At 37.9% G+C, this 111,931-nt stretch overlaps 2 protein-coding genes across 2 annotated transcripts; both read left to right on the top strand.

Annotated features, from left to right (window-relative positions):
* The first annotated feature begins 618 nt into the window (after positions 1-618).
* Positions 619-27,692, top strand: tbc1d19 (TBC1 domain family, member 19). The gene is made up of 21 exons (XM_055211236.2): positions 619-998; positions 1,118-1,190; positions 1,695-1,740; positions 9,526-9,601; positions 9,928-10,002; positions 10,085-10,148; positions 11,411-11,457; positions 13,169-13,279; positions 14,235-14,307; positions 14,574-14,612; positions 14,999-15,111; positions 17,366-17,440; positions 17,846-17,908; positions 19,509-19,593; positions 19,679-19,723; positions 21,374-21,406; positions 21,491-21,600; positions 21,698-21,789; positions 24,601-24,716; positions 24,999-25,069; positions 26,379-27,692. The coding sequence occupies exons 1-21, from the start codon at positions 903-905 to the stop codon at positions 26,451-26,453; spliced, it is 1,578 nt and encodes a 525-aa protein (XP_055067211.2). The 5' UTR covers positions 619-902; the 3' UTR covers positions 26,454-27,692.
* A 2,951-nt stretch (positions 27,693-30,643) lies between these two features.
* stim2b (stromal interaction molecule 2b) lies at positions 30,644-77,226 on the top strand. The gene is made up of 12 exons (XM_055211225.2): positions 30,644-31,943; positions 59,108-59,238; positions 62,915-63,026; positions 65,995-66,106; positions 66,848-66,963; positions 68,995-69,172; positions 70,261-70,438; positions 71,202-71,363; positions 74,879-74,979; positions 75,107-75,345; positions 75,455-75,635; positions 75,860-77,226. Exons 1-12 carry the CDS (start codon positions 31,805-31,807, stop codon positions 76,389-76,391), a joined length of 2,181 nt encoding a protein of 726 aa, XP_055067200.2. The 5' UTR covers positions 30,644-31,804; the 3' UTR covers positions 76,392-77,226.
* The last annotated feature ends 34,705 nt before the right edge of the window (positions 77,227-111,931 follow it).

The following is a 111,931-nucleotide window of genomic DNA, read 5'->3' as shown; positions in this document are numbered from 1 at the left end:
AAAATCAAGTCAGACATGTCTGTTTCTTTGCATGTTCATGTTAATAGTCCATTAGGATTGTGAATTTGGCAAGAGAGATATGCAGGTATTCTTGATTTGAGTCAAAATTAATTTCTTTTCATGGAAGGAAAGTTGAATCTGTTTTGTTGCATTACTCGCAATGATGTCTAGTGAATTTAACTTGATTATTGTCTGGACAACTAATCTATTACTTTAAATTGTAATTGTGCAACCCCTATAATGTACAGTATAATGGCTTTTCACAAAGCTGGTGTATAATTTACACCAAACTCTTTATTTTCAGCTATTGCCTATAAATTGTTGATACAACAACAAAGTCAATATTCGAATGCTTGAATTATTAATACTGTCAAATAAATTAAGTAAATAATTAAAGATTTGACTTTCTTACACAGACATTGGAAGACTATAAACTCTTTCATTCAAAGAAACTTACAAAAGCAATATATCCTAGCTAAAACAATCTTCAGAAATGATCTTTGTTATTAGGAACCTGCATAATATATTATCATATTTTTACTATAACCTAACCATGTTAATTTTCTTAAGGGGTGCTGGCTACCTGTTTGATTTAAATGTTTTCATTGTAATATTTTAATAGTATAAAAGGTAACTATAAAAAAGGCAGAATTTTTTATGTGTTTTTACACTAATGGGTGACAATAAATGCAAGTGTCTTGTAGAATGCCAATTAAGTTGAATCTTTTTTGTCAGGAAACTCAAAAACATACAAACCAAATCGTCGCACTGTAGGAACCTTGTGTTCAGCCTCGTGTTTCCTGAAGGGTTTGTTGTCGTTTGCATGGAGACAGCAGTGATGCTGCGCTAACAGATGACCACTGTACATCCCGTCGATTAATCAACATTAAGGTCTGACAGTGATGGACGAGGCTGCGGAGCTGTCTGCCAGTATCGCGCAAATAGTGCAACGACTGAAAGGGACACATTTACACTCTCAGCTGGAGAAACAGGCAAAAGTAAGTGGCTACAGCTAACCGACACCGCAGCGTGTGCAACACCAAATACGGTCACTGTCGTTTGTGATGCACCCATATTAAATACGTGTGTAGCAGCTATTAATCATGTGTTTTACCAGGAATGTTTGCACAGACCGGAGGTAAAACTTGAATCACTTAAAGATGACGTGCGGAGATTGTTAAAAGAGTCAGGTATGACGTCACTTTCTGACATGTTTTAAGGCTGTTCGACCTCATGCGGCGCTGCGCAGACCGATCGACATATGACATCACATTACCGCGAGAGAGCGATTCGACAGCACTGGGGTATTTATAGGTTTAATGGCAGGAACCATCGATTAATTTGTATAATATTATGAATTTTAGATTTTATAAAATTATTCAAAAGTTAAGAAAGGTAACAAATTGTGGCAAATAAGAAATATTCCTATTTCAACCATTTTTTTCAGCAAACACAATTTCTGCATTAATGAGGGACAATGAAAGGATGTGTCTTGTAGATTGTCTCTTAAAAATATAAATTATATTTGAAATATCATATAACACAGCATTCAAAACCCTCTCGCAGTGCTGTGATGTCATTTGCCGAATAGTCTGCGCAGTGCCACATGAAGTCGCATGGACCAGCGATGAATTCATTGCAGTGTTTGCTGCTGATGTCACTGATGCTACTAACGTGATTCTTTGCTTTTTTAGGTTGGGAGAGAAAATTGCAAAATGCAGTTTACAGAGAATTGCACATGTAAGAAGAACATTTATTATATTATCTAGATTCGCAATTACACAGGTTTATTCTAGATTACTTGCATTTTGTCATCATAAGATAGGGATGTAAAACAATAGGTTACTTTCGTAACCCCGGTTCTCTGAAACATCGAGTGGAGAGATCCACCTATGGGAAGGACATCCGTACCTGACCTCTACAGAAGCATCCAATTGCACCAAGTCTGGCTAGACAGACAGAAGCGCGCAGCCAATGCCAGGTAAGACCACACCCTCTTACCTGATGGCATAAAACGCCACTGCGCGCTGCTGCTCCTCAGTAAGTGTATTCGCTTCTCGTGCGGCAAGCGGGGCAAAGCTGGTGGATCTCTCCACTCGATGTTTCAGAGAACCGGGGTTACGAAAGTAACCTATTGTTCTCTTTCATCATCTCGTGTTCGAGATCCACCTATGGGAGAGACATGGACAGCTCCCCGATTGCCCAACACACTCGCAGTGAGGTATGACAGCCAGTATAAAAAATGGAACGGTCACCCCCGGGGGGGGGGGGGGGGCGGTGCCCGACACGTCCCATAATAATGAGCCCCACGCACACACACAAGTCTGTGGTGCGCATGCAAGGCAGAAAATATGTAAAAAGCACACCCTAGGGAAACCCATAAATGCAAAAAACAAATTAGGGCAAAGATGTGAATGCATGCTTGGTAACATGAACGAGCTCAAAACCCGTATGCGCTTTATTCCTACTATAAAGACAACAGTAGGAAAAAGGTGTGCAGCAGTGAAGGGCTATGATGACCCTACACCCAAAACGGAATGTGCTACTGAGGTTTTAGTAACATCCAACCGATAATAACGCACGAAAGTATGGGGAGAAGCCCAGCTCGCAGCCGAACAGATGTCCTGCAGTGACACTCCCCTAAACAAAGCCCAAGAGGTGGCCACGCCCCTCGTAGAATGAGCTCTGATATTCCCAGGTGGTTGCACTCCCTTCGATTCGTATGCCAAGGCAATCGCGTCCACAAGCCAATGTGAAAGACGTTGCTTAGATACGGGATTCCCTCTGTGAGGCGGCGTCCATGAGATAAAGAGCTGGTCACTCTTCCGGAAAACCCTAGTCCTGTCGATATACGTCTGTAATGCACGAACAGGACATAGAGCATTAAGCCTCTGATCCTCCGCAGAGGAAAAAGGTGGAGGGTGAAAAGCGGACAGCTCCAGCACCTCCGATGTGAACGCAGGGAAGCACTTAGGCATAAATGCCGGGTTAGGTTTAAGAAAAACCTTTTCTCCATTCAAAGAGAATTTAGTGCATGAAGGGTGTACAGAAAATGCATGCAGTTCGCTAACACGTTTTGCTGATGTTAGAGCCAAGAGCAGAGCTACCTTAAAAGACAGCAGCTTCAAGGAAATAACACCCAGGGGCTCAAAGGGGTATTGAGACAGAGCGTCCAGCACCATGGAGAGGTCCCATTCAGGGACAGACTTCCTGATGACTGGCAAAGAGCGACGGGCACCCTTCATAAATCTGCAGATTAAAGGGTGCTGCCCGACAGTAGAGCCGTCAAACCCTACGTGACAAGCAGAAATAGCCGCCAGGTAAACCTTAATTGTGGAAAAAGACCTGCCTTTATCCATAAGGTTTTGTAAGAAACGCAAAATCTCAGGGACTGAGCACTGATAAGATATGAGATCGTGCTCATTACACCACCCTTCAAACACTTGCCACTTACAACCATATAAGGACCGTGTAGAAACGGCTCTGGCATTTTGAATAGTAGCAATTACGCGCGGGTGTAATCCCAGCGCGTTTAAGTTTGTCCTCTCACGGGCCAAACCCAGAGAGCCACCCTGTCCGGGTGTGGGTGATAAATTTCCCCGTTCGCTTGAGACAACAGGTCTGTGCGGAGGGGGAGGAGCCACGGCTGGGCATATAGCAGAGGAATTATTTCTGCCAACCACGGGGCTTTGGGCCATCTGGGCGCTATCAGAAGGAGAGACAAGCTCTCCTCCCTCACTCTGGCCAGCGTGGGAATTATGAGGCACAGAGGGGGGAAAGCATACAGCAACACCTTGGGCCATGGGTGGGCCATTGCGTCCACCCCGAGGGGCGCGTCCAAGTCCTTTAGCGAGAAGAACATAGGACAATGGGCATTTTCGTGCGAGGCGAACAGATCTACGGTTGCCCGTCCGAATCGCCTCCATATCGCGTCCACCACTTGCGGGTGGAGACGCCAGTCCCCGTAAAGAGGGTTTCCCCTTGACAGAAGATCCGCGCCTCTGTTCAGAATGCCCGGAACATGCGTTGCGCGTAGTGACAGAAAAAACCCCTTGCTCCACACTAATAGCTTGTGAGCTAGATAGTGAAGTTTCGAGGAGCGCATACCGCCCTGGCGATTGATGTATGCCACCGCTGTGGTATTGTCGCAACGTACGAGAACATGATGTCCCCGCAGGCGCGGCAGAAAATGATTCAGAGCTTTCCATATGGTGAGGAGCTCTAAATAATTTATATGTGCTGAATGGAGACTGCTCGGCCACAGCCCGTTCACCGTTCTGCCCTCCTGGGTTGCACCCCAGCCCGTTAAGGACGCATCTGTCGTCACGACTTTCCGCAACATAACTGTCCCCAAGGGGGTGCCTTGTGCGTAAAAGTCTGCGTTCCTCCAGTGGCGCAGAGCTGCCGAACAGATGCGCGTCACCGTTACCACGCGACAGAGATCGCGTAACGGGCTGAAATGTAGTGATAAAACCCATTTCATGAACGGTCTCATTCTCAGGAGACCCAGGGGCAAAACCTGAATAGCTGAAGCCATAAGACCCTGTAGTCTGAGGCATGAACGATACTGCACTCTCTCCCCCTCTCTGAACTGTGACACACAATTCATTAAAGCGCGGACGCGCTCCTGAGAAAGATGCGCTCGCATGGAGACCGAGTTCAGTTTCAACCCCAGAAAAATCACACTCTGACTGGGTGTGAAATTGCTTTTGTTCACATTCACTCTGAAACCCAGGGACGTGATATGAGAGAGCACACGGTGGGTTTCCCGCAGCACTTTCTCTTTCGACTCGGCTATGATGAGCCAATCGTCTATGTATGTCAAAATCCGTAGACCTGACATTCTTAGAGGGGCGAGGGCCGCCTCCGTGCACAGACAGAACGTCCGAGGACTGAGAGAGAGGCCGAAAGGAAGAACTGTGAATTCGTAACATATGCTCTGATATGCGAAACGCAGAAACTTCCTGTGAGGTGGATAAATGCTTATGTGGAAAAAAGCATCCTTCAGATCGACTGAAGTGAACCAGTCGTTCTGTCTTATGGCTCGGGCCAGAGAACCGTGGGTTAACATTCTGAAATTGTATTTCCTTAAATGTTTGTTCAACACTCGGAGGTCTAAGATAGGGCGGAGGGAGCCGTCCTTCTTTGGAACCAGGAAATAACGAGAATAAAACCCCTGATTTATCAGATCGGGGGGCACCACCTGAATCGCACCCTTTCTTAGAAGAGAGGAGATTTCCTCTTTCAGAATGTGAGCGGAATTCTCTTCCGTGTGAGAGAAGAGAATGCCGTTGAAAAGCGGGGGTTTCCTGACAAACTGTAGTCTGTAGCCCTGCGTAACTGTTCGCATAACCCATTCGGGCGCTGCTACCGCCCGCCAGGCTGGCTCGTAACTCGCTAGAGTGCCCGCCAGCGTGGAGGGCGCGCAGCTGAACTCGTGAGCGCTCGGTAGACTCATTTGTGATACAATGGCGCCCTCTAGTGGACAAACAAGGGGCGACATGCGTGGGTTCAGAGAGGGGTTTATTCTCTGCAGAGAGATGTGCTCTCTCTGAAACGAATTCATTTGATTCGTTTGTTTTATTGTGTTTTGTGTGTTTTTTATATGTTTTGTGTTGGGAAACACTTGGGCCGAAGCCTTTATTTGTTGAGTGAGGGGAACAGTGTAAATGCTTGGTGTACATTTCCTCACAACCAACCCCCTGAACGTGGGGGGACAAAACACATCCACCGAACACACGGGCTGGGCAGCCTCTTGAGGGGGGTGGTCGACCCCTCCGTGAGAAAACCTCCGTCTCTTGGACGGGAGCTCCGGGGGAAAAAGAGAGTCCAATGGGCTTGTGGCCTGCGAACAAAGACCCTGTACCCCCAACGGTCGAACATCAGGCCGGCCGCTTGCGTTTCGGGATGTTGGGGGGCGGGTTGGGGGGTTTCCCCGCCGCAGCCGCGGCGGGCGGCGGTTTTCCCCAGGGTTTAGCAGACGGTGGGTTACTCTGCCGTGGAGGGGGTTTGTTGCGGGGCCTCTCCTTACTGTAGTGAGAGTGCCGCGCGGTAGCAGGGGGGTGAGGCGAACGTACAGGGGGCACCTGACGTGGGTTTGCCTTCCTTGGAAGGCAAAGCTTGAAAGCCTCGTCCTCTTTTTTTCTTATCGTCGCACCGTTGCTGCATCAAAGCCATGGCGGGGCCGAAAAGAGCCTGGCCGGGCTCAACCGGAGCACCAGCGATACGCCTCTTCTCACTGTCGGGAAGGCCCGACAGGTTAAGCCACAGCGCGCGCTCCCCTGCCACAGAAAGCGCCATAGAACGCCCGCACGCCTGGACGGCCTGTCGAGCGTTACGGAGGACGAGATCATTCACCGTCAGGATCTCCTTCCACAAGGTCGGTGAGGGAGACCCCTTATCGAGCTGAGCCCCCAAATCGTCCAGATTCTCCGCCTGGTAGGCGGAAAGGAGCGATGAAACGTTGAGGGCCCTCACAGCCAAGGCCGAGGCCTTATAAGAGGCCTGTAGAACCGATGCCGAAAAACGGTCCATTTTATTGGGCAAGACCGGCTTCGGGGGAGCGAGCAGCCCACCCTGGACGGGGTTAAGGTGCCTGGCGATAGACGGCTCGACCGTGGGCGGGTCGCCCAGGCCGAGAGCTGCCATGTCCTTCACCTCGAGGCCTGCGAGACCGTGTTTCAGATCGAGCGGGTCGTTCCAATAATGCCTCATGTGCTTAGCGCACGCCGGAAGAACAGGGAAGAGTTGTTTCCTCGGGCCGGGAGGGGGTCCCAGCACTTTCCCATCATAAATATCCCTCTCTTGGTCGGTAGCGCTCTGAGGGGCCGGCCACTCGATTTTGAGCCGCGCGGCCGCGCGCTCACACACCTCGAGAAGGATGGACTGAGGTAAAGCCGCGGGGGGGTTAACCTGGGAAGCACAAGAGGGCGGGATGGCCTCCTCGTCCTCTGAAGTCCCAAGAAGGTCCGCGTCGTCGCATGAACCGGCCGGTTCGCCTGCTAACGTAGCAATTTCCCTGAAGATGTCTTCTTCAGGGTATGCAGGGTTGGGCATGTCGGCCCAACTGAGGGAGGTCGCGCCCCCGGATGTCTCCGGTTGCGCGTCCGCTCCACCAAGCCCTTCATCCGAATCCGAAACGCCGTCCTCGCCACACTGGGTCGCAGCAACTTTAAGTCGACGCCGCAGCAGTTTCTTAGGCAGCGAAAGGCAATGGCTGCAATTATCCGGGTTTTGTAGGGCTTCCTCCGCGTGTTTGAGGCCCAAACAAACCACACAGAACTCGTGCGAGTCCTTAGCGGCGATTAAAGCTCCGCACGCGGCCGGGCAGGCCCGTGACGAAGATTTCCCGGGAGCAGCGGCAGCTTTAGAAAGCGACATATCGGCGAAAAATTCGGAGAAATCCGTGGCGGGCAGCCGTGGATGAAGGTAGAAAGAAAAACGAGCGTGGGCGGCTCGAGGATGCTAAAGAAAAAGCAGACACAGCTAACCTGGCTGGGTTGACAACTGTCACGTCAGGCGGAGGCTGATCTGGCGTTAATTCCTACTGAAGACAAATTAGTGAACAGCGAAAAACCAACCGAACTGTATCCACGTAGAGATAGCGAGAAGCGAATATCAACTGAGGAGCAGCAGCGCGCAGTGGCGTTTTATGCCATCAGGTAAGAGGGTGTGGTCTTACCTGGCGTTGGCTGCGCGCTTCTGTCTGTCTGGCCGGGCTTGGTGCGGTTGGGTGCTTCTGTGGAGGTCGGGTGCGGATGTCCTTCCCATAGGTGGATCTCGAACACGAGATGATGAAAGAGAACCCTTAAACTATCTATAATAGTCAAATTGGGAAATCCTAATTAGAACTGTAACAAAATTTACTCCATGGACTCAGTGTATTTACCTATTCCCAGCCCTAACAATACTGTATTTTACAGTGGTGCCCTGTGACTTCTTTTTTCGAGGGCGCTCGATGCGAAGTTCGTCAGAACATGTATGTAGCCCATCATGTGTGTGGTTCCTTATTTCAAAATATGTGTTCTGCGCCTCAAGCGATCCTATGTGCATCACGCGTCCTGTCAAAACAGTGCCCGCTACAGACGCGTCTAAAGGGTTTATAATAAAAGAGACACTCGCGTTTGCCAGATACTCGCATAATATCATGCGTAATCAGAGTTTAAGTGAGTGTCTTGCGTGTATTTTGTGAACATAAGCGTCTCTTTTATCATAAACTGTTTTGGCGCCTGTGCAGCAGGCACTTATTTTGACAAAACACGTGATGCACATGGTTCACATAACGCAACAAACACATATTTTGAAAACGCAAGCAACACACATGACACTCCAAACACATATTTTGAATTTGCGCCTCTCGGATGAGAAGTCACGAGCCGCCACTGGTATTTTATATCATTCTTATATTGCTCAGATCAACAGCAATGAAAAAGATTTAAGAGATTTAAACAAGATCAATGTAGCCTCTGACACATGCACTGAAAGAGTCCAGATTGTCCTTCCTCTGCCTTAAATGTTTATATAGTTTTACGGCAGGAACTGGAGCTCTTTTTAAGCAAAATGTGCAAAATGACAAGAGACAGGGTGAATCTATTAACCCTAAAACAATCCAGGTCCAAATACTGACATGAGTGTCTAATCTACAAGACGAATCACTTTAATGGTAAACTCCATAAAACCGTTTTACCTAGACATTGTTATGGTACAGATGAAAAAAAGCAATAAAAACATGCACATTTACAGTTAAAGCATATGACCCTAGACATTGTCCATTGTTTAATGCACAATAAATCACTGAATAAGAGAAATAGACATTAATAATGTGGTTAGTATTTAAACGTTTTACAGTACAAGTGTCCTGATAAATGTCTTTTATGGAGACATGAATAGTAAGGTCTGTCTTATGTTAATGTTTTCAAAATTGTAGGGGCAAATATTCATTAAGTGACCAAACATTTGCCGTTGTCAAAACGCTACACACATATGTGCTTTTTATGCTTTTAATTGCAAAACGAATGTTTGTTCATAGGGAGTTAGTCCTTCCTAACAGCATTCCACATTATATATTATAACATTCCCTGCAGGGATTTTCAGGCACATCATCTTTGAGATCATGCATTAATATTTGGCTTACAATATGAATTAGGTTTCAAGTTTTTGCAAGCCATGTCCTTCAATGTCCAACTCGCATGAACCTCACATTGTGCACAGTGGCATCATTGTCATGTAACAGAGATGGGCCCTCCCCAAACGGTTGCCATAAAGTTGAAAGCCCACAATTCTCAGAATTGCTCTTATATTTCTCTGGAATTAAGACGTTAGAAAACCACAGGGTGTGTCCACAATGTGTATGTATGGCTACAATTAAATTTATTAGACGACTTCATGTCTTTTTTTTTTAAAGAAATATGAATATATGTCTTATTTTAATAGATGTTTAAAGAGCTAAATTAATAAAATTCAGTGTGTATCCATGCGTGTTTGTGCATGTATGCTTTTTTTTACGGATGTGTTCGGATGGTGTAGACTTCCTCCTCCTGGGCATCCGAGAGCACCTCCCGAACACAACAAAGAGCCCTTGGCATATATGCGCAAAGCTCAGGTAAAATTTCTTTATTATTCTGTATCTCTGTTTGTTTTCTTTGTCTTTGCACCTTTTTCTCTGTAGAGTTTTCTCGCATACCATACACTTTTAAAAATACAGGTGCTCCTTCACAGTGATGCCATAAAAGAATCACCATCCAGTTAAAGTTACTTAAAAGTCCCATGTAGTTTTTTTTTTATAGTTTAAGAACCTTTTTCCACTACAATAAACCTGCAGATGTTAAAGGCTCTTAATACAGCCAAATATGGTTATTTTACTGCATTGTTTAGCCCCTTAATTTTAAAGAGTCTATATAAATATCTGATTGTTTGTGTATTTTGTAGGCCGCCTGGGAAAAGAGGATCACAAAAAGTTTAAACAGTATGTGTACTGAATTAGGAATCCCACTGGCACGAAAGGTAGATGTGTAAATCAGTGTTTTGCGTATGCGGTTGAAAAGCACAGTATTTTGATTTTTTTTTCTTGTACACTGTTTCATAGAGGTCGGTTTCAGAGCAGAAAGAGCTCACAAATAAATGGAACGAGATGGGAACTGATGAACCAGGTGATGGAGCCACTCGCAGTCTGTTGTCAGATTTTACACCCTGTCATGTATTAGAGGTCACATCTCAGTGGGTGTTTGTTCATGCATTGCAAAATGTTTACACACAGTCGTTTGGCTCGTACACAGAAGCCCTGAACAGTATAACAGCTCCATAACAATGCTATCAGTTTGCAGTGTGCATGATAACATTACTGCGGACACTGGAATAAACAGCCTTTCCTGTGAAACCAGAGCATGTCCAGACGCCTGGGCCAATTCCCAATAACAGGGCTCACTCTTTCTGCTTTTCTCTCAACTTCTTCGCTCCTCTCCTTATGAGATATATATATATATATATATATATATATATATATATATATATATATATATATATATATATCAAGTTTTTGCACACGCACGCACGCACGCACACACACACACACACACACACACACACATACATATATACATATGATATATAGATAGATAGATAGATAGACAGATAGATAGATTTTATATAATTCTATATAAGTCATACATTATATGTGAATATCTGACACTAGTGTAGAGATACTGCATTGCGGCAATTAGACGTTGTGAGTGTTATGAACTTTGTATTTCCTTTAAACTTATTTCAGATTTTTGAAACCCGCACTGTAGAAAAATATGTCAAATCAACACGCATACCGGTATATATATTTATGTTACTTTTACTAAACAAATTAAGTTAAACTATTTCCACTTTGTTTTTTTAAGTCAATTCAACCTACTATTTTAAGTTTTGACTTGGGATTTCAGTTGACAAAACAAGTTGTTTTAATCTCATGCTCCGTTTTTTACAGTGTGGTGATTGTCAATATTTTGTAACTGCTGGTTATCAAAATGAATCAGTGTAGCACACTCAGAAACCGTGGGCGGTTAGGCAGTTACTAAAATCACAAGGTAAAACATGCCATTGCTTGTTGATCTGGAATGTCCACTGTATGATCAATATAAAACATGACAGCACCTCACCCACACAAGGTTGAGAGCATACGGTCGTCATGATTAAATTATCTTCTATTTTAATACCTTCTATATCAGGGTAAACATATACAGATAACAAAATGTATACCTTAAAGTTGCTTTGGATTTGCAAACACATGACTTTGGTTAGCATTCTGCTACGTTACGTATGTTCTGTTTTATCCAAGTTGTCATCCTTACTGCTTTTCAATTACAGTAATTGAAAATATATTGCAGTACACGTTTGGATGTACCCTGATCTCTGTTTTATATTGCAGACCTAAGCAAATTCAGACCTGTTTATGCACCTAAAGACTTCCTTGAGGTGGGTTAAGTCTCGCTTGCTTAATGAGTTTATTGAAAACATCCGGTGCAAATGAGAAAGATAGGGGCCGGATATGAAGCAGCTGATTTGATTTTCTCAGGAAATGTTCAGCTAAATGACTTTTGAGTGAAAATTGACTGAAACATTGTAGAAGTGATTTGCACGAGCTGATCTTGATGCCGATCTTGATTTTTTGGGGGGTGGTTTTCCGGACAGGGATTAGTCTAAGCCAGGAGTGAGTAGGCCTCAGTTTAATTACAAAATACAGTTTAACTAGCTTTAAAGGGACATTCCACTTTAAAAAAAAAGCTCATTTTCCAGCTCTCTTAGAGTTAAACATTTGATTTTTAAAGTTTTGGAATCCATTCAGCTGATCTCTAGGTCTGGCGCTAGCACTTTTAGCATAGCTTAGCACAATCCATTGAATCTGATTAGACCAGTGTTCTTCAACCCTGGTCCTGGAGGACCCCCTTCCAGAATGTTTTAGATGTCTCCTTAATACAAACACCTGTTTTAACTTATCAGCTTGTTAGGGAGACATTCTGGAAGGAGGCTGATGAGTTGGCTCAGGTGTTTTAAATAAGGCTACATCTAAAACTTTCTGGAAGGGGGTCCTCCAGGACCAGGGTTGAAGAACACTGGATTAGACCATTAGCATCGCTCTAAAAAATATCCAAAGAGTTTCTATATTTTTCCTGTTTAAAACTTGACTCTTCTGTAGTTAACATGGCTGCTGGAGGTGCAATGATATTACGCAGCGCCTGAAAATAGTCCCCTTGGTTACTTTCAATGGCAGGGGACTGTTTTCGGGCAGTGCGTAATATCACTCCTGCTGCCGCCATGTTACATCAGCAAAGTTGTTGATTATTAAGCCAGAATGAGAGTATAGTCCTAACCATATCTCTCTAGAAACTCACAACTTTTATTTTTAAAAAATTATTTTAGTCTTAGTACATGATGTAACTACAGAAGAGTCAAGTTTTGAGTGGGAAAAATATCGAAACTCGTTGGTTGTTTTTTGGCCCGATGCTAATGGTCTAATCAGATTCAATGGATTAGGCTAAGCTATGCTAAAAGTGCTAGCGCCAGACCCAGAGATCACCTGAATGGATTCCAAAACGGTAAGAATCAAATGTTTAACTCTGGTGGAGCTGGAAAATTAGCATATTTTTTTTAAAAAAAAGTGGAAAGTCCCTTTAACAAACATGCCTTACTAAAAACATTACTTGTGTGCATTTTGAGGCAAAACAAAAAGCACTGATATATTTTAAGATATGTGAGTGTTTTTTTTTCAGTTTGGACTGCTCTTACATTTATTTTAGTCTAGGACTAGTCTAATCCCTGTCCGGGAAACCACCCATTTCAGCTCAAAACCTAGCGTTGATATGTTGCATTTTGTGTAGTGCCACAGAACTGCAATACTTGAACATAATCCAAACCGATCTCTGACGTCAGTCAACAGAAAACATTACACAGCTTAATAACTACCTTTAATAGACACAACATTCCTGGATAGGTTTTATGGTTATGAGGTGTTTGTAGAAAGTTCTTTGATGTGATTTTTTGTTGTTTTGTTATTGCTGTTTTTGTGCCAAAGACATCAATTATTGTGTTTTATTTGGATCGTAAGATTGTGTAAGAACACTCCTTAAGCAAACATGCTTTTGCTATTTGATTTGTTTTGTTATGTAAGACACTTGTTTTCTTCTAGGTATTGATTGCTTTAAAAAACCCTAATAATGATTGCAGTGAAGAACTCTCAGTCAGAAGCCACTGGGGATTAATCCAGGTTTCCCTCAATGTCCGTGACATTCCTCAAATGGTGAGCCAATCTGGGTTTCCCACTGATTTCCCCCTTCTGTTTCATTTAATCTAAAGCAGTGGTTCTCAATTTTTTTGGCATGCACCCCCCCTTGTGTAGGGTGCATCCCTTCGCACCCCCCCAAAAATTGTTTTTGTCAAATTTAAAATATGAATAAAACAAAACATATTAAATGACACAATGTAGTGCTTATTTTTCTGAGGTTTAATTACACTGAATTTATTTTATAACATTGCCCCCCCCCCAGTTTTAGAACCACTGATCTAAGCTGTGGCAGCCGGTGACTTCTTTTTTCAAGGGCACGCAATGCAAAGTTCGTCCCAACATGTATGTAGGCCGTCATGTGTGTGGTTCGTCATTTCAAAATATTTTTTTGACGCGTCGAGTGAACCTATGTGCATTACGTGTCTTGTCAAAATAAGTGCCTACTGCAGACGCGTCTAAAGGTTTATGATAAACGCTTGCGTTTGCCAGATACTCGCATAATCTCATGCGTAATCAGAGTTTACTGTTAAGGGAGTATCTTGCTTGTATTTTGTGAATGTGAGCGTCTCTTTTATCATACTTTTTTTGACGCATGTGCAGCAGGCACTTATTTTGACAAAATATGTGATGCACATGGTTTACATGACACTCCAAACACATATTTTGAATTTGTGCCCCTCGGAAGAGCAGTCACGAGCCGCCAAGGGATCTAAGCAAGCAATTTGCAACTATTGTAACTACTGAAGAAACCATTTCTGTATAATTTAACAAATTAAGAGATGCTGTGATGAAAAGAGACATTAAAACAATAATACCACATTGATGCTCAACTGCATTGTTCATGTTGGACACTGTTTGGAGTCAGTTTTCTTTCTTGTCAAACGTTTTCCTCTAATCTTTTTTAAACATTGAATAGGGGTAAGGATAAAACATTTGAATAATTATAACCTGTAAACCGTCTGTGTTGCAGAGGGAGATGTATCCAGAACTAGGCTTTTCTTATGGACAGCTTGGTATAGATGATCACACACATGTTTCTCCAGGTATTCATTCACTCCATTTATCCAACCCTTTATCTGTAGGGTAACAGCGTATGTTATGGACATGTTATGGAAGAGATTTTATAATGTTCAGTGACCTTGATGGTCTCCATGAAATGATCATGTTTCCACTCCCTAAATTCTGAAGTTGCTGTAGAGACCAATTTAGTGGCAGTCATGCTAAAAAAAGGCTCAACTATACGTGATGCATTTGCACTCACATTTTTATCTTTTGCTTACTCTTTGTCTTCTCTGCTGTTTCAACACAGATTTGTTTGAGAGTGAGCACATTCACATTGGAAAGAAAGGTGAGAATAAACACTTCTAGGTAATTTGATCTTGTTATCATGACACATATGCTTGTTTAGTTTCCTTGTTTGGTCTGCTATTTCACCTCAAACAATGAAGCCTTCTATCGGTTATCTAAAACATTTTTTGTCAGAAAAAGAGGCTACATATGATGAATGAGTTTTTCTTCACCAACTAGGATGAAATAAAACTATCAGTGCTGTAGGATAAATCACAATGCTTGATATAGTTGCTCTTTGGCTGAAAGCCCCACAAAAATGTTTATTGTCAGGAGTATATAGTAAAATGTGATAAAATCAAGCTATATGAATTGGCTTTTGAGAGCCTGTCAGGAGTGTAAAGTGAAATGTGATAATAATATGTAGGCTATAATGTGTATTTGTAGTGGTGAGTGAGCAGGACAGTGCTGCTGCCCAGCAGTACAGCAGACAAGGCTGCCCTACAGGTTTAAGGGCTCAGTTATGGACTCTCATTGTGAACTCTACCAACGATCCTGAGGTAACATACAGTCCTTTTCTGCCTTGCGTACAGATTGACCCTCAGAAATACGTAAACTTGTCATAAATATTTGTGCATGTTTAAACAATTGAAAGTATTTGTATATTGTATTTGATATTTATGGCAATTGTTGTGTACATGAACCAGAACCGACATTTTATGATATTTATTTGTACTTATCAGACGCATTAATTGCAAAATGTTCCACATGCTTTACATGTAGGAAAGGTGATTGTGAGGGTACCACGCGAGAAAGACAAGATTGCAGAAAAGGCTTAGCTGATCTTATTTGTTTGGACGCCAGAATTTGTTTGGTTTTCCAAAATAAGGAATTGCACCTGAATTGACTTGCAAAGATTATGTGATGCTTTGCACTGAGAATGATGGTAATTCAGGCTGATGTGAAATAGTGCTCATGATTTGGGTCCTATTTTTCCGATCTAAGCACATGGTCTAAAGCCCACTGCGCAAGTGCACTAAATGTGTGTCCGAATCCACTTTTGCTAATTTATCGAAAAGAAAAATGGATGGCGCATGGTCTGAAAGGATTGTCCATATTCTCTCAATGGGACACTCAACTTTTTTGAAAATATGCTGATTTTCCAGTTCCCCTAGAGTTAAACATTTGAGTTTTACCGTTTTGGAATCCATTTAGCCACCCGGGTCTGGCGCTACCACTTTTAGCATAGCGTAGCACAATCCACCCGACCCCCACCCCCGGCTGACCTGGCTGCATGGAGCACATGCACGCGCACACACACACAAAAGTAAAACGTCTTCGCATTGGTTAACTCATTCACCGCCATTGACGAGTTATCTCGTCATTTATGAGTTCATATTTAACTAATAAATATGCCTTTATGGACGAATTTCAAAGTGAAAGTGTAATACAGCTTTTATCCACCAGATAGCGCCAAACCGAATTTATCAAAAACGGAAGTTAAAAAGATTTAATGATTTATTTTAACTGCCTTTATGTTTGATAGTCATTCTGAGTCTGATCTCTAACATAAATTCCTTTACAAAAACGCAATTTTTTAAGCTTTTTGCTCAAAATGTTGTATTTTTGAAGAGAAATATCCATATTTCAGTGGTTAAATTAAGTAGAAAAAGTAAATATATAATGAAACGTTTTTTTCCTCATTTTGTTTGTTTGTTTGTTTGTTTATTGTTTGTTTGAAAGCAGAGGGTGTGTTCTTTAATTTGATATAATTTGTATGTTTATATATTTATAGAAAATAATTTTTCCTGCAAGAAATTTTGTGAAAAATTTGTTAAAATCACAAAAATGCAGGTGGGCAACTTTTCTCAAAAAGGCTGGTGGTGAATGAGTTAAGAACACACTAGCTCATAAATAATAATGAGACACCGATGCGCTGTGATGTACTATAGTACTTTGCCACGTCACAGCCTGTGACGTTGACACGATATGGAGTTTAAACCTGGAAGACAAAAATATCACAAAAAAAGCTAGTTTTTAACTAGTTTTCTCCAAATGTTACAATTAAAGCAACACTATGTAGTTTCCATGTAAAAATGACTTACAGCTCCCCCATGTGGTTGAAAAGCGCAACAGTGCCTGGTATCAGACACTCTTCTGCAGGCAGGGGGAGGGGCGGGGCTGTGTGCTCTACCCTCCACTGCCACTTTCAGAGTGTGCTTGTAGCAGCTAGGAGGTTGCTCAGGTTGCAGCAACAGTACAATTTGTCCAGTTAAGAGTTGTTCTATCACTGAAATCATTTTAGAGACATTATTTAAAGGTAAAAAAAACTACATAGTGTTGCTTTAACAGATGCTAACGTTGTCTTTTATGATGTGCAACCCAACTAACTGGTTAGTGGTTGGTTAGTGTTCCATGACACTTTAAACAGATAAATGTTTATAATAAACACTGCAATATTACATAATTTTTTAATATATTTAATATCAGATAATATCAGATGTCTCAGATATGACAGAGTAGGTACTCACTGTGATTCTTCACCCACTGGGTTTTCATACCTAAAACAATATCTGCCAGGATGTCTGGACCCTCTAATTAATATAACAGTAATATACACATCTGAATTTGTACCCTCGCTATCTGTTAAAAAGAAGGCAAACACCTGTGTGGGGCGACACATTTTATACAAGCACAGTGATTCTTGACCCCTCGAACTGATGTGGGACATGATAGCATGATAGGCGATAGCATGGCAGAAGTTTTAAATGCTATAGGAGGAACAATTATGTAAATGTTTTTTTTATTAAACAGGACATTACACATTATGAACAGCTGAAAGCTAGAGTCATACACCATGACCTGCTGGTGGACAACCTCATTTATAAGGTACACATCATTCAACAAGGAGTAGTTTCAGTCCTGAATGCTGATTGGTCTATAGCCATGGTTTATTCATGATTTAGTGACTGAGCTACTATTAGTGTCACTGTACACTACCAGTAACTAATAGTTGTTATGTTAATGTTCACGTCTCGAAGACTAACTTTTAACAGAAAGATGACATGACATATAACATTTGTGTCCTTAATATTTGTCTTATGCAGTAACTGTTTATAAAAGCAATCAGGCCTTTTCATAGGTATAAACCAAATGAGTTATAAGTCTCAAGTGTTCTGTATACATTTAGCCGATGGACAGATTAAATGAAAGATCAAAGTCTTCTGTATAGCTAGTGCAGAATGTCAAGCGCACCTGTCTTTGATTAAAATAACGTATTGTTTTGGCTCACAGGACGTGAAGCTCACGGCAAGTAATGATGATTATTACTTCGTGTTCGAGGACTATTTATATCAGGTGAGTGAATGCATACCGCAGTCTCTCGAGTCTAAAACCTATTCCTTTTAGGAATTTTTCTTACTGACCCATAAACAAAGCTCTGTTAATCTAAGAGGGGACAACACATTCCCAAAATATTTTTTAAATGACTTCGATATAGTCCTGTGTATACATATCGCTGTAGGCTATCGTGAGAATGCAAATCCACGTTCTTTGGATTCATGTTCCTAGAACTGGATGGATGGATAGATACGGCTGGCTTGTATAGTCTCACAGATAGCTTCTTTAAACAAGACTCGATTTACAAGGAATTCATGACTGTTTCCTTAAAGGTGCAGTGTGTACATTTCAGGAGGATCTATTGACAGAAATGCAATATAATATGCATAAATATATTTTCAAACTGCTCTACAGAGCGTGTTTCTGCACTGTTGTCTCAGACGATGACATGTTTGTCCTGTGGCATCTATTCTATGCGTTTTAAAATGGAGGGGTGATGCAATACTCCATCTCACCACTAGATGTTGCTAAAATCTACACACTGCACCTTTAAGATTGGAGCTTTTCCAGCGGTTTATATTCACTTTTAGTTTTTTCACTGCAAAAATCTAACAAATTAAAACTGTTAATACATGCTGAGATTGTTATGTAACATATTTTTTCTCCTAATAGTATTAATGGCTGCAAACAACATCTGTTAGTCTTAAAAGTTAGCAATTTGAGAAGGATTATACACAACACTCAGATTTTTTAAATTGGTGTTGTAGGCATTTTGGCTTGTGTCTCCTGGACACAAGCATTAGTTTCCCTGAATTTGGCTGAAATATAAACAAAAAGCCAAGTGGTTTGGGTTTCACGGGAGAACAGTACGTTGTCATTTTTGAAACGTTATGTGGGTTGCAGGTGTGAGGTGATAAAAGAAGCCAGGTTGCTTGTCAATATTGGTTTAGTGTGGACTCTTTGAGCAGTTTAGCAATTTCAAAGACTGTGTGGTTTGTTGAAAAATGATCCTCTGTTGATTTTTTTCCCCTATTATACAGAAGTTACACTTACACACTATTGTGACATTGGCAATATAAGTCAGTGGTTCTCAAACTGGGGTCCGGGGCCCCCAAGGGGCCGTGAGATGGTGCCAGGGGGGCCCCAGTTTTATGACATTTTATAAAATACATTAATTTATCATGCATTCTGTGAAATTAAACCTAAAAAAAATAAGGCAGCACTACTTTGTATAATTTAATGTTTTGTTTAATTAAAATGTGAAGTTTTAGAACTGTTTTTTGTCATAAATGTTCTTTGGAGGGGCCGCGAAGGAATGCACTGTACACAAAGGGGGCCGCACGCTGAAAAAGTTTGAGAACCACTGATATAAGTGATAAAGGCTGCTGTAATATAAGGATGGTTGCCAATGTGTTCTTACACTGTGCTATTACACTGTTAGGAAAAAAATCTAGGGTGGTACCTGGATTTCACAGATATTAATGTTGTTTAACTGAAATGCTATTCAATACAATGGTACAATGTGTTGCAAGGATTGTATTTGGCAATTAACATGCTGTGTGATAGAAATGTATGTGAAATGTTTTGGCACTTATTTAAGCATTGTTTCTCACTACAGGTTTTGCTCTGTTTCTCTCGAGACACTGCAGTTCTGGAGCACTTTAACTATAACAGCGCTACACCACCTACATCTTCCATCCAAAGTAATGCTTTTGCATGTTTATCTTTTTTGCTATGCAAAAATATCTCCCTTGGCTTTTTTATAGTCTATATAAATTTTCTTTTTAGGCAAGTCTGGCTCAGAGCAGTTTCATGTGGTTTATCCTCCAAATGGTAAGAAACTAGATTTTATACGTGTTCATACGGCATCATGTCCCAGCATGCACCTTCTAGTCAGCAAGTGACTTTACCTGTGGAGCTATTTGAAATTTGTCTGAACCCTAATAGACCTTTTGCGAGTAGACGTCACGTCACGAGTAAAACGGGTAAGATAACTCACTAGAAAATGTCTTGTTGTGCTGTTGAGTGTCTGAATAGGAATGCCAAAAAAAGATGGCCTTCATTTTAATAGAATACTGTCGTCGAAGACACCATTTGAAGATAATGTAGGGGTTTATGGCTGCAATAAGCCCTTAAACGGACAGACTGGAGCGATGAAATCATCTAAAAATCTTTTAATAATTAGAATAGAAAATAATTAGAGAAGATGTCCAGTGTTCTGTCGAATTCTGTTCCCACTATGTGTTTCTTATAGCGTTTTTATCACTTTCCATTATAATTTATTTAGAAAGATTTAAAATTTGAAGGGATTATACTGAAATAATAATAAAGCAATAATATCAGCATTCATCATTTTTCCATTTTCTATGATTTCTTTTTACCTTATATCTTAGCCTATATGTCTTCTTCCTGTTTGTTTTAAAATTACTTAATAAATATATAAATAAAGCGTACACACGCACACACACACACACACACACACACACACACACACACACACACACACACACACACACACACACACACACACACACACACACACACACACACACACACACACGATGTAAAGTGTTATTAATATATAAACAGGCCTATGCATATTCATTTGTATGTAAACATAATAGTTTTAGAACAAACACGTAGGCTATAATATAAGGAAGAAATAATAGCAAACAGGAAATTGATGAAATATTTAATAAATGGTATTATATAGAATTCACTTTTATATGTACTTTAGCGATTCATACAGTAAAAATAATTGATTTACCAATAAAGAACAATACATATACATTACATACACGCACATATATCAGTAACCAAGCCATTTAAACTTTTAATTTATCTAAAAAATAAACTTAATGTGATGAAAATGCTATAAGAAACATTGCACTAAAGGGAAACATAAGGAAAACAGACTTCGAAGTTCGACAGAACACTGCGACCATAACAATCACAGTTTAACGCTATAACACTTCACACCGCTACTGCAGAGCTGTCACTTTCTGCCACCAGTTGGGCTCCGCCCACAAAAAATGTCATCTCTGTTTGCAAACACGCAAATGGTTGATTCTTAAATGATTAGCAGCATCAGCAAATAACTGTGTGCAAAGAAATGTATTGCTTGTAAGTCTGTTTAATGCAGATATGTGACCCGCAAAAGGGTCAAATTTTTTTAATCGAAATGTTTACATTATCTGAATGTGGAGTTAATAGCTTTCCATTGATGTATGGTTTGTAAGAATAGGACAATATTTCAAAATATTGAGAAAATCGCCTTTTAAAGTCAAAATAATTCATTAGCCACTGCATCCACCCACAAAAATAAAGTTTTGATATATTTATGGTAGGAAATTTACAAAATATCTTTACGGTACATAAGAAAAATCGATAATTTTGACCTGTTTATTTGTCTTTTGCTACAAATATACATGTGCTACTTCAAATGTAATTCATGTTATAAAATACTACATCTCTGTCTCACAGGTGTCATCCCATTCCATGGCTTTTCAATGTATGGTAAGTTTATAAGAATGCATCCCATAATCTCACATACCTGTATAATCTACATTTTTTCCTTTTTGTACTGTATGTCTACCGCAGTGGCCCCGCTGTGTTTCCTATACAACGAACCGTCCAAGTTGTACAGTGTGTTCAGGGAGATGTACATTCGCTACTTTTTCAGACTGCACTCGATATCCTCACACCCGTCTGTAAGTGTGTCATCCAACATGTGTGGTTATTGCTTTTCTGTTGAAATGAAGCTTTTGACCTCACCTAATCTGTATGTCAATGTGTGTTGTTCGTCAGGGTTTAGTGTCTCTGTGCCTCCAGTTTGAGAGATTACTGCAGACTCAACTTCCTCAGCTTTTCTACCATCTACGAGAGATAGGAGCTCAGCCGTGAGTGCCTACATCAGTTAACTAATATTATTGTACACTTTATCTGAAAATGTGTCTTTATTCAGGGTTTGGCAGATCCCTAATTCAAAGATTAAACTTGATAAATGTATATTATTCTGCACTGTTGTGTGGCTTATGGTGGAGAGATGCACTATTGGGGCAGTTTCCCGGACAGTGCTTATCCTAGACTAGGATAGTGCTTGTCCCAGACTAAAATGCATGTTTGAGCTGCCTTAATTTAAAGCGACACCATGTAATATTTCAACCTTCATAATAGGGATGGGCGATATGCCCTAAAATCCATATTGCGTTATACATTGCAGCCTCTTGCGATAGCGATATGTATTGCGATATAATAATTTCAATAGACTCATTTCAGAACAGGTTATATAGACCCTTAGAAATGCCAAACTGCTAAAAAAGTAAGTAAAAGTAAACCGTTATGCCCAGATTAGTCTTGTTACCTCTCTAAGCTGGAAATTTTGCCTGACACACTCTACAGCAGGGGTGTCCAGACCTTTTTGTGTGGTGATCTACTTTTAAAATGATAAAGCTGACAAGATCTATCTGCTAAAAAACAGAGTTAATTATTTTTATAACACTAAACACTTTAAATGCTTGTGGGGACTATAATGCATATATATACTGCATGTTTCACAATTACTGGACCATAATGCCAATTTCGCGCGTGGAGCAGCAGTTAACTTATGTAACTTATGGCTTAAATCCAAAAAATAGATGTTGCATCGGTCTTTTTCATGAGTTCCTCTGTTTCGCTGACGCTTTCATCCATGTTTATTCGGCTGCAGCTCGTGGCTCTAAAGTTCGCGGGTAGATTGTGTCATCAACATGCATTATCGCGATAGTGCAATAGATTTAAAATCTCTATCGTATGCCAATTTTCTATCGTTTATATTGCATATCGTTTATATTGCCCATCCCTACTTCATAATACATTTTCAAGACCCTTGTGATAGTACATCGACTTTAAATAGGTTGAATGACATGTCTACCATAGCTTGACGGGGTCTGTATTGCTTTTACTCGTACTTTAAAACTTAAGGTTTCTGGTAGTAACCAGACTACAAAATTAAAAAACTACAAAATTCGACTGCTTTACGGCATACGTCACTTCCTCCACACAATTTTTCATTTATGTGAATTTTGCTGGAGGCTACTGAAGGAGTGTAGAGAGCAACTTCTATTATATGTATCTGTGGCACCGTGTTAGTGTCACGGACCTATGACACGGGTGACCCGGGTTCGATTCCCCTTTAAGGCAATTTTTTATATAAACTCACGATCTTGATTCATACATAAATGCGATATTCTTTATAAATGACAGCGATTATCTTGCATATAGTTCCCTGTATTTAGATGCTGCGTTCACGTATTTATCTTTCTTTTACTGTCTATGGTATTTACATTACAATACAGGATGCTATAGCAGTCAAACTTGCTCAAACTCACACAGTGTAAAACCAAACCCTTATTCATTCACCAATAAGATCCGAGCGTTTCTCTCTTCTCTCTTCCTCATTTGCTGCGTTCCGCTGTCACTCACGTGACATATTACAAAGCGGCAGACCTAAACACATCAGTTTACTTGGATTAGGAGCGACAATTATCACATAAAAGAGAGGAAATACGATCGCCATTGCGGAAAATCCTGGTGGCGAGGGAGAGAGAGACGATGCAACAATATTTGTTTCGACAAAAGCAAGGAAATACTTCTGGTCGTTTCTCAATGGGAAGGCTGCAGCCTCCGGAGGTCAAATATACAGGCTGCATACGTCATCAAGCAAGTCATAAGCATACTGCAACAATTTACGATTAACTAATTATAATAGTCAACTTTATAATTGTTAATATTCTGAAATAAGACAGTCTTGATGACGTATGCAGCTTAGAAATACGACATCCGGAGGCTGTGTGGGTGATACATTTACATTAAAGAAGGGACCCTAGCCATTATCTACAGACCACTTGGGCAGAGCACAAAACACAGCTTAGTAAGGCTATGACAACATCATATGCAATACTCACAAATGTAAAAAATCTAGTTATGTTGAAATGCTTTTCTTTGCATGTGCACAGGTTTTTTATTGATAATCATCTAGTAGTTGTGCAACTTTAGCATCCATTTGACATTTTTAACAAACTGTGATCCCAGGTGAAAAATTAGTACACTTCCATAGTGTACTTAAAGTGCTTTATTTTCGCACACTAATTTTGTACTTAATATACTAAAATTTCCTCTTAAGTACTTCTTAAGATGTTCTTAAGATCATCTAAGTGTACTTTGCTGTGCTATTTTGAGACACCATAAATATGAACAAAAATGTGCTATAAATGTATTTAAAAAATGTATTTACCGGTAGGTACCACTTGTAGTAAACTTGAACCCATCTTTGTATGAAAGTTCAGTTCAAGTTTAATACAAGTGTTGTATTAAACATGGTGTCTCAAAATAGCACAGTGAAGTACACTTAGATTATCTTAAGAACATCTTAAGAAGTACTAAAAATGAATTTTTAGTATATTAAGTACAGAATTAGTAAATAAAGCACTTTAAGTACACTATGGAAGTGTACTACTTTTTCACCTGGGATATTTTGTAAAAGTGCAGCTCCATCTAGTGGCTCACTTTTGTACATACAATTATTACAATAACTTTCCTGAAGCAGATAAGGACTGAAAGGGTTTTAAACGAGAAATAAAATTGTAAATTTTGGAACTTTTTGTATTTTAATGTGTTTGTATTTTATTGTAATGTGTGTTTTTCCTCTGTGTATGCATCTTTTTTTTAAGATTACGTATTGCCTTTAAGTGGATAGTCCGGGCCTTCTCTGGATATCTGTCGACTGACCAGCTCTTGTTGTTATGGGATCGTATCCTAGGATATGACTCCTTAGAGATAGTGGCAGGTGGGTCCGTATTTCTGATGTTTGAACTTTTGCCAATTGTAAACGTAAATTAATTTCATATCATATCATTAAATGTCAACTTCATATTATATCATTATATGTCACTGGTTAAACATAACTGTCACTTGATGTCAATAACCAATCAATTTTAAATCTAATTTACATTCATTTATAAATAGACGTCTATGTTAGTGCACACCTAAGTAAGAAGGGAAAGTAAGTCATATGGAATAAACCCAAGTTCCTGCATGTGATGTGTGATCACCTGACTCTCTTTTTTAGTTTTGGCCGCCGCAGTTTTTGCCTTCCGAGCTGAAAACCTGATGGAAGTGACGTCACTGGCATCGGCTGAGGTTGTTATTTGCAAGCAAGTGTGTGCGTGTTTGTACGAACGCTAATGAATACAGAAATAGTGTCTAGTAACCCAGTCCACCCAAGGCACATGTTTAAAAATTGCTGGGATGGACACTTTTAAAAGCGGACCAAGTTCCACACGCCTAAAATGTTTAGATGTGATGTCAAAGCTGCTGGAAATAAGCGTGACTCTAGGCACTCTTTGTGTAACATTTTCAAACATAGCCTATTACTTTTTCAAAATTAAAGATACTCTATTATACTTTTTAATATTTTGTCATATATTGTCTGTTCATAGTATTAGTTATCATTATTATATTTAGTGCACCCCCAAAAATCCTGTCATTATTCACCAACCTTATATACTTTTTTCATGCTGTTTTTTTATTTTGAAAACTCTACCTGCTACCATACAGCAAACGTTCATAATGACCACATTTGTCAAACTCCAAAAGGGACAAAAAATGAACCACAAGAGTAGCCAATATGACTCGCATGCTATATTTCAAGCCTTACGAAACCATAGACTGAAATTGAAGTCATTATTCTCCAATATTCTTTCTTTCAGTGAGCTGTTCAAAAATTCACCATTTGTGTTCTGCTGAGAAAATAACACAATGTAGACAGGAGTGTAAATAATGGCAGAATTTTTTGGGTGAATGGTTCCTGTAAGATTTTAATGTCCAAAATATTTACAGTAAATGTCTTTACTTCCAGCTTTTATTACAGCATCTTATGACAATTTGGAGGGTTGCATTATCGGATGCTGTCGCTTGATTGACAGCCATAGTAAAAGTGCATTTGACCTGCTGGCATTAATTCCGGCTGTAATCTGGGCCCCAAGGCGCAGTAAAGATGCTGTTGGACAGTATTTGCCTGCTTATGTACCACCTGGCCCCTACTGGAGAAAGTATCATAACACGTTGTATTTTTAGTGCCCTGGCCTGGTCATGAAACATTAGGAGGAGACATGCTAACTTGATAGGAGCCTCTAAATTTATTTGCATCCAATTGCAAAAGGACAGAAAGCTTGGGAACACTCGATTCCTTCGGAAGGCCCCCGCCCGGACGGCTCCTGTGAGACGGATGTGCTCTTAGCACCTTGTGAGCTCTTGGGTAGCATCAAAGCAGGCCAGCGGACGCCATTTTGTGAAAGAGGACTTAAGTGTTCATTGCCAGATAATATAAATTAATGCCTCTCTCGTGCAATACTTAACATGATGTGCCTGACACTGCCCTAAATATATAAAGGCATGCTCGCACATCTTTCCCTAGTTTTTAAGACTTTTCTATTTTCTCTTCTTGTAGGCTGTTCTTGCTGATCTCTCAACTTTAAAGGTGATGCCACTGCTACAGATCCTCCTCTTCGCTACTGCCATCTAAGGAACCTACGTATTGCTGCTTAAAGCAAGTGCTGCTGACCCTATTTACTGTACTTTCTTAATTCTGGTTGCTGGTGTTATTATCAGTCTGGTCTTCTTGATTCAAATGCTTCTCCTCTGAAATGACCAATCCTAAAATGTCACAAGGTGATGTGCTGCCTCTTTAGGATTTATCTGATTTTTTCTGATGTTATGAGGCGTGAACCTTCAGGATTGGACGGCCTTTTAGATGTGGGCAATGAAGCGGTCATCAAACACCACCTTCAGGTTCCTGACTGTGTTGACTGGCGTTAGTGTAAAAGATGGATTGGGTTTGGTTGTTTAACACTATGAAAGCAATAGAGAGGATGGTGTATAAAGTTAAATATACAGTAATGTGCGAAAGTCAGTATGCCACCAATAAATTTGTTTTTGGAACGGTATATTAACCATATACAGTACTTTGCAAAAGTCTTAGGCCACCATCACCAGCTTTGTTGTTTTAGCAAAGTTTTAATGTCCATCCATATTTATTTTTCTCTTTATTTTTTAAAGATACAAACAGAAAATACAGGAAATACGTAATAACAAAACAATTTTCAGAACTAAATGTCTTCTTCAGGCATCAGTCAGTATTTAGTGTGACCTCTCTTGGCACGAAACGCATCTTGAGCTTTTTTAAGGAAACTGAAGTCCTGGAATTATTTGATTAGAATTTGAAATTAGGATTTAATTTCATTTAGGTTCAAGAGATCCTGCAGCTGCCTGCTATTGCTCAAGTGCAAGGGGAGTTTACCCTAAATTCTTGACACTTCAGCTTATACTTTTATACTGTTTTTAATACTACATACACATTATTACCTGTATTTTCTGGTTGTATTCTAATAAAGAGACTGAGAAATAATTATATGTGATCACTGTGACATTGCAAAAACAACTAATCTAATGGTAGCATGGTGGCCTAAGACTTTTGCACAGTACTGTATGTTATTTATTAGAATACAGATAGAAAATATTGAACATTTTATGCAGTATTAAAAAACAGAATACAATAAGCTACAGTGTCAGGTATTTTAATGTGAGCTACCCTTATACACCTGAGCAATAGCAGGAACCTGCAGGATCCCTTAAACCTAAATGAAACGAAAGCCTAGTTTCTCATTCGAATGACTTCAAAAGACTTTTATTTTTATTTTGTGTACACATGTTCCTGTATTTTCTGTTTGTATCTTAATAAAGAAACCCAAAAAGTCATTTAAACTAATCTTAAAACAACAAAGCTAGTTGTAGCCTAAAACATGTGCAGAGTACTGTATACATGAACTTGACATGACTCTGTAAGTAAATATATGTAACTGATATATCACATTGAAGAATCATATGGTCATGAGACAGTTAAGAAAAGATAAGGTCTTTCATGATATAACATCAACTCTATAGTTTGTGTATATAGTATACTATAAAGTATATTTAATATGCAATAGTTAAAATGACATATGCCGTTGTATAAGTTTGGTCTCAAAACAATTATACAGTACATAAAAAAGATGTATGCTGAATGTCAGAAGACCGGATCTGTGACTGAAACAAACTGAAAGGGCTGTTACGGTAGCCCTTAGGCCTGAAGATACCCCAGGTTGCTCTAAGGCCCTGAAATTGGCCTAGTGCCAGTGAATTTGAATGAGTACACTCAACGGGCGATGAATTGCTGTGTAAATACCGTGGATGACAGAAGCAGCATTTCAACATTCATGTTTGCATAATGAATACTTTACTTAACTCAGCTAATAAACTCCAAGCCTGTAATACTCCCTTTTAGGATAAAATAATGTAAGGATTACGAATAATGTAATTATTATTTATAAGTATGATGCATGCATTTTTGTGTTTTGACACATGGAACAAATTGTTTTCTATGCTGTACACTTTCTGTGTGTTGGGAGCTTGGGGCATATCTTTGCACATCTCTGTATGTGTAATGTAACTAAGCATGTATTAAGACTGCAATTGCAACGTATCAGTATTTATTTATTGCTAAGGTGTTTAGATGTTTACTCTAAACTGTAACAAGAAAGATTGTTTGTTATGGTTTTCTGAATTTATAGTGTTCCTGTAGCTTAGCTGTTTAGGGCATTGCAGTGCAAAAGGTTGTAGGTTTGATCCCAGGGAACACATATGATGATAAAATGTATACATTGTAATGCACTGTTAATAACCTGATAAAAGTGTCTGCCAAATGCATAAATGTAAATATATTTCACAGTATTTTTAAAGGTGCAGTGTGTAATTTTTAGAAGGATCTCTTGACAGAAATGCAAAATAATATACAAAACTATATAATCAGGGGTGTACAAAGACCTTTCATAATGAACCGTTATGTGTTTATTACCTTAGAATGAGACGTTTTTATCTACATACAAAGAGGGTCCCCTTACATGGAAGTTGCCATTTTGTGCCGCCATTTTTCTACAGAAGCCCTTAACGGACCATTTTTTTACTAAGTTGTCCTTGACGATGACATGTTTGTCCGGTGGCAGCTACAGTAGCTTCTCCATGTGAGCAGCGAGGGGTGAGCAGTGGACTACGTCGTTGGTTGCAATTCGCAACCTCACCACTAGATGCCGCAAAAATTTACACACTGCACCTTTAAAACAATGCTGCAGAATTATATTTGAAGAACTGCATTTAAATACACACTGGTACATACTAAATACCAAATCAGTAAAATTAAAGTAGTACTGTCTGTAACAGGTCTACGCCTTCACTCCTAAGGCAACCTATTACATTGCCATACATTCGATATACTAGATTTTGTTTCAACATCTATAAATATTCCTTTATTAGAACTAACCGAATTTTATTTGGTGTTCCTATATTACAAAACAGCAAAGTAACAAAGTTTAAATCATTATAATTATTCATAATTATACGTAAAAAATTTCTAAAGGAATAAGATAAATTCTAGCTATATAAATACACTTTAAAGTATATTTTAATATGCAAAATTTGTAGATATAGCATTACACATGCATTTACAGTAGCAGACACTTTTATTGCATTTAAGGGTATACTTCTCTCTTTTTTCTTACTCTCCATGATCTCTGGGCTGCAATGACTAAATGCTCTACAGTTACAGGAACAGAATAACAGGAACAAAGAAAAAAAACTAATAAAATTGAGTTTTGTTGTAAAAGTTGGAATCAGCTGTTCATTGTTAAATTAATTTTACACATATGACTACAGAAATGGCATCATTTGCTTAGGATAATCATTTTAAAAAGGCTGTAACGTTAGCATCATTCATGACTCTACAGGTAACGTTAGATCTCAGATCAGTAAACAGCCCTGTTTGACATCTGCTCTGTGTATCCGCCCGTACCTCTGGTCCTTATATCATATTATGCAACTCGCCAATTTTCTGTCCCGCTTTTTGCTCCTCATCGCTTCTCGCCAGTCTCTCGCCACCTGTTTACAATGCTTCCCACGCCCTGTCCCGTTTATTACCGCACTTCAGTTGTCATGGAAACAGAGCGCCTCTAGTGGTCAGACAGAAGAGTTGCAAGAGCAATGTAGGATTGCATCTCACTTTTTGTAGATGTACACTATCACATTTCTGCTGCTTCTCTCTTGGGCACCTTTATATATTTAGACATATCTAATAACTGCTTCTCTGTTCTGTCAATATAGTAGGAATTTAGGTGCTTTAAAATGTTTAAGACATTATTAAAGACCATACAGGACTATAAAATATTAAAGATTCAAGGTCATTACTTGGTACAATTAAATTTTTATTTTGTCCATCCTCTTAAAAAAAGACAATTTTACGAGACAATCCAATATGAATACATAATAAGTATAAACCAGCAAAAATACTAAGACTAAAAATATACAACAAAAAAAACCCAAATACAGTAAAATAAAATAAAAAACAGTGAGCAATATAAATCATTTTTTCTTAATCATAAGTCTTTTCTTCTAGGTCGGAAATTCTGCATGCATGAAGTGTAACAGGGACGTTACTAAATAAATAAATAAATAAGGTGATTCCCATTATGTTTAGTAAATCATATTTTATACGAAGGGATTTCGCATCCCCAAAAGAAGAAAAACACTCAATCCCCTGCGTGCCTACGTTCTCCCGCCGTCTGCATTTTCAAAGCTCACGTCTCGCTCCCGGTGTTAGCCAATCAGATTTTGCCATGTTGGGAGCGTTCGACCAATCACTGTCCACAGCGAGGAGGAAAACTTGGAAGATTCTCAGGCTGGTGAATCGCGTTTCGCGATGGGAGAAATAAAAGTGGGAAGCGATGAACAATAGAACGGCGTGTTTCTGGGAGGCGCCAGCATTTCCCATCAAGAACTTTCTGGTTGGTCTCCTCGCGCATACCGATAGTCAAGCACGCGCTCGTTACAGATTTAAAAGGCGTTTTCAGTCAACCATGACGGCTAAATCTGAAGAAATAAAGGTGGTTTTCAGTCACACGACGGCTCTGAGGCGCATCTGTTTTGACAGAATCACACAGCCAGCGTCCTGTTGTTAAATGATTTGCATACGGACTTCCGCCCCCTTCATTAGTTTCTACATCAACTACCAAAGGCAGTGGGCAGATCTGAGCCCTCATGTCAGACGTAGTCATGCGGACTTGACATTTAAACTCGCTTAATATTATTTGGACCTGGACGGCAGACGCGTTCATTTCGGATTGCCCGGATGGATTCGGATTAAACACACTGAGATCTGACACTTTCATTCTCTCATTCGCGTTTACTATGCTGGATATCTGTTTGTGGATGTACCGTGACTGTGTTTCCTTTACTTGCAGTGTAAATGGGAATATGTAAAACGCATTGGACCAGACTGGGTATTTTCTAGCAGGAATATGTGTTTTACATCTCTCTGTGGGTGATGATTTGAGACCGGGGATTCCTCTTCAGTTTGCACTTGTCTCTGGATTGTAAAGTACGTTTCGGGTTTACCCAATTCAATGCGATATATGATGTCTCCGTTTATAAACGCCGGAAGAGTTGATCATCTCCTTAGAATGGAGTTTTTCTTTGAATTCTTTTGACATATTGGACAGCGTGGATACATACACACCAAATAGCCGGTGTGTATTTTTTTTTAGGTCCGAAAGGGTTGGATTACCCGTTTTGGCATACATTTTAAGCTATATTTTTACAGGTTGGATCTCCTGGTTCGTTTCGGGTATACGAACTCGGTGCTTTTAATGCAACTACTGTTGATGTCACGCGTGTATTCCTAGTGATTCAGCGCATTCGAATAATTTTGATAACACACTCGTCTTAAAAAAATACCGTGTGCCATCTATTTATTTATTATTGGTTAGAGGTATTTGAAGGCTTTTGCACACCATGACTTTCTTGTCCGGGGCAGCGCTTCTGTTGCTGCGTGGACTCGTCATCTCTGCGGTATTGGGTTTAGAGAGTTCATACACGAGTGTTCTGTCGAACCGAGTCACTCCGGATCCAGCATCAGCTGTTGCTCCTACAGGTAAGATTACCGTGTCACTGTACTAACCATATGGAGCAAATATATGTGTTTATTCTCGTAGCGGAATAATAACGTCAAGCAGTATCGTGCATGCTCGATGACCTCTGATGCTTTGGTAATAGATATTAAAATGTTTTTAATGTGTGATACCCGTATGGGTCCTGATGTTTTTACCTAACCTCACCTGGCGTCAGCTTTCACACATATGATTGGCTGCCTGTGATGATGTGAGGAAGGACAACATTCACCTGGAATTTGGGATGGGATACAGTCATCAAACTTTACATTCAAAGGGTTAAAATCCACAGATTAACTATACTTAGTGGTTGACTGGTCACAAGAAAAAATGGTGTGGTATACTTTTGTAATTACTGTAGTATACCTACTATAGTGTTTATGGACCGTACCATTGTAAATATGAAAGTATACAATAGTATTTACTACAGTTTATCAATTTTCTATAATTAGTGCTACAGTAGCATTTTACTATAATAAATGCTTAAGTATAATACAGCGTTTATTTGTGTGGGTGATGTAGGTTGTTTTCATGGATAATCCTGCTATCTAGAGATAAAATTGGCTTGACATTTTGTACACGATATGTATGTTTTGCTGTTGGATTTCCAAATAATGTGAGATTATACTCTTGTTAATTTGACTATTATTAAAGATTAAAATCATTAAGCATATAAATCGAATATAAACAAATACAATTGGTTCAAAGACTTGAGAAATGCGTCACCATACTGATGGTTATGCATAAACAAACAGGACTGCTTCAATCAATCAGCCTGGTCTGGTTCCTGACCCCACAGCTGTTTTCTCAATATTAGTCATGCATTTAATGACAGTGTTTCACTTTTGACGTGCAGCAGACCGGTCCGAGCGTTTGCTGAGGACACAGATAAGAGAGAGATGACAGATTTCTTACTATACAGACCTACAAACTTATAAGAAGATCGCAGAGGGGTTAAAAAGACAGCATGCACGTGGTCATTGACTTATCAGAAATAAAGCACATTGTTGCCGGACAAATTATTTCTGGTGGTGTTGTAGTTTGGTGCACTCTAAGGAATGCTTGGTATGCCTTAAATACAGCATACTTGCTTATAGACAGCACATTGTGCAGCCTGTTTACACCTGGTAGATGCATTTTGGATCACATGTGGACGAGACACATGGTCATTCACACCAGTTGTTTTAATCATCCTCTTTTGTCCACTTTGACTGCTTCTGTCCTGATCACGTTGAGCGGATGATCTTTGGGAAAAATGATGCACACTAATTATGTTGGATTCCCGCGGATTGTTTCAGTGAACATGCTGCCCAACAATTTGTACGTGTATATATATATATATAAGAGCTTTCTCAGATATTTCGGAGCATTTGATGAAATAAGATTGCACAACTTTTACATACTTGCAAGGGGAAACCAAAATGAAAGAGGCGGAGAGCAACCGCCATGGGTTTGCGCAAAAAGTCAGGTCCAGTGTAAAAACATTGTGCTTGGTACATCACATTAGATCAATAAGCGGAGAGTAACGGTACATTCACACGGGGCGTAAGCGTTGACGCTTCCCATTCACTTTTAATGGGTGCCATCATGCGTTTCCGAAATGAATTGTGGATCTATCGGCGCCTCGTCAGTGCCGTTGCTCACGGCAGAAGTTGAAAATTTCTCAACTTTTCAGGCGGCAACGCGTGCGTCAGCCAATCAGATCGCCTTCTGCAAATAACCTAGGCAGAGCCAACCAATTACTAGGGATGCACGATATATCGGCCGACATATCGTTATCGGCCGATAACTGCCTATTTTTAATGATATCGGTCGGATAGCAAAATTAGGCCGATAAATGAAAGCCCATAAATGATGGATTATTTTGGTTTGTTGAACCACTTCACTTGCTCATTGCTGGCCATGTGAAGTTTTGATTGGTGCTTTCTGTGACATAGCACAAAGATGACACGTGTTGCGGGCTTAAGAAGAGTATGCTAGTCTACAAGACGAGATGTCTGCGGTTTGGGAGTTTTTCATTGTGAAAATAATATAAATATTTATCGCCCTATATATATCGGTTATCGGCCCCCAAATATAAAGAGTTATCGGTTATCGGTATCGGCCAAAATTTCCATATCGGTGCTTTACTACCAATTACGTTTATGGAAGACCGAAGCATGTGTTGCGGCCACTGTGATTGGCTGTTGGCCACGCTTCACGCCCTGCGTGAATGTACCGTAAGTGATCTTTTGTGGTTGTTGGAACACATTCGAGCATATGAGTGTCTACACCACAAAAGCAACTTGTCGTGATGCTTTTTCGAAAGAATCACTTGTGATCCGATCAACTCCCATCTAAATATCAAGTGTAAACAGGGCATACGTTCTTAAAAACAGTCAGATCAGAACCTTATAAGCCCCTTTAATTTTTGGTAAATTGCATTAAAATAGCTTTGCAGTCAAAATTAGGCTCAGAGCTTGAGGGTTTTTTGAGCATTTACATATTGTCAGCATTGCTGTTATCCCCCGGTCTTAAAAACCTGACACCAGTCAAATTTCAGCTCGCGCTTCTAAAAAAATTCATCAGTTTTGTTACATTGTTTGGGCAACTGTATTTAATGTGTACATATTCTACCCCTGAGCAGCATACAGCAATAGTCTGTGTAAATACACCTTTGGACATTCATACATGTTGGTATTTGGTTTGAAATATTTGTCTGTATCTCCCATTCTCAGAAGAATACGTTAATAAGTGGCAGAGCAGGTATGCTTGCACAGCATATGTTGTTTGGGCATATGTGGTAATAGTGTTTTGTTTATTAAATTATTATGTGCAAACAGCAGTGCGTGTCAAATCAAATGAAAGTTCACAACCACGGGCAGTATATCTGAGGTTGAATACTAGTTGTAGTAATTCTGCTGTAGAGAGCCTGTAGACACTTGTTTAGCAGAATTTCTAAACCAAGCACTTGTCTTAATATATGCAGTATATTCACAGGTTGCATCATGTATAAAGGTTTATAGTCATCATGAGAGGGAGACAGATACTGTATGTGTATGTGTATGAGGATTTACGAGGCCAGTTTTTCTAAATGCAAGATGAGAGTTTAAGCTGTTGGTGTATTTGTGGCCGGTTCCTGCGGGAGTGTTCATGTACGTGTGCGTATGCCGAGTCTCAAACGTCCCTGCTGGAATTGACCCAGCGACCCATTTCCCATCCAGAGTTTGGTCAACTGCTGGTTTGCAGTATGCCACTGGGATTGTGTGTGTGTGTGTGTGTGTGTGTGTTTGTTTGTGAATGAGTAAGGAAGAGAGAAGTTACTGTAACAAGTTCTTAAAATGGTTAAATGTTTACTGAAAAAAAGCTGAAATAGAGACCCTAGTTGTTGTACTTAGTGTGAGTGAGATGACTGTTTTGTTACATACAGTAAGAGTAAGACCTTGCGGATGTGCTATTTAGCAGTAGGCCTACTTGTAATGCTTTCAATTGTAAGCACAATAATGAAGGAATTTCCTGTATTACAGATGGCTATCATAAGCAAGTGTGCTCTCTAAGTGAAAGATTAATGTGTGTGTGACCTAATTGTAAATAGTTTTGTGTATGATTATAATTTGTGTATTTGTTTATTTGTCATTTTGCTCTATCCCATAACATGGACTGTCTAACAGGAAGACTGTTTGTCTAACATGAACTGGTCATCATCAGTCATACCTCAGTATTTCAATTAAAGTCTTTCTCTTTCACTTGGCCCTCAAAAAAATATTGCAATCACAGATGGAAATGTAAATTATGAATTGTAAGTACTTTCATAATCTCAACAACAACATTGGGATGGAGATCTTCTGTTGGAAAACAGCAATTGTCTATTGCTTTGTAGATTCACATACTTAGAATATTCCACTTTTATAAAAATAAAATCCTGATCATTTACTCTCTCCACCATGTCATCCAAAATGTTGATGCTGTTCTTTGTTCAGTCGAGAAGAAATTAAGTGTCTTGAGGAAAACATTCCAGGATTTTTCTTAATTGAATAGACTTTATTGGACCTTTTACAGTTTCAACGCAGCTTCAAAGGACTCTTAACGATCCCAAACGAGGCATAAGGGTCTTGTCTAGCGGAATGATTGTCATTTTCAGCAAGAAAATAAAAAATATGCACTTTTAAGCCGCAACTTCTCATCTTGCACTAGCCGTGTGATGCGCCAGCGTGACCTTACGTATTGCGTAAGCACGTCGAACGGTCACGCATAACGTATGCAAAACTACCGTCCAAGTGTGGAGAAAGAGGAACGTTCCGACGTTGTTGTGTGTGGAATGATATTAATTAATGCCTTTGTGTCTGCAAATGTGCCTTTTACGTATATGATGCATGACCTTCTGACGTGCTGCTTAAGCAATGCGCAAGGTTGCGCTGGCGTGTCACACAGCTAGTGCAAAACGAGAAGTTGTGGTTTAAAAGTGCTTATTTTTAAGCACATGACCATGACAATCGTTTCGCTAGATAAGACTCTGGCCCTGTTTATAATATATTAGAGCATTTGCGTTTTAAAACGGCATTTTAAAATGAAAACGATCCTCGTTTATACTGGCATTTTAAAAAGAATCTTCATCCACACTATACACCACCATAAATGCATGAAACATGACCAATCAAGTAACTGGGCATGCGCATAAAAGTGTAAAATAACTTATTACTTTAATAATAGCTTACCTTTGCGCGTTTATGCAGCCTAGGGGTGTGCGATATTGACAAAAATTCATACCTGGGTTCTTTGCTGGCAACTATAACAGACACTATTTTTGAACCTATAAAAATGTGTTTGGGAAAGTCTAATACTGTTCTAGCTCCCCGCTACAACATATTAATTTGATTAATAGCTTAATTTTGATTTTATAACTAAACAGAAAGGTCTTTATGATTTAAAAAGGAAGCATTCAAGTGAACAGTACTAAACGAACTTGAAGCAAAAATAAATTTTAGCAAATGCAAACTTCAATCAAACATAGTAAGAGGTGAAGTATTGCTTTAGCCTACAGAAATGGTTATTGCATAAATTTTTAAAAGTGTGCGAGGTCGTGCACGTCCAATACAGAAATAGCTAAAAGCGCAAGCGGCTAAACGAGCATTAAATATTAATGACGTTTAAATTTAAGAGACAATTAAAATTAAGAGACAAATTATCTGAAACGAAATTCATTTTAAAGTAGAAAAGAAAACTTAAATTAAACTCGAAAATAATGTCTCCCTTCATATTGGCCTTTACAACGCCCTATATGGAGTTTAAAATTACAGTCTATCTTTCGTAATAAGCTAACTAAATTTAAACAAAACATAAACACATTACAACAATATTCAAACCCAACAATACTCAAACATTAATATAAAACAGACATTATCTATAAGGATACATGTTAAAACAATCCGATATAGCGTTTATAATAGCTGGTTGGTAGATGTTTACTATTTTTGGCAAAACCTCTGTTGCAAACCTCCATTTACCTGAATAAAATAATTTTTACTTTGAAAATGATGCCCTGTCACATTAACATCAGCTGTTCGTTTACATAAGACTCCGTCTACGTTCATTTACACTCGGAGCAACGTCTCTGAGTTCTCAAACTAAAACAGGGTCTGCAGCGTTTGCGAACGAATCCGTTTGTGAGGGTCGAAAATGGTGATGTAGTGTAGATGAAAGGCGTAAACGTAGCAAAAGGATAAACGCATTAATGTAAACATAGCCTCTTGTGCCTTGTTTGGGATTGTTTAGAGCCCTTTGAAACTGCATTGAAACTGTAAACGGTTGGGGTCCAATAAAGTCTATTTAATTGAGAAAAATCCTGGAATTTTTTTCTAGGGATGCTCCGATCAATGCCGATCTCCACTAATAATACGTGGCTGATCACTATTCTGAATTGGACAGCGGATCTTATTACAGCTATTTCCTGTACTACGGCTTTCAATCAGTAAGTCCTTATCGATCTAAAATCACTGTTAGTTTGAGTCGTTTATAACATGCATTTGAAAAAGCAACACTCATCAAACATAATTATTAAACATATTCTTTATTATTATGAAAATACCTGAAAAGGTTTGAAGAACAGCAATATAAATATATCCTTCAGCCATTTCATGGAGCTGCGTGTCATCACAGTTGCGTGTGTATTGTTCTTCGTCTACAGCGCATTTTGAGTTTCTGCACGAGAGCGCCCCCTGGCTTTTGGATGTAGCGGCATTTCACCGTAATTCATTGAGAAACATAGCAAGCATTATCGGCCAATCGATTGGAGCATCCCTATTTTTTCCCCTTAAAAGAACGTAATTTCTTTTCGACTAAACGAAGAAAGACATAAACAACTTTAATTGAAATCGGGGGGAGTACATTATCAGGATTTTTTTTTTATGAAAGTGGAATGTTCCTTTTAAATGAAAGGGATCACAAATTTGTGTAAAAATCCACTTTCTAAACCCCTGAATAAATGCTAATGTCCTGATGGTTGTCTAATAGACATAAAAAAATGAATTTAAAGGTCCCGTTCATTCTGTGTTTTTGAAGCTTTGATTGTGTTTACAGTGTGCAATGTAACATGTGTTCATGTTTCACGTGTAAAAAAATGCTGTATTTTTCACACAATTTACTTATCTGTATAGCGCTGTTTTCACTGTCCTAAAAATGAGCTGATGTCTGAAGTCCTTCCTTCAGAAATACGTGTTGAGATTTAGTGTGTTGTGACTCGATAGCAGCTTAGCTTGCCGTTAGCTTAGCTGACAACTGACGTATTCCTGTGGGCGGAGTTTAGTCAACAAACTGTTCTAGTGATGTCATTAATTCAGGAAGTAGAGGGCTGTAGCCCAAACCGGCCGTTCGCTGTAGGCTTTGAAAGGGGAATTCTGTTAAAGAAAATATATCGCCTGGCAGTGAACTTTGAGCTTTATCATTTTACAGGTATTATGTATGCTATTGCAACATTACACACTTACTAGGGTTTAAAAAATGGGATCAGAAAGAACGTGACCTTTAATAGCAAGGAAGATTTATTGGAAATATATGTTTGTTGAATGGCTTATCCAGATGTACCTCAGTGATATTCCTGTGAATTCGACTGCAGTCACATTCAAATGCCTTTTGTGTATTCAGACCGTTTAGCTTTTCAACAAACAATACACCTTTTAGGGAAACATTGTTCTGGAAGTATTATTTAATTTGAATTGTGATTATTTCATTTAAAGTGTCTGGTGATTCTCTCAAGGTTAACTTTGTGTTAGTGTTAGAACAAAAAGATTTTGAAACTTTATTTTCACTTGTTTGGTTTCATTTGGACTTGACATTTGTTTTTGAAAGCTAAATGATTGGGATTTAGACATTTCTTGTTTTCTCTCAGAGCTAATGACGTTGTTTAGTTAGAGGTAAGAAGTGAAAAGGAGGATAAAAGCCGCTTACAGTACGTTCACATGCCGACCATAACCTTGTAGTCAGACCTGTAGTGCAACATTTTTTTTCAAATGTTCTCAAGAAGTGGGATTTACAGCAATTAAGTTGATAATCCAGTACAAAAAGTTAAATTACATGACAGACTTAACCAAAGAAGTAAAAGTATATTTTTTGTTTGTTTTAAAATGTTTCAAAATGTTTTGGGACTACTACAGTCACCTTTTTTATATAGCCTATATAAAAATTGTGAATCTTTTCATTTATGCTGATCTGGTCCTTTGTTGTTTTTATCCTTTTGTTGTACTTTAATTAAGCTTAGCCATCGATTGTTTCTTGTCTCTTCATACATCACAAAGACTCTTAGTCATTTTACAATTCATCAATGACTTCATTGTAGTATTGTGTCTTTAAACCAAATAGGTGTAAACCCAGCTGTGTAAGGACATCACACAAACCCTAATCACAAACCTGAGAATATCCCGAACAACACCTTTCCTTACCTGTTTTTTTCTGTTGCTCTGAGATGTTATCTTACATGAGTTATCTTGGAATTTTTTACATTTTAGGGTTAATTCTGTTCATATTTATTATTTTGTTAGTAATAGCATTGTTTTATCGCAATGACTAACTTTTGAGAACTAGAACTGTTTTTATTTTACCTGGTAATGATTTCCTATTAGATCTAGTGGCACAACATCACAGTTCAGCTCAATACAAGGTACCAGATGTCATCAATTAATTCCATTAGTTACTGAGTCACAGCTTGGGAATATTCTGCATGTCTACTTGCTGTCACCATAATAGTATGAGCTAGCTAGACTAAACTCTCCCTTGCGGTCTTAAATTGAACCCTTTAGGGTCCATATTAGTACACACAGAGCTACACACACCTCAGCTTATTAGGTTTTGGTACTCCATACTAAACAGATATTTAAATAAAGCCCTATTCGCATGGGATTACTATTATCTGGGGACCTCGTGTGATTTAGAAATCCCCCCCCCCCACATCTAAATTTCGTATGGTGCATTCACACGGGATAAGCAAATCCTTTGATTTTACTTGAATTTACTCATCTTTCGTCATGATGTCAAGGCTTTGCTTAACACTGTGGCTGGGTCCGAAACCGCCTACTTCCATACTATATATAGGCAAAAAGTCTGAATTTATAGTATTCAAAAATGCCCGAAAGCGGCAACACAACTCTATTTAAATGCAGTTTAACGTCATTTCAGTTAACGACAAACTTGCTTTGACGACGTATGTTTCAACAAGGCGAATGTAGTATGTCCGATATTTTGTCCTATACATGCAATGCTGTAACACGCGGTTAATCCGAGTTTATGACCTATTCTATTTTAGAATAGTCTGTGTTCGGCGAAATATGGTAGGTCATTTGCCGTGGAATTTTTACTTTATGTATGACTAGAGGTCACCAGGTAATGCTAATCCCGTGCGAATAGGACTGAAGTATTTATACCAAATTTAGGGCTGTCACGCTTATAAAATCTGGCTGACGGTTAATTGTTTGATACATTTTGACGATTATGATGATTAATTGTCTGTTTTATTGCTTTGACATTTAATTCTCATACATTTTTTGTTTGTTTATGAAATAATTTTCACAGATTTTTTTGTTGTGATTATTTTTTTAGAGAGATGTGCAATCATTGCGGTGATTTGAAATCATTGTGATGAGGTCAAACAATCGCAATTGGACGATTATTTAATCATTGTGACAGCCCTAACCAAATTTGATTTGACATTTTATGTAATTTTTTATGTATTTATGTAGAAATTGTCTGTATTTATTTATGTGAAAATGATTGTCAAGTACGGTAACCCATGCTCGAAATGTGACCTCTGTATTTAATGCATTCCTGTGAGTAGTGAACACACGCACTACAAATCTTACTCAAGGCACCTCAGTTTCAATCTCCCGGCCATAAGACTCAAACCGGCCACCTTCGGGCTAAGCCTGACTCTCTAACCACTAACCATTAGGCCACGACTACCCTCCTCTGTATGTAGATGGAAATAAGGGTGTTGTGGATCATTGCCGGGACAGTGCATTGCATGTGCTTGCTGTGGTACTCTGGGTGGTTGCATACATGCGCTCTGGGTTATTTTTGACCCATAATGAGTAAATATTGGACAGAACACACCGCTGGGTTAAAATTGACCCAATGCTGGGTTGTTTTAACCCAACTGTTGGGTTATTAGACCCCATGGTTGCATAACAACAAGCCAACATTGGGTCATTTTTAACCAGCATGTGTTTTGTCCAATATTTACCCATTATGGGTCAAAAATAATCCCAGCCATTTTTAGTGTGTACTACCCAAGTGAAAACTAGCAGCAAACCTCTCCTTAATACGTCACACGATTTGAGGTTTACTCACGACCATATCACTTTTGGCTCGGGATGAGTCACACGCCAAATTTGAATACTTGTGGAGATTTGTTTAAATACCTGACCCTAAATATAAGCTATGGTACTACCTAAATGAAAGGCTATTTTAAGGGATAGTTCATTCGAAAACATAAATTCTGTCATCATTTACTCACACTCAAGTTACAAACATGTATTTTTTTGTTCTGCTAAACACAGAGAAAGATATTTTGAGGAATGTTGTAAACATTAACCAGTCTTTGATCACCATAATCGCCATTGTATTTTTTTCTGACTATGGAAGTAAATCGTCGATGTCCGATGAAAACCATGTATGTCCATTTTGCCGATTTTGAGATTTTTCGACAGAGTGAATGTCCAGGTTCATTTCCGTATACAGTATGCGTCACATACCTAAATGGCCAATGAAAAGTTGTGAAATCATGTCATCTGATTTTCACTTATATCCATTTGGTGTCAAAGCTGTCAATCAAGCCGCGTATCTCCCGCCTGTGTAGCGTCTCGCCGGTCTCGTAAAGTTTCATCGAAGCTCAGCACTGGATATAGCCGAATAAACATAGCCTGTGAGACATCTTATATCTTTTCTTCATCGAGGTAAACGTTCCCCCTGACGCCAGACGTACGTCTAGGAGTGACTAAATTACGGTAGGACTGTGCAAACAAAGTAACGTTATCTGTTTAGCATAGTGTTATTTACGCTGGGGACATCCCACTGCTTTTTGAAGGCGTTTGGTTAAAATGTTCTGAACAATCAAGCGATGCTTAAGGTTTTGTGGTCCAGGGTCACATATGTTGCGTTGTATGCTTATGGTGTGTTTTCTTGTACATATGTAATGAAATTCATTGCAATCATTTACTAAACGCGCTGCTGTTTTCTACGGTATGGTGCTTTGGCATTGTTTGGTTGAGCTGGTGTTGCAGGGACTGTTACATGTGTGCAGTCGACATTGTTGAGGGTTTTATGCTGAGTATTTTGTTGTTGTTGACTAGCCTACGCTATGCCCATTTTTGATGCGTCGTTATTCAATATTTTTCCCGTCCGGCATTACCATGTCAGTGTATTGATTCATTGTCCCTTCATAGCTTGCAAGAGACATTTAATACACTTATAATTAATATTAAATAAAGTAAGCGTATTTAACTAAGATGTAGGCTATTTAATAAACTGAGCGTATTCATCTGTCAATAAAAAACGCGACTTGGGCATTCTAATTAATGATCGGAAGAACGCTTATCGACCACAGTTCCTGTAAAATATGCACGTATGTCCATTTAAACTCAATTTTGGTCAAATGTAGATTATATCATTACACTGGCAAGAATATGGTTACATGTAAAGATGCCTTACCAAGTATGACAACGCTACATTTAACTGCTTTTGATATACAGTGTTTTTTTCTGTTTTGGACATACATGAGTTTCATCGGGCAGCGACGAAATGGTGCTCCTGTTTCCTGCTTGACTCCAACTATTTTTCTTTGTGATTAACAGAACAAAGAAAATATTACAGGATTGTAACAAATTGAGGATGAGTAAATGATGACGAGTGTATTTTCCCTTTAAAGTGTTTTCAAGGTATACAATTTATTAGTAAGTGAAATCTTGATACTCTGGCTTAGCAAGCATAAAATGCATTTAAGTTTAGAAAATCTACAGCTTCTTTACAAGGACCGTCTGTGAAGGTCTTCTTAAAGACTTCGTAAAAGTTAAAATCCCTGTAACTTCACGTGCACATTTCATGTGACTTTAGAATCTGTAATCATCAGCATCTAAGTTCAGATGGCGACTCTTGCTTCACATTTGGTCACAAGGAAAATAGTAAGGGTAATTTTATCAATTAAGTGAAACAATTCAATAATGTCCTGCGCCGTCCAGCTGGTATTTGAATCAATGCAGAAACTTGTTCCCTATGGAAATCTGGGTCACTTTATTGAGCTGGACTGTGCAGCTTAACTGAAGGAGTTCTTTGTCATGCGGTTCATTGTGGGATTTATTTGTCATTTCTAGTCGACTTTCTGTCAGCCTGTACATACTGTCTGCCTTCACAATGTAATGGGCACATTTCCGAATGCTTGCTGACTGGTATAAACAAAAAAAGTGAAATTAATTTACTATTTACTAACTCATAATGTTTAAGAAGTGAAGTGAAAACAAAAACTACAGTAGACACTGTGGTCAGCCAAATAAGCAGTGAAACAAACTGAACTAAATTTAATTTGCAGTTGCACTGTACTTCATTGTTAATTGTAAATAATTTGTTATAAATTCATATTTATAAAATATAACAAAAAATGTTATATAAAATATAAAGCACAGGCTGTTGTCGGAATAGAGGTTCATCTATGGTATAACTCGTTGGGCTTTAAGAAAGGGGTCCACCCATAAATACTTTTTCTTGGGCCCTGCGAATTTTAGCGATGACACTGCAGGTATCACAATAGGAGGCCTGGAATGCCATACGCTCAGCTGTAACTTTCGCTGGAATGGTGTTAAAGTGGGAAAGACACTGAGGTGTTAAGACTATACAGGTGCTATACAGAGCAGAATAAAGCCACACATTAGTCCAGCTGTCCTTTAGAGATTACATGCCCTTTATCATTGACAAGTACACACACTGTCGCATTCAAACTGAATGTGTTTGGTATTTGTTATAATTTAAAGAGAGATCCTGGGATGACATATTTTTGCAGGACAACCTGGAAGTTAGCTTCACATGGGTTCCCTTGGCAAAATGGGAGTTTTACGTGGGTTTATAGATTATCGCAAAAAATAAGCTCTGTGATCCACAAAAGGTTATGCTAACACGTTTTGTTCATTAAGATAATGAATACTTTTATACGTTTGCTAATGAATTAAACCAATTAAAAGCCAATTGTGTGGTGTAGCTTTTGTGTTCATAATGTGGTGTGGTCAGAACCAAAGTTTAAAGGACTGTGTTCTCTAGAATCCTCTTAAAGGAATAGTCTACTCATTTTCAATATTAAAATATGTTATTACCTAAGAATTGTTGATACATCCCTCTATCATCTGTGTGCGTGCACGTAAGCGCTGGAGCGCGCTGCGACGCTTCGATAGCATTTAGCTTAGCCCCATTCATTCAATGGTACCATTTAGAGATAAAGTTAGAAGTGACCAAACACATCGTGTTTCCTATTTAAGACGAGTAGTTATACGAGCAAGTTTGGTGGTACAAAATAAAACGTAGCGCTTTTCTAAGCGGTGTAAAAGAGGAACTATATTTTATGGCGTAATAGCAGTTTTGGGAGTACTTCGACTCGCCTGAAAAGTCCGCTCCCCTTCTCACTCTCATAATGGGAGAGGGAGGGTGTTACTGCGCCGAGTCGAAGTACTCCCAAAAGTGCTATTACGCCATAAAATATAGTTCCTCTTTTAAATCCGCTTAGAAAAGCGCTACGTTTTATTTTGTACCACCAAACTTGCTCGTATAACTACTCGTCTTAAATAGGAAAAACGTTGATGTGTTTGGTCACTTCTAACTTTATCTCTAAATGGTACCATTTGAATGAATGGGGCTAAGCTAAATGCTATCGAAGCGTCGCAGCGCCCTCCAGCGCTTACATGCACGCACACAGATGATAGAGGGATGTATCAACAATTCTTAGTTAAGGTAATAACATATTTTAATATTGAAAATGAGTAGACTATTCCTTTAAGCGGAGAATTTCACGATTCCTAGTGGTTGCCATGAATCGCGTCATAGCTCATTACTATAGTTGACCTGACTTTAACTCTCCTTGACGGCCACACCATCCAAGACATTGAAAATGAATGACTTTCGGACACTTTGATGTTCTCGCTGGTGGCGGTGTGAACTTACAGCTAGGCTATAAACTAACTACTTTTACATCATGGTCGCTCAACTTGTTTGCCATCACCAGCAAGCAAGCTTTTGACAAATCTTTCAAACTTTATTAAAAACTTTTAAAAACATTGTCCTTTATCAGGAAATACTCTTACTTTGGGAATAGTGCATATGTTGAATTGCTTTTGAGATTTTCATGCATGATCATGTTTAAACCCAAGACTTCACGAGTGGGGATATTACTGGTTTGTTTTATGTAACTAAGATAATTTCTCTTTTTATTTAAAGAAGATCTTGGGTTAACCCAAGCTTAAGGCGTTTAACCAAAACCCATGAAAAAAATCTGGTTAATTTCAAGTGGAGAGAACTGGAAGTGCTGAAATGCTAACTTGTCTTGTGTACAAAAATACATCATCCTTGCACCTCTCTATTCAAATGCTTAATATATTTTTTGTAACTATGGTGTCAGTGAGACATCTTAGTTTCTCACCATAAGTGACATCACATTCTGTACTTTTCTAAAGATAATGTTACATTTAAGAAAATATATAAACTCAAAAATGAAATTCTGTCATTATTTACATACCTTAAATACATGATGTCTTTATGAACATGCATGTATGTGGCATGTGTGATTTCTGAAACATAAAACGTACCAAAGCAACTTAATGTGCATTTAAGGTGCATTCCAAAATTTTCATGAATTCATTGTTTAGATATAATTTTAAGTATCCAATGAAGACTGAATAATGATGACGAAAGAATACTAACAGAATTTTATTTTTGTTTGAACTATTACTTTAATCTCCATATATATCCAAGTATCTCAAATTCTTCAGTATTGTGCTATCTTGCGTCACATTGTTGTCTGAACTAAGACATTAGAGGTGGATTAATGTCATAAATGACTTGCACTATGTTAGCATCCGATGGGGCTGGTTTATGATCGGAGATGAACGGATATTTCTGATGAAAGGTACAGCAGCGACAGTCTCTCATTTCAGGGACTTTCCCTCTTCTTCTGGGAAAGACAAGGAAAGATAAAACCCTGACTCTTGCCCTGATGGTCTTATAGTGTAGATCTGCTAGAGGCCCAAATGAGAAAGACAAGTGTTTAAAAAGGGTGTGAGGATGTTAAACCCATGGGTGCAATCCTGAAAAGTGCAATGTCATACTAACCCAATTCACACAGCACTTTGGTCCCAGAAAATTTCCATAAATTTGTCCGAGAGGCTTCTGTGTGAACACCAACATGTCCCGTAAATGTTCTGGGATCGCTCCCGTAAAGCGGACCTAGTAACATTGCCGTAACATTTACAGAACACATCCTGTGTGAACAAGAGGCAGAAACAATGCCGAAGAGGGTGTGCTGTAGTAAAGATACATGTGCGTGTCATCGCAACAAGTTGTTATGGTTCAGCTCTTTGACAAAGGGATTTAAGCACACATCAACATTCACAACGAGAAATGTCGGCAAACTGGACTGAAGCAGAGATCAGGGAGCTCGTAACTATCCAAGCTGAAGCTGAGATTATTCACCAACATGACAGAACAACACATCACACGCTCCTTACACTTTAAGAAAGGATGTGTTAATTTTTTACACATTTTTGTTATGCTATTTTAACACATTATGTGTCATTTTAACAAGTTGTGATTAAAGTAACACAAAATGTGTTGTTCCAATAATAACACAGAGATTTATGTATTCTGGGACAATGCATTTAGTGTGTTGTTCCTAAACTAACACACATCAGTTCTAAGAGTGTACGATCTTGCCATAAACAAAAATGCACATGCGTGATTTCTTGAGAAAGATAATTTCCAAGTGCAGGACTTTAACCCCTTCGAGTCAGACCCTGCACTGGAATGGACATCACATGTTTGGTGGTTCAAACCAATACAAATGCTGATCAACCAATCAAAATAAGGCACACTGATTAAAAATCAGGTCTGAATGGGGTTAAATACATCACGTGATCTTTACGGTATGTGTGTGAATACCAGAAAATCATTGGCAGTGTGAATGAACCAAAAAACGATCCCAGACAAATTTTCTGTGCATTTCCCTAATCTCTGTGTGAAAAGGGCGTTCTTCAAAATGTCTTTTCTTATGCTTGTCCTGTCCGCACTGCTTCTCAGATGAGTGAAGTGACGATGAGTTATTCATACAGAATGATGGTGTTACTGCCTGTATGTCATTTTTTGTTTTAGCAGTGATCTATGAGACATAATAAATCAAGTAAAATTACATTGCGTTGTGGGTGCAGATGCTGGATGAGTCAGCGTTTGAGGTTAGTGGTAATTCAGCTCTGTAGGTTCCCCAGAATTGGTTCTCTCTGTGGGTTATGAAGGGTTGCTCATCCGGTATCACAGACCACTAAAGCAACAAACTCGCTGCAGCCGTAGAAAAAAAACTACGAGTTGATATGTCTTGCAGTTTTACTGTGTTTTATTAGCTAAATTAGATAGACAATTTGCTCCGGTGGGCTATCGGAGGTGGTCACTGAATTATTTCATTTGTGTGTATCTGTGTTGTTTCATTGGATAGTGAGTGAAGGCATATGCTGTTTCAGCCTCTGTAAGGCTGAAATACTGTGTCATGTTTTATCAGTAAGCTTAATCTACTGCATGTTGCCTCATGCTTAATATACTGTACACACTGTGTTGCATTGTATTGATTCTCTGTACTTTACTGTTTGTTGTATTTATGTGATCTGCAGCCTGCCACACAATTCTATATAAGTAAAATGAACGGCATCTGCTCGATATTATCAAGTGATAATTTCAAGGTCACTTGCTATAAAAGAGCTAATTGAAGTTGCTCCAACAAAAGGAAAATTTGAACAGACATTCTGAATGTAAGCTAAAAATCTGAAATAGAGTCAGATCAATTGATCCTCGTCCTATTTGTAACTAAAGCTTTCTCGAAAGCCAGGAGAAGAGTAAAAAGGAAGTGGTTCCAGACAAACAGGAAGTCAGAGTTCTTACACAGGAAGTTAAAAGGGTACCTACTGTATACGATTTATAGTTTTACTGAAAACAGCCAGTATGAGACTTTAACAGACGCTTTTATTCAAAGTGACTTACAGTGCATTTAAAGTACACTGTAAAAAAATCCTTGTTGCACTTAAATTTTCAAGTTCAATCAACTTGAATTTACGATTAATTTCTTGACGATTTCTTATTGAGGAGTTGCTACAAATTACAAAAAATAAAGTTAAATTAGCTTGTTATTTCAACTTAATTTTTTATAATTTATAGCAAAAAATTAAGTGCAACAAGGATTTTTTTTTACAGTGTATGCATTTTATCAACACTCCCTAGGATCAGGCCCACACCTTTTGCTCACAAAATATTTGTAACAATGTTTAGATATTTGGGCCTGGTTTCACACACAGGACTAAAGGGCTCGTTATAGTTGTGCGTAGGTCCTACGGCGTAGCCACGACGGCATAGGTTACGGATCGGTTTTCATTTATACTTTTCGTCATCGTCCACGTCGACGTGCAAACACACGCGCAGGCCGCTGGTAGTAGGGTGGCCATTCGTGCCAGTTTCGCCGGACATGTCCCGAACATGTTTTCGGGTTCGTTCTCCGGAAGTCGCGCTGGTTGACCGCATACGTCATCAAGGTTTAATATTTCGGGTTTAATTTCAGAAAAGCAACCGTTACATATCAAGGTAAGAATTAAACTACAATGATTGTATGTCCTAAAAGAAATAAATCTTAATTTTCTAATATATTTTAACTGAAATGTGAGAACCTCGATGACGTATGCGGTCGAGCAATGCGACTTCCGGAGAACGAACCCGAAAACATGTTCAGGACGTGTCCAGTGGAACTGGCACGAATGGCCATGCTAGCTGGTAGGCAGTATCCACGGTAACCACAGTTGCAGCGCGACCATCAAAGAAGAAGAAGCTTGGCAAGTTAACCCACAAACGAAGAAGAAACAGCAACTTATTGTGTATGATTTGACAATGATGGAAGTAAATAAACAGTGACTTTTTTTGCAGTTTGAAATAAATCACTCCTCAACTTGACCATTCTTTGTTTTCACCGTCGCAAACGGAAATACCTATGACGCAGTTTTTTTTACCTGACGGGAGGGGTTCTGGTGGACCAATCACAGCGCTTGCGGTCCGCGTAGAACTGACACGCTGTTAAATTTTTTGCGAGGTGCACGTCAGGCTACGCAGAGCTATGCACAGGCTACAGATAGCGAACTTACGCACGACTATAAATCGGGCTTTATGGCAATTTTCCATTGCATAAAACCCGACGGGTTGGGTCGGGTCAGCTTACTTTTGAGGGCTTTTTACTGGGTACAGTACGTAGTACCCCATACTTTTTTTAGTACCACCTCGTTTGAGGTTCCAAGCTGATAATAAAATGTCTGTGACGTGAAAACACAGTAGATCACTGATTGGTCTGAGAGAATCGTCACTACCAGCGTCATTGCTATTGCAAGATTAGCTTTACCTTCATGCTTGTGCTGTCTCGAGCAAACCTGGGGCACGTTTAAGTTCAAAATGGTGCGCAACGTTTTGCTACGGTTTCTGGGTTTAACGACATGCAACAGGGTTTGAGATACGTTTGTCAGAACTGCAGTCCAATCAGCAGCAACATGTAAATAAACCATGCGGTAGTAAAGAGACAGCTCGCAGAATGGGTTCAAGTTAGAATGTTTTCTTTCATTCTGGACGGCAAGGGCATTGACTGTAACATCAAGCATATTTTAAAGTATTAAACACGTATTTATAAAGATTTCATCAGGCTCCGGAAATGTTTAAAAAAGAACACAAAGCATGCTTCTCAGCTACCGTAGTTGCAATGCTTGCGTCATCACAACAGGGTGTTCAATGCATCACTGTTTCTGTTTAATAAACGTTGTGCAATGTTTTGTCCGGGCTGAACGCAGCCCTGTTGTCATCTGTGCTTTGTTGTAAGTTCCAAAACTCCCTTTTGGATGGGAAAAACATCCACAGGCTAAGAATCAGGAACACCATAGCAGTTTTTTCCTTGCAGTTTGTAGCGTCACATCCGACTGACGTCACGGGTGTTTGTACCGAAACTGTCATGTGAGACAGAGGTGTAGTGACAAATGCGATGTGCAAACATCTATTTGTGGTGGTAAATTTAGATGTTGTGGTGGACTGACAAATTAATGAATGAATGGGAAACACTGCATTTCAACAATGATCGCTCCCACTTTTTGTATGATGTCACAGCAGTAGGCAGCGCAAATATAACGACACGCCTATAATCCTTCCCACACTAAAGTGGTACTAAACTCAATGGAAGAGCTACCCAAGCCAAAGTAATGCTGGGTACACACCAAAAGATTTTTACATTTTATAAGATTTTCAAAATGTGATAAACTACAAACATGAGAATAAAAAATCCTAGATTTAACCGTTTTGCACCTATAGTGTGTGGTGTGCCATGATGTGTCAAAGACAGCACACTACACATGAACAGATTTTCAACCAGTCTCAACTGTGAACACAACAAATCTCGCAAAATCTCACAAGACTTCAGAATAAGCATGGTGGACGATATGCAGGAAGAAATGTCAATGATAGTGTTTGGAATGATTTTCACAGAAAATTCAAGGGAAAAAAAGAAAGTCGTTTGGTTGAAGTCGTGGAGACAGGGGGAACATGGTCTGTACAAGTTCACTTTGCATCAACTTCACTTTGTGCTGAGCCATGACTGCTTCTGTCTTCCATCATGTTGCTTGGTTTTAGCTGGTATTGCTGGTGTAGCAAGCTGGTCTTGCTGTGTTTGGTCACTTTTTAAGCTGGTCTAGCTGTGTTTTGGTCACTTTTTAAGCTGGTCTAGCTGGACTTAGCTGGTCATGCTAAAAGACCAGCTGACCCATCAGCTTGACCAGCTTTGCCAGGTTGGAAGGACCAGCTTAGAGCAGCTACTGCCACCTTAAATCAGCTAAAACCAGCTACCAGCTTATGCTGGTCTTTGCTGGATTTTTCAGTAGGGGAGGGTGAGTAAAAAGTGACAGAAACTTAATTGCTGGATGAACCAGTTCTTTAAAAACACGAGTCATTGAAATGTAGCTACTACAAACCTCCTAGTGTTGGCTGACCTTATTTGACACAGTTTGACCCCTTTGACTCTTTTTTTGTCATTAGGCAACACATCAATGTGCCAACTTCTGCTTTTGTCATTAGATCATGAAGGCAGGATGGAGGCAACTAGGTGAACTTCTTCTTCCCTGAACCTGATGTTATCAGAGGGAAAGTTCACTTGTAGACAATAGGAGCAATGGTCGTCCTGTCTTTCTCTTGTGTTTTTGCTGGGATTAATGAGGAGCACTTTTTAAAGACACGGCCTGTTTCATTCATTTTTCAACACATTTATCTTCAAACACATATAGTTGATGTGGCCTCTGTTGTTGTTTGATAAATTACTCTTCACAAATTTTCACAGTTGTAGATGATTATCTGCCCTAATTAAGACATTGGCTCTCTCTTTCATTCCCTCTCTCTTTCTCCCCCCCTCTACTTTGGTGGTTGGCTACTCGTGTCTTGAGTTTCAGCTTCAATCCGCACATTCCAAATGTAATGGCGCACAAGCCGTGTCTCCTTTTCTGGAAGTCAGACTCTTGGCCGGTGTGTGTTGTCAGATTTTAAAATTATTTTTATGTTTTTTTCGCACACTTATGCAATATCATAAGCAGGGGATTATAGGTGCCCTGCTTCATGAAAGAATGATATGCCTTTTTATGGAGATGCACACAGACAGTTACATTGGGACTGTAGTAGATTTTGTTCTTGTGATGCGTTTGTTTTGAATTTGGTAATTTTGCTGACATGAAAGAGCAAGGCTTAAAATTTAGAGAAGCAAAAAAATCACTAGGACAGTACATTTTAAAAAGGTCCTATTTTGGTACAGATATGCACCTATGTACTTTTAAAGTACCAATGTGTACCTTTTGATGTACCAATATGCACCTTTTAGGTTCAAAAGTGTACTGTTTGAAAAGGTATAAACATATTGTCTGTTCACAAGCTACAACTTTAAGAGGTGGGTAAAAACATGCGTCAGATATTTAAAAAAGTATATGGAAGTATCCCTTAATTTAAAAGCATGAGGTTTTTAGTGTCTTTCCACATGCTGAATGTTTAGTAGTGGGAGAAGACAATTTTGCAGTACTTAATGCTTAATAAAAACATATTTAGTTTTTGCCGTTTGTTACGTCCTGTGCTGTTTCAGTAATAGTTCATTAACTGCTTCACATAAATACATTTAAAGAGCACCTATTTCATTGCTAAAAGAACATTATTTTGTGTATTTGGTATATTACAATGTGTTTGGGTGGTTTATGGTTAAAAAACACTTTTTTTTTTACATACCGTACATTTTGTAGCTCCAGATTTCACTCTCTTCCTAAAACGCACAGATTTGAAAAGCGCTGTGTCCTTGATTGGCCAGCTAATCTGTACGTAGGGTTTGGCTAGAATACCTCTGATGTCAGCCGGAAATGTGACGCTCCTTACCATGTTTGAAAGATTCGCTCACAGTGCAATGCTAACAGGAGTTAACTTTTACAGGCTGTAAGTCCAAATGGGAGGAATTATGATAATGTCGCTCTTGTCTACATCACCAATCCCAGGAAGTAAACTGTTGCCTACAATCCGTGTATTTGTTGTAGTCCAAGAAAATAAATTTACGTTGGAGACGATAACTCGCATCATCGTTTACTTTGGGGTTTGTACCTTTTGCATATCGTTAACATGTACAAATACACACTTACACAATTTAAAAACGTGAATCGGAAAATAGGTGCTCTTTAAGTGTATTTAAATACATTTCCACTTGATGGATTGATTTATTGATTGATTGTGTTTAGTTATCATATTGAGGTCTAAAGGGATAGTTCACCCTCATGTTGTTCTAAACCAGGGGTGGGCAACTCCTGGTCCTGAGGGTCACAGCCCTGCAGAGTTTAGGTCCAACCCTAATCAAACACAGCTGAAAAATCTAATTGAAGTCTTCAGGACGGTTTGGAAATGACATTCAGGTGTGTTCGATTAAGGTTGAAGCTAAACTCTGCAGAACTGTGGCCCTCGATGCCCATTTCTGTTCTAAACCTTTAAAGGCAGGGTATCTCATTTGATCCAGAAACATTTTTATTTATGCTGGTTAAAAATCTCCTGACATCCTGATAGCAATCACTATGTTAAGTTGTTTATATGTATTTGTAGAATTTTATGTCATCTGTGAAAGGCGTAGGACCAAAACATTTTCAGCCAATCATAGATCTCGGTCCGAACGGATGTTGCCTTTTTGTCCCTCATCCGTAAGCGTAATTTGAATGCCACCGTGCAGCTTGTTCACACAGACACCATACGTCATCGGTGCGTTCACCTGCCCTCATCTCCCGTCTGTAAACAGAGTGGGAATGGCAAACTTTTCTGATGAATTGACAACCTGCACAGGAGCCACAAAATCAAAAACATCTTTTATAACAACAACAGCAAAAACTGCCTGGATCAGCAAAGAGCAAAAACCCAAATTAACATCGGTAACTTTACTGCTTTACCACGAGATGCAAACAGCTGCAGGAGGCAAAGGGTCTGAAAGGGTCGTTGCTCTGTTTATTTTGGTACGGAAGGTACGCGGTATGTTTGTATTGAGATGGATTCAGATATTCTACTTTGATGAAACATTGTGTTGCTTATGAAATTTTTGCTCGTTTATGGATTAGCATAACGATATAGTTACTACGTCTACACAACCAGAAGTGTGCTTTAACTAATTCTGATGTAAACCAGTTGTTTATGTTGGTTATTTTGGTAATGTTATTCACTTTGTACTGCAAAGTTTTCTCACTGGTGAATGAGACATGAGATGTGACTGTCTGAACTGTGCGTGTTCATGTGTTTTGAAAGAGGCATTTTTGAATGGAGGGTGGGATCGTAATTTCATTGCTAGTCAGCTACCGTTGGCATTTTTCAAAATGTGATACCCTACCTTTAATTTTGATGAACACAAAAGAAGATATTTTGATACATGATGGTAAGCACACAGCTGATTGTAGCCATTGACTTCAATTGTATTTGTTTTTCCTACTATGGAAGATTAATTTATCAAAATATCTTTTTTAATTCAATCAGGTTTAGAACAACATGAGAATGAGAAAATTTTGTGTGAACAACCCATTTAAGTGCGTTTATCTGCTTGATTATATATATTTTTACAATCAAAATAATAAAATTGCAACAACAAAATAGAATACGATTTTTCTTTGCTGAAAATGATTCTATTTTCTCTCTCTATTTTATTCTATTCTATTGTAAAATTGTGTGGGAAGCTACTGTACATTTCTCAACATGCTGACATTTTGGAAGTATGACTCAGCAATAGAGATTTAAAACCTGGAGATCCCAAATCCACAGCTGGTGCTCTTTCAGTAAAATCACTGCAGAGCCTTCAGCTGCACAAACCAACCATTTCTCTTATATTTTTTTACAGAAAAATATCTATATCCGAATTTTACTGTGCTCTCTCTCTCTCTCTCTCTCTCTCTCTCTCTCTCTCTCTCTCTCTCTACTCTAAGCCCTATATGATACAGCTTTCACTTTATTTCTCTGCTTTTGAATGAAGAGGCTTACAGAAAGTTTGTTTTTATCGCTGTACACTTCCTTCAGAAGATGACGGAAGTGACGCTGTGTGCATTGAGCGTGTTTTAGTACTGTCTGCTTTTGTGTGAACGAGGCATTAATCTGGAACCAGAGCGTTCCGGGCACATATCATATCTCTCACAGTGCATTTACTTAACACCTCAATTACAAGCCATTTCTCATCGAATACTGTAATTACCAGCTCAATAAAAAGGGACTGCACAACTTCAGCAAAATGGATGTCAGTGTTGTATGTTTCTGCTTTGATCATAAAGGGATTGATTGATATGTATTACAGTTTTTAGTAACTGTACACTAAGAATAATACTACTGTATCCTGAGTCAGACATACAGATATACATACGTAATAATGTTTGCCGAGTAAACCATAAACTTGGATTGCTTGTGTCTTTTGAGTATTAAAATTTTTTGTATTTCTAACATTGTGTTTTTTTTGACAAGATTGAAACTTTTATAATTAAACAATTCTGTCAACTCAACATTGTTATAATAAAGTGTACTATCAGAGAGTAATATGTGTTTAGGTACTCATAGTTAAACGCTCAAAAACATCTGACAAACTTTACTTGATGACTAGTTCCTCTTTCCTTTTTAAAAAAAGGAAAGTGGAAAGTGTCTGCTAGTGGCGGTTAAGCTTTTATCTGTATCTTATGCCCTCATCTGTATCTTACACCTTCAGCTTCTGTCATTCTGTAATATTTGTGTATATGCGCGTATTACTCATGGAGACCTGTACTGTTCTTTGTCATTTAGATAAACCACTTCCTGACAACAGGAAATGAAAATCTATTTTTAGCATTGCTTGTCCTAATTTTACACCCCCTCATTTGGTCTCACACTATTTTTGTTACATGATTTTATTTATTCTTCCTCTGCTTGTGTAACTTCCTGCCACATGCTGTACTCTTTGAGGTTTCAAGTACATTAACTTGACGTGACGTCCTGCATTTTAATGTAAACACGCTGTTGAAAGCCTCGGTTTCTATTTATATTACTGATACAACAAAGCGATCCTAATGCCTCACAAAGGCCTTTTTTTAGCATTGATGATTTCTAATTTTATTTAAAGTTTTGTAAATAGGTAATCAACAATCTAAAAGAAAAGTTTATTCAGGCAAAGAATTCTGACCTTTTGTACAAAGGAGTTTGCACGGTCGGTGTCACAAATTTGTTTACATTTGATTAGATCTGAACATATTGTAAAGATGTTCTTATTTTGTTTTACAGAGCGTAAATTTGTTTTTGTACATTTTTACAAAGTATTGTATAAACATTTAGTTTAGATTTTAAAGGAAAACACCCCATGTTTCCATTGTGGGTTTAGATTTTTGTGTATATTTATAATTGTTACATCTACATGTCACTGATTTCTTGAGACATGACCGACCTGATCTCACAGGAAAACCACCTGTTGATTTTGCATGAAATATGATAATGTGAATCCTACAAAAATGTATGATTATCTTTAAAACAACATAAATAAAACTCCAATCCTTAATCCCAAAGTCACAGGGTCGAAAGCAGACCTGCTGAAAGCGTACAAATGAAACACTTTGTTAAATTAGTACGTATTGACACGAGATTGTGTTGGACGTGACCTATCAGCACAAGCAAGTTCTATGCAAAAAATGCAAATGAGTGTGGGTAGGGACATCTGGTACACAAATATTATTACATAATCTGACGGGGAACACATGCGAGGCATAATGCAAATACCAAGAGAATACCTTCTTTTGTTTACATTTGTTTAGCAGTGTTTTCGGGTTGTTTTTACGCCCTCGTCATGATTTGTACCTTTTCTGTTTTCACTTGTAATGTGTGTCAGTCTCCGGTACATTCTTCTTTGACCCCTCAGTGATCGTCCAATCAGATTTCTTGTCCAATAATAGTTTTGTTGAGAGTGGATGGATTCTATCCTCACGCTTCTCTTCTTTAATAAGAGAAAGGATCCGATCCAACCGAATACTAGCACCACTTGCCATATCAACAGACTGCAATTTAATAAGTGTGTCAAGACCAGTCAAAGCACACACAGCTGTAAACAGACTCCCAGCAAATACTCAGACAAACACATGCACACACGCAGAGACTTTGACTTACAATAGAATGGTAATTTAATGTAACACCTGACAATGTCATTTACAAGTGCATTTGTAGAAATCCTTATATTTTGCATTTGTAGAAATTAGTATAGTTGTATTGATGAATATGATTTTCTGCAGAACTTTTTAAGTGAAAATATGAAGTAAAAAGTAAAATTATATTTACTTTGTGCTTTAACAATTTAGTTTGTGTAAAACATAGTGATCACTATTCTTATGTGTGTTTTAAAAATGGCTATCCGATAGGGTGGTCCTTATAATTTAGTTCAACTCTTACCCCCTAAATGTGATAGGATATCAATAAAAACACACTGTGCAAAATTTTGAATTGTTCCTACAATATCTAGAGGTTGCTCAAAGCCTTTGAATATTTCCGAAATCACATATTTTTGCTAAAACTGTACCATTTAAAATGCAAAATAAAGACCACCATACTATCCGGGCTTTGTTACAGAGCAGTTAACATGGTCAATGACAGATATTTGCTTTGAGACATTTGATTAAAACTATAAATGGCGGCCCACCTTAATGACATGTTTATAAATTACATTAATTTATCATAAATTCTGTGTAATTAAACCTCAGAAAAAAATAGAGATACTAACCAACAGAATTACATTGTATCATTTAATATGTTTTGTTTTGTTTAATTCAAATACAATTTTTTTTTGGGGGGGGGTGCAAAGGAAGGCTGGGGGAAAACATTTTTGGGTTAAAACAACCCCAACATAGGATAATGGTCATATTTGTCCATAGCTTGCCCAACCACAAAATAAAAACCCCCAGCATATATTATATATTTTTTTGAGTTTGCCTTTTTTTTCTTATTTTTCTAAGTTTTAATCAGATCATGAATCTCAGACTTTTACTGCAGACGCTGACTTTTAAACAACACAATGCATTAGGGATGCACCGATAGGATTTTTTTGGGCCGATACCAATTTAAACAGACAACTTTTGCTGGCCGATGCCGATATTAAACACTTGTATACAATACTATACAGTTGGTCTATTAGCTAGTTTATTTCTGGATCAAATTATTTTTACTGAACAGGGATTGGATCTAATTAACATTCAACTGACCAACATAATAAGAAAGGCACAAATTAAGCTAAACTAAATATAATAAGACAGCATGACAACCTTCAAAGGTGGTTTTTGCTATTCAGCATTTATTTTATTAACAACATTAACTCATTTTTTACATATAATGGATTTCTTTAATAAACATAAATAATGCCAGTGCTATTGCCTTAAACAGAGTATAAATATTGCTACTTCAAAAAAAGTTGGACTTCTTTTCCCCCACTAAAGTGCAGTCTGTTTCTTTTATAGTCCAATACATTTGAGCCAGCTCAACAAAGGTTTTCTGTCGGTGCTTAAGTATAGTGCACATTAAATAATTTAAATTGAACAAAAGACATGCAACTCATTGCCTTTATGCGGTTAATTAATAAACAATCGGTATCGGCATTTCTCGTGCTATTGCCGACATGCCGATGGTTTCAAATTCATCAAAAATCGGCCGGTAAATATCGGCGGCCGATACATCGGTGCATCACTACAATGCATATTAAACAATTTGAGGCACTCTTATTGACTCTTCATTCAATGCCTGATTATTCAAATCCTAAATTGTTAGTATAAACATGCAATGAAAAGGTAAATGCTTTACTGAATTGTGATCAGCGGTAATAGGGCTATTTTTTTTCTTTCTTTCTCTGCAGACCCATGTTTGACGGTTATCCCTCCATGTATGACCGAAGCCGACCGCTTCAGTTTAGAGGCTCTGCGGCACATTCACAAGCAGCTAGATGATGACAATGATGGAGGCATAGAAGTTAATGAAAGTGTGGAGGTGAGCAGATGTCATTTTTGCCTTTAATGCAATAATACATACATTGGAGTATGATGGCATGTTTGTAGTATACTGTGTTTGCATGAATTCTGTGATGAGGTCGGTTTTGGTGGTGGTTGTGGTGGGGTGTCAGTAAAACAGGTCAGTAAAACTTAAACCTACTAGGGGCCTTAAAGGGCAAAGTTGACATTTGTTTTGCCTGCCAGATGAGACTGAGAGAACACATAAGTACTTCTCCCATAGGGGAATTACATTAACATGTGTTTGTGTGTGTGTTACTGCATACAATGTGTGATGAAATATCAACACATTAGAATGTGTCCATCACTTGTTTGCTAAGGTGTATGCATAGCTTAACAGGGGTGTATTTCTTATCTTGCCAAATGTGTTCTTGACATGCAATGCATTCTGTGCCAATTCAATTTCATCTTCAGCTATATAAGTGATTTTCTGGCATTTTTAAAAAAGTTAAAAGCTAATTGTACAGTTACAAGATGCACGTGAGTTTATGTGTAGTAGGTCTGAACTGTTCTCACCCCATTCATTCTCACACAGATACTTCATCCTGTGTGACTTTTTTTACCTAGAGGTGTCAATCCCACAATGCACATTGCGGTTGTAGTCCATTTCCTCCCTTTTTGCACAGATATGTAAACCAGAAATCTTTTTTATTTTTAATTTGATGTTATTTTCAACCCTAACATATAAGGAGAACCTTTTACTACTGTAGTCACTATTGAATTAAACTGGAGTGATTTGAATAGGACATCACTACATCTCTCATGATCATACCATTTAAGCTATAGCAGATGTCAAGATATTCAATGGATAAAATCTTGTTCTCTTCATTTTTTTATACATTTATATTACTTTTGCATACGTCAGCATTTATTGCAATTGTCTAGAAACAAGCAAACTGTTTCTTTGTGTTACACCAAAGATACTTAGGGCCCTATCATACACCCAGTGCAATGCGCTCCGCAAGTGTCTTTTGCTAGTTTCAACCCGGCGCAATGATCATTTTCATGTTTAGCACCACGTTGTTTAAATAGCAAATGCATTTGCACCCAATTATGCCCCCATGGGCGTTCTGGAGTGAAAACGAGGTGTGTTCAGGTGCATTGTTGGCATGTTGCTATTTTAAGGTAACCTAAATATAGACTACCCATACGCACAACCGGCGCAACGTCATAGAATATCTCTGAGGTTCACGTCCACTTTTGGGGGAAAACAAACTAGACCTCGCATTGACTTCCATACAAAATAGCGGAACAAAGCAACGTTCGTACACACCCGGCAGGCGTAAATAACTTAAGAAATCACTCAGATTAAACACGTTGAGTAATTATCTGTCCACCCTGCCTGCCATAGAGTGCGAAAGATACATTAACACATTTAATTTCGTCAATATAAAAACATGTCTCTTTCATTCTCACAGCGTCAAATTTGTGTAACAATGCTCCCCATTGGCCAGAGGTGTCTTACCCGGACATTTACTCGTACCTCATCGAGTCAACAGGGAAGCCAGTGAATGATTTTACTTTGTATTTGAAAGTTACTTCGTATTTATATATTATGTCTTTATATTTAGAGTACTGAGTCCACTTTTCCATCCAGCCATACAACTAACTAGCTACACAAATTTGACGCTGGGAGAATTAAAGGGACATGTTTTTACATTGACCAAATTAAATGTGTTAATGTATCTTTTGCACTCTATGGCAGGCAGGGTGGACAGACTCGAAAAAGTATTTTTATAGTACAAACCTTTTCTTACATATATTATTTTTTGAGTTTACACTGATCATGTAGCTATCCTTCCATTTACAGCAATTAAAAGCCTGTCAATCTTACATGACTGAAAGAAAATGACTTTTAAAGGTTTTAATGCAAAAAAATTACTATTTCAATACATATTAAAACAACAAAATTTTTTAACACCAATCTTAAAGTGGCTTAGTTTTTCAGTTTACAAATTCCACCATCTAAATAGGGAATTGGCATGGCGCGTGTGCAACTGGCTTTTAAAGACTCTCATTGGTTTATTGCAGGTTACGCACAAAGCACACCCATTACTCATTACGAGAATAAGAACAATCCTTTTAGACTGTGGGCTAGGCGCACAAACCATTTTTCTCATCGTTAAATTAGCAAAAGTGGATTCGGACATGCCCGTTTAGACTGTGCATCGTGCCCTTTAGACATTCCGCATAGATCATTAAAATACAGTAGGTCCCTTATACCTGCTTCAGCAATCACTGGAGGCGTTGCAAATATGGTGGCGTAGTGACTCAAATTCTTTAAAAAGACATGCAAGATTTAAAGAGTTTGTTTGTTTGTTTAGAGGCTGGTATATTTTGTGTATAATGTGTGTTGTTAGTGGGGCCGTGACGTATGTTTTGGATTGTTTCTGGTCATGGCAGGTGCTCCATGGGCTTATGAAGTGTTCAGAGAGGAGGCCTGAGAATTTCTCCTCCTTAAAGCTACTGAAAGTTGGTGTCTTCTTTCAGGGCACAGCAAATTCCTGAGTGTGTGTGTCTGTAAGTTGCTAAGTAAGCCTACACGACTTTTAGTCAGCTATGACCAGGCCCGGATGTAATCTGTGGACCTTGTCCTCATTTTCTGTGATTATTTTTGGGGGAAAATCTGCATAATGGATTTAAATGTTTTAGATGGAGTTGATAGTGCACTCTTTAAAATAAAGATGCTAATACCATAAAATAAACATTTTTGGTTATATTGTTTCAAAATTAACCTTTACCTTCCAAAAGGTTCTTTTTAAGGTTTTTGTAAGATGTAAAATAAATTGTTGGTGTCTCCAGAGTACGAATGTGAAGTTTTAGCTCAAAATATCATATAGATAATTTATTATAACGTTAAAATTGCCACTTTGCAGGTGTGAGCAGAAATGTGCCATTTTTGTCTGTCTCCTTTTAAATGCATATGAGCTGATCTCTGCACTAAATGGCAGTGCCGTGGTTGGATAGTGCAGATTAAGGGGCAGTATTATCCCCTTGTGACATCACAAGGGGAGTCAAATTTCAGTGACCTATTTTTTCACATGCTTGCAGAGAATGGTTTATCAAAACTAAGTTACTGGGTTGATCTTTATCACATTTTCTAGGTTAATAGAAGCACTGGGGACCCAATTAATAGCACTTAAACATTGAAAAAGTCAGATTTTCATGATATGTCCCCTTTAAAAAGCTTTCAGTAGCACCTTAAAAGCATCAAAATGCAAGTACAGCATACAAATACGAACACCTACAAAGAAATAAATTCCTGATCTGATATATTTGTAAAGCTTTATTGTGCAATAAAACTCTGCTTTTGTTGTGGACTTCGCTGGTTAGCTTTTGAAATGTTGCATCGCAGTACTGACAATGATGTAGGCTCATCGATCAATCACATTAGTTTGTGTTTTCTTCTCATTTCCAACGAAATCCTTGTGTAATACAACAGATCCGATAGTGTTAAGAGGTTCCTCTTCCGCTTTTTGTCTTCAAAAATATCTGCATTGTATTTCAAGGGGATTTCTGAGACTATTTGAGAGTGATGATACTGTGTATTTCTTGACGTCAAATGTAACCTAATCAGCTCTTGGGGATGATAAGGTATTGTAAGGTGTAAACTAATTTAATGTGGTATGGCCTTTAATGTATTGTTGTTCCTTCAGTTTATTAGAGAGGATATGAAGCAGCAACAGACCAATAAACACAGCAATCTTCATCGAGAGGACCAGCACATCACGGTGGAAGAGCTGTGGAGGAGCTGGAAAATATCTGAAGGTAATGACTAACTAACTAACAACTGGTGAAGGATATGTTATGTCTAGTGTAGTGGTTAAAGATCTGCATTGGCAGATCACATTGTAGAGCATTGCGTTAGCAACCCGAAGGTCACAATTCAGGTTCAATTCCCAAACGCTTCCCCCATTATGCTCTTGTTTAAGGGATTTATCCTCTGGTTGCCTACTATCTAATTTGACTAAACAGTGGGTTAAATCATAAGATGTGTGAATAGTACTTTCACTGTAGTCTGATTACGTGTGCAGTTCAGTACAAAACACTCTTTGTTGACCATTGTGTGCATCTAATATGGAGTGATGGCATCTCACAGCATCAGTCCCTGGTGGGTAATCTGAGACAGCATTAGACGGGTTCCCTATTGTGTAGATTTTACAGGATGTGTGTCTGCTCTGTTGTTCAGTTTGAAAAAGAAATATGATAACTGAGCCAAAAGATACTGAGTTTCAGTGTGTTTTCATATTTATAGTCTGTAACTAAATAATTAATTTTATCTCCACCTCGTGTAGCCATCTTTTCAACACCTCTACACTTGGTATAGATATGTTTGGGTGTGTATTTTGTTTGAGATTGGGGAATTAAACAGTGGGGTCCAAAAGTCTAAGACCACTTGTGAAAAAATATATTTAAAGCTATTTCATGTATTCTGACTTATTAAAGGGGCCATGGCACAAGACTTTTTTAAGATGTCAAATAAATCTTTGGTGTCCCCAGAGCACATATGTGAAGTTTTTAGCTCAAAATACCATATAGATAATTTATTATAACATGTTAAAATTGCCACTTTGTAGGTGTGTGCAAAAATGTGCTGTTTTGGGTGTGTCCTTTTAAATGCAAATGAGCGGATGAAGTGCAAACACTGATCACAATGATGGTGGTTTGTTGCAGTTAGAGCTGAAGATCTTTGCCCGAACCCGACGGGACCCATCGGGACCCGACGGGTTCGGGCCGGGCACGGGCTTGCGCTCGGATCGCTCTGCAGCCATTTACAGTGGATTTAATAATTTTCCTCAACAAAAACATGTAGCCTAATCTTGGTGAGTAAAGGTTTTTCAATGTATAACTAAATATTAATTGAGTCTTAAATACATAATTTAGACAGAGGATATAGACTAATGTTGAGAATCCCATTAATCGATCATTTCGGGCCTAACTTTTAAGGCCCGATTACAGCTCTAGTTGCAATTGAAACTCAATTGTGCTGTGAATTATTTTCTCTCTCTTTTTCTCTTCACTAAATGGCAGTGCTGTGATTGGATAGTGCAGATTAAGGGGCTGTATTATTATAAGAAGAGCTCCTTTTGACATCATAAGGAGAGCCAAATTTCAACTACCTATTTTTTTCATGTGCTTGTAGAGAATGGTTCATCAAAACTAAGTTACTGGGTTGATCTTTTTCACATTTTCTAGGATGATAAAAGCACTGGGGATCCAATCATAGCACTTAAACATGGAAAAAGTCAGATTTTCATGCCATGGCCCCTTTAAGAGTTGAATTTTCTCATGCTTTACATAGGCAAAGTGTCAAAAAAGCAGTTGATGGAGTATTTCTGTGCCGAAAGTTACAGAAAGTTTTGTAAAACATTAAAGATTCATACTTTACTTCTTTTATGAGCAATTTCAGTGCAAAAAGTATCGTGGAAGTCCTTATATGGGCACTATAACCGGGAGTAGGTCACACACACCAACCAAGAGCTGACACAAAATCAACATCACCAAAGAAGTGTGTTTTTGTTTGTGAGGAAATTTAAACTTGTTCAGCCGCTGTACGCCTCAAGGCGCTCAGGCTTAGTCAGAAAGCATCGGTACAGTTGATCTGTCTTTATAAATATGATAAAACTAAAGACTTTTTGGATATATCCAAAAGAGTTCCTGTGTAGTTCAGTTGTAGAGCATTGCGTTTGCAGCGCAAAAGGTCATGGGTTCCAACCAAGGGAATACAAGTACTGATAAAAATGTATAGCTTGTAATGCACTGTAAGTTGCTTTGGATAAAAGTGTCTGCCAAATGCATAAATATACAAATATACAGTGTTGGGGGTAACGCATTACAAGTAACGCGCATTACGTAATAATATTACTTTTCTGAAGTAACGAGTAAAGTAACACATTACTTTTAAAATGTACACATTAATATTAGAATTACTTTTTAAAAAAGTAATGCAAGTTAATTTTTTAGTTTAATTAATTTGATAAAAAATTATGTACTGAATTAAACTAAACAGAGTCGCATTGTGCACTCTATGCATACACACATGTGTGGAAAAAGTTTGAGTCAGAAACTGAGATGGCAGGCCAGAGCTCGACATTTTTTGTGATGAAATATGCAATTTCTGAATGCAGAACTTTTCAGTCATAAAAACACATGCAAGGCCTGAAAACGATCAAGCCTCAGCCAAGGAAAAGTAACGCAAAAGTAACTAAAAAGTAACGTAAGCATTACTTTTCATGAAAAGAAACTAAGTAACGCAATTAGTTACTTTTTTTGGGAGTAACTTAATATTGTAATGCATTACTTTTAAAAGTAACTTTCCCCAACACTGCAAATATATAAATATATATGAAGGCTATACTGTAATACTACTCTACAGGTACTCAATATTAACATGGCATAAGCAGAAACAGCGTGTGTTATGTAAGCTTTAACATTTTTATATATGAATGTTTGCATTGTCTTGATGCATTACATCATCAACATGACAAATGACTATGTTTCAGAATTTCAGCTTAATATTATGTACTCAAGCAGTCAAGCATGATTTGAGAATATTTCAGTGTATTTGAAATATATTAAATGTTTTAAAAGAATATTGTGTGCTTCAGTTGAAACATATAGCATTTTTGCACATGTTCAGTGTTTTTCAGCACATTTCTCTCTCTCTCTGTCTCTCTCTCACTCTTTTTCTCTCTCTCTGTTTCTCTCTCTCTTTCTCTCTCTTTCTCACTCTCAGTGCATAACTGGACAATGGAGGACGCAGTCCAGTGGCTGAAGGAGTCAGTGGAGCTTCCTCAATATGAAAAAAACTTCAGAGACTTTAAAGTAAACGGCAACACGCTACCTCGGTAAACTCACACCCACACTTCTTGTGTGAAACAGAACCTAACAGCAGTAATATGAAACTAGTTGAGACTGTAGTTGGATAAAGAAATAGGGCAGCCCACCATAACTTTTACTGGTTAGAAATGACATCACAGTGCAATATTTATTTGACATCTTTAACTCATTCATAAAGCAAGCATATATGAACTAAATTCATTAAAGAAAATACATGCAGAAAGCATTAATTCAGCAGTGCTTCCACCTAGTGGTGGTAAAGTGTTAGTGCATGTGTGGAGACGAGTGAGGGGGTTTAGAAAGTGTTGAGTTTCCCCTCACTGCCGGTTCTTCATGACTCATGAAATGATGTCACAGCACCAGATCACCTTTCACCTGCAGCTATGCGCAGTATGTGTGTGGCAGCACATGTGATTTTTCAGTCAAAATTAGTCCTCTGAGCTTGAACTTGCCAGTCACACACACAGACACACGCATGCTGTCCCCACCCATACAGGTTTAGGACACAATTAAAGAGTATAATGTTTAAGTTTGTTAGGGATTTGATATATGAGACTCTCTTAGACATTTTATCCGTGAGAGATGTGTTGGAGGACCGTCTCCTGTTTATCTGCACTTGACCCGGACATTTCCAAGTAATCTTTGTTTGAGAAATCTCCAACTATCCTTTTAAGCAAATGTCACCAGAAACTTTTATGACCGTGACTCACATTCCCTCTGACCTGCTGTGTTTATGCTTTTTGTTACAGAATAGCGGCCAATGAACCGTCGTTTATGTCAATGCAGCTAAAGATATTAGACCAACGACATAAACAGAAATTAAATTTAAAAGCATTGGACGCTGTGCTGTTTGGACCTCCACTACGTAAGTGCCATCACATTATCTGTTTGTACACAACATCATATTATATGTTTAAAATAACCACTAAACTATTCATTTATTTATTCATTTATTTGTAATCCATGCTTGTTTAATATAAACTAAAAGTTCACAATTTTTTTTAACTAAAATCAGATGGTTTTTAAACTTTTTTTGTCAGCCAAATCCCCTTGACCTAAATTATTAACTTGAAGTACCCCCTGATATTTTAAGGGAAAAAAATTAATAATTTAAAACTTCAAAAACATTTATTTTTCATCTGTTTGATCAGTATCACATAATTATTGTTATTATTGCCTGTTATTGGACCTTTATCCATGTCTGAAGGAGTGAGCTATGTCTCAGTCAATGCTCGAAGATGCCGAAGATTTGCCTGTAGTTCATAAAACGTATCTGTCTATTTTCGCGAGTTCTTAGTTTTCTGTTATATTGTAGTGTTGTGTAATGGTCACATGACATGCAGATTGAACAAATAAAATATATAAATTTTTAGTAAATATTTTATTTACATTTAATGATTTAATTGTAATTTATTTTTAACTCTCAAACCCGTGCAAACCCAGTTTGAGAAACCCTGTCCTATATTGTGTATGGAAAACAAGTTAAAACTTTTGCTTTAGTCTCCTATGCCTCAGATATTTCTCCACAGAAATTTCACACGTTCTGTTATGCTACGTACACACCAAACGCTGGGTATCGCTTTACTCGCTCTAGATTACTCGCGGGATTTAACTTCGTGTCATGCGAATTTTTCGCTTGAGTTGAATATTTTCAACTTGGGCGAAGATGCGTTTGAGGCAAATAGCGTGTGTTTTCGCGGCAAACGCGCTGCCCATATCGCGTCATTCGCATCTGATCGCCTCTTTGCATTGACTTTGTATGTAATTTACTCGCGCAAATTGTTGAACTCGCGTCTGTTGTGAACCCACAGTAACACTGTTAGGTGTTTGGGGTGTATGCCCCATTATGCTATGTACACACCAAGTGCGGGGTATCGCTTTACTCGCTCTAGATTACTCGCGGGATTTAACTTCGTGTCATGCGAATTTTTTGCTCGAGTTGAATCTTTTCAACTTGGGTGAAGACGGGTTTGAGGCGAATAACGTGTGATCGTGTCTTTGCATTGACTTTGTATGTAATTTACTCACGCAAATCGTTGAACTCGCGTCTGATGTGAACCCACAGTTACACTGTTAAAAGTGTTTGCTGGCTTAAATGTTGAAGTATAATAAAATGTTTCTTTATTTAATTGCTAATTTACTATTTTCAGTCTCCAGTATTTCCAGACTAGTGATGGGTTGCTGTAATTTCTAACAAAATGTTGAAATTTATTATAATGAGTAAACTTATATAAGTTGAAATATGCTGTTTAGACTTCATGATATTATAATTTTCCAGTGTTGAGTTTCATAAGAGATCTCAACAATTAAACAAATCAAGATCATATTTGCCAAGTCCACAATCAAAAGTCAATATTATTGAAGATTTCACTATAAACTCAATAATTTCTTATTAAATTTATTTACCCAAATTCTAATTATTTACCTATACAATCTTTATTACTTTTACAGCGTCATACTCTTAGGGGTGGTTTCCCGGACAGGGATTATTTTAAGACAGGACTAGGCCTTAGTTTACTTAGGAATATTTAACTCGTTTTAACAAACAAGCCTTACTAAAAACATGACTTGTGTGCATTTTGAGGCAAAACAAAGGGCACTAATGTATTTTAAGATATGTCAGGGCAAGTTGTTTTCAGTTTGGACAGTTCTAAAAAAAAAAATTCTAAAAAATATTTCAGTCTAGGACTAGTCTAATCCCTGTCTGGGAAACCACCTCTTAAAGTATTATCCCATTTGTTTCTGTTTTTATTTCTCATCCGCAGTTTTAAGAGACACATATGAGACTAACTTGATACTTAAATGAGAACATCAGAGCTAAAAAAAGCAACATCCTAGCAAAAAAATTAAATAAAACTGTGAAACTGATGATTGGGTTTCTTTTTCCTCCCTTTAGGTCCTTACCATAACTGGCTTAAAGACTTTATATTGATGATCTCAATCATCATTGGAGTTGGGGGCTGCTGGTTTGCATACATTCAGAACAAGTCATCTAAAATTCACATCTCTCAAATGATGAAAGACCTCGATAGTCTTCAGAATGCTGAACAGAGTCTCATAGAGCTACAGAGCCGGTGAGAGAGAAAAAGACTTTGCATGTCTGAATAAGTTATATTACATTAGAGTACTCTGCATTATTGCCTCTGTATAACAATCTTATTTTCAGAGCTGACCGCAATATCCTGAATATTTGTAAATATCCTATTAAAGGTGCAATGTGAAAATTTTAGGAGGATCTATTGACAGAAATGCAATATTATATACATAACTATGCTTTCAGTGGTGAACAAAGACCTAACATAATGAACCGTTATGTTTTTATTACCTTAGAATAAGCTATTTTTATCTACACAAAGGGGCAACCTTCGGATCTCTCTGATGAAGGTAATACGGAAGTGATTTAAACTGCAACTGGCCACTAGAGGCTGGCTCCAAAAGGGAGTCAATCCCCATAGACCGTCATGTTAAAATGCCTAACTTTACAGCAGGAAAAATTGTGTTTACAGCCTGGTACAAAATGTATAGCTAATTTTGCCCTTCATGACAACTGTGAGGGGGGGAATTTTTTTGTAACTCATCCGTTTAAATTATATAAAGCTTTAAAGTTCTGCATAATTAAGGGCGTGGCCACTTGAGTGACAGTTAAACAGCCACTGCTGTCACTAGAGTCGATCTGGTTTCAGCAACCAGCCACCTCAGCTTTACCCATTTTCGGATATCCGCGAGTGATATGCGTGATGACGCACGGCCAAGATGACGACAGCAGACAGGCTTCGATCTTCACAAACCAATGGGTGACGTCATTTTATTACAGTCTATGATCTACACGCCCCTTATATGGAAGCCGCCATTTTGCACTGGCATGTTTCTACAGTAGCCCTAAATGGATAAACTGCTCTACAGAGTGTGATTTGTCATGATGTTGTCTTAGACGACGACCTGTTTATCCTGTGGCGGCTACCGTAGTTTCTCTATGTGCTTCGAAAGGGAGGGGTCGGTGCGAACTGAGCCGTTGGTTGCAATTCGCAACTTCATCACTAGATGCATGCTAAAATCTACACAGTGCACCTTTAAATAGGTTGAAAATGGCATTGGTTTCTTTAATGTTGGTTTTGGTTAAGATACACATCAGGTTTCACATATTACAACGTGATTTAATCAGGTTGGAAAAGGCTCAGGAGGAGAACCGGACGGTAGCGGTGGAGAAGCAGAACCTGGAGCAGAAGATGCGTGATGAGATCAACGGTGCTAAAAAAGAAGCCAGCAGGCTGAAAGAGCTGCGAGAGGGTGCTGAGTGTGAGCTCAGCAGACTTAAATATGCAGAGGAGGAACTTGTGCAGGTAGGAGCCAATTTATGTCAGTTGGTCTCACATGCCAGACTTTTGACTCTCAGGCCTGTTGCAGTTCATTTTGAATGAGACAGGAAGGTGGCTTTCTGATTGACATGTAAAACAACCAGCCACACAGTTTGTTTAGGGGTTTTCTTAATGTTACCGCAATAATAGACCGATATTAGATAATTTTGTACCCTAGTTATGTAATCATATTTCAATTCAAATTTCAATGCAAAGTTATTTTTATAGCGCTTTTCACAGTTTTGCATTGTTGCAAAGCATCTTTACAGTAAATACATAATAGCATAGACAGTATAGACTTAGCTGCTTATGATATTCATGATATGATATGTAATTAACAATAAACTGTAGGTTTGCAACTGGACCTTTGTATTCATAGGGCTGTCTGACAAACGTTTGTATACATTGTTTTCATAAAACGTATATATTAGCAGTACCAAGTCGTCTATGGGATTTCAATTGGAATGTTAATTTCATAGTGCTATTGAGCAAACTTACATCTCATTTCTCATAAGGTGTATATTAGCAATAATTATTGTAAAAATTATTGTTTGTAGGATTATAACTTTATTAGTGCTATTATGCAAATATGCAAATCGAATTTATGACTATATCAAGTTTATGACTAAAATAATGACTCTTTTTTATTCTGTACATAGACCACTAGATGGAACTATTGCTTTTCAAGTGGTTTGTCATCTATACAGTGTTAGTGATTTGTGTGTGTATGTTTATTGGGTATTTTCAGGTCCGAATGGCACTGAAGAGAGCAGAGAAAGAGATGCATTCTGAGTGGTCTGTGCCTGAAGCCCTGCAGATGTGGCTACAGCTCACACATGAGGTGGAAGTGCAGTACTACAACATCAAAAAACAAAATGCTGAACTGCAGCTTGCAGTCGCAAAGGATGAGGTGAGAGATTTGTTGTCACTTCCTGTTAGGACAGGAAATGCATTTTTTACCATTTTAGGGAGAGGGCATGAATAACGACTTTGAGATTTTTTGCATTGGAAATTGCAGGCCAAGTAGTATTCGATTGCTTAAGTTTAAAATGTGACTCTGCCTGTCAAAATCCAGATAAAGTCATTTTATTGGATTTACAGTTTTTACATACATTGTTTTTACTTAATGTAAAGAACATTTAGTGAAAAATAACCTTTAAAGGGACACTCCACTTTCTTTTTTTGAAAATATGCTAATTTTCCAGCTCCCCTCTAATTAAACATTTGATTCTTACCGTTTTGGAATCCATTCAGCTGATCTCCGGGTCTAGCGCTAGCACTTTAAGCATAATCCAGGACTTTGCTGCTGTAACATGGCTGCAGGAGGCACAATGATACTACCCAGCAGCCGAATATAGTCCCCCTTAGACTTTCAATAGCAGAGGACTATTTTCGGGCAGTGCGTAATATTATTGCGCCTGCTGCAGCCATGAAGTCTTTGATTATTACACCAGAATGTGAGTATAGTTCCTAGCCATAGAAAATTGCAACTTTTAATTTTCTTTCGATCTAAGGACACAATGTAACTACAGAAGAGTCAAGTTTTAAATAGGAAAAATATCTAAACTCTTTGGTTATTTTTTTAGGCGTGATGCTAATGGTTTAATCAGATTCAATGGATTATGCTAAGCTATGCTAAAAGTGCTAGCGCCGGACCCGGAGATTGTGTGAATGGATTCCAAAACTGTAAAAATCAAATGTTCAGCTCTAGGGGAGCTGGAAAATGAGCATATTTTCAATTGTTTTATTGTCCCTTTAATAAACTTTGATGCTCCTAATCTCATAATTAGATGAATTAAGTACTTTGTCTGTCACGTGTCTGTAAGCAAAGTGTTCCAAATTACAGTTTAAATCCCCCAAACAAACATCTTTCACGATAACTAACAAAATTAAGCTGAAACTTTTCCCCTTTAATTTAGATTCCTAATGATGTGGTTAAATGACTTTTTAACTGCATAGTTTGTTTTGCCTTTTTTTATCTGCATCTGGAACGAGCCATGAAGCAGTTATGCAAAAGCAATTAACAGTCGCTGCAGTGCAAGAGATGAAAATGTGCTCTTCACAAATGCATAGATCATACAACGGGTGCTTTTCAATGCAATGTCATCTGCTTGATAACCTAAACATCATTATAACCATTGCTTATAAGTCATGTATAAAAAGAAAACAAAAGCACGCACATCGACCTCACATGGGTGCTGGAAATTTTTTTTTTTTTTAGAAAAGTATAAGTAGCATCATGGGCACGCGCGTTGAATTTCTGTTTCAACCTGCGTGTGCCTTTAAAATGCGTGTCATGCAATATCCACTTCTCACCGCATGGTTGTAGTATTTTTTTACTAAATACACTAAACTCTGGGCACTAATGAAAGGTACGTGTGACAAAATATATATCTTTTATCTTGGTACTGACGAAATTTCATCGAAACCTATGGAGGAGAAGGTATTTAAATTAACCGCGGAAATTTGGTATTCACATTTGTGGTGGTAGATTAGCGAACGTCCTGTCAGAACATCAGAACTGCAGGCATCGTTCTAAAAACCATGGGTCTTAATCTGAATATGACAAAATAATTCCAACTAAATGGCCCATTCCAACTAAAACAGTAAATGTATATGATTTTATTTGAAAGAACTAACAAAATTCTACCATCTGTTAAAATTTCAAGCAAATATCTGATGAAATGAGAAAGTTCCAAGCAAAAACATGTGAATAAGCAGCACTTGCGGTCATACACCGTCCATTGACATCCATATATAACTTTTTCCTCTGATTTCTAATATTAAAAATATCATAACTTTGTCAATCTTTGTCTGCTCTGTCTAATCATGTGATACATTTTGAAATTTTGGGGTTTTCGAAAATTTTGTCATCATACCTAGTATAAGTCGGCACACCAAAGCTTCAAAAAATAAAAATGTATTAATTAAAAAACGGCATTCATTTTTTTGGCACTTTGGTGTGTCGACTAATACTTTTATACCTCATGTATAGAAAGCAGCATATTACAGACTCTTAAAGGTGCAGTGTGTAATTTTAGAAGGTTCTCTTGACAAAATGCTAAATAATATACAAAACTAAATTATCAGGGGTGTATAAAGACCTTTAATAATGAACCGTTATGTGTTTATTACCTTAGAACGAGACCTTTTATCTACATACAAAGAGGGTCCCCTTACATGGAAGTCGCCATTTTGTGCCACCATTTTTCTACAGAAGCCCTTAACGGACAATTTTTTTTACTTAGTTGTCTTCGACGATGACATGTTTGTCCGGTGGCAGCTACTGTAGCTTCTCTATGTGTTTCAAAAGCAAGGGGTGAGCTGTGAACTAAGCCGTTGGTTGCAATTCGCAACCTCACCACTAGATGCCGCTAAAATGTACACACTGCACCTAAGCGCCATTTATACTATGGATGATAAACATAACTATAGTATAAAAAATAACTCTACAGTAAATATGGATGCACAATCATTCAAAAAACTAATCAGGATTACAATTACATAATCGCCAAAAGCCTCAATTACAGCTGTCCATTTGTGCTCAATTCTGTGCGTTTTGGCACCAAATACAGCGGTATATCAGATTTTAAAATTGATAAGCTGACGTGCCCTTTACCCATTCATTTGGATTTTTTAATAACAAAACAACTCCCAGAATTATTTGTTATTTACATTATATTAATTATTTAGTTTTGGATGTTTAGAATTTTGTAATCTAGTGGATTGCTGAATATTGTTTGGTCATTATTGATTGTGGTGTGGGTTTTAAAGGAACAGTGTGTAAGAAATTTATATCAATTAATCATAAAAATGGCCCTGATATGTCACTAGACATTAAGAAATCATTTTCATTTTAAATACTTATATCACTGACAACAGTGGTCTGGCCAGGAAATTGTCATTTAAAAAGTGTAGTTGCAGCCCTCAACTGATGTTTATGTTGTCATTTTGTGTATTGGCCACCAGTTGTGTGATTGCAATATCAGTTTTGACCACAATCCTACCTACTGTTCCTTTAATGTCCAAATGAAATATGGTAGCAGGCAAGGAGGGTGTTTTTAAAGTGGGATTTATATAATACTTATATAAGCAAGCTGGTAAGATGCATGCTTTGCATGGCAACGAAGAGCGCACCTTCATCCTTGAGAGAGAGCATCTAGCTTTTGCAGTTAAAATTTGGAGAAAAGATTTTGGCATTGAAAACATAAAGTAACAACATCTACAGTACATCAAGTTTTGTGACTGTAACACTGCAGTACATGAGTTGGCTCTTTTGACCTAGCAACACTTTGGCAACTGCATCGGCCTGGCAACTACCCACAGCACCCTTGCATTGATGTGATATAAGCTTTACATTCTTCAGAAAATGTTCAAATCGAGGTTTCATTACTGATGCGTGTTTGTACATCCTCTGGTTTTCAGGCGGAAAAGATCAAGAAGAAAAGAAACAGCGTGTTCGGTACACTCCACGTTGCACACAGCTCATCGCTCGATGAAGTAGACCACAAAATACTTGAGGCTAAGTAAGTAGACACAGTAAATGCCCACTCACAAACCACCCACCCGACCACACGCACAGCCTTAATAAAACACAAAGCTAAAGGTTACCTGCATTACATGAAGGGAGGTCAAAATATTTTTTTTTAATAGAAAAGCACTGTCAGAGGTCACGGCATGCTTGCGGGAACGTCTGCACCGCTGGCAGCAAATTGAGAAGTTGTGCGGCTTTCCGGTGGTTAATAACTCTGGGCTGCCCAACCTCACTGCCTCGCTCTACGCCGACCACAGCTGGGTGGTCATGCCGCGGGTGTCTGTGCCACCCTACCCGATCGCAGGAGGGGTGGATGACCTCGACGAGGACACGCCCCCCATCATTTCACAGTTCACCTGTGAGTTCTTCTGTTAAAAGTCAAATTTTAAGAAATGTGAATATAATAATTAAACATTACAGGTAGACATACTGTAATAAAGCTATCTATCATTCTTCTTTCCTCACAGCTCCGATGATGCGACCTCCTCTGACCCGGAACAGCAGTGTGTGCCGTTCTCGCAGAAGTCTTATGTCTCAGCCCTCGTCCCTCACAGCTGACCCCGATCTGTTATCCATGGCATCGGCCCCGCTGACCTACAGACCCGAGGGAGACGAGGAGCATATCTTTTTCACCGCAGAAAGAAAGGGGTGCGACATCTACCACTTTTTGCATGTTTTTATCATGCGTTTACTTGTTTTTTCTAGTTCATTTTTTTAGCACACGACTGGAATACTTAATTCTATTCAATAGCAGCATTGATCTGTGAAATACCTTACATTTTTTATTTTTTTGTAATTTAAAGTTTTATGATGTTGTATTACTGTCACTTTGTGTTTTAAATGTCATTGATGTTTGTATCACTATTATACAGGGACACCCAGGACACATACTCAGATTCGGACTCATTCGGTTCCTCTTTGAGCAGGAAGTTCTCCACCACCTGCATTCAAAGCACCTGTGCTGCAGGCACAGATACCCCTCCAAGGAAAATTTCACGTGAAGAACTTCTCCTCTTGGCACAAGAGGCACAGGTCTCCGCCATGGAGACCTTACCATCTTCCTCATCCTCTCCTTCATCTCCACTTGACTCATCTTCAGTTCACAAGGGCTCCCCTGACCTCACCCGCTCTTCTGTTTTCCCAGAATCCCAAAGTTTAACCTTTCATCCTGGCACCAAAGCTATGGCCTATAATGGCATTCTGGAAAAATCTTACAGCATGGGGCAGCTGCCCGCCGGTGGGACGCCTTCAGAGGGACTTTACCCCTCGATTAGCTCACTCGACGTAGAAGGCAAAGCTATCAAGGAGCCCAAGCAACTCCAATCCTCGCAGGACTCTTGCGATAACGGAGAGAAAAAACGCTCTAAGATCAAGAGCTTGTTCAGGAAAAGCAAAAAGCTGTGAGGGACAGTAGTGAAGAGGAAAGATAGAGAGGAAAAGAAGCCTTAAAATTCAACAAATAAGGGGGATGCCGTCAACCAGAAGCCAAAACATTTTTCAGTTCCTTTCACCTTTATTTTATATTAAAAGAATGTAGCTCCATCTAGATACAATCTTGCATTGGAAGCCTTTTAGGGATTTTTCATACATAAACCATTAATAACCAGAATTTTGTAGAAATGGTCTCTTCACTCTGTTTATTTGGGTGAAGTCTCTGTTTTCTATTGAATGCACCTTTATGATGTCATCAGGAAGGGATCAAGAAGTAATAAAAATAGGAAAATATAACAATGTGACCCTAGACCACAAAACCAGTCATAAGTCCGTATATTTGCAGCAATAGCCAACAATAAATTGTATGTGTCATAATTATCTATATATTTATGTTTGTAAATATATCAAAACTTTATTTGGACAAATTTATTTTTTTTAACCCTCAGATTCCAGATTTTCAAATAGTTGTATCTCGGCCAAATATTGCCCTATCTTAACATGTCATAAATCAATGGAAAGCTATTTATTAAACTTTTATATTTCAAAAACTTGACCCTTTTGACTGGTTTTGTGGTCCAGGGTCACAAATAGCTCAACATTTTACAAATCTCCAGAATTTGCAATTTGCAAAAGAATAGTTCAGCCAAAAAATATAACACTGTCATTCTTACACAAGTATGCTGTTCATTTTAATGGAAGATATTTTATTGCAAAGATTGAAAATATTTTTCTTTTACACGTCCAAGACTCTTTGCCAGTAGTTAACAAAAAATCAAGAACAGAAATTATTTCACTTTTATATACATTTTAAAGGTTTAAAGCGCCCTTAAAAATGGTCCTGCAATACACTCTAAAAACAAACGATGCTATATAGCACCAAAAGTGGTTCTTTGCTCGTAATCATGGAAGAACCATTTTTAGTGCCATATAGCACCGGTGAAGCACCTGTGTAGAACCATATAGTGCTTTGTAGAACCATATGTGGTGCTATAGTGGTGCAATATGGCCCCTATATGGTTCTACACAGGTGCTTCACCGGTGCTATATGGCACTAAAAATGGTTCTTCTATGGTTACGATCCAAAGCAACAGTTTTGGTGCTATATAGCAGTGTTTCCCAACCCTGGTCCTCGGGCACCCCCTCCCAGAAAGTTTTAGATGTCTCCTTATTTAACACACCTGATTTAAATCATCAGCTTGTTAGGGAGACATGTTTACCATTTTAGAAGGAGGCTGATGAGTCGAATCAGGTGTTTTAAATAAGGAGACATCTAAAACTTTCTGGGAGGGGGTGCCCGAGGACCAGGGTTGGGAAACACTGCTATATAGCACCGTTTGTTTTTTTAGAGTGTACCTATGCTAGATCCTGTCCACTTTTAACTGTTATTGTATGATAATGTTTACTTTGACAAGAGTATACGAGGAATAACATGAGGGCGAGTACATAATGACAGAATCTGCAATGTTGACTGAACTATTCCTTTTACTATTTCTTATCTAAACTATACAATATGATGTCACATTAGTTTGAAAGGCAGCTTGTTTTTTTGAGATATTACTGCAAGTGCAATGTTTAACATTTTAGTGTTTAAATTTCATCAGTGATACACATTAAAGTTGCCATATAGTGTGAAAATCATCCAAAATCTTTTCCTTAAAAGGGCCCATGGTGAATTATTGGTTTCAGATTTGTCCCTTTCTGTTTACAGCCACAGAGCTCCTGTACTTGACAAATTTCCTTTATGAGAAAAAAGGTAACACTTAACATAAAGCAGCACGTCAAACGCCTACATAGTGAAATAACGAACAGAAATTAATTCATTATTATGTCAATACAAACAATTACTTTCCACTTACACTTACATGTGTTAAATAAATACTTCAATTATCGCTATACTTTTAAATGTATGATTTTAAAATATTAACAGAAGCTGCATAAAGGACAGCTGTGTAAAACTAGAAGTGTTTTGAAGATGTCCAGGTGTTGAATATACACTGAAAAAAATTTAATTGATTCATTGAATTTAATCATTTTTTTGGGGTGAGTGGTTGCAATCAATTTATTTGAGCTACATTTAAACAAAAAAGATTAGTAAAGTAAAATAAAATATAAAACTTTTGTTTAAATGTAGCTTAAATGGATTGATTGCAACCACTTGCCTTAAACATTTTTATTAAATTCAATGAATCATTTTTTTCAGTGTATAAGGCGTCATGACTAACTGCTGTGTGGAAAGTGCTACTGAATTACCCTGCTAAAGGTTGTTGCACTACTGCTTTCCTTATCAGGAAAGAGTCGCTTTTGGCGGCAATAAGAGTAAGTTATGTTAGATAGATAAAGGAGAATATTTGTAAAGATGCGTTGAAAAGCAACAAAATTGATATCATAGCACATATGATGCATTTACGCTTCTCACTACATTTATTCTCCTGAATATATTTTTATTTTAGTTGTTTTCATCATATGTTTAATAGAAGTTATTAAATTGTAGAAATGTGATTTCTAATGGGTAGCTTTTTCTGAGGAGAAATATATATGAAATGCCGATTTTGACCTTTACCCAAAATCCCTCTTTTCTGGACTGAGTGCCCTGTTTCAAGGGCGTTACCATCACTGTGATCATCCTCTTTCACTCATAACTAAACTGATTATATTTTGGCAAAATAAAATAGTGCAAGACCAGTGCCAGAGAGGAGACGGAGACAGTGGTGCCTAAATTAGTTTGTCTCATTCACTCAGCATTGTATGTGTTGACACAGATGAAGGGTATACAGTTGAACTCATAAGTTTACATACAGCTTGAAAATGTTAGTGTTTAAGGAAAAATTTTAGATATCATACAAACTGCAGTTTGTTTTTAATTTGGTACTGACAAGAACAGGCTATTTAATCTAATTTAAACTGTTTAAATAACACATAATAACTACATTTGCAAACATAGTCCAGTTTAGGGGTTTACATGCCTTTTATTATTAATACTGTATAATGTTACACAACTGTTTTCATGTTTTATGGTTGTTGTTCATGGGTCTCTTGTTTGATCTTAGCCATTGGGCTGTACGCCGGTCTTTGGAAGGATCTTCCGGGTCTGCACATTCTTTGCTTTTCCAGAATCTTCTGCATGTGTCACCGCTTTCCAGCGGTGACTGTGTGAGGTTGAGATTCATGATTTCACAATAAAGATACTAATGCAACTATTACACAACTGTTGCAAAAGATACAAACAATCATTGGTGCTCAAGAAGACAGCATGATACATTAGAACCAGCGTGGTGATGGTTTAGCCAGTACACTCTTAAAAAAAGGTACAAAAGTTGTCACAGGGACGAGACCTTTTAAAAAGGTCCTAATATGTATCATTTTGGTATAGATATATACAGATATGCACAAAAAAGTACCGCCCCAGTGACAACTTTTGTACCATCTTATCTGAACAACCTGTTCTCACAAAATTATTTTGCTCAGTTTTGCGTGGCATTGTCACGTATTTTCACTATTTTACGTGCCCGTGCCACGACTTTCTTTTCCATGTCAGTTTCAGGTATTGGTTACTCAACTGTTTTTCCTATTTTTAAAGGCGCTCTAAGCGAATCTGTGTAACGTCACTTTTTGTTGATGTTTGAACTGTTTTCAAACAAACGGAGCATAGCTAACCCCTCCCCCTCCCTTACGTGCTTTCATGAACGCGCCCAACCCCACCCCAAAATCCTTCTTGTCGTTTATCGGCTGGAACACTTTTTGTTATGTTTCGTGATGGTAGGTTTGGCCACTGTGTTTTTATTGCAGTTTGTGGAGGCTGTCTACAGAGATCGCGTTTTTTTACAGTTTGATCAGCGGTCAGGCAGCAAGCCTGACCGCTGATCAGTGAGGAGATGTTTGCTGAATGTAACAAAAAAAATGTTATGGTCTAAAACGCGTGAATTCGCTTAGAGCACCTTCAAACAATTGTCGCTTTGGTTTGGGGTTCGATTTGCTGTTTGCGTTAGCATGTCACTTTTAAGTATAGGTTTATACTATTTTTTCGTATGCTTTTTAAAGCATTGACACCTGATGCTAGGGTTAGAGTTGGGTTTGGGTAAGGATGTCATTTTATGTAACAGAAAGTTGTTCTAACCCTAAACTGGAGCAGTTGTGTATGATTTGCTTTAATGTCTTCATTGTAAAAAGATGAATCTCTTTATCACACATTCATTGCTGGAAAGGGGTGAAATATGCAGAGGATTGTGGAAAAGCACAGAATGTGATGGACCTGAGGGATTTTTTAGGGGATCAGCGGGCAGTTTGTTGGTTCAGGACAGACGGGAGACTAATAAACAATAATCACATAACATAAAAACAGTCGATGATCATCCAGGTAACATTACACAATATTAAAAATCAAGGGTATTTAAACTTTTGAAGTGGGTTGTGTTTGTAAATTCAGTTATTATACTATGTTGTGGACGCTTAGTCAGGGAAGTACTAAAAACAATTAACACTTTGTATGATCCATAACATGCTAACATTTTGCAGATTCAGCAAGGGTTATGTAAACTTATGAGCTTCATTGTTTAAAATGATATATGTAGGCTTATATACACATATTTTGGTGTGTATATGTATGTGTATTTATACAGTGACTGACATCGAAATATGAATGTTGAGATGATTGTTTATTTGTGTGAATATTTGTATACTGTAGAATAAATTAATAATAAAGGAGGCAAAAGTCTCATCTGTGCAATCCATTCAAATGTGTCCGTGATTTATTAGGAATTTTAAGTCAATTTAAATGCTTTTAAAAAACAAAAGTATAGCGAGTTTACAAAATGTTAGGGCTTCAAGGGTTTGCAAAGATATTGTAAGGGGTGTGGAATACTGAGTGTTCCTAAAAGTTTTCCACATATTGTACTTTTGCACACTCAAATCTGCTGTTGACGTATGTCGATGTGACCCGGTGAACCACAGAACCAGTCATAATAGCACGGGTATATTTATAGCAATAGCCAACAATACATTGTTGTATGGGTCAAAATTATCAAAAAAAAAAAAATTATGCCAAAAATCAGTATATTAAAGGTCGTGTTTGTTTGGTGTTTTTGAAGCTTTGATTGAACAGTGTGCAATATAACATGTGTTCATGTTTCACATGTAAAAAAACATTATTTTTCACACAATTTACTTATCTGTATAGCGCTGCTTTCACTGTCCTAAAAACAGGCTGCTGTCTTTCTTGTTTATGAAGTCCCTCCTTCAGAAATACATATTGGGTTCTGATTGTGTAGTTGGTTTAGTGTGTTGTGATTCGACAGCAGCTTAGCTTAGCAGAGCCATTTGAGCTTAGCTGGCGACTGAGGTATTCCTGTGTTATTCAGCCGGGAAGTAGAGGGCTGTAGTCCAAACCGGCCATTCGCTGTAGGCTTTGAAAGAGGAATTCTGGCATTGAACTTTGAGCTTTATCATTTTGCAGGTATTATTTAAGCTCTAACAGCATCATTACACACTAACTAAAGTTTGAAAAATGGGACCAGGAAGAACGTGACCTTTAAATGGAGCTGCATCAATAGTCCTAGTGGACTTTTATGACAATATAACGCGCCATATGCTCAACGTAGCAGATAACTGAAATATATTTGTATTTATGTAAACAAAAAGACATTTTGGTTCCCACTACACTCGAATTGTCATTCATTGTCACAGATAACAAGGCACTGGATGTATGATTTATGTTGTGTTACTTTTGGAGCTTGACAGCAGTCGACTATCTGTTTTTATTGTTACACATATACTGATTTAAAGCGACAGGATGAGGGTGAGTAAACTTTTCATGTTTGCCAAACTTTTATAATACATTTTTATAATTAAAATGTTATTTATACAACACACGAGTAAATACAAATTGTATTCAAAAATAGAACTAACAGTTATATGCATTTGCTGAAAAACAACTTTTTAACAAGCAATGCAACCCACATGAAAATGTAATAGCATATACTTCAGTATTTTCTATGGTAAACTGTAATAGTAGTGTACTATTATTGTAGTACAACAGTTTGTAGTATTACAGTGAGTTGATAAACTGTAGTAGTTCTTAAATATTTTCTATGGAAAGATTAAACACACTATAATATCTTGGAAGTTTACTACAGTTAGGGATGGGCGATATGACCAAAATCTTCTATCACGATAAGATTAATATTATATCATGATTCTGATATGTATCACGGTAGATGTTTTTATGTTTTAATAAGGTTTTTCTGTTATTAAAATCTTTAATACCATAGAAATGTTCACAATTCTCACAAATATACAAGCATAAAAAGAAGATAAAAACAAACAAAACTCAAGCTCTCTGAAGAAAACAGTCAATGATAAAGGAATGGTAATACATAATTATGTATGTATGTATGTATGTATGTGTATATATATATATATATATATATTTTTTTTTTTTTTTAAGGTAGAAATAGGATTTGGTCAAGAGCAGTGAGAGATTTTCTCTCAATGCTGTTTGATAAACACGACTGACAGACAGGAGCAAAATTAGGTAACTTCCCCTTTAAGACTGGATCCAATATACTGTTACACATGCGTTTTCTCTTTTAGCTGTTCACTTAAGCCCTAACTGGTTGTGTTTATGAGGATACTTGCAAATACGGGAATTTGGAGGCATTATGTATTTAAGGCCAATAAAGCGGCAAAAATGCTCACGAGCTTAATGAGCAGCGGTTGCGCGACTTGCCCCCTCCTTACACACAGAAAGAACGCACGCATATAGATCTGTTGTTTGTGTTTCAATGGCTTTAAAGAACTTGTTTTAAAACTGCGGTGCTTGTGTACAAACGTTACGTTTTCATGACCACGCGCACAGGAGCGTGACATGGGCGGGTAACCTCCATAGAGACGATAGTCCAAAATCTCTACCGGTTGACAAATTTCTACCGGTTAATCATGTCTACCGGTTTATCGCCCACCAGTGTACTGTGGTAAATAATAAAGTATTTCACAGTATTTTGTGGTAACTTAAATATTATGATTTTAGGTTCCAGTTATCTAAGTCGACATTGAACTTTTTGGTTATGAACTTAAAACAAAAGAAAAAACAAACAAACATTGTTACAACCCTGATAGCACACATACATCTCGAAGACGTCTATTTGATGTCTGCGTGTACATATGCAAGGCGTATTATTTAGATTGTTTGCTCATCTGCAATATGTCTCTGAGACGTTTCCTAAAAGATGTCATATAGACATATTGAAGACGTCTGCAAGACGTTTTTGATTTAGAATGTATGTAAAGCAGCTCTTTCTAAGACCTTTATAAGATGTTTTTACACACTAGATGTATTCCAGATCTCCAGATCTTTACCAGACATCTTGCAGACGTACCTGTGCTATCTGGGAATACTGTAATAAAACCATGGTTTTGCCAATGATAATTAATTATGCCAAAATACAATTGTTAGCTACTACAAAAAAATAAAATAAACATGGATAATTTTTATAAGCTACGTAGTGTCAAATAACTTGTGTGGAATGTAATCATTAGTCAACATTTAGTACAAATCTCTGGCAACAAACCAGATGGACAGTAAAATCAACAAGCTTTGCTGTACGGTGCATGAGTTTCTGCTCTTTAGTGTTGTGATGTTTGTTTATTTTATCCAGGGCAGTTACGCTTTTATTCTGTTATTTAATAACAAGCAGGGATGGTCATAGAGAACAGCTTTTTTTTAGGAACTCAGCTTGTAGTCAGCTATCGAAATCAAATTTATACCCAATGTAAAAATGTAAATTTAAAGTGATCCCAAAATCTGCATGGTCAGCTGATTTTTACCTGTGTACGCAGGTGATATAGGTACATTTGTAGAGCAGCTCGTATTATATCTATTCTATTCTACATTTATTGCAGTTTAAGCTCTATTACCCCCCTCCCTGTCTCATTGAAAATGATTTGTGACCTACACGGTACCAGGAAACTTTCACAGCCTTACTGTAATTGCCAGCCCACTGCCATCCACTCTCTCTCACTTTTGCTCTCTCTCCATACCTGCTACAGTCAAATACTTTTAAGAGATGGAGATTATTGCTTAATGTTCCTCAAATCACCAAATACATATACAAAAAGCAATTAGTTTAATTTAGTTTGCATTTGTTATGCCCTTTAAATTAAAAACAGCTTGAATATTATTATAAACTTTTCAAAATAAATGTGCTTAAAATGGTTCTTCACAGCAATGGCACAATTCGTTAAAGTGTTATTAACAAGAAAATGCTGCAGGAAATCGTGTGTATTGCATGCATCTGATATTTTAAGGCTTTTTTGATGGGTCCCAGGCAAATGTTTAATTCCAGTTATCTCTGTTAAATGTACATTACAAACATTTTCAAAGCAACATGGATTATCAGACAGTTAAAGCTGTGTTGAAAAATTGCTGTGTTGAGAGTAATATTTGTCCTACACACTTAAAACAGTTGGGTTAAAAAAGGCCCAATAGATAATCCAATGGTGGGTTACTATAGAACAGATCCTTTGTTGTGTTATTTTAATGTTGACTTTTTTCCATGTTTAAGTGCTTGTGCCACAGTGCTTCTATCAACGAAAATGTGAAAAAGATCAACCCAGTAACTTAGTTTTGGTTAACTATTTTCTGCAAGCATGTGGAAAAAATAGGTCATTGAAATTTGGCTCCCCTTGTGATGTCAGAAGGGGATAATATGGCCCCTTAATCTGCACTATCCAACCACGGCACTTCCATTTAGTGCAGAGATCAGCTCATTTGCATGTTAAAGGACACACCCAAAACGGCACATTTTTGCTTACACCTACAAAGCGGCAATTTTAACATGTTATAATAAATTATCTACTGTATATGGTATTTTGAGCTAGAACTTTACATACTTACTCTGGGGACACCAAAGATTTATTTGACATCTTAAAAAGTCTTGTGAAATGTCTCCTTTAACCCAATGGATTGCGTAGAAGTTTGGTTAGTTGGGTTATGAAATAACCAATTTGTTGGGCTATTTTTGCCATGCTGCTTTAACCCCATTATGATTACTGTTATTTGCTTTATAAATAAATAATACAAAATTTACAAATACATTTATAATGCTTTATTTCCATTTAGTCATTTGCACTTGCACTTAAATGTATAAATACATACATATATGGAAGCATACATAAATTTAGTTGCTCTCTCTCTATCTTTTGGCAGGCTGAAGTATACATTTGAGCGATAGAAAAAAGCAAAAATGTGTTTGTGTGACACTCCATTTATCTTATAAGTGGGCACTGGTGACTGGAAGAGAAACATGCATGATTGCTTTATCAATATAAAGAGAAAGTGAGAAGAATTGTGTTGATGGTTCATCAATTCCACACTGAGATACGCCAAGAAGATTTTTATGATGAATGTGCTGTTCAGAGAGCCGAAAAAAAAGAGAGCAAGAAGGAGAAATGTTAAAACACAACGCAACCTCGCTCTTTCATATATTCTCCTGTCTTTTTTCACCCTTATTTCTGTAAAAAAAACCTGAATCTTTCTCCTCTACTCACACACACAAAACAACGCTGTGGTAAGCAATAACAGGAGTTACACTAGATGGCAGTGATGTACCACTGAAATGTTTAAAAATAGAGTTGAAGCCCCCAATACCACTCCCAGCTAAATCGCAAGTTAACACATTTTCTGCATATGTGTCAATTTCTTCACTAAAATAAAGCAGTCTGCCACATGACACGTGATCTGGAATGAACAACTTTGCGTTTTCACTTTCGTCTCAGTAGTAAAATGCAAAACACATTTTGTATAATAACGAAGTTCATTATATATGCAATTATCATAAGCGCATCATTATTACCCGTAGCTGTGCACACCTGCAATGAGAGCAGTGAGACACCACGATAAGAAGATTGTGTGTGTGTGTCAGGTAGTGCTGGATCATATCAAGGTCACCTGGTTTGGAGTGGTCATAATGAATCTATGTTTTTCATTATGGTAGCATTGCTTGAACAGGGCAAAGGTTTGAAAAGAGCAGTTTTTCACCTACACCTTCTAGTTGAGCAAAGTGAACAAGCTTATTTTCGCCCTTCCACTGAGAAAACACAGCTATTGCAGCTTAGGCCTCTGGAGGGAAGCAAGCGTTCTTCGGACCACGTGCAGTGCGCTCATCTATTTTGCCACAAAAAGAGCCCACCTATACTGACTTTAATAAAGCTTACTTTCTCTACAGAGAGAATGAGAGATTTAAAAAGAGAAAACACTGAGACAGCATATAGTGCATGCAGGGAGAGAGAGACAGAGAGAGAAAAAGAGATAAGGCTTCTCCTCCCAGGCTTTTGGCAATGGGGCGACAGTGGAAGCAGGTCCTGCTGGGAGAATATAGGGATGGGTGATATTTAATAAGGAGGAATACGATGAAGAAAAGAGGCATGTATTATTCATCCCGGCTCTCATCCGTGGAGTTTGCGCAAATCAAATAGAAGCTCTCTTTGTTTGAGAGATCAAGCCCGGCTGTTTGACTTGTATAGAATTTATTAAATTCATTTGATCGAAGTAGAAGGATGAGGAGGACAGACGCGCACCAGTCAGTGTATGGGATGTGTGGAGAGGGAAATTTTGACCCTTAAACGGGACAGAGCGAATTGCAAGAGAAGAATTAATTTAGACAGAGAAAGGGAACGATCTTGGCGTGTTGCTAGAATCCCGCCTTGCTATCTGAGGAGAGAGGCAATTTCCTGTCGGTTCCTTGCAGACGATGCAAACCTGTGCTAAGAATGTAGCAAACACCCTCGGATTGTGATACCAAATGTGCAACATCCAAATATGCAGAGACTCGCTGTCACATATCACTTACATAAATATTCCCCTGCACCGCAGGAAAGCGTGATGATGTGAAAAAAGTAGAAAGTGTGCGTAACATGCTGGGAATGAATGAGTAAAGGTGTGAGAAACTGACAGAATGAGTAGGAGAATTTACAAAGTGAAGTTTCTAAAGCATACAGAAACAGACAAAATGGGTTGTGAATATAAATTGACAAAGCTGCTTTTTGAAAATATCTGGACATGTCGCCAATTAGAAAAGTTTTGAAAATGCACAGAAAAATAGCTATAGGTATGATGTTTGGCTTAGGTATTGAAGTCTCCATGAAATCAAAATGAAACTTTTTTTCTTTTAGTATAAATACAAAAGGGTTTTCTGTAAAATGATATAAAGATATTGCATTTATTCCAAAAGTGTATTAAAAAGTAGAATAACTTTTGATGACATTTGCTGGAATAAAAAAAACTGTCTGCAGGTTGCTGGAGCACCCAGGGCCACAGTTATACACTTTTAAAGGACAAGTTCGGTATTCTACACTTAAAGCCCTGCCCTCAGACCGTTCATGACGAAATAGAACGGCCCCGACCGAAACCTGGACACATGATGCTGTCCCGAGAACCTTCGGGTGTTTCTTGTATCACCTCCCACCTCTACAATGGCTCCACAGGTGCACAGGAACAATCCCTCCCAAAATGCATTAAACTTTTGTTTTACAAAGACGTGAAACTCACCGAGTGGTCAGGGGTGTTCACTGATATGCTCACACAAAAATCGCCGCAAAAGACGCCCTCCAACAGGCTTTATCATAGTTTTTGTCTAACTCCATTGACTTGTATTAGATGTGCTGTGAGGTGGTATTACTCCGCGCCGGGAACTTTGTTTGTATTCTTGCAATTGGCAAAGGCGGATTACCGCCACCACCTGGGCTGGAGTGTCTATTATTTAAGCTCTCAATGGAAGAATGTACGGGTGTGAGGCGTTTGGAAAAATAGTTCCACAAGTTTACAACGAATGCTAAAACACCTGTTGGAAAGCACGATTTTTGTGTGAGCATATCAGTGAACACCCTCTGACCGCTCGGTGAGTTTCACGTCTTTGTAAATGAAAGTTTAATGCATTTTAGGTTCCAGTGCACCTATACAGCCATTATAGAGGTGGGAGGTGAAACAACAAACACCCAAAAATTCTCGGGGCACCCGCATATGTCGAAATTTCAGTCAAAACCATTCTATTTCATCATAAACAATCTGAAAACAGGGCTTTAAGTTTAAAATACTCAACTTGTCCTTTAAATACAGACTTTACAAAAAAAAAACGCCTATATTTTTGTGTTTATTAGAGGACTAACAACACATACAACCATGTTTAGCACTTTCAACAGTGTTTTATATAATTTCAAAGGGTTTCCTGTAAAATGATACCAAACTTTTGTATGTACACCTCTGCATGTGGGTATGGGAAGCTTTTGAAATTGGGTGGGCCAAATCCAGGCGGAAATCCCCCAAATAGCCTCTGAGTGTAGACAAAATTGAATAATAATAATTATTTACCTATTTGTTTCATAGATAAAATAAGTTATCAGAATCTTGGAAAATAGCCAGGAGCTTTTCTGCTGTCGGCGCTGAAACCACGCCAACCCGGAGGAAAGCTGCAACCTTAATGAATGCTCGTGATTGTGTGACTCCAGTGCATCATTGAGTCATGATTTTAGGCCTGCCTAAAAAAATCCTGGGGCCTCATTTATAAAATGCTGCCTATAAACCATCCTACATTTGATCTTACAATCCTTTATAAAAAATGTGTACGTGTGATTCATAGAATGAACGTACGCACAGAAAATGCGCGTATCCCTTTCTTTCAGATTGGAAATCTATAAATCACAAATTATCCTGAACTTGTGCGCAGCTCAGCAGTTTCAGATCTCCGCCTTTAAAAGCTGCCTAATTTATCTCATTGACATGTAAAAGAGCGTCTGTCAATGTAGAAAACCTTATATAGCATCAAGAATAGCTTATATTTCCAAAAACCTGCAGCAATCGGACAAGCAAAAGTGCGTACGTCTGCTCAGACCCTGACGTGGCGCTAAGCATTTCTCCACATCAAAGACAGTTTTTATAAATATGGACTTTGCCGTGGATTTTGCGTACGCACACTTTACGATCAAATCTGTGCGTATGCACTGTACGCACGCTTTATAAATGTGCCCCCTAAACTCAGAAATGGAGAAAAACTGCTCTAACTCCACAATTGAATACTACATAGTTTACAATCTTTGTAATGTGTTTCAGCAAAATGTATTATGTATTTTAGAAACAGTTCTCCGATTTTACTTTACACAGACGTTAAGTAAATGTATGATTTGTGTTGAATGACTCCAGCCTTGGTTTGTCAGTCAGTCAGTGACCAAGGACACACAGTGCTGTAGGGTTTGCTGAGTTCCTCTATACGTGTGGGTTTGTGCTTCATAGTATCACTGTGTGTTGACTGTGTGCTTTGTCTCTGCTTTGAAATGCAGAGGGAAATAGAGCTTCCAAGATCAAAGACTGCAGCTTCTTTTGCTCTAAGTGTGCCGACATCTCCGTCCATATACACCAGTGTACCGTTTGTTTGTGAGAGCATTATAACATTGTGTTCCTCTGACTAAAGCCAAGCACCTCTTTCAGCCCTTTTAATCTTTCTCTGTCCACATTTTCCATCTTTACAGGTGATAGAAAACCGATAGAATAGCCATTCACAGACATCTGGAACTCAACTAATCTGATTCCACTGAAAGTTGAAATGTACTTAGGCAAAAAATTGGAAATATGTTGAACTGAATGTTTGGCATTGTTTGTATGGATGTTGTTATGCGGTCAAACATAAATGCAGTTTGCTTTCAGTCTGTGTAGCTCATTAATAAGCAAATGTGGTAACAATGTTGTTGCATAACCACTACCTTTAAAGGGCTGGTTCAATGGTATTTCATGCATTCTGACTTATTAACACAGTTATAGAGTTGTTTCCTCGTGCTAAACGTCGGTTAAGTGTCAAAGAGCAGTTGGACGTGTTACGGAGGATTTCTGTGCCGAATGCACTTTGCCGGAATTCGTACAAGTTTTGGAAAGTTTTTTTTGATTACAGGTCCAGTTGACGTTTCAGGGGTTTCTATACGTTTCACTTCTTTTTATGGGCACTTCCCCCGGAAAACCCCGCCCACCCGTCAATCAGCGGGAGACGCTAGAACTAACGTCACTTCACACAACAGCTTTGATTAATTTCAAAACTCAACAATGGCATAAAAGAACAAGTGTGTTTTTGGATGTAAGGAGAAGAAAGCCAGCCTTATGGAAACTATGGATATAGTTTATTATCCAGGTTAGCAGCGGAGTTTTGCGTGTGTGTTTGATGCGCTGGATTTGATTGAAAAGTCCCAACCGGGTCATGAGTTGCATGCGGTAAGTAAGACTTCTGTCTTATGTTGGAAATAGGCACGTCCATGTTATATAAATGACACGAACATAGTGAATCATAAGTTGTATTGTTGCATGACTCGTACTCGCGCCTCCCGTGTTAGAAACGAATCCTTTTTCATTTTTTCGTATGTTATCGGAAAGATTCGGTCAAGCTAATCTTTAAATCTGATTAAACTAAAGACTCTTCGGAGATATACAGGATGTAATACTACTCTGTAATACTACTCTATAGGTACTCCAGATTAACATCAGAAGTGCAGAAACAGCATGTGTTATGTGAGCTTTAAATGCAGTATGTATTTGTCTAAATATTACATGTGATCCCATGCAATAATAAAATGTTTGCTAAAACGTTGGTTGTTGCTATCTTATGTCAAATGATGCTTCTTGTGAGATCGGAGTCGGATTTCCAATTTGGAGATGAAAGAGTATTCCACATTATCTGTATCACCATAAGTCTTTAGGATTTGCTTGTTTTATTAACTGCCAGGCAAAACTTTTAAGTCTGATAACTTAGAAAAGTAATAGCATGCAAGCCACACAATGTAAAACATCATTCATGCTCATAACATAAAGCTTTGGGACAAATTGCTTGGCAAAGTTGAATACATTTATGCATTTGACAGGTGCTTTTATCCAGAGCGACTTACAGTGTATTCAGGCTATACATTCTGTCAGTGTCTTGCCAGCAAATCAAACCCATGACCTTTTGTTTTGCTAACGCAATGCTCTGCCAGTTGAGGTACATGAACATTAATACCTAATGTACCTAATACCTACCTAATACCTAATGAGCGATTGCTTAAATCCTTAAGCACAAGTATGAGCAATAGAGATGCTTTCCATAGCAAGTATCACTTGCATACGAAGATCTTATAGGAAGCTCAATTCAACATCTTACTTAATTAATTTCACCATCAGATTTCTTCTCTGTTCTCTCCCTCCATAACTTTGACTCTCAGCTATAATGTTTGCTGTTCTGCTGCATTTATACAATCACATAGTCAAAGAACAAAGACAAAAAAGTCTTCCCAAGTCTCTTTCTTTCTCTCAAATGAAAACATTGCGTTTGAGCTTGAAACGAAAAGCCTTTTGCTAAATAAATTTGAAAGCATGGTGGGCGTCATGAAATGCTTTCTGACTAATAATCGTGAGCAGAATTATTGGATCTGACAAATATGGAGCGATACCCTAAAAGATATCAAAGTCCATAACAGCGCATGGGGAAAAGCGTCTTGATCAGGCATGATCAAAAGAGAGTTGTTGGCTGTACACACAAAAAAACACATCCACACAAACACAGCAGATGGCTTGGCACGTCTCAGGATACACACTCAGTGGAAGAGACTGGGAGGTGTGGGAGAGCACATCATTACCACCATCGCTGTTGTACTGCAAAAGTGTGCAGGTTCACACAAACAAACACACCTTATGTTTCTAGACTATGTGCTTGTTTAGATATTTCAACCGGTTTTGTAAGTTTCTGTTTTTCTTGTGACGCTCTGAAGCAAGGCAATAAGATGCAACATTCACTTTGACCGTGCTATCATTTCATTTAAGGGAGGCACAATGAACTTAAGAAAAGAGAACCGAAGGATGTGACCCTGTCTGTGAAATCCAGACTAATCTAATTATGAAAGATGAGGAGCATCAAAGTTTGAGCTCACTCATTGATTTCACATTGATTTCAATCTTTGACATTGTCTTACTCAGTCAATATTAGGTATCAAGATAATATTTTCACATAATGTTCTTGATTTTATGCAGAAAACAGTAAAGCACAGTGGCTCAGTGTGTAGCAAGAAGGTCCCCAGTTCTCCCTGGGTCACCATGGGACTCTGGTTTCTTCCCACAGACTAAAAACATGGAAACTTTGCCGGAGATGCCATTGTATAGGCGGTTTCAGCAGTAATAACATAAACAAGCGGCTTTCGGGGTCAACACGTAACTTCCGGTAAACTCCGTTAAGAATAAATAACAACAAAGTACTTGAAACGTAGTTTATTTATATAACAAGCAAAATAAACAACACATAGATTACATAGGAAAACAAAACATTTGTTATTTACAAAGAGTTAATTGTTCATTTAGTTTAGCAACTAGTCAGACAATTAAAAAAAACTAAAACCGGAAGTAAAATTCGGACCAGGCGCATATTGCGTCACCGCACGTGCGTCCAATGAAATTGTCTATAGATCAACTTGTATGGATTCACGGGTTCTTACGACAAATAGCTAGCCTTAGATGCTTGAAAGGCATTAAGAATAAATAAACAAGCAAAACAGTAAATCACAATAAAATTACTTAAGCTGGGTTTTCATAGACTGAGTCACATAATATGTGATTGTGAGGCACTTAATGAAAATGTTAGATTGGCACAAGTCTCTCTCTCTCTCTCTCTCTCTCTCTCTAGAGTAAATGCTAATGGTTGATATTAACAATACATCAATTTCTTACATTCTCTTATGTATTGTAGTTGAAGTTCTCATCACACCTTTTCCAATCTTTTGTCACTTAAAAGTCACTCGCTTTTTCTCTCAGCGGGAATCACTGTGCAATATCGTCGCTGTCCTTCTGAAAGCTTGTATGTCCAAATTCACTCTTTTTCAAGAAACAGGATGAAAACACTGTATTTTTTTAATGATTACCTTCTGTGTTGTCTAAAGTTGACAAGCACTTTTAATACTTTTTATTGATGGAATATTTGCAAAACCCACTTACAAACATAAAGAGTGACCAATAATAATGAGTTATGACACAAAAGGACAAGATTTTGGAAGGACAACGATGATATACTACATCAGTATTGGATCCCTCAAAAACTATTTGAATGAATTCTTTGGTAATTCTAAGTTACACCAGTATTCAGAAGGAAGGTTATGTGTTGCCTCCAGTGAGCTGTAAACATTGTGTTTTTATAAAAAATGAAATTGAGAACTGTTAAAAACAGCTGTTTGAGGCCTTTCCCTGGTATGCAGGGAGAAAATAATAAGTGTTAAGTTACCTGAGTAAATGTCTTTTGTAAATAAAAAAATATGTTTAGAAAAAAAACTAGCTTTAAATACTTTAACTCATTTCCCCCCAGCCTTTTTTTTGATTTTCACAAACATTTTACAAAATGCCTTTCCAGGAAAATGTTCTTCTATAACTATATAAACATACAATATATCAAATAAAAGAACAGACCCTCTGCTTTCAAACAAACAAACAAACAAAGCAGAAAAAAGATACTATCTTCATACTATCTTCATTTGTTGCCTTTTTATAACCTCGTAAATTTGGGTAGGTTTCTTCAAAAATACTAAATTTTAAGCAAAAAGCTGAAATAATTGCATTTTTGTGAAGGACTTTTGTTAGAGATCACATTCAAAACGATTATTAAAACATACATTGAGTTTTCTATGATGTTGAATTAGTTTATTTTTCAGATTTTTATAAGTTGAGTAAGAGCGCCAACTAGTGGATAATAGTGGAATTATAGATTACCATAAAAACTCGTTAGGGAAGCGTCATTGGCACAGAAGCGTTTTGTCTGAACTGTCTGAAGATAACTTGTCAATGGTGGGGAAAGAGTTAAAGGAGTCTTGACATTAGGAATTAGTTATGCTTTGATATATTGACATTTTACAAGTCTTGGTATCATTAATACATCATATACATTTAAATCACCATCCTTATTAATAACGAAAACATTTATGTAATCAACGTACTCCGAAAAAACTAACTATGAAAAATGACTGGATTAGTGACGTACATATACTGTAGATCAGTGTTTCCCAATCCTGGTCCTCGAGGCCCCCCTGACAGAAAGTTTTAGGGGCTGTCCACACGGAGACGCGTATCACTGTATACGTATAAATTTGTTATCGTATTGGCGTTTCATCCACACGGATCCGGCGTTTTGGGAGACTGAATCCGCTATTTTTTGAAACCGGGTCCTAAAGTGGATAAATCTGAAACCGACACCCTTGCGGTTTCGTCTGTACAGCCAATTCGTATATTTTATGAAGCGAAAACGTCATCACATCACGTGTCGGAAGCGTCACACGTAACAGCAACAACAATAACGGCGGACTACGTGATTGTGTTCGTGCTACAGAAGCTACTAAAGCCTACTAGCTTTATTACAGCAAAATCTATTGCTTCTGTGCAATTGTAGTGACCAACAAGCGATAATGGACAACACCATACGTTGGTTATGCGCATGCTCAAAGTCTTCTTCTTCGTGTATAGTGTATATCTGTGGCAGAATTACAGCGCCCCATACTGGTCCGGCATATATACTACACCGCTTTCAGTCGGTTTCAGTGGTTTCGTGTTTACGGATAATTTTTTTTAGAGCAAGGAAAAAAAATGATCGGATAGGGAATGCACCGGCTTCGTGTGGACATAGCCTTAGATGTCTCCTTATTTAACACACCTGATTGAACTTATCAGCTCGTTAGGGAGACGTGTTTACAGTTTTTGAAGTAGGCTAAGTTGAATCAGGTGTTTTAAATAAGGAGACATTTAAAACTTTCTGTCAGGGGGGCCTCGAGGACCAGGATTGGGAAACACTGCTGTAGATATGAAGAGTTCGTTGCAAAACGAGATAAATCCATTTTTTAACATTTTTGTCAAAACATGTTTATTATTATGTTATCATGTTATTATTTTGTTTCATGGTGCTACTTAGCTGTATTTTATAAGTTATGAAGGTTTAAATCAAAACAAACCAACTGCAGTTGCATTAAAATTAATTGGAATGCACAACCAAAAAAACGAGATTTCTGAACAATTAAAAACGGTGGTTATCTCGTTTTGCAACGAAACTCTTCATATATACTATACATTTTCATAAGTCCTACCTGCTCCAGGTCTGCAGCCTACTTCTTCTTCGCCCCAGAGAAAAGCACATCGTCATATCTTTGACTCCGCCCACTGACGTTCATTGACTGGACATCACCAGTCAGTTAAACAACTCAAATGGATCTGAATGGGGTAGTTGTTTACGATTATGATAAGATTGTAATAACACGAAGATTGTGATGTCAGACAAATATTGTGCTGTTGCTGGCTGTGTAAAACCAGCGTCTTCCTTCTGAAGTGAGTAATGAATTGATTAGTTTTTTACAGATATACTGTCATATCAGCACTGACTTATGTGCCTACTGTTTTGGACTAAACAAGAATCCAGCAAACTGTAAGTAAAATATTTCATTTAAATACTATTTTGCAACCGGTAATGATCCGTTTATCGGGAGGTATTGTATAAATAATATACGCTCATGATTGCTGGCAATAAGAGGATTATTTAGGGTGCAATTTTCTGTTTAAAGTAGTAAAAACGTTACTGTGTTTTTTTACACTAGCTGGGAATGATATGTTGGTGTCTTGTGAGATTGTAAACACACAACAATATGCTTAAAAAGACAGCATGACAAGCTGTATTTTTGGTAAACTGCATAGTAACCGCAGCATGTAGATTGTCAATCATAGAAGTGGGCGGGACACAGAGCCAGGCCGAACACACTTGGGAAAACACACAAATCAGAGGATGAAAAACAGTGGGGAAAAGGTGATAAATAATGTTTGGCAAATGTTATTATGGAACATTATAAAATTAAAGTAAACATGGTAAAGTGATGATTTGGGATATAGTAAATGTGATATAATATGACCATGGCAAGTACAAAAAACAAGGTACTACCATGGTACTGGTATTGCAATACTGTAGCATTCAACCCCCAGGCATTGCTTGATGTCCTTGTAGTTGACGTGATCAGTCGAAACCTACATGGCTTCAAATTTAACAGTCATAAATGAGATAACAGTGACATTCTCTGTGCTTCAGAGAATGCCAAAACAACATCCAGCAGGCCATTTCCCATGATGCTCCACTGGCAGTTAGAGTACCATTACCCAAGTGTGTCATTTCCAATTCTCTTTCCACTTACTCACCTTGAGCCTCTGCACCTTGCACACATATACACCATAGACACACTGGATTCAATAGATTTACGTGGATTTACACCTAGACACACAAATATAAATGGCAGACCCTTCTGTTGCACATTAAAAGCAATCACACAGATCCAGACATTAAAGAGCACCTATTTCGTTGCTAAAAACATAATTATTTTGTGTATTTGGTATAATACAATGTGTTTGCATGATTTATGGTTAATAAACAAATAATTTTTTACATACCATACATTTTTTTCCTCAAACGCTCTGATTTGTTTCAAAGCTCATTGATCTGAAAAGTGCTGTGTTCCTGATTGGCCAGTTTACCAGTATGTTGTGATTGGCCTGAATACCTCTGATGTCAGCCAGAAATGTGACGCTCCTTACCATGTTTGTAAGATTAGCCCACAAGGCAATGCTGAGACTTAATATTGTCTTTACTATCTTATCAAACGAGCCAAATCGGATCCAGAAAATGCAGATGACCAACCTGATCGATCAACTTTGCTAGCACGGCTTGAGCAGAACGTATCAGATTGGTAAGGTAAGGATACTAAAACATAAAACCATATCTGCATTTGTGATCGTAGAAATGACAAACAAGCGCTACTCTGCACTGCACAAAACTTGTGTTTGAATCATGGTTTAGTCAGTAGTACATTCCTTAAATATGACAACATAGACTACATACAGGCTGTGAGTCAGAAGCAGGCAGGAAGTAAACTGATGCCTACAATCCGTGTGTTTGTTGTAGTCCAAGAAAAGAGATTTACGTTAGAAATCATAACTCACGTCAGTGGTGTGCCCATGCCCCTTTTGTATCAAAATGTAATGTGCCCCTCTCCAGTAATAATAATAATTATTATTATTATTATAAATATTATAATAAATAGCTATGCTATTATATTATATACAACTGCCACAAACAATAATAATACAAAAATATTATATATTTTTTTGTGGAAGCATTTGGCGTACGTGGAGTGGTAGGCAGAGTTTCCTTTGCAGCACTATGCAGCAGTTAGCCGCGAGTCTTTAAACTAGCTACATGACAGTGGCGCTAATTCAAAATAAGTGTTCGAAGTGTCATGTGTGTTGCTTGTGTTTTCAAAATATGTGTTTGTTGCGTCATGTGAAGCATGTGCATCACGTGTTTTGTCAAAATAAGTGCCTGCTGCACACGTGTCAAAACCGTTTATGATAAAAGAGACGCTCACGCTCACAAAATACACGCAAGACACTCCCTTAACAGTGAACTCTGATTACGCATGAGTTTATGCAAGTATCTGGCAAACGCGAGTGTCCTTTTTATCATAAACCCAGCAGGCACTTATTTTGACAACACACGTGATGCACACAGGATCTCTCGATGCGCAGAACACATATTTGAAAAAAGGAACCACACACATGACGGGCGACATACATGTTGTGACGAACTTCGCATCGAGCGTCCTTGAAAAAATAAGTCATCGGCCGCCACTGCTACACGAGCGTCACGAGGAGCAGGTAAGCTAAAACTAAAAATACATTTATCCTACATGGTACGACTGTAAAGATAACAGCACCATGCGAGTTATGCTTAACTAATTAAAACTTGATTTCAGAGGCATTTCCAAAATGTCATTATGTTTGTTTTTATCCCAGGCCAATGTACATCCTTGTGTTTTTAGTTTGGAGAAATGAATCTAGTGAAATTAATTATAAGAATATGTCTAACTCTAAATTTTAAGGAATTTATATCTTTGATTTTATGGTAATGCTTTACATGAAGGTTTGAAATTAATATTTACTAATAAATGCTGTATAAGTGCAGTTCATTATAAGGTTCGTGTTAGTTAATCTCTTACTGATCAAAGATCATGGGCGGGAAAAGGTGGTGGTAGAGCGAGTCAAATTTGTTGGTCAGAGGCAGCATGGCTGTAGCTTAGCTGGTAGAGTATTGTGTCAGCAGTGCAAAAGGTCATGGGTTTCACTCCCAGGGGATAAAAATGTATAGTTTGGTTCGATATTTATGATAAAAGTGTCTGCCAAATGGATAAATGAAAATGTTAATGAAAATAAACAGAACAATGCCTACCTGGGTCATTCCAGGATACAAGCATAGAAAATATAACTTTAAAGAAGTAAAAGTGTCTTCATCTTAAAGTACTAAATTCGAGTCCTCAGAGTTAGATTTCCAGGCCACAGTTCTCCCACATGAAGAGGCCTCAGGGTACAGACAAGTCTAAGGGTGATATAGCTGCCTGTGAAAGCCGATGGCTCTGATAGCTGAGAAGTTCATCTTGACAGCACTTACCCATGCTGAGCAGATGAGTTTAACCTGGTAAATGTGACAGCCCTCTCCAGTAATATTTGCATAAAGTATACTGTCTTTAACTACTGTTACTCATACACTCTCACAACAGATGTCACTGAGGCAGTATCTTTTAAAATGGTCTTAATATGTACCATTTAGGTAGAGTTATGTATACATTTAGGCTACGTTTAAATGGAAACGATCTGAAAAGAAACCGCAAAAGTGGCGTTGCGTTATCACTTTTTATTCCGCGTTTATACGAGCGTCTTCAGGGGAAAATCTGCATGCATATGGTGACACAAAAGTGTGTGAAATTAAATGTAGTATGCACTCCAGGCAGCTAGGTGGCAATGTGAAGCACTGACACAAAACAACACCAAGTTCGTGTGCCTGCGTACAACCATCTTCCTGGTTCTCCCAGGTCTCGTCCAAAGCCGTCTGGTTTGCCTCCAACAAATTGGTGCATCAACAGTTTGACTGAGGTAATTAATGCACCTTCTCTGATCAGTAATACTAGCTGTGAATATTTCTTACAACTGCTAAAAAGACTCTTGTATATTCATCAGAGCTGCTATGGCAGTTTGAAGGTTCAACGAATGGAAACAATCCGACATGTTTGTTGTTATTTTCCTGAACTGGCGCATGCCTGTGACATAAACGCGTAAGCGGCAAGAGCCATTGTGAGCAGACTTTTGCGTTTTTACTCTTTAGACATGAACGCGACGGTAGATCGTTTTTAAGATTTCCACTCTGGAGGGTGGTTTCACTTTTTTGCGTTTTAAGCCCCCAAAACGCCGTCGCCATGTACACGAAAGGCACATCTGATAAAATATTTTTACGTTTTCACCCTCGAGTGTTCTCATGTAAACAGGCCCCTTAGTACCAACATGTACCTTTTAAGGTACTAATATGCACTCTTTAGGTATAAAAATGTACTTTTTTGAAAAGGTACCGGCACAATGACAGGTACTTTTATTTCTGACAGAGTATATTTAAAGAGTTTAGATGCAAAAGCCGCTAAAAGCCCCCTCCGTCAAAAATTAGACAATGATTGCTCTGGACAAATGCTATATTTCATGCATAAAATACACTTAATCCCGCCATTCAGAAATACATTTTTTTAAGCAAAATCCATTAAGAGTCTGATAAAAAATGCTAATTAACACGAAATCATGCCAGATGCACTTAGCGGGTTTAGCATCTGAACTTTTCAATTGTAATAACTTCCAATTTGGAGGCCAGTTGAGTTTTTTGTGTGTTAATTAGTGACACAGTTTGGGTAAAAAACTTTTGTGATTTCACACTCCTGGGCTCCATCACGCACATATGCACATGCTTCATTAAAAGCAAATAGTCTAAAGCGCTTCTCACGAGCAATAGCACACAAGTAAATGACTGGGCTAATTTGATGGCCTCTCTATCCCTCTCCCCTGACGCTGTTTTCTTCATCACTGATGGTCCGTACCCCTTTAGGACCAGCAGCTCTTCTGTAATTGTATCCTATTTGGTAATCCATGAGCACTGGTTTTCATCCGACACTTAGCAGTGCATATAAATATGGGTTGACGTTTACCGAATGTCAGAGTTCACTACGTGGCTGATTGATTCTAACCCGTTGTATTTGGTAATGTCAAAATATGATTTGTTGCTATACGATAGCAATTTTAAAAGCTATTTTTTCAGAAGGAAGAAAATACTATCATTCAGAGGGGAATTGAAGGCAGCTAACTGTGTGATTGAGATTAATGAGCATTTTAGTGACTTGCCATTAGCCCGAAAAGCCGGACAGTGAGGGAGCACAGACCTCTCTCAGAATGGAGTGAGTGGACCTGTGAGTGTCACAAACAACTATAATCAAGACAGCTTGGGCAAACAGTTCGAGAGCATAGCCTGTCAAGAGCGTGCGTGAGCGTGCATGCATTTCGGATACCTGATTTGGGAACACATCTTTAGGTGCATATTTTTTGTGGAATCATAGTTTTTGAGATTTAAGCAAACAAGGACCTTGCAGCGAGATGGAAAGTAGTTTTTGTTTAGCATCTTCTTCGTCAGTGTTCTGAAACTATGCACGCACACACACAGTAACACTCATCAGTGCAAATGAGATCAGTCCCTCCCAAGAGATTCACTTACTCTAGCTTTTTAACTGTAACTTCCCAAGAAGCAGGCTACTTGTAATTTGAAGTAAACTACAGTCAAGCAATATATTTAACAAAGTAGATCACATAGTAGTTACCAACATTAAAGCTATTTAAAGAGGCAGTATCTTAAATAATTTAGTCAAAGCAGTGTGTATCTGAACAAACCCATTGAGGGTTTTTAAATGATTTTTATAACAGTGAAGGTCTATCAAAGAATGCAGGGAGGCTGAGCTTTCTTAGGGTGCACTTACATTTGGCACAGTTGCCTTGATCTGTGCCCAAGTGTGACTTTCCCCCTTCATCTCAGCATGTTTTCATCATTAGGATGTGAACGTCTTGAAGAAAACAGGAAGTAAATAGCTCTCTCAACACCGGAGTTATCATACAAAGCGGCAGACCTAAACACAGTCGGTTAACTTGTTGGATTTGGAGTGGCAATAGGCTTTATGCCCAGCTGCACTACTTCCTGAATTTCAGCCAGCTCCTTGTTTCCTGTCTGCCATTATAGACCCCTTCAAGGTTTGTAAACATTGAATGCATATCAGGTGCGCGCGCAGCATGGAGTCAAACTGTTCATACCATCCAGGCTTTATAATTTAATCTAACAGGGCTGAAAAATGATGACTTACCTCAAATGAAGTGAGCACTACAAACACAAGCCTCTTTGATATTTGCATTGTCCAAGTCTGCACGTTAATTGCTTGCAGCCGCAGATGTTGTATTTTTTTGTTTTTGAGATTCTGCATGAATCGCGAAAACTTAACGGAAGACCTGGTGTGATTTTCAAAGCCCACGACGTAAGTAGGCATTTTTAACGATACCGAATAATACACAACTCAATCTGCTGTAATGACTTTAATGACCCCGACATGCGCAGTGGGAACCGCCTGCGACGTAAACCGTGAAGGGGTTTATTGGACAAACTGATTAATCCAGGTGTGCCTGACCTCAGTAGTCACAACAACAATAATCAGACACACTTGGATTAATCAGTTTGTCCAATAATGGCAGACAGGAAACAAGGAGCTGGCTAAAGTTCAAGAAGTAGTGCAGCTTGGCATAAAGCTTATTTTACACAAATGAAAGAAAAAACAAGCGCCATTGTGGAAATTCCGCAATATTTGTTCCGAGGCAAGGCAAGGAAATACCTCTGGACGTTTCTCAATCTGCAGCCTTTATAGGTCTCATTTGCAGGCTGCATCATCAATCCTGGTCTAACTTTCTGACGTCAAAATCCAAATGTAGGCTGTATGCAAGTGGATTCGGCAAACTGACAACATAAAAATATATATTTTAAGTTGGTGGATATTCATTATGAAATATTAGCTTTAAACTGGGTTTTTGCTGGCCTTAAAAAGTGACGTCTGCCCAATATTGGGTTTTTATGTCAGATCAACTTGGAATTTGACATCGAATCAATGTCGGATCTTGACGTTGGATCAACATCCGATTTTGACGTTGGATCAACGTCGGAATTTGACATCGGATCAATGTTGAAATTTGTTGGAATTTGATGTCGGATCAACGTTGTATTTTGACGTTGGATCAACGTTGGATCTTGACATCATTTCAATGTTGGATTTTCATGTCAAGCCAAAGTTGGGTCTTGACATCAGGCCAAGGTTGGGTCTTGATGTTAGGTCAACTTTGATCAGATGTCAAAGACCCAAAAGTGACTTGACATCAAGACACAACATTGTTCTGAGCATTACATTTGCAAGTAATAAACATATTACAACTATTTACGATTAATTTCGTAAGTTTTGATGACGTATGCGTCTTAGAAATGCGACCTCCGGAGGCTGCAGCCTTCAGATTAAGAAACGGCCTCTGTATCATCGTTTAATGTTTCAAAGGTATCGTGTTTTTAAAGTTTAAAGGTTGACCAGTTTGATTGTACAAAAAAGCACATGTGCTATTTATTTTAATTAATTTTTATTTATTAGTGTCAGCATTCCATTATTTATTTTTAACAGCTAACACATTTTAAAGTTAATCATCTTAAGGGGTCTAAAATGAGGAAAAGAGACTTTTAAGACACCATTATAACTGAAAGTCCTGTGTAGCACAATTTTTTTTACTTGAATAAGAATTGTTTGAGAGAATCGTGATCTCATTTCCCCCCCAAAAAAAGAAAAACGTAATTCACATTTTAGCAAGAATTGTACAGCCCTAGTTTGGGGGTCAAATGTTTGCACAGGGGGAAAACACCCTTAAAAACAACTGAAATGATAAAATGAATGGGTTTAATGGTGATCAACATATATACAATACAAATCATGCAAAAAGTATTTTTGGTGTATTTTTATATGTGCTTTAATCCTGTGGAGTTCTTACCACTGCACGAGAACCTCGCAACTCCTCTCAATAGTAAACAGCCAAACCCGTATGAATGTTGAAGTGATGCATCATAATTTTCTTCCATCCCAAATGTGTTTAAAAATGGGATTTCAACTCGAATAACCAATCATTATCATTAACAAAGGTAAACTTTCAGTATCACTTTAACACATAATCAAGCTTGCTTGTGAATAACACATCAGGGACTCTAAAATAAAATTATTGAAGGATCTCAAAACAAAGACTGAATGACAGGGCCATGTATAATGTTGCTTGAATGAAGCAGGGTGTGCGATTTGCTTGTTTGCTATCTTTAAAGTTATGGAGCTTTAAAGCTGGACCACAATTATGCTGCAACCTTATTTGTCAAGACTATTTTACAAGATGCAATTCGCACATCTTTAAATATGCCGATCCATTTGAACAAAATTCTGTCTAGGAACACAAAGGTGAATGTTTGTTAAATTAATCAACACAATTAGGCTTCTACAAATGAACTGCTGTGGTTACATGCACACACACTGACTCTTTTCTCTCTTTATTAGCGACATAACTCAGATTTAACAGCAGGTGGTGGGGAGCTTTGCCGTGGTTCAGTTCTTTGGAAAGTTGGCTTGTGAGACTAAATAAAACGTGTTTGTGTAGGTGTTTAAAGATGCACGAACTGAGAACTTGAGTTTCAAGAGACCCTGCAGGAGACAGTGTCCCACCTACATACTCATTCACTTACTTTGCTGGCTGTAATATCCAAACACTCACACATGTGTACTGTATGGTTCGGTTTTTTAGTAGGCCTAAATAAATTAGTAATTCAAAATGTGTCAAGGTGAACAGAGAGTGGCAAATGTCTGACAAGATAAGAGATACATTTGTTATTTATTCAGTCAGTCCAAATTGGGAACAGAATGAGAGGGAATCTATTGAGAAAAGCCTGATATTTGTTTGTCTGATCCTCTACCCCTCCCTCAATCCCTCTTGTTCCTTTGGGTAGGTTTGAAATAAATAGCGGGCCTTTACTCTGTAATACTTTACACGTGATCGAAGGGAATGTCAACAGCGAGGGGCCGGGAGATATCATTATCTCATCATCTTTCCTTTCCTTCCCCTCTTAAACTTCCAGAATGAAATTCTTCTGTGCTCTTTTAACCACAAATTCTCTTGTCACTGTTAGAGGCTGTTTACACTTGGTTTTAAGATGTGTTTTCGTTGATCGTATCACAAGTGGATGAGAGAGACACATTCTGTTTACACCTGGTTTTTAAAACCGTTTCTTCTGTCCACTTTTGACCACTTCTATCCTGATTACTTTGAGGGGATGGTCTGTGTGGAGACTGTGGGCGATTCTCTCTGCTGTCATTTTAATGTGAGCGGGAGTAATGACGGGTTTAAATGGACACAAACTAATATTATAATATATATAATGTATCAGTGTTGGGGGTAACGCATTACAAGTAACGCGCATTACGTAATAATATAACTTTTCTGAAGTAACAAAAGTAACGCATTGCTCTGTAAATGTACACATTAATATTTGAGTTACTTTATTAAAAAAGTAATGCGAGTTACTTTTCAGTTTAATTCATTCAATTTCAAAATAAAATAATGTACTGAATTAAACGAAACATATTAATTTAGATTTACGCACTCTGTGTGCCTGAGCGGGAACAGTTTGAGTCTGTTGAGGCCAGAGCTTGACATTTTTGTGATCATAAAAAACACCTGCAAGGCCTAAGATCAAGCCTCAGCCAAGAAAGAAAAAGTAACGCAAAAGTAACGTAAGCATTACTTTCCATGAAATGTGTAAGTAATGCAAGTAGTTACTTTTAAGGGAGTAACTTAATATTGTAATGCATTATTTTTAAAAGTAACTTTCACCAACACTGATTGTAACTAAACATGCAGCACAGTGTAATGTACATGTATATGTTATATATGTATATTTCTCTGATATTTCAGCGCAATAGGCTTTATGCCCAGCTGCACTACTTCCTGAACTTCAGCCAGCTCCTTGTTTCCTGTCTGCCATTATTGGACAAACTGATTAATCCAGGTGTGTCTGATTATTGTTGTTGTGACTACTGAGGTCAGACACACCTGGATTAATCAGTTTGTCCAATAATGGCAGACAGGAAACAAGGAGCTGGCTGAAGTTCAGGAAGTAGTGCAGCTGGGCATAAAGCCTATTGTTTTAAGCAATGCAATGACCCACACTATATCACTGTATGTTAAACTAACAGTTTGCTCTCTGTTTGGAAAATAATTGAATATACAGTATGTAGATACAGTATATTTACCTTATATGTTGATATAAACATAGCCAATTGTGAGAGAATAGAAATTGGTTACATAATAAAATATTGCATTTGGTTAAAAAAGATATTGCACCTACAATAATTTAGAGAACCTCGAGCATAAGAAATTTCTTTGAGATTGAACAGTTTGCTGGACCTGAAAATGAAAAAATGGTTTATTTTTCCTCTGCCAGTGCAATGATTGTGTTGTGTTGTACATCTCATCTCAATGCCTTCTGGTCCCACTTTTTACTAACTCCTCTGACTCTTGTTCCCATATACTGTAGTTTCTCTCTTCTGCATCCTTTAGGTCTCTTTCCATTCATCGTCCTTGCCTCTGTTGATGGATGAGGTGGGTAATTGCAGGTACATTTGAAGCATGTACTATTTCCGTTTTAGCTGAGAGGAAGAGGAAATTAATTTACAAAGAGATTTTAAGTGGTATAAGTTTCAGTGCACAGTTTATAGTAAGATTTAAATATGATAGCATGATTAGGCTTTAATAACGAAAAAGTGTCATAATTAAACTCCCATCAATCTTTGCTTCCCCACGCGTGAACTGATGCCTAAATCATTATGCAAATGAATAAGTCATATTCATACAATACTTTGAAGCTAACCACTGTAGGTTTTGGTACTTTGGTCTTCTTTCACTTTTTGACCTGCAGCAGTTGTCTTTCTTCTGAGTATTAATGTAATGTTTATGAAAACTTTCTGTTTTAATTAGGCTAATGAATAAAAGTCTGTTCAGTCACAGGAGTTTCAGTCACAAAAACACTGAGATGCCTTAAGAGGCACCTAGTTTGATTCCAAATTTCCATATATCCTTCATGGATAAGGTAATCCCAGAATGTACTGCAGTGAGTTTAGTGATAAAAAGATGCTACCTGTACCTCTGGAGACAACAATCTCTGGTCAAAAACCTGTAACACAGATAGATCCCAATAGGCAGATGGAGGATGTTCTGCATGAATTAAAGTCAGTGGAGGAGATGAATTCATGCCCTAAAAGAACTGCTTTTGTGTGGAAGCAGTTTATCACATTCATTGCCTTGCTGCAAATCTTCAACATTGTTGCCTATCCGTTTTGCAGTAAGCTATTAAATGTCTATTTTTTTCTAGCAGTTTTAAAGGATAAACCAGTTGTAGATAAATACAGTGCCCTCCACTAATATTGGCAACCTTGGTAAATATGAGCAAAAATGACTGTGAAAAAAATGTCTTTATTGTTAAACTTTTGATCTTTTGTTTAACATATTAACAACAGCTACTTAAAAATCCAGCTAAGACCAGCATAAGTTGGTGACTGGTTTTAGCTGGTTTAAGCTGGTTCTCCCAGCCTGACAAAGCTGGTCAAGCTGATGGGTCAGCTGGTCTTTCAGCCTGACCCCCTAAGTCTAGTTAGACCAACTTAAAAAGTGACCAAAACACAGCTAGACCAGCTTGATACACCAGCAAAACCAGCTAATACCATGCTGGGAGACCAGCTAAAACCAGCTGACCAGCTTATGCTAGTTTTAGCTGTTTTTTTTAGTAGGGACAACAAAAAATCCCCTTCTCTCACTGAAAACAAACAATTGCAAACATGACACAGTTTCATCAAAAAACATATTTGTTACAATTATTGGCACACCTATGAATTCACAAGAGCAAAATATTGATATAAATTATATATGAGGAGTTTGGTAACAAAACATTATAAATCCATTTTTACTAATTTCGATAAAAATTTGTTTTCATACGAAAGTGACAAGATGAAAACCACTATTTTCTGTTACAAACTTTCACATAGCATCTTTAGGTTATAAAAACATAAAATATTCAAATCCATAACTTGATTTTCAAAGATTTATTATAAAAACAGATTATTTTTTCCACAAAATGCAATAAATCCATGACAAGTTTTTTGCTATAAATCTATTAAATCAATATATAAATGTGCATTCATTTTTGCCATGTTATATTCATTTAGTTGTCTAGTGGTATAAACTGATTAAACAAATTAAAATGAATGGCATTAATTAAAACACTTACTTTGTCATATTAAGAACATTGTCATTGCTGCGGTTATACTTGGGATGTCGTCGCTGCACATTTTTGACAGGGATCAGCTGTAAAACGTTTTGGTCCTGCTCGATTTTGTTGGCTTCGCGTGAAAGTTTTTCATAAGATCACCTGGGGTCAATGTGTTAGCATGAGAGGAGCTTGATGCTGTCGAGAGAACAAGCAATCAGCATCTTTCCGTCTCCTGAGTGCCTCTCACGTACATTATTAGATAGTGATGGCTTACATTTCTTTCCCATCACAGAAAACCACCACAGGTTTCTCAATGCCATCAAAGTATTATTTAGTTTGTTTGTTGATCATGAAGTACAAGATGAGGAAAACTAGGATTCTGTGTATTCAACGAGCTGCCATTGTTGTTTACAATGCGAATGGTGCGTTGTGATTTGTTAAGCGGATTTATTGCATTCTGCAGAAAAGGAGGACTGGCATTTATTGCGTTTTGGGAAAAAAGATGACAGAATACCACAGCGGATATTGGATTTTGCGTAAAATTACGAATTTACATTTAAATACTGACCTGATACAACACTGATTTTGGCGGTAACTCTTACTTTTTAAATGACGTTTATAGCGTTTTGGAACCAAACTCTTCATATATTCCCATAGATTTTTTCTTTTTTTAGTTAAGAGAAAGAGCTTTCTTATTACAGACATTTTGTAATTCAATTTGTGAAGCCTATCTGAGAACATAAAACTTTGGTGTTACAATAACATATCACAGAAAAACACACAACAGCTGATGCGCTGCTTGCTGACCTCAGTTTTGAAAGGCTGCTGTATCTTGGTGGCTGATGAATCCTCAGGCAATGGAAATTGAGGAGGGGATGAGGGGAGTTGGAAGGGGAAGAGAGAGAAATATTACAGGTGCAAAGCCGGTTTCCAGAACCGCAGTTTGGAGGGAAATTCAGATAATGGCTGCTAAGCTTCTGCTGAATCCCTCTACCATAAAATCTCATAGTCTCATAGGTCGGTTGGCATCTGTATTTAATGTGATGGTGGAGACTTTGTAAGGTACAGTAAGTAGATGTAATTTGTGCCTTAAGGCTCTAGTTTGGGCTTTCAGGAGAGGGTTGATGTTTTGCCAACTTAAATGAGGGAAAACCGATTGAATAGACGATGTACTATAGCCTATTTTTGACATACATCTGACTCCAGTAACTTTTCGAAGTTTGTCATTGGAGGGAAGTGCTTGGAGTATGAAAGAGTTAATGGCTGAAGGACAAGGCCGGATGCCAGGCAAACTGTCAGAGGAGTCAGGTAAGCCGTTAAATGCATATGTCTGCATTGCAAATGACAGACTTGCACATATTTTCTAACAAAAGGGTGAGCTGTAGCATCAGCTTTTTTAAAGTTGTATCATGATGATTTATATTTTTTTTTAAATGGTCTGTTATTTGTACAGGGCACTAATCATTAATCCTGTAATACATGATACATTGTAAAAAAATATTTTTGCACTCACATTTTTAAGTTTAATCAACTTAAATTTACAATTAATTTAAACTTTTTTTGACAAGTGAGGACTTGCTTTAAATTATAAAAGTAAAGTTGAATTAGTTAATTAAACTTTATTTTTATAATTTATAGCAACTTCTTGCTAGTCGAGAAAGTTGAAAAAATTGTAACCTCAAATGAATTACACTTAAAAAATTAGGATTTTGGAGGTGATGGAACTCCACCATAGTTGTTTATCTAGTTTTCTGATTGTCTGAAAAGACATTGTTGGGCCACCTAATTTCTGTTTTTTTTTGTCATATCATTTTCTGTATTATATGATATAATACAAATAGTAAATAATAATAACAATAATAATGCAACATTTCTATATTGTTAACTGTGCACTGGTGGCCAGTGATTTACTCTTCCTAGGGGCGCAAATTCAAAATATGTTAAAGTGTCATGTGTGGCTTGTCATGTCAAAATATGTATTCGGGCGCGTCATGAACCAATGTGCATTATCCATAAACCGTAAAAAATATGGACGTAGTGTCCGTGACGTCACCCATTGGTTTGTTAAGATCGTTTTTGGATCTTAAAGTAGGCGTTGCCTGCGTTCGCCCTCTTGGCCGCGAATCACTCGCGGAAAACCAAAAATGGGTAAAGAGGCGGGACATGGGTGAAGCTGAGGTGAAACCACGCTGGCCTAGCGCGAGTCTAGTGACAACGGTGGCTGTTCAACCGTCACTCAAGCGGCCACGCCCTTAATTATGCAGAAGTTTAAGGCTTAATATAATTTAAACGGATGAGTTACAAAAAATTCACCCCCCTCACAGTTGTCATGAAGGGCAAAATTTGCTAAATAGACCAAAAACACTTTTTGTACCAGGCTGTAAACATCATTTTCTACTGTAAAGTTGGGCATTTTTAACATGGGAGTCTATGGAAATTGACTCCCTTTCGGAATTATCATTATGCCAAAATGCGGCACACACATCGAAAGGGTTAGACACTAACTTAACACTAAACTCTGATTGCACATGAGATTAAGCGAGTATCTGGAAAACACAAGCATCCCTTTTATCACAGACCCCTGCAACAGGCACATATATTGCTGGGTATTTGTTGCTTGTTGTTTTTGGTTTTTATGCTCATCTATGCAAAATGATATCACTGACAGTGTTTCTCTGTTTGTGTGTATGCTTAATTAAGTGTTGTCTTGTCTTGTTGATACGACTGGTAGGCTAGAAAGTGAATTGCCCTTTGGGGATAAATAAAGTTGTTTAAAGTTGATATATTGACATACATGATGCACATAGGTTCACATGACGCGTCAAACACATATTTTGACATGATGAGCCAGCCACACACATAATGGGCTAAATGCATGTTTTGACGAGCTTTGCATTGTGCTCCCTCAAAAAAAAAAAAAAGTCAACAGCCACACAAAAGGTAATTTCTAACAGTTCTAAAACAAAATTAAACTCAGCTTTAAATAAGTTCTTTACTCTGTTTTTAATGTTTCTTTGGTTTTCAAACTTTATTTTAACCAATTATTATTGTCTCAACATTAAAGTCTTTAAAATGCTTTAGTTTTTTTATTACCAAAAAATATAATTTTACTTGATCATGATCAATAACCAAAATAATTGTAAGTATAAACCCTAGTTTGATTAAAACATTTGTGATTTCAGTTAAACAAAAGGCTGTTAGATTGGTCAATGCAATCAAATTGAGTAAGGGTCTCAAAAATGCCTAAAACAGCTTGGCAACACTGACCTAGATGTACCAAGGGCACTGGCAACTGGGTTATGGAAAGGTGTTTATTTACAAGTCCTTATTTACAGTAGAGAAAAAAATTGTAAAAAAAAGATATTTAAGTATCTAATAATGTATTCACAACAGGTTGTGAAAAATGTTTACAAGTGAAAGGCTAAACCAACAAATTAGTCCTATAAACTCACAAGATTTATGTATTCTGACTCACAATGAGCACTGAACAATGCTGCATAAAGCTTTTAAATAGGCTAAGCCCCTCTTAAATAGGACTAAACCAAAAAATAAAGGAAAAGCTAACCTAAAAAAATAACTCAAAACAAATACATTGCAAATGCAAAATAAAATAAACGTTCATACTATAGAAATTACATAAGCATTTAAATAAATAAAATATAATAAACAATATTACGTATATAAATTCCCTCAATTTCATGTTAAACTAAGGGGAAAACTCCCCCGTTCAACTAAACAGTTGAACTGCGCCTTCTAGTGGCGGGAACGGGATATACAAAATGGCGGAAAGAGAGATGCAATTCTGTTTGACTGTTTGGAATGAGATGATGAACTAACACGTAAGTATATTGTGTTTGTATATGAAAATGGATGTATTTAACAGAAAAAAAGGTTTAAAATAAATACTTGTTGTACATTTCACAAAGTAACACAAAATAACAAAACACTTAATTTTTTAACTTTTAATCAAACAAACAAAAAGTCAGGGATGTGGACAAATCAGCCTCAAACAACCCACACACAGGTTTAACTACAAACATTTCTGTGTTAACTGATGTATATTTTTGCGCAAAACAGAGATTAAGGTTAAAGGTATGTGAGCTAATATAGCGAGTCCAAATCAAAATAAAGTCCTTTCATAATAAAAGTCACTTGTCACAGGCCTCAGTGACAAAGGCTATTTAGCCTACTATTCATATATTTCATCATTTAAGTCGCATT

Source organism: Misgurnus anguillicaudatus, chromosome 21, assembly GCF_027580225.2.
Source record: "Misgurnus anguillicaudatus chromosome 21, ASM2758022v2, whole genome shotgun sequence".
NCBI classification, from domain to species: Eukaryota; Metazoa; Chordata; class Actinopteri; order Cypriniformes; family Cobitidae; genus Misgurnus; species Misgurnus anguillicaudatus.
The sequence above is the reverse complement of the archived record's forward strand: the minus strand, read 5'-3'. Positions and strand labels throughout refer to the sequence as shown.

Excerpts from the sequence above, each read along its gene's own strand:
- tbc1d19 (XM_055211236.2), top strand. The coding sequence starts at position 903 with ATGGACGAGGCTGCGGAGCTGTCTGCCAGTATCGCGCAAATAGTGCAA. Across the intron at positions 1,741-9,525 it reads GTTTACAGAGAATTGCACAT|ACTTCCTCCTCCTGGGCATC; the intron begins GTAAGAAGAACA and ends CGGATGGTGTAG. Across the intron at positions 15,112-17,365 it reads ACTCTACCAACGATCCTGAG|GACATTACACATTATGAACA; the intron begins GTAACATACAGT and ends TTTATTAAACAG.
- stim2b (XM_055211225.2), top strand. The coding sequence starts at position 31,805 with ATGACTTTCTTGTCCGGGGCAGCGCTTCTGTTGCTGCGTGGACTCGTC. Across the intron at positions 66,107-66,847 it reads AACGGCAACACGCTACCTCG|AATAGCGGCCAATGAACCGT; the intron begins GTAAACTCACAC and ends TTTTTGTTACAG. Across the intron at positions 71,364-74,878 it reads TTGCAGTCGCAAAGGATGAG|GCGGAAAAGATCAAGAAGAA; the intron begins GTGAGAGATTTG and ends TCTGGTTTTCAG.